Raw genomic sequence first — 144,179 nt, 5'->3', positions numbered from 1 at the left:
TTGTATCTTTATGATCAGTGCCATCTTTTTGGTCTAGTACATTTAACAATAATGACAACAAAAATAAATATGGAAAGAAGAGAGGTCCCCATCTGCACACAGTTCACATACGCACTGCTATGTTATTTATAACACATATTAGGGCCTTGCTTAATTGATAAGTTCTCTATGTACACTTGCTAAATAAAATATGATATCTTGAAAAAGCAGAAATTCAGGTATTGTATGGGACAGAAAGTAGAAACCATTTCAGGTTAGAGCTGTTATTAAGAAATTTCTCCTGTGTTTTTTGTATGAAAATTCCTAAAATTTGGGACACTTGGACTAATCAAATATGAAAGAAGATGGGTCAGATGAGATCAGATTACTTTGCACCTGACTTCTTTTTTGTTGTTGTTTTGTGAGGGGATAAACTAACCACAGAAATGGGGGAGATGTTAATATTTTCTCTTTAACTCATCTTTAGGTTTTAGAAATATAACACATTTGTGAGGTGGGATGAAGTCTGGCTTTTAATAAAATAAAGAATAATAGCACAAAGCAGGAAGATCATGAGAAATTAAGACATAAAATTCTGAAGCAGGTCAAGGGATAGATAAGAGATTGCAAGGTTAGACATTAAATCTTATAGTTTCCAAGCTGGCCTCCAGAAGGGACATAGCAGGTTAAGAAGCAGAGGCCCAAAAGGAACAATATTCCATGCTGCAATCAGAGAAAGAGAGGATCGTAATTATGTGCATATGTTTGTGCTTTACAGAGTTCTGATACTAATCAGTGTGTATATCTATATATGTAAATACCAGATCAATGAAAACCTCTCCATGTGTGTGCATTCAGCTCCATGCACATCTTTAGTTAGATTTATAGATAAATATACACAGAGAAGCTAATAGAATATGAATGAGAATCTAAGTTAAAGTAACATGGATCAAAAACTGGCTGCCACAGGTTTGGAGCTCAAGCACTCAATGCCTACAAGTTGTAGGGTTTTTCTCACTATGTTACTGAAATTGGGAGTTGGTCCAAAGTGTAAACAAAAAAGGACTGAATTTCTGCAACATGATCTAGTCTGAGGTACTCAGAAGGCCACCCAGAAGCTCCTGTTGATGTAGGAATCTGCCCCCTAAGGACCCCAACAAGTCCTAAATGGCTCATGTGGGCAGGGTGACTCACGCTGGCTACCTTCTTACTTCCCAAGGTGATTTGAGGTTTGGAATCTAGCACTAGAGAACCCACTTTGGGTTAATGTGCTGAAATAGATCTCTGGGAATATGAACAGAATGGAGTAAATGAATGCATGTATCTTATATTCTTGGCTTCATGAATCCTTGTATTATGTCCTCCTTCTTTGAGAATACAGTTTGATGATCTGATGAGTAAATTTCTTTCTTTCAGGCAAGATATCCTCTTCTGTGTTTCTCGTTCTCTCTCCCTCATACACATTTTTGCACTGATCAAATTCCGGAATGACAATATAAGATGGAACACTCTCAGAAAGAGGTCTTTCTCACTGACCATTCCTACATTAGAGCCACATGAAATAACATCTGTGCACAGAAGATGAAAATCATTGAGTAGAATGTACATATTTCGGGTAGCTGAGCTCATTTACTGACTGGTTGAGATGATTTAGCAATACCATTGCACCTTGAATGCAGCTTCTTTGAGCTTATTTCATGTGGTTGAGCTCATTAGTTTTGTCAGTTACTTTGGAGGTAGGTATGTACACAAAACCTGTTTTGTATGGTGGGGAGGCCTCAGGAAATAGTCCTTCGCGACTCTTATTTGAAACACGATTTTGAAAATTTAACTCAAAATGTGTGCCATATTTATTTAACATGATCATGATTGGTCTGAAAATACACACGGATTTTTTATAAGTGTATTCTTCTCTATAGTTTAATGTAACTGAAAAAGCAGAATGGTTTCTACACCTTTTCTACCTTCCTCCCATCCTTCATATATCATCAGGAATTTATTCAATGATTCAGAGGAAACATAAACGTTGTTAGTTTATAAAATAGGGTTTTATTTTGGAATAAGTTTAACCAACAGGTTTTTTAAAAAAATCAACTTTTAAAAAATATTTTTTACATGATCAGTAACATGATATATTGGTGATTTTAAAAATTTATTTGATACAAGCTATAAAAATTCCTTGGTGATGTAGCTATTACTCTTTATGAATATGACTTAGCTAATAGCACACCTTCACCTTTTCAAGGATTCAGCTTGAACTCCTGTTATTAAAGCAGTAAGGTACAGTGGAAAGAACCAAGGCTTTGGAATTCTATGGAATAGCAGATTTATTAGTCTTACTTAGCTGTAATTTCCTAATTGGAAGAAAAGGAGATAACTTGTTTTTAAAGATTAGAAATAATATGTAAAGTGTCTGACATAGTCATGGATTGCAGTCTGTGAACTTGTAGTATTCATTAATTATTGTTTTCCACCAAGTTTTCTACATACCTTCTAGATATATGTCCACAGAAAATTTGTGTGCGCTGCTTCACAGGAGAACATTTGCTAAACATGCTCATATATCTGTTCTTTTTTAAAGACAACTCTAATGACATATCTTTGATATAAAAATTATATACATTTAAGATGTGCAACCTGAGGTTTTGAGGTGTGTATACCTCGCGAAACGATCACCCCAATCGGGCTAAACAACTTATCTATCACCTCTACATAGTTATTGTGTGTGAGTGTGTGTGCAAGTGAGACAGAAGATTTAATTTAAGATCTATCCTCTTAACAAATTTCAAGAACACAATACAGTATTGTTAACTATTGTCATCATGTTATATATTAGATCCCCAGAACTCACTCATCTTATAACTAAAAGTTTGTACCCTTTGATCACCATCTCTCTAATTCCCATCTCACCACCATTGGAACCCATCATTCTACTCTCTGTTTCTATGAATTCAACTTTTTTAGATTCCACATATAAGTGAGCTCATGCCAATGTGTCTTTCTGTGTCTGGATTATTTCACTTAGCAGGATGTCCTCCAGATTTATCCATGTTGTTGCAATGGCAGTCTTCCTTTCTTTATTATGACTGAATAATATTCCATTGTCTGTGTAAATGATATTTTCTTTACCCTTCATCTGTTGACAGCCATCTGTTTCCATACTTTGGTTATTGTGAATAATGCTGGAATGACCATGGGAGTGCAGATCTCTCTTCCAGATCCAGATTTCAGTTCCTTTGAATATGTACCCAGAAGAACTACTATCTGTTCTTGGTGGCCATTTGCTATCTATCTCCTTCCTGACTGAAGAGGCTAGAGGCCACGAGCTTAGCAAAATCTATTTGCAGAATGGGTTATTATCCTCTTTACACAGGGCTGCTGGTCCCATCCTGAGAACAGCAAAGGGAGATTACAGCAAAGACCTTTGGAAGACAGAGGCAACCATTATGTAGGAAGCAGCTTCAACTCTCTAAGGTGATTTTTTAAAAGTCTAAAGTCACTTCAAAGAAAAACAAAGAAAGAAAAAAACGGTTCAAAAAGATGTCAGAAATAGTATTTAAACATTGGTAAGGTTGATTGATTATTTTCTTCTTTTATACATGGCACATTTTTTGAGCACATCTAATGAGCATTTATTGACTCACATTCTCCATTCATTACCAGGATTTATTGACCCTAGAAATTAATATTGACTGGGGCAAAACAGCCACTGACTTCTCTTGCCGGTCAATAAATCTGGCGATGGAGAAACACCAAACCAGGAGTCAGGATATTTTTTCTTAGTGTTGTTTTTTCCTTTGCCCTAGGAAGAATGTCAGTGCAGCTGCCTGCTTCCAGTGGGCCTATCATGTTTTTAAAAAATTTAGTAGTGGGCCATTTAGAGTCTGTTTCCAATTTACATTGTGCACTAATAGGGCCTGAATATAAAATTTCCTTCAGATGCATTAATATGTGTAGGTATAATGAAGCCAAAGCATTTTTATCACAGTTAAATTTCATAAATAATGTCAGAAGAAAGAAAAAGAAAAAGCAGTAAATTTAACACATGTGACAATAACCTAGAAATTTTAAACAGTTTACGCATTTCAAAAGATATAGCTGGGACCTAGTCAAGTCGCCCCGTCTTTATGGATTTCAATTCTTTTTTCTGTAAAATGAAGTGTTTAATTGGTCTTTGAGATCTCTGATCTTTGAGATTTCTTGATCGCAATAAGATCAAGAAATTATAAATGCTTTTCAAAAGCTAGAATTTGTACATATGGGTTGTTCTTTCAGTCTGAACCCCATGAAGAAGCTGTTTAAGATTTGGGAAGAAGTAACAAAGAAGTAGGGCATATCATTATATATACATATTATTCTGAACAATTTGCTTTGTATAAAAATGGATGTCTGGGGCTTCCCTGGTGGCGTGGTTGTTGGGGGTCCGCCTGCTGGTGAGGGGGGTGCGGGTTCGTGCCCCGGTCCGGGAAGATCCCACATGCCGCGGAGCGGCTGGGCCCATGGGCGGTGGCCTCTGGGCCTGCGTGTCCGGAGCCTGTGCACCGCGGCGGGACGGGTCACAGCGGTGAGAGGCCCGCGTGCCGCAAAAAGAAAAAAAAAAAAAAGGATGTCCGGCAGCTTCTTGATTTAAAGGAAGAATGTAGAAGTAGTAAGAGTATAGGATTTGAAGTTTAGAGATCTGGCTTTGAAGCCTAGAGCTGTCCTGAGTATGTGTGTTTGCATGTGTGCATGTGTGCATATGTGCATGAGTTATTAAAATAAATTAGCACTTCTGTGTATGAATCATTTCTCAAATACTAAGCACAATACCTTGCAAAGTCACGTGTTTTTCATTGACAAGGTTGACATTCAAAGAAATCGAGCTGCTTGCCCAAAGTGAATCGCTATGATGCCATTTGACTCCCTGCCAGCCTGACTTCCAAGATCTTGCTCTGTGAGGTCACGCAGTTTCCCTGAACTCCTGCTCTTTCCATGGCAAAATGGGCAGCCCCAGCTCAGGGACAGAAGGCACTGGGAGACCTGTATCGCTGGTGGAGTCGAACAGAAATGTCAGTTGTGACTGGTGATTACAGTGATGATCATCTTATCTTAGAGACGGTCACTTGGAAATTATTTCCCAATGAAAGGTCACCATGAGTAACACAGAACTTAAAGCTGTAAGTAAATCTAGAACCCAAGTAGGTCTTTGTAAAATGCTGAGGAAATCCGTCTGGCAAAAAATGCCAAGTAATGTGGAATGTGTAGAGAGAGATGGGTCCTTTGCCTTTTCCGCCACTTAACGCTGCCCATCTTCTGCCCCTCACCTGGATGCTCAGGCCTTTCTAGCTCCTAGATCACTCTAACATCCACCTTGGCGTACATTCATAACAGAAGGGGAGCAGCAGATTAGGGGGTCAGCGTATGGCTTTGTGTTCAGAAAGACATTGGAGTGAATCCAAGTTTGCTGCTTATTAGATGTTAAATTTTAAGAAATAATATTCTGAAGCACAAGCCTCCTTCCCTGAAAAACGGGGATAATAATAAGACTGATCACATATGATCCTTGAGAGAATAAATTCAGCAGTGGCATGTGAAGCACAATGAGCATTGCTTAGCTCACCCAAGTTCCCAAGAAATGTTGGTTACTGTTATTAACAGCTTAAAGACGTCTTCCAACCATTTTAAAAAGGATCAGTGTCTCTTTTTTTTGAATTATGGTTTTCTCAGGGTATATGCCCAGTAGTGGGATTGCTGGGTCATATGGTAGTTCCATTTTTAGTTTTGTAAGGAATCTCCATACTGTTCTCCATAGCAGCTGTATCAATTTACATTCCCACCAACAGTGCAACAGGGTTCCCTTTTCTCCACACCTTCTCCAGCATTTATTGTTTGTAGATTTTTTTGAAAATGGCCATTCTGCCAGTGTGAGGTGATACCTCATTGCAGTTTTGATTTACATTTCTCTAATGATTAGTGATGTTGAGCATCCTTTCATGTGTTTTTTGGCAATCTGTATATCTTCTTTGTACTACAATGTTCATTGCAGCACTGTTTACAATAGCCAGGACATGGAAGCAAACTAAGTGTCCATCAACAGATGAATGGATAAAGAAGATGGGGCACATATATACAATGCAATATTACTCAGCTGTAAAAGGAAACAAAATTGAGTTATTTGTAGTGAGGTGGATGGACCTAGAATCTGTCATACAGAGTGAAGTAAGTCAGAAAGAGAAAAACAAATACCATATGCTAACACATATACATGGAATCTAAAAAAGAAAAAAAAGAAAGTTTCTGATGAACCTAGGGGCAGGACAGGAATAAAGACATAGACGTAGAGAATGGACTTGAGGGCATGGGGGTAGGGAAGGGTAAGCTGGGACAAAGTGAGGGAGTAGCATTGACATATATATACTGCCAAATATAAAATAGGTAGCTAGTGGGAAACACCTGCATAGCACAGGGAGATCAGCTCAGTGCTTTGTGACCACCTAGAGGGGTGGGATAGGGAGGGTGGGAGGGAGATGCAAAGGGGAGGGGATATGGGGATATATGCATACATATAGCTGATTCACTTTGTTATACAGCAGAAACTAACACAACCTTGTAAAGCAATTTTACTCCATTAAAGATGTTAAAAAAATTTAAAAAAATAAATAAAAAGGACCAGTGGCTTTCACAGGTGATCAAATTCAAGGATAAAGGCAGAGTCAAGTTAGCTTGTATTAGAAACTGAAAGGCCTTCTCTCCTTCCCTGTGATTGTTCCTTGCAGACATTTCTATCCTGCCTAAGGGCAATCCCTGCCCTGGTCATGACAAGTTCTCTGGTCATGACAAGTTCTCTTACAAACTGGTAAAAATGAAAAGGTACAAGTATAAATGAGAATTGAGCCCTCTACCTAGCCATATCATTTTTGTGAAATTATTTATCTTGAGGTCTTTTCTATAACTAGAATGCTCCCTGAGGTCCTTGGCAAGGCCACGAGCCTGGGAATCCTAGCGTTTACAATAGCCAGACTGTTTATTGAGGCATCATGACCAGGAAGGAACAAGATATAGGAAATGAACAATAGTCTAGGATATCTGGCGCTGGTCCTGGCTCTATGAATAAACTTGTGGGGCAAAGCGTAAGGGATTTAACTAGCAAGAGCCTCGTGTCTCTATCTATGAATTGAGCAATGAGGATTATTTTCCAGGAGCATTTTTGAGAGTCGAATGGTATCTTCTAATCATAGATCCAATCCATGTAAGGAGGACATACAGGGGTTTGTCTTCCTTCTTTCTTTCATCCCCTTTCTATTCCCTTTACGTCTCTGTCCCTCCGTTTATTGAATCTTTCCTGCCAACTCCCAGCTGTCCATAGACTCTCAGCTTCCCCTACTGTAACATCTCAAAAGATGCTTACTTTCTATAGGGGAGCCATTATCACAGGGTTATATAACTGCTTATTTAATTGCCTGGCTTCTCCTAAGCACTTGGAGTTCCACTAGGGCAAGGTTTCTGCTTCAATTGCTAAATTGTATATGATCTTCATTCACCATGTTGCCTGACACGTAGTAGACACTCAGTTGCTATTTGTTATGCCAAGCTGTGATGGACACTGGGGAAAAAGACCTAGTGACCAGTCTCTAAGAGCTCACATATACTGCCTACAGGTGACATCATTGAGTGATTCTTTACTCAATCATTCATTCATTCCACAGTTATTAGTGAACATCTACTATGTGCCAGGTACCATCTAGGGATACAGGGATGGAACAATACAGATACTATCTTTGCTCTCAGTGACTTATATTCTAGTGCGTAGAGATTGACTATGAACAAACAAATGAATAAACAAGATGGCCTCAGACGATTGCTCTGAAGATGATATAATAGAAAGATAGATTGGTCAATGAAGGTCTTGAAGGGGTTACTTCAGATCGTGCACTTTAGGAAAGGTCCTCTGAGGAGGTGATATTTGAACTGAGGAGTGATGACAAGCTAGGGCAGCATAGAAAGCTATAAGGGAAATACATTCCTGGTAGAGGGAAGAGCACGTAAGAGTCTCATGTTTGGAGGAAGTTTGGGTTGGATGAAGGAAGAAGAATGGGGCCTGTGCGTCTGGAATGTGGTGTTGGGGTAAGTGTAAGGCATGAGGTCCAACAGGCAGACAAAAGCCTTACAAGTTAGAGCCCCTGGACATATCTCCTCATCTAGTCTCTTCTAGGTTCTCTGTGCTCAATGAAACCACTGGGAACAGGTTCCACAAGCAGCCAGCTCAATAATTTAAACTTAGGGTGGGCTGAAGAAAAACTTGAATTCACGAGACCTCTGCAAAACCAAAACACCAGCCAACCAACCAACCAACCAACAGACAACGCCCCCACCCCTGCCAAAAAAACCAACACAAAAACAAAGAAACACATGGTTCAAAAAGCAGGAAAAAAAGAAAAGCATAAAAGTATGGAGGAGATTCCATTTGTATAAACGGATTTTTTTTAATGAAAAGAAATATTTTGCAAATGCCTGTTTTCCACACAGTCGGGTATCTCATATAAAATGAAGCCAGGCTGAGAACAAGAGAATTATCAGTCTTTAGGGGACCGTCCCAGAAAATGTCCTTTGCTATTTGCTCCTGGGAAACGATGGACGGACACAGATAAGAAAACACTGGGATTCCACGGTCCATCATTTTACAGGAGATATAGTTCCCGTAGGATTTTCTTAGCCAAAGAATCTAGAAAGTGAAGGAAACACATTTTTGTCTGCTGTTTTGTTTATAAACACATCTCTCTGTCCTTTTAAAAAAATTTAATAAATCTGTGTACTTTTTTCCAGAAGGAAAAAAATGCCAGTGCTGACACCTTGCTCCCTCATTCCTTTCCCAGTAACCTCCACATTTTTTACTGATGTTGTCATTAGGGAATGCCAGGGAAAAAGCTTAGTGCTTTCTGTGAAAATCTTTTCACTAAGGGAAGCAAGACAGCTAAGTGATAAGATAATTTAAATGGCAGCAGGAAAGGCACTTAAAATGGCTGAGGGTATAAATGACAGAAAGAACAGAAATGAGAGGTTTCGAAGATGTGGTGTAGGCATCAACTTGGGAGACCGTGGGAAAGGGCACCCAGAGCATGGCGGTATTTTGCATTTTTCTTTCTATCAGAACAGGGAATTCTCAGTCTTGGAAATAGAAAAGACAGCTATTGAAAATTAATCTTTCAAATAAAAAAGGAATATAAAATGACTTCTGAAAGGCAAGGGGAAAAAAAGCATTGACTGGGTCCCTCTTCTGAGTCATACCCTGTGTACTGTACTTCTCTTGTATTATTTATTCCTCCCTCAACTCAATAAGGCAGGAATCCTTACTCCATGTTAGTAAAGGAAGAAACTTGAGCTCAAAGAACGTAAGAAAATCACTCAAACATCATCTTGCTGGTATGCAGTGGAGCGCTGATTAGAAGTAGATTTTTTGACTCTGATTTCCAGGCCAGCCTTAGGTGCTATTGTAATTCTTCTTAAATGCAGTGGTGTAGGGAGCTCACACTAGTGATACATCACCATCATCACCATCGTCTTAATAAGCTGATGGTTATCTATTTTAAGAAAGAACCTAAGAGAACATACAAGGAAATGATTTTTTTTAGTGTAAAGTATTTATACGTTACATAAACTTGGTTTAAAATGAATGAAAAAGTACAAATGCAAAATGTAGAAATGACAAAGGGCAGTATATCAACTTATCATGAAGCAGTTTGTAATTATGGAATAGGATGCTATCAGTACATACTTTCTAAAGGTGACTGACCCACAAAACAATTATATAAAAATAATGTGCACGTTTAAACAGATGTCCTACCACCACTGCCACACATGAGTACCTTAAATAACTATTTAAAAAAATGGTTACCCCTGAGCCTATTTGCTCTCAGAGCCAAATTTGCTCTTCGTTTGCCCTTGAGTGAATCAGAGACTGAAGGGGTGTTGATCCCTGAGACTGGATGTCCCAGGCTCTCTGGTCAGCTGGTTTCTGGTTGGGTGTGAAGCCCTGGGAGCAGACTGGAGAGAGGAGAAGAGGGAAGCCAAGGTATTTCTCCTGGGTCCCATCAGGCCCAACCTGCATTTCCCCGTGACCCCATGTCCTGACAGGCAGGCCCACCTGTTCTGGCTTCCTCCAGGTGACCCCCACCCCTGGGTTCTGGAAATACCTTCCTCTGTCCTCTGTCCCAAGAGAGTAAGGGTTTCCTGATGTTCTAGCTAAGTCTCAGTGGCCACACAGACCCCGTTTGACTTCTCAGCTCTGCCATCCTGGTGTAACAAGCCCCCCACCCCTCTGAAATGCCCAGGTGGTTTCTCTGTCCTTCTGAGGCTCCAACCACCACAACTGGAGAGACAGCAACCACTTGCAAAAGTGAAAGAAGGCTGGCATTGGCTTCCTTAGTGCCCACCTTCTCCTCTGCCCTCCCTCTCTCCCTGGCCCTTCCTCTTTGGTCTTATCTAAATTTTCTTCCCAGAAAACGTCTAAAACTTGGCCAAACAGGTTAACAAAAATGACTTAAGCATTTTCCTTAGAATGTTATCTCTAAAGTGAACCTACATTTCACCCAGATTGGCACCTTAAGTACAAGGCAATAAAGCCCATGGCTAACCTCAGTCAGTCGTGGAAAAAGCTGTTTAAATTAAATTGTACTTTATCTTGACCCTAAGCATGGCATTAACTAGAAAGCAACTTACTTAGATATGTCCCTCTTTGACTCAAATTCTAAACTAATCAAGGAAATGATGAATAATAAAACAGAAGGTAACATGGGGTAGAAATACACATTATCTAACTATAAACATTTATGGAAGCATGTGCTAAGTGTGGAATACTGCTCTAATTGAGTTTCATGCCTTATTTCATTTAATTGCCACAGTAGTCTTAGCAAGGTAGGCATGATTCTTAATTTGAGACGAAAAAAGTGAGATTCAAAGAGATGAAGTAATATGTCAAGGTCAGAGCTAGGAAACTCTGGAGCCAAGATTTAGGGTCAAATCTTCTTTTCCTGCCCATGCTATTTCAGTTTTGCAAAGTACATGATGAGCTGGGGAGGTTAAAAAACCATTGGGCCATGCGCTCGACTGGACCCAAAGAGGAAGTATTATGTCTAGCCCCAAAATGTTTAGAGTTTTTGGAGCTGATATTTAAAAATTGAAAAAGTGGGAGATCTAGCAAAAGCGGACCTGTACCCTGTAAGACATATTGGCCGCTGGCTTGTGGAGAGGCCCAGGCTCTCAGATTTACAGCCATACTTATGTTTCTCTCATGGCTTTCCAGCATTTTTCTTCACACGTCTGCTGCACTACCTCATGCCGTCTGTTTGGCCTTGTATGTATTTGAGACCCCTGCTGAAATGTTTATGCCTATCATTGGTTTCTGGAAAACTGGGGTTCTAGTTCCATTTCTGTGAGCAGAGAATGATAAGTGTAACAAAGATCCTGGAGTGGAATATCATGCTTCTAATCCCAGCGGTGTGATGGTCTAGCTGTATGACCTTGGGCAAATGAATTATCCTTTCAGGTCTCAAGTCCCACATTTATTAAATGTGTATATCATTAGGACTAACCACATAATATTATTATGAGGATATATAAGTCATTATTTATAAAGCGTAAAAACAGTTCCTGTCTTCTAATACATAAAATACATACGTATGTATATGCATATGTATATAAGATACACAAACACATTAAAAAAATAATTACCTAAAAGTCAGTGTGTATTAATGGAAAACCATTCAAGAAGGAGTCAGGAAAACTAGAAAAACCAAATATTTGACATTTGGGGGTCTCTGTTACCATATAAGCATCAGCAGTATTTTTAGGGAGGCAGGAACAAAATCTGATAATATATACAGAATTCTTCAACCTTGAGGTGAGTATACAAATGCACAATGGTATTTCAGTTTTAGATATCAGATCATATACACTGAGTCCCTGTGTCTTTTACAATGATAGATTCTGGGTGGGGAGATTAAGAGGTATAAATCACACTCCTCACTGTGTAATAGTTTACAATTCATTACAGTTACGGTAATTTTATATAATTCCAGCATATAACACCTTCTTCTACACGGAGGCAAAAATACCTTGACAAAACACAAGTCAAATCCCGTGATATTTCTTTCTAAATCCTTCAGTTATTTCATTTTATTCAGAGTAGTGTTCTACAATTTGCTTTTTTCTTTGGAAAAAAACCACACCATGTAGGCATGCTGTTTTACACTTAAAATAAATATAGTGGCAGAAAAAATAAAATCTAAGCATTGTCATTTAAAAAATATCCATATTTTTAAACACTGTAACCTTAATAAAAACAGTGACCTCTTATGGTCCAGTCTCTGCATGCAGTGAAGTTCAAACGATACCAGTCTAAACACTTATTGGCAACTTAAAATGAATTTTAATATTTATTTAATTTCTCAAAGGACATTGAAGGTGTTACAATTCATTACCTGCAGCAAACTTGCCAAAGCTCTTTCCTCTACTGCCTTTTGTTTTAAACACTGAATTACTTCCAAGTTTCATCAGAAGGAATCACTCAAGGTCCCTTTAGTCCCAGCTTGTGAGGCCTTTCTTATTCTTATACACAAACACCAAATTCTTTGTTATTTAGATCAAGTTAATTTCTCTGACCACAAACAGTTCTCTTTTTTCTGCCTTTCAGTTATTTCTCTATCTACCATTTCTTTGGATTCTACCTTTAAAAAATAAAAATGTTCTTAGCAAAGAGCTACCAAAGGCTGCTTGACATTAGTTTTTCTATCCCAAACAATGAGAAAGATTGACTATAATCTAGTTTACTTTCAATTGTTAAACCTGCTGCTTTATTTTCACAGCCAGAAGTGATGAAAAGTCAAATTCCTAAGTGTACATTGTTAGTGAAAGCATCATGATCATCATCATAGTTATCACCACCACAAGTATCAACCTCTTTTTCATCGTCATTCTTATTCACTTTTATTTATTTTTTTATTATGTACTATCTGCCAGCAACCATACTAAGTCTTTTATAAGCATTACCTCATGTCCATAGCGTGATGAGTTCCACAATAATCCAGAAACCAATTCCTCCTTTTTCATAAGACTTCTACCTCACAGCCCAAGATGAGTTCACCGGCTTCGATATCGTGTCCGTGTTGCATCCACAGCAAAGAGGGATAGGGAGAGTAGAAGGCACATCCCTTTTTTAAGTTATAACTGGAAATCATACATTTCTTTTTCTTCCATCTACTTATATGAACTTCAGGGGCGTTGTTATAAAAGAAGATACAGCAGAACATCTGATGGTCACAACTAAAGGGATCTTGTTGAATTCTTTGTGTCTCTTTCAGTGTGTGACACAGAGCTCAATATAAAGTTTTAGGCTCCATAAAAGCTCATCAGTTTAAAGAATAAACTCTGAGATGTAAGAGAGTCATGGTGAACCATTGACTTCATAAAGGTTTTATGATGTAGATTTTTTTGCTGGGTTCTGAAAACTGAGATCTGATTGCCAAGAGAGAGGGAATAAACAATTCATGCTGGATTTTCTTAAGAGGAAAGGCAGAGGTAGGTGTATGTTATATGTGAGGGTCTGTGAGGAGAAGAACCTGTCTCAATTCTGCCAACTGCGTGGAACAAGATACTGAGAAGATGCTCTTCCTGACCAAAGGTTATCAGGCTTCTCTGAATTCTCTTCTCAACTAGGCCTCAAACTTTGGGCTTCTGTGTCTGTCTTTGCATTTCCCAATTTTAGCAAGAATCCTCCTAAGTCATTTTATCCAGATTTCCAACCCTTGATATCTGATCATCCTTAATATCTGATCAAATTTCTTATGCCCCACAGTCATCCAGGTAATATCTGATCATCCTGAGCTGTCTTCAGCAAGAATCCTATTAGATCTGTTTAACCAGAATGCCCAACCCTCATCCCTCATGTTTCCTTTTAGTAATTCTTTACCCACCGACCTTCCCCCAATCCAACCTGATCCTTGGTCCTAAAATCCTCTCTTGTCCTTGCTTTGCAACCAGTTCTATCCTGAGGTTTTTTTTTCCCCTAGTGTAAGAGTTCCTCAATAAAATATATTTTTACTTTTTTACTGTCCAGCTCTGGATTTCTTTGACAATACTCGGGGACTGTCAAGACTGGGAGGGTCTCCAAACCCAGATAACAGAACTCTGACTTAATTCGTCAAATGAAAGAGTGAGCTGTAATAGGTTTTCGATTAAGGGAATTCCGTAACCCAAATCACCTCCTAAACTGGGAGGTGTGTAAGATAGGGAGAGATTGGATAGAGTCAGGGTAAAGAGAGACTCTTTCTTAGTATTTAAATATAAACAGATGACAATTTCAATGAAGTAGGAACAGAGGGACTAGCAAAGCATTAAAAGGAAGAATTGACTGAATTTTTTCATTAAATATTGAATTTAAAGAAAAGTGAGCAGTTGAAGAGGACCTCAAATTGTCTAGTCTTGGAGGTTTGGATCATGACAATGATGATTCTAGGAAAGAGGAAGCTGGAACAAAAATAGAATGCCTTTGGGAGAAGTTAATGGATGTTTTGAAACCAGGAGAAGAAGAATTGAACATCTAATTTGAGGTGTTCGAAATATAAGTACAGTAGGACATTCAGATTGGAGGTCTTGAAGTTTGGCCTGCAGATACGGGGATTGAGCTCCACAAAGGGGCATTGGTTGGAGAAGTTATTACATAACAGCACAGTCCTCACGTCTTCGTACAAGGCACGAGTTCATTGTAGAGCTAGAAATCTCCTGGTGGCACTGCAATTACCAAGCCTTAGTGCAGTCTGCCCTTCAGCTGAATTTAATAGAAGTGCAATTGTATGTGAGGCCCTCCTGCAGTAAGACAAATCACTTCAGTTGCTGAGGTAACTGGATTTACTTTTGTTCTCCTTTGTTTCCAAACTAGTTTTGGAGCTCCTGACACAACCCTGTGACTATTTGTAGGCTCTACACAAGTTTTTGCAGTGAATCTATGGGGACTTCTATGTCAACCACTCTGGACTTAAGGTTTGTTTTACTAATAAGATGCTGATCAGAATTCAATGATCTGTTGCAGTGAGGCTGCCTGAATGCATTATGTAGGAGCTATATTTTCTTGTCATTTTAGGTTCAAAGTTGTAATGTTAGACTTATCACTTAAGAGGCAGACAGTAATACTTTAAAATATAAGTGTAATTTCTCTGCTCAAACACACTCAATGTTCCATTTATATTGCTGTCATGATAAAACAATTTCTTACTAACTACAAGACTTAGAGTTACCTGGTCCTAACTCCCTGTCTTATCTCATCTTTCACCTCCAGCCACTCCGCTGCCAGCCTCAAGGTCTCCACTGCTCATTGCCCTCTTGTGAAATGTTCTTCCCCCAGATACACCAATGGTTCTCTCCCTCCCATAGGCTATGAAGTCTCAGTGAGTTGTTCCCTGACAACTATACAAAATATGGCAGTCCTGCCACTCCTATCTCTCTTTCTTACCCTGAACCTGTTTTATTCAACTTTATTGGACTTACCACAAATTGATGTCCCATGTATTTATTCATTTACACATTGCCTTGTTGCCTCCCCCCAAGAATATAAAAGTATTATGAGGCTATTGAATTTGGATTAATATAAACAGTTAATACAAGCTGCATTCCAATGCAAAGGATAGTGTTTGGCACATAGCAAATGCATATATATACACATATACATGTATGATCAATTAATAGATTAAAATGAATGAGTGTTGGGGTAAATTTCAATTTTTGGCTTAATGGTAAATCGTCTATATTTTTGTTACAGGAATCACTGCTTCAAGCTTGAGTGCATAAACGTGCCCCATCCTAAACCTTCTGTAACATCTCAACCAGAAGTGGTAGCTTTCTCCTCTGATCCACTCTGTATAATTCTAACACGATTTATAGCTGTATGGTCTTGGGTTTGTTACTAACAATGATCCTGAGTTTCATCATCTGAAAAGTGGATAATACCATCTCTCCCACGATGTGTGATAAATGAGATAATCCAAGCATGGTACTTGACATGGGCTCTGGGTAAGTCTTCCATAAATGTGGGCTATAATTTTCAACTAAGCTACAGGCTCTTGAAGAGTCTGGACATGGAATGTTGACCATCTCCTTCACACAGGAGTGATAGCTGAGGTCGACATACAGGATAAATTTCTGATTGTATACGTGGAAATGGATCTTGACATATATTTTTTTAGCACTGAAGATTACATAGCCTCCAGTAACTCCAGCAGTGTGGGAATATCCTACATACATAAGGACTAGAGATATTATTTCAGCCTTGAAAATATTCTGAATTTAGGCTCTCGTGATTGATGATTTTGGTTGCTCTTATCCAGTGGAGAGAAGGATGGTATGTTAGTTTTCTGGCTTAAAAAGATATTCAAGTGTAATCTTATCTGATTCCTAATTTTTGGCCTGCCAGAATTGAAACTCAACCCTAACCATAATCATCACCAAGAATGACTTTTGAAGCCCTCCCATGGATACGCTGTTCAGGATACAATAATACACCATGTCTCCTGAGTTAGAAAAATGAGTTAATGAAGGGGGCGGGGTCCCTGACTCAGAGACATGAAGATATAAAACCAGAGCAGGCAACAGAGGACTTTTTTTTTTTTTTTTAATTTTTGGATGCGTTGGGTCTTCATTGCTGTGTGCGGGTTTTCTCTAGTTGTGGCGAGCGCAGGCTACTCTTCGTTGCGTTGCGCAGGCTTCTCATTGTGGTGACTTCTTTTTGTTGTGGAGCACGGGCTTCAGTAGTTGTGGCACACGGGCTCAGTACTTGTGGCTCACGGGCTCTAGAGCACAGGCTCAACAATTGTGGTGCACGGGCTTAGTTGCTCCCCAGCACGTGGGATTTTCCCGGAACAGGGCTCGAACCCGTGTCCCCTACATTGGCAGGCGGATTCTTAACCACTGCACCACCAGGGAAGTCCCGGCAACAGAGGACTCTTGAGGAGGACTGAAACATGCCACACAGAATCCAGAAGAGCTTCCTGCCTGTCACCTGATATAACACTCAGGTCTTGGGGTCAAAGTTGTACAGGGTTCTATTGGCTCAAGCCTCTGCAGCTTTGTCTCCACAAAATACCTCACCATTACATGTACTTATACGAATCACTGATTATAAAGGAAGACCTAACTGATTCTTCTCTGGGAACAAATGAACCCAATCATTCCAAAGCCGCAGTGTGATTTAAGCTAATTAACACCCAGGCTCTTAATCTTTGTCAAAAAGTACTAGCAAAACTCCTCAGTGACCCTAATTCCTCACCCTTGGTCCAAAGGTAGCATGTTTTCCAAGTCCAGGTGTCTGGATTGGATGAATGCACTTCCCCTTATTTATGACATGACTGATGGGAGTGACCCCAACTTAATTAGTGGATATGGAAGATTCACTGGGTCTTCAAGTCACACCCAAGGGAACAGAACACGTTCTATAGGACTGACAAAGGTGAAAAGACACCACTTGTCATGGACCCTTCTCTTCCAAACTTGCTACAACAGAAGCAGTATGTAGGTCAATCTTTTTGGTACATTGAAATGTATCACTAGCAGCTAGCACATATTTTTATAGGTGAGTACGAGGTTAACTTTACTCTTTCTGTATATAAACACTCTCACTTCATCATTTTTCAAGGTTAGGTAATAACAAGCCAAGAAACCCACCCCCCCATAAAACCCCACAACCCACCTCTTAAAGAATTGTCTGTGCAAGATTTAAGCTAATTAAATAAACATGACTCCTGGTATCTTGGAATTGTGTCTAAATAGAAAATATTGATAAAGGAAAGCATATTGAGAGATCTAAGGCTTTCTCTTCATTCATTTAAGCAAGACATTACTGAACATTTAATTTGAGGCGGGCACTGTACAGATGCCTGCAAGTAATTGACTACTTGGAAAACAGATGTGCTCACAGAGGCACAGAACAGAACAGAAGGTAACGAGCGCCATATTGGGTTAATAAGCAATGCAAAAGGCGAAAGCAGAGAAAGGAAATATAGACTTTCATGGCAACCAGCCCGATTTTTTGGCTCTATTCATCACAGTGGTAATTACTTATCCAATGTCTGTTTCTCTTCGAAAACGTGAATTCCAGAAGGGCAGGGGTATGTGCAATGTTTCTTTGTTGTATTACCAGCACCTAGTTTTAGGAACAGATTTCACAAAGATCTTCAGCCTGGGTCAGCCAGGGTAACGCAGACCTCGGGAGCTGCCCCAAGATCTCCTTTGACATGCCTTTCAGAGTAAGCACTCAGGGAATTGTGGGGCTGTTGACAGTTACTCTCACCAGATAGGCACATAGCCAGAGTCCACAGAGCAGTTGGGAGAGGCCAAGAGGACGCCAAATAACCCCATGGGAATGGCAAATGGGGCTCCTTTAAGCACCTGATGAAATTCCCACTTCACTCAGTCAGTGGAGATTGCAGTGAGATATCTTCATGGGAATTGGCGGTTAGGGTTGTCTGCCCTTTTTATAAAGCTTATCCCATTCATCCCAGTGGTTTGTACAGCTGTGTTCATAGAGTCAAGTTCACGAATCCTTACTGGCAGTAAAGGAAGTTGTATTCTTTTCCTTTCATATTAATATTTTCCATCAGGGCTAGCCACCACTTACTAGTACCAATCCAGATACTAAATTAAATGTCCAATAAGCAGTTTTTAGATGTATGAGTATTAGATGGATACATTTTCTGACTTATACACATATTAAAAATTTAGAAAATGTGAAAATGCAATGAAGACTATTAAAATCTGCTCAAACTCTTATAAGCAAAGTAAAAGTTGTATAACATTTAATTCATGTCATTCTAGATATTTTTCTGTGTATACATACAAATATGTATAAATACAAAGAAACAATGCCCCAGGAACATCTAAAAGATGTACTCCTTTTTCAAAATATTCTAAGAAAAATATGATATTTGAGAGGGAAACTGGAGGTTAGTTAGAAGTAATAGTTTCATTTATAATCATCATAATGTCTCTGACACTTATTTCTTGACTATTTGATATATCAAATGTTAAGAGAGATGTGTTAAAGCCTCTTACAATGATAGTGGTTTCCAGATTTTTCCAGTATTTCTAACACCTTTTTGATATCTATAGTAGAAATGCTGCTGGTTGTTCACCTTAATTTTTGATTGTGTGACAATGCTTGGAACTATTATTGAAATCAGTATTGCCATCCCTACTATACTTCTGTTTGACTTTGGTGAATATTTGTTTACTTTTAAACTTCTCTGTAAAGTTTAGATACATCTCAAGCAGTTATTTAATTTACAGCTCAGTTTCCTCATTTATAAAGTGGGAACAAAAGTAGTAACGATAAGTTTTCTGTGAAGACAAAATAAACCAATACATGTGAAGTTTTCACAACAGATCTGGTGGTTAATTAATGCTCGTCATTATTACCCTGAATGTGGTATTTGCTCACTTTTTAAATATTTTACCTTGATAAGTTTTTGTGAGGGTCCTTGTCCTTTAATAAATAATTTGAATCCTTTTCCTTTATTACTAGCATTGATTTGGTTAGCTTCATGTCATTAATTTTATTTAATGCTTTAAAATAAATTTACTCTTCATTTTCTTTCTTCAACTCTATGGATCATGTTTAGTTGCATTTTTTGGTAGACATCTGGAAAATATACATCCCATGTTAAAGATTTGTTTACGAGTGGTTATTTTTAAGTAATTAAAGTATGTTTTAAAACTTTATTTTTACCACCATCAAAGAGAAAATCTTTTTTCCCTGCCTTCTGTAAGAAACAGAATTGTGCATACTTTATATACTTTACTGCCTTTTATCATCCAGTTATGTTAGTATTTGAATTTAGATATCAAATGTTGCTATCGGTGATGACTTTTATATAGTCTCTTAATAATAATTTGTGATGTCTGCTTTCCTTTTGTTAATACTATTTATGATAGTAATTCAATGTCATCCCTTACCAATTTCTGTGCTAACTGCCATCTGTTTTATAAAATATTTTTCTGTCATTGAGCCATTGATCTTGACTCATTTTAATGTTAGCTAGAGAATGTCTTCAGCTCTTTTTCCCCTGCATAGCCATGTGGGTGGTTTCTTTTTCTCAGACTGCATTATTTTAGAATTCCTTTCTTTTGGCTTTATACACCAATGAAAGCTTGCAGGGTATAAAAATTTATGGATCACAAACTTTTCTCTCATCACAATTTTGTGACTGTTTCCTTAGTATGTTCTGGTATTTGATGTTATAGGAAAGTCTAAGGACAGTCCGATTTTGTCCTTTTTTATATATCTTTCTGCTTCTTTTCTTTTTTGCATGTTTGAATGTAGGATTTTTTTCTCTGTTATTATAGTTAACACTTCTCCATATGAAACATCTAGTTTTATTATTTTTTTTAATGTCCTGCCTCAAACACTCTGATCTCCTTTTATCTACCACCTTCAGACACATTTTATGTGCTAAAAATTTCTCTTCAAATATAAAATCGCTTCTTCCTCTGCCCAGTTGTCCTGGTCCCCTCTGTGGGGCTGTATCTCAGCTGTGGGAGTTTTTTCTTTTTTTTTTCCTCCACATTTGTCAACATCTCTTCCATGATTTCATTCTCACAAGTCCCCTTTACCTACTTCCCCCTGACACACAAAAGATGCCCAATGATTCAATTTTTTCATGTCTATTTTTATCATTAACTTTTCTATGTAGACTTTTATTTTGATATTTTAATTTTTTGAACTTTACCATTATAATTTTACTCCCTGATTATATCAGCTTGTTATCTTTGTGTATCACCCAATTATTTTATACTATCATGCTTCCTTTTTATATCATCCTGTTATCCCTCTATAGCCCTGTGATTTCTGTTCTTTTCACAGAGACCATGGATTCTTGCCTCTCACTAATGATGTTGTAATAGGCTTTTATTGCTTGGCCTATATGTAATTCTGTCTCTTGTTTAGGGAATGCAGCAGAAGCATTCTTCTGGGAACTGGTTCCTCACATCCCACATTTTCCCCTCCATCAATGTGGTCCAAATGGAAACTTTCAGTCTTCAAGTTTGCACCTCCCTTGTCTGTGACCTTCAGGCATCTCTCTGGCTCCATCCCTCCACACTATACTGATTTCTAGAAGTCCATGCTCCTGATGAATTATCATCCTGCCTATCACCTCTGACAGGGGAAATGTCATCCTGGTTTTTATTTTATGCTTCTCATGAGCAGCTCAAACACTAAGCCAGTCTGCCTTTTCTCCCCCACCCAGAATTCTGTTGAATTATCTTCTTGTTATACTACTGAGTTCTTTATGAACAAGTGAGCTAAAAGCCAGTGAATGAATGAGCCAAAATTTTTTTTTACTTTCTTTCATGTACACAGGGTTACTCTGGCTTATAAAGGTGCATCATAAGCCAACTTGTTATAGATTTTTCTTAACTCACGGCCATCTGTCTTCAGTTTTGTGAAAATATTGCTCAGATTCTGAGGTTAGGTTGTAAGTCAAGATAAGTTTTGGGTATTTTTGTGAGCATTTCTGTTTGGGTGTATTCAGATGTTCAGGTTATCTGTAGGCTTTGCAGTGGGAAGTTGGAAAGGCTGCAGTGATGGTTACTAGCCAAAGTCCATTTTTCAAGATAAATCAGTTCTGTTGGGGATGGTGGTGGTGGCGGTCATGGGAGAGTGGGAGGGTTTCATGGACATGGTGTTATTTTAATATAAGGGACTTGAGTGATTTCTAAAATTGAAAGCCTGAGGAGCAGGAAAGGCATTTCAGACCATACGTGATTATCTGAGTACTGGTGAAGTACATGAAAAAATAAGGAGGAAGAAAAATCCCGAGACATAACTGGAGATATTTGAGGTTTTATACATCTATGTAATCACAATTATATTGTAAGCTAAAACTAGCTAAAACAGGATTGGGTCTGAAATGTTTAAACTTGCAAAGATCATCTATTTCGATGTGTGTGTATAAAGACTAAATAAAGCAGTTTCAAGCTTATCTATATTCAGTGTACTACAGAGCAATTTGTGGTTTGCATACCCTCTTAAATAAGGACAAATGCTCCTCTGTTTATGTGGTTTGGTCAATGAAATCTTTGTAATTAGATGTGTAAGCTATGCCCATATCAGCAATTTGAAGAAGCTCTGATGATTTTATTTGAAAATTTGACTTTTAAAAATGCAGCAGCCCTCTTTCAATTTTTCATATTCTCCTTCCTGTTATATTATTTTACTGATGACCATTTGCTTTCCTGTTGCTTGTAAATGGTTACTTTATTTAAAACTATGCCCAAAGCGTTTTGGTAGTACCAAAATATTCACTTATTAAAACTGGTGACGTTGTCATACTGCTTTCATTGCAATGGTTGCTAAGAAAATCATCAGCTTAAGCGATACAAACTGTATTTCAATAGACAAATTAATCTTTTCTTGAAAGCCTCATCTAATCTCCCTTGTTTAACAGGAAGTTTTCTGCCTTGTAGGCATTCGTGATCTTTTGGCAGTAAAGAAGAAATATGATCTCTATAAGTAGAACTTTAAATGATTTTTTTAGAGTAGGAATGCATAAATGTTCTAAAAATACAAGTGGCTCTACTTGAATGCAAGTTTCAAGGGGAATGGATTTATAAAGTATTTATTTCTGCTAGGAATACCATTTGGCAGGAAAAGCACTTATAGGAGGCAGAGAATAGGATTGTGGGGAAGCCATGGCAAAACATTAATTTATTAAAATAATGTTTGTATTTTTTCAGGCTTCTGCCCTCAAACAAAACCTGTGTATATAGATTTTCCTATCTATAAAATGTGTTAATTCTTTCTACCTTATTTGGAAGATCTTTCTGAACATTAATGATGGCTTTTCATGGATAAATTCTTTATAACTTCTTTTAACAACACAGTATAAATATTTTACTCTTAAATGAAGTTGGTGCAAACTGAAGCAGCTCAGCCAGTTATGCTGTCATCTGTTGCCTCTCACTAGACAGGGAAGTTCAGAGGAAAGTTTTTTGGGTGTGCCTTCCAGTTTGCAACAGTTTCCTGAGGAAGATTTCAAAACAAGTCACTCTGTTCCTAATTACTGTATGCAATGTTGTCTGTCTGCTCTTATTGTTTCCCAGGAATCCACAGCCAAAGAAGCATATTAGAAGTTATGTCTCAGTGTGTATGGGGTACACCCAGCTGTACCACATAACCTCAAGTGGCAAATGCTTGGATATCCTGCAGCAACCTTTGCCCCAACTCATAGTTTCCAGCAAGCAAGCATCAGTACCATCCTAATTGCACAAATATGTTTTAGAATTTTATGTATGGTCTTGACATTTAATGTGAAGTAAAAGCTTGAGGGGGCTACTCAGTGTGGGGTATGATATAATGAGATGCCTCATATTCATGTTAAAAGATGGAAAATGTTATCTGTCTAGAAGTCTAAAATTTAAACTCCAGTGTAGACACTGAAATACAGAGGTGGACATGAAAGCTGTGCTTCTTGTACACAGGGAGATACTTCCATCCAATTTAGAAGACAGACTATAAATTAATAATTTAAAGTGTTTGTGTAAGATTTGATCCAGGTTTTATAGATAGAGCCTGAAGCTAATACAATTTTGCACTGTTTATTGAAAGAAGAATACAAAATTAAGTATGAAAGTGAATACTTATTTTGAAAGAGAAAAATAAACTGGAAATTAAAAGAAAGCTGACAAATACCACAAATATAATAAAATCTAGAAAAATAGCATACTACGTTTATTAAATAACTAGCCACTGCTAACTATCCTTTCAATTTTCTTCATTTCTTTGCTGTATACTCTCTAGTTCCTTCTTTCTATGACAATGATTTTGAAAAATTATTGTAAAGAAAACTGACAGATAATTCAGATTCCCTTTAGAGTGGTTATCAAAACAATGCTTTTGTTCACTGCGTTGAGAGGCATGAAATATACAAATCCACACTCGGAACATCAAAGTGTTTACATTACTATTACAGGTTTGTGCTCTACAAACAAAGTTTTTGATAAATTGTGTTTTGCAGGATTTTTATCACCTGAAATCCACCTTTCATAACAGAGGTACCAATTAGGAAGCCTGACGAGCGATGAACACTATACATTATATTATCGGGGGAGGTAGATACATCTTTTGGCATGGGAAAAGTCTGACTCTTCTGGGAATTTGAGGAAGGAAGAAAGAAACCTCAAGAGGAAATCGGGGAAAAGACAAACATGAGAAGAGAAATGCAAAAGGAGGAACAATGGAGAAGGAAAAGGGGGTACCATTTTTAGGCTGTAGTAAGCATTTAATATAGACATCTCATAAAATTATAAGGCCTTGAGATAAATTTGATTTTCCTGATTTTACAAGTTAGAAGACTGAGGCTCAGAAATTGTAACTAACTTGCTCAGTCTCAGTTAGAGAAAGATGGGGCCGGAATTCAAGCCCATGTCTGCCTGATTCAGCTTATATATTCAATAAACATTTGTTACATGCATGCTGTATATACCATCCTCTAAGGACTGGGGCTATACGGATAAGTAAAATATGTTGCTGCTTTCCAGTCAGTTACGGTTTCCCATGGACAGTACTTAAATAATGAGTAACTTCTTACCAGGTAGAGAAAGAAGACAAGCAATTATAAGCAATGAAACATGCATAAGCAAAGACAAAATAGTCTCTGATAGGGAGGAGTATCAGGGACTATTTCCTCAAACATTGCGAGTGGTCTTGGGGTTGGTATTAGTAGCCCAAGCTGCCCACGATCTTACGAGCAATGGAGTACACAATTTGTCATGTTATGGCTTTTAGCACTCTTGACTTTCTTTTTTTACTACTTTCATCTTTGGAGGGGTATGCCTATGTTTTAAGAACGGAAACATAAACCACAAAACTCTATTCTAGTGCTTAAGGAATTCCATAGTGTATTTACCAAGTCAGACTGGATGGTGAATATTGATGCAGGGGGTTGTTAATTCAAATTAATTTTTGTCACCTCTCGGTGTGTAGATACTGGTATAGTTACCTAAAAGGCACGAAGCACTTAGTAGCATGTCATGATTCCACCGCATGCTTTCAGCTAATTTAATTATGGTGATGAAGATGAAAGTGAGTGCTGCAATAATGCACATTTAACAATATTTGTTCCATTATTGTATGCCTTGATGATCTGAAATGTGAGCACAGAAATAGGTGCCATTTTGACCTGCACTCTCAGACAAGTAAAATAGTTGCATGACAACCAGGATGAGATACATAGAATGTGTTAAACCAATCTTGTCATTTAATATCTGATGAATTATGAGTGAGCAACCTTCCTGAAATGTGTCAGATTCTTCTGGTAGCACACTAGGTATTGTAGTCACAGCCGGCACAAATTGCTGTCTCAATGTATGCTCAATTTAACAACTGTCTGTTAAAGTTATCAGCACATTCCAACATCCATTATACAAAAGAACCCCTTCATGCATTAAGGCAGAATGATTATCAAAAAGGTGCAGAAAAGGGAAATACCCTTTGGTGCACCTTATAAAACTGCACATGCAATAGTTTGGAAAGCAGGCATTTTTATAGCATGGGAATATATAGTATACATTTGATGTGGCAGTAAAATTTTTTAAAAAAGAGAGCGAGAGCAAAGAAATAAAAATCTTTCCATATTGCACACATGCTAACCCCTACTCTCTGAAACCATAAAAAGCATAAAACACCCAGCAGGTGTTGTAAAACTTAAATTAAATTAATTATCAACACATTATTATTAATTTCAGAAATGCTGAAAAGGGAAAATAAAAAGTATGGGTTGACATAATGGTACATGGGATATTTGAAAACAAATATAAAATGTAAATAGGTTCAATTGGATATATTTTGTTCACAAAATAGCAATTAATAGCACACTTAAGTGATGGGAATATTGGACTATTAGGTCTTAGATTATTTAGGAAGTTTAGATGGGGTGTGGATTGGGACCAGTGAGGGAGGAAAAGCAGCTACATTAAGTCTCCCAGAGAAAAATAGCAGAGGTAGCATGTGAGAATAAGACTATAAATAAAATATTCTATGTGCTATGCTTTATAGATACTCTATGGTGTATGGTAAACAAATAAAATTAGAAAATATGCTATACTTTTAAATTTATTCTACTCTTTTAAATTAAATTAGATACAATTCAATACATGTCAAGCACTTGCATGTACCTGGTGCTGTGCTAGGTGTTGTGGGAAATAAATATGATTATTTCTAACCCTCCCTTTAAACATGTAAGTATGGCTGCATTTTCCCACTACCCTAATGATAGGGGAAGCTCTAAGGGAATGGGGTGAAATTCTTGGACTTGGAATCATACAAACTTGGGTTTGAATCCTAGATCTGCTACTTGTTCATTATATAATATTGGATCATTTATTTAACCTTTCAATGCTTAAATTATCCTTCTCATAAAATAAAAATAGGAGAATCTAGTTCATAGGATTGTGAGTATTAAATAGGACTTAGCTTTAGCCCAGTGTCCAGTGCTTAAGGAAGTCTCAATAAATGAGGTGATTTGCTTACTTGTTTGTCTGTCTTCCTAGGTTGTGAGCCCCTTGAGAATTGCCCATGTTGAAAAATATATTCTTATTTATCTTAGAATCTCACACATCTGCTCCAGTGCATGATGTCCATTGTGTATTCTACAGTCATCCATTTGTAGAGCAGATTACTATGGATAAATACACTTAGCAAAACGGCTATTCTTATTTGTAGTATATGAATTTTCATCATAGATTTATATTGAAATATTGAAAGTTTTATATATATATACATATATATATATATATATATACACACACATGTATAGCTAGCTTCTCCAGCACCTAGACAAAAAGAAACCCAGTGTACTTACTGCTGTGTTGTTCCTTGAATTCCAAGGTCCCTAGCTACTCTATTTCTTCTCTCCACCTTTCAGAGTGTTGTTCTACTTACTTTATATGTAATGTCCAGGGTTTTAGTTGTACTTAGTAGGAGGAAAAGGGAAAAATACATCTATTTCATCTTGCTGGAGATGCAATCCTCTTGTATAATCAGATTTTAACCAACAGTATTTAATGGTAGTATCAATGGCTTTAGAGTTAGCTCAACCTGAATTCAAATTCTGTCTCTGTTCCTTTATAGCCAGTGACCTCTGGACATTCACTTCATGTGATATTTACTATTCTCAGTGGGAAATTTCTAGGAATAATATATGCCAAGAGATAAATCTCAAATAAGGTAAATGGAACAGTCCTCTATGAGCAAAATGCTTATATTCTGATAGTCAAATACGCAAAAAAAATCATCAGAAAAACTTGCTGACCAACTAAAGCTAGTTTATTAAACCCACTTCAGAAAGGGAGAGTATCACTTGGTCATAAAGAGCCCTCAGTGGAGGCTCCAGGGCCTCAGAGGAATGGATTCTCTGAATGAAGAATGTTGATCCATGACAGCAACAGTGTCTCGGATGTTGATGGGCACTCTAAGATTGTCAAAAGTTGACTCCTCCACGAGTCTACCAGAATGGCCTGTTGTGTAAGCAAGGCTAGAATTAAATTATTCAGTGAATGTTACATCTAGAGAAGAGAGAGAAAATTTATCCTTACTCCCCTTTTTGTTCTATGTGGGCTCTCAATAGACTGGATGATGCCCCCCACATTGGTGAAGGTGACCTTTACTCAGTCTACTGATTCAAATGCTAATCTTTTTTGGAAACACCCTCAAACACGTACCCAGAAATAATGCTTTACCACCTGGGCATTCCTTAGTCCAGTCAAATTGACACATAGAATTGATCATCATAGTGACTGATTGCTACTGGGCAAAGCTCATGAGATAATAGGATAGGATTGCTGAGGAAATATTAGATGAGACTCTGCTGTTTGGTGGGCAAGCTCTTTGCCCAGACCGGTATTCTATTGAATTAATAGAAGAACTAATTGCCTACATGAGAAAACTCTTTACCTAGATAATTTGTTTAGGAATTTCTGGAAACAAAGAGTGAAGTTATTTTTTGGTTTACAACCTTATCTTCCTGGAGAAGAATTTCATAGAAGAAATGATTGAGTCATGGTGACCCAGATGGTCTCAGTTCTCTATCCTGGTTGTTAAGCTATGTAGATATAGATGGGTTCATTTTTAAAGTGGTTTAAAATAGAAGGATAAATGAATCCACTTATTGGAATATCACACTTTTCTATGCACATCCAAAGGTCCAACACAAATGCCTCCTCCTCTACTGCACCTTGCTCGAGTCTCTAACTGAAATAGAACTTTCCATTCCTCATTGTCTTAACAATTTTTATGTTTCTAACAGACATATATTTTAGCAGAAGGTTTTAATTGTTTTCAGAGAAAGGCAGATATGTCTAAATTTTAGTTATCAACAATACTGACATCACTTTAAAAAAATAGAAATACAGTTTCACATCAGGTTATTTTTTTAAAAATAAATTTATTTTATTTATTTATTTTTGGCTGCATTGGGTCTTTGTTACTGCCTGCAGGCTTTCTCTAGTTGCGGCGAGAGGGGGTTACTCTTCATTGTGGTGGCTCCTCTTGTTGCAGAGCATGGGCTCTAGGTGAGCAGGCTTCAGTAGTTGTGGCACGAGGGCTCAGTAGTTGTGACTTGCAGGCTCTAGAGTGCAGGCTCAGTAGTTGTGGTGCAAGGGCTTAATTGCTCTGCAGCATGTGGGATATTCCTGCACCAGGACTCTAACCCGTGTCCCCTGCATTGGTAGGCGGATTCTTAACCACTGCGCCACCAGGGAAGTCCCACATCAGGTTATTTTTAATGAACATTTGCAAACTAAGCACAACTTACTTTCCTTCCTTCCTCCCTCCCTTCCTCCCTCCCTCCCTTCCTCCCTCCCTCTCTCTCCTTTCTTTCTTTCTCTCTTTCTTTCTTTCTTTCACCCTTTTTTTTCTCTCTCTCTCTTTCCTTTTTCCTTTCTTTCTTTCTTTCTTCCTTCCTTCCTTCCTTTCTTTCATCTTTCTTTCCCATTCCCCACTCTGTTCCTTTCATTGGTTTTTGGAGCAATTTTAGGTTCATACAAAATTGAGAGGAAGGTACAGAGATTTCCCATATACTTCCTGCCCCCACACATGCATAGCCTCCACCATTATCAACATCCCTTACCAGAGTGGTACATTTGTTACAACTGATGAACCTACACAGACACATTGTAATTATCCAAAGTCTATAGTTTAAATTATGGTTCACTCCTGGTGTTGTACATTCTATGTGTTTCAACAAATATATAATGACATGCATCCATCACTATGGTTATCATCCAGAATATTTTCACTGCTTTAAAAATCTTCTGTGCTCTGCATCTTCCTCTCTGGCCACCTTCCCCTAGCTGTTGGCTAATCTCTTCACCTTTTTCAGAATGTCATATAGTTGTAATAATACAGTATGTGGCCTTTTCTGACTGATTTCTTTCACTTAGTAAAATGCATTTAAGGTTCTCCCATATCTTTTCTTGTATGGCTTGATAACTCATTTATTTTTAGTGCTGAATAATATTCCATTTTCTGGATGTACCACAGTTTATCCATTTACCTACTAAAGGACATCTTGGTTTCTTCCAAGTTTTGGCAACTATGAATAAAGCTGCTATAAACATTCATGTGCAGGTTTTTTTTTGCATCTTTATTTTTTATCAGCCATTTAAATTAAATGCTATAAAATGCTAATATGACAACCTCATTCCCAGAACCTAGTTCAGGGCCTAGCAATGAGTAAATATGTGTAAGTTCAGGTGTTTTAAATTGATGAAGTTCTTAATAAAATTTCACATATTTGTCATAGTTTGTACTCAAATTATTATATGTAACTTTCTTCCATTGAGTATGACCTTTCAGAAGGAAGACTGAGTTTTCCATCCAACTGTGCTTCTATTCTTAGTAGTTACATACCTCTTCTCCCTCCTCATGTCTGAAGATAGAAAATACATTGTGTTAAGGGAATAGAAATAAGGAATAATTGTAAAGCTTATCAAGTTTTTTTTTTAACTTTTATATTTCATATGATTCACTAAACAGTTTAGGGAAAATGAGGCATTTTATGTTTTTATTTCATTGAATCATTGTTCTAAAGCTTATATCCTATAGCACAATACATGGAATATTTTTAGTTTGCTTCATGGTGAGTTTATTATAGATACTGAGTTGTTGAAATATGGTTTCTATAGAAACTGTATAAGTATACTGACCCTTAACGATAGACTTGAAAACATTTATTAGCTTGTAAAAATTTCCACTGTCCTTTCTAACTGCTTCATGGCAGTGAATTTCAGTATCCTAAATTAAATGCAATATAATACTAATACTGTAAGGCAGATTTTAAGGATGAATATTCCTTTTTATCCAAAGAGTAACTATCACCTCTTCTGATAGTGGTAATATCTGCAAGGATATCTTTCAATTAGTTTGTAATTGCATATAAATTCTTCATTTAAATCCAAAATTTGATGTCAGTCTTCATCCTCAGTTCAAAATTCTGGGATTTGTGATATTGTTCTGAGGATTTTAAGAGACCGTATCTAGGAACTAGGATTTGGGAAACTGTTTATTCTTTCATGAGTTTCATGCCTAACCATTTTACACATCCCACATATGTTTTTGTTTTCCTTTGTTTGCCTGATTTAATTTAATGCCAGATGCTAATTGGCAGTAAGTTTGTTTGAGGGAAAAGTCAATGTCCATAAAAAATCAGAAGTTAATATCACAAAATAGCATTTTTTACTTCCTGTAAATAAATAAGAACATTTCCTAGCAAATATTTAAACCTCCTATTGTGTGGGAGATTTAATGAAAAAGTCATAAAAACATACAACTCCTTCCATCAAGAGTCGGAAACTATTTTTCCATCTTCTGAATCTGGGTTTGGTCATGTGACTTATTTTAGCCAATATGACATAGCAAGTGTAGATATAGTTTTTGTGGATTCATAGGAAACTCATAGATTCTTTTTTAAAGTAGTAGCAATCAAAGTACTACCACTTGTACTAAAAGTGAGAGAGTTAATTCAAATTAGAAAATGTTTTTGGTCCCCAATTTTCCAGAGGTAGAAAGCTGGCTGAGCAAGCTACTTGGGTATTGCTTTTATAAAAGGGAAGATGACTCTGAGGGCAGAACTGAAAACTATAGAGAAAAGTAGGCTTGGAACTTACTTTCAAGGAGCAGATGCCTGTTCTAATCAAGAAACACTTTGTCTCCAGAGTAATGTCACCCCATACTATGTGCCTGGCTAAATTTCACAATTGCTATGGACCAGTGTTTTCTATTAATACTTCATTTTTAGAATGGGAGTATCTAATGTGGCTCTTCCATCCATGTGAAGAATAAGGGCAAGTAACTTATTTTTTAATTTACATGTCACTGAATCTTAGGAGCCACATCCATCTTAGACCAGATACTGATTACCAAATACCAGTTTTTGAATCTTATGCCAAAATTCGTGGAGACATTTTTGGAGACTTTGGGGAGGATAAGTTATTTTGTAGATAGGAGGAATGCAAACAGTTGCGAGCATAGCTTGAACTGCAAAAAATAACAAGGCCATCATATTTTTCAGCTCCTCTTATCAAGAGGCAGAGTCTATTTTTCCATTTCTTGTGATTTACATTAGCCAGTGGGATATTGACAAACATTATGCAAACAGAGGCTTGAAAGTGTTTGTGCACTGGAGTTCTCTTTGCTTTGATTCTTTTTAAACACAGTCACCATAAAGTGAAAGCCTGCAGGGTGACTGTGGTCAGTTTGTGGATGATGACAGATGTGTGGTCCAGTCAACACTTATCTCTCCAGAAGAAATCCAAGCATGTGAGTAAGGTCCTCTGAGTCCAGCCGGAAAAGATTCACAACTATTGAAACTCACCTGCCAGTCAAGAACTGGCTAGAAATGCATAACTGAGTCCAACTGACAATAGAGGTGAGATGTCCTACCTGAGCAGTGACTAGATTGCTGACCCACAGAATCTTGAGCAAATAAATAGCTGTTGTTTTAAAGCATAATGTTTTGGGGTATTTTTTATGTGGCAATAGATAATTGATAAATTAACTGATAAGTGAAAATCCACTTATACAACAGATGTTTATCATGTACCCATTATGTGCTATTTTCTAGATTTGGTATAGAAAAGTTTTAGATCCAATAAGATTCCTAAATTTGATGTTAAAAAATTAACTTATAAAATTATAAGATCTAATTTATAAATAAATAATTTATATATTTTAAGTGTACTGACAGTCTAGCTGGAGATGGACATCAGAACATTATTACCTGCCTTTTTTTAAAATTAGTTTTTATTGGAGTATAGTTGCTTTACTATGTGCTTAATAATAATACTTTCTTCACCTAGTAAGAATATTCTACTTTTCACTGGGAAAGAACTTAGTTGCCCAATGTCATCTCATTTGTTTTGTTAGAGCTGATTTTCCCTCTTCTTCAAAGTAAAAATATCACCAAATCAGGTTGTCTTACTCATGCCCAGAATATGCTTCAGGAAAAAGTGCATGACCTTATTCAAATAAATTTCTGTGAGCCTCAGTCCTGGGACTTTATTAGAAAAAAGGAGCTGCCCCTTCTTGAGTAGCTGAGAAGATGGAATTGCTTGTGTTATCTTGCCACCTGCTTGGGAGATATTGATTTAGTATGAACTCAAGAGTGAATAAGAAAACTGAAGTGGAAGGAACAAAACTGAGTCCTGATGACAGTATTTGAGATCCTAAACTGAGCTTTGCTTGGAGGCTCATCTACCTCTGGAATTTTTAGTTTTGTAATGCAACAAATTCCTTGAAGTCTAATTAAGCTGGGTTTCCACAATTTGCAACCAAAATAGTTCTGACTAATAACATAGCTTAGCATGAGGGTATGTGTTGCACCTGTTTGAGAGAACTCCCTTTCCAAAAGAATCTCTCCTCCCCACCTTATTTTTATCCCTTTGACTTAACATATTAATAGACCATTGAAAGCTCTTTTCAAATGTGTAGGAAGGGACTGACTGTCCTCTACAGTATTCATGTGCACAGCTCCTACATGCTCCACTCCAAAGCTTGTTTGCCTAACATTTGACAATGAGAAACACAGTCTTCTTAATGGTAAATTATACCCTTTTGACAATATGTATGCACATATATTTATCCACATAATAAAATAATTTACATATCTCTGGACTATTGCACAAAAGATAAATGAATTTTTATTTTCTTTAACTGTATTTTAGTGTCTCTTTTTTATAGTAACTTAGCATTTACCATAACTGATCCTGATTTTTCTTTGAATCTAGCAACTTATTAAATATGACATCATTCTACCAGGTAGGTTTAATGTAGGAAACAGAAACCTCTCTAGGTATACCAAACAAAATGGAATTAGTACTTAGAAAATTGTTGAAAGGCTAGAGAAGTAAATGTTAGAGAGCCACACGGGACTTCTGGTTTTAGGGTCATATCACTGTAGCTATGATACAGAGAAGAGGAAAGTTTGTTGCTGCTGCTAGAACAATGGCTGCCATTACAGTACATAGGTTACTAGACACAGGAATGTAGAAGACAGCAACTGAAAATCCCATATCTGTTAGACCTTATTTAAAGGAAGATTCTTCCTCATTTCTGTCTTTCAAAAATGTTGCAAGTGCAACTCATTAATAGAATCACAATTGTATCTAAGTTCTTAGCATTTAAGGGATTCTGGAAAATGTAGTTTTTAAATCCAACTCCCATGATAGGGGGGAGAACATAGAAGAAGTTGGGAATGGATAGCTTTAGTTAAAGTAATTGCTCTCTGTATTAGTCAAGGTTCTCCAGAGAGACTATATATACATAAATAAAAGAGAGAGAGAGAGAGAGAGAGAGAAATTGATTTATTATGAAGAATTGACTCATGTGATTATGGAGGGATAATTAGTTCGAAATCTGCACTGTGAGCTAGCAGCCTAGAGACCCAAGAGAGCCAGTGGTACGGATGAAGTCTGAAAGAAGTCTGCTGGATAGTTCTCTCTCTTGGTCAGGGAGGCTGGTCTTTTGGTTCTATTCAGGCCTTAACTGATGGCATGAGGCCCACCCACAATATGGAGGCCAATCTGCTAATCTTAGGTATCAGGAAAGATGGTGGTTCTTTTCATATTTGGAGGTATCAATTTATAATACAGAGCTGTATTCATTAGATAACCTACATCTGGGATAGCTAATGTGGTAGCCACCAGCTGCATGTAGCTGTTGACGAATGGAAATGTGGCCAGTATGAATTGAGATGAGATTTTTGAAGACTTGTACAAAAAATATATCTCATCAATAATTTATGTATTATATGTTGGATATGTTGAGTTAGATAAAATTTTAAAATTCATGTCACCTGATTCTTTTACTTTTTAAATGTAGCTAGTAAAGTGGCTTACATTATATTTCTACTGGACAGTGCTGGGTTAATCTATGATACTGTAATCAAATTAAGAAAAAAGGAAACAAGAACAACAAAAGACCCTGAACTTCAGTGGATTAATACAATGACAGTTTGCTTTAAGCTCATGTGAAAACGGTGGTAGGTCCTGCTGACTTCATGATTACTTTTTATGGCAACTATCTTCCATGTGGTGACTGCTTCAATCCAATCGCTCCCCATGTCAAAATGAGGGCTTCTTAGTCTCTGAGAAGTTAACACTGTATCAACTTACTCTAGCAATTAACTACTTTATCTCAGAAGTGAAATAAATACATTCCTTACAGGAGCAGAACAAGTCATATGACCTCTTGTCTAAATGCAATAGGCCTGGACAATGTAGAAAAGCTCATAAAATATTTGGTGAGCGTTATTGTTCTTGCCAGTCTTTCCTAGAAACCTATAAACTAACAAAACTTATCCCACCACCCACTCCCCCAATCCCCTTGTGCTCACCATCATGCAGTCAGTATACATTATACAATAGTGGAGCAAAGACAGGATAGCAGCAATAAACATTCACATTCAGAAAGGGGAAGAATGGAAGACACCCAGGATTCACTTATCCACAGCAATTCTACAGCACTTGAAAGATATTGATTAGAACCCTTCTGTGGAGTGGAATGTTTTTTGATTAGTTCCTGATTTTGCAATCTAACAGGAGCTCCCAAATTCATTGTTCACTGTGTCATCTGGCTCCACCCTCTAGCCAGCCTTCCTTTCTGTTCTTTTCCTCAGTCCCTCTGAAGTGGATCATGGGTAAAAGACTTCCCTAGGGGCATTGTCTCTTTCTCTTTCCTGCTGGTGAAAGTTTGGTTGTCAAGTCTCATTATAAGGCCTGACTAAACACGGACTATTTCAGTCTATGCTTATAGTACAACTTCCTAAAAGTTTTAGTAGGTTTCTTGTCTATTTGATTTAAGTCAGCACTGTGGACCAGTAAACAGGAACACAGTTCATTTGAGACTTAGCTATATTTCTTCATTACCTCAATCACAGATGTCTCTCTTTTGATTTACTATGGACCATTATGAGATTGTAGAGCTTCCATGGCAAGGCCTCTCCTTGAATCCAATCTTTTCATTGAGTAAATTTATGTAAATAAAAGGCACCACATCTTTAGTCTAATCTTTGTCTTGAGAACAGTTAAACACGTGAAAATTTTACTGGACACTTTTAACTATCATAATCTTTGCTTTTACTTTTACTGTTTGGAGGTAATAGCAGGTACTTTTTCCAACCCTGCAAGATTTTGAATTTCTGAACTTACCTTTTCCTTTAAATTCTGCTTGCAAATTGGTCAATTTTTTCCTGAGTTTACTTTTCTTATAATAACTTGTCAATAGCAGCCAATAGCAGCAATGTACACTATTGGTGTCCTATTTTCCAACCTCTTCATATAGATACACAAATACATTGAATGTATAACAATTTTGCCCATTATTTTGTCACTGCCTTAAAATGCGTCAATATCCTGATAAACTCTGATATCAGTTGTCTCATCTTCTGCCATGCAACTGCTAAGTTTTCCCCATAGCAACACCCTATTTCTGCAGTAACAAAGAGATCCCAAATCTCAGTACCTAATGACAAAATCTTTGCTTCTCATTCATGTTAAATCTGTTTCAGGTCCAAAGACTCTCTGGTCTACTGTCCTTCATGTAGGAACTCAGTAATGCACTAAAACAGAGAGAAAAAAACACCCAAAGTTCTTATGCTGGCAATTAAATATTTGACTTGGAAGTGACACCACTTACTTGGTCCACACACCCCATCGATCAGGGGCTATTGTCCAGAACTAAACCCCAACCAACTGCAAGGAAACTGGGAAACCTACGGAGCCCATGTACTATTTGGGGGACCTATGTTAGACTACTACACCCATTCATTGAGTGATTCTGATTCAAAAACAGGAAATTTCTCTAAGGAAATAAGAGACTTCTATGTAAAGATATATAATGGAGGCTTTTCATTACATGGTTTTTTTATAGTAGTAAAACAAAAAAAACACAAACTACAAATACTGTAACTGTCCAAAAAAAAAATCAAAAGTAAAATATATTTTGATATACTCTTTTCTCAGAGTGCTGTGTATCCAATAAAATTACATTTATAAATAATGGCAGGAAAAAAATGTTCACTACATGTTTGTTATATAACACTGCTGGCAATTAGTAACTATGATTAATGGCTGCCACTAAATGAGTGCATAGTATACTCCAGGCAGTGTTCTAAAGACTTTACATGTATTGGCTCATTTAAGCCTACAAAATAAAAGAAGCCCATTTTATATAAAAGGAAATTGAGGCACAGAGAGGTAAAATGAGCTGATAAATAAATAAAGATATAAATAATGGTGGGCTGAGGAAGAACAGCCAACTTCGTGCACTTAGGAAACTAGGACATAGGACTATTAGAATTGAGGGAAGATATTAGTTATGGAGATTCTGAAGTTATATATACTAATATTATGTGTTTACCTATGGTTGCCTTCAAGGTTCTATTTTTGCCTCAATTTTTTTCCTTTCTATAAAAAAATAGAATTATCTTCCTATGCCAAATTAATGGATTTATTCTTTATGACCAAAATAAAAATCACTAATTTTTGTATTATGCTATTAAGCATAAATAAATGCTTAAGACACAAAGAAGACAGATTATAAAATCAATATTTTATAAGCATGTTGTCTCTGTATTATTTATCAAAGGTAACTACAGTATCTGTAATCACTACCAAAATATACTGATATACTGAATTTCCTGCAAGTGAAAATAATTGTAGTATTTTTTTAAGATATTTGTATTGGGGAATATGCATGTCAAATCATGATTATTAGCATTATTTTTATTCAAAATAGAGAGAAACTCTTTAAAGGAATTTTTAACATAAATTTATTTGAGAAAGAGGTTTTTTTTTAATGTTCACATCATATTATGAATCACCTGGGCATTCGGCACATGTAGATATTTTTAAAAAGTATCAGAGAGCTTATTTTCAGAACAAATTTAATAATGAAGGAATGTTTTGGTTTTAAGTAAAAAAAACACTGAATTTGTTCTAAAATAAAGGAGATTTAATGATCGCATGTGATTGGAAGAAAATGCAAAAGAAACATGGACTACAGGGTGGGCTTGGTTCTTCACTGGTTTAATGAATTTACCAAGGTTCCTTTCCCCCTCTTTTGTCTGCTTTCTTATGTCAGAGTCATTATAAGGCAATTATCCCTTTGTGAACCCAAGATGAGTGACATACCTCCTTATGCTACTTCCTTCCTCATCTGCTCTGGAGAAGACAGCAAAAGTACCATCCGAAAGGTCTTTCAGAAAATGGAGGAAACTTCTTTCCCAAAAGCTCCAAACAAATGTCTTCTTCCATTTATTGCCCTGAGTTAGGTCACTTGCATGCTCCCGAACAAAGCCTTATTCTGATTGGCTTATCACTGAGATATATGCCAGGGTAAGTGGAATAGGATTGCTATGATTGGATCAGACTCTGCAGGTCCCACCCCTGGAGCTGAGGTTAATTCTTCAAGTTGCATGACTGCAGCACTGAGGTGGACAGAGTGGAACTGATGTGATGGAGTTAATTACAGGATGAGAGACATAGGACTGTGTTTTCACATTGGGAGGAAGTTTGTAGGGTCTAGTCTGGAGTCCCTTATCTGATAAGAGTTTTAGTGCCCAGAGATGCATAATGAACCCAGAACAAATGCTGAAGAGGTAAGGAAAGAAACAGATGGAGATGCCAAATATGTCATTTACCAACTTCACATTTTCCCTCCAAAGTTGGCTCACAGCCATGTTTATAGAAAATGAACAGTAATTGATGATAACCATGGTTCCCTCTTGTGACATGGTCTCTGGGTTGGATTATCTGTCTTGAGTATTTAATCATTTAAGTAATGGTCACACTCTAATTCATAAACACTCTTTCAAGATGAATATAATTCCTCTGTAGCCTTCAAATGATAAGACAGAGAATGGTGTAAGGGTGGGAGAAAGGGAGAAATGTTTCTTAAAGTATTCTTTGGCAAAGGAAATGAAATAAATGGCATCCATATGCTTCCAGATTGGTGTGGAGTTTTAAGTCAGAATGCATACAGGTTTAGGGAATTGGGTGAGATACCTCTAGGTTCCATTTTCCCCCAGGCTGGGGAAGGAGTGGATTGTGGCTATATCCTAGAATATTTCTGGTTCTCCCGCCTTTTGAAGCACCCTGCCTTGGGGATGCTACCTTGCTGAAAAGTGGCACTCAGACACTAGAGCTAGTTAAGGAAACCTCAAGGAACTTTCTGTTATGATAAATGCAGGAGAGTTTGATTTACATGTACAAGAAATGAACATTTGGGCAGCATCACAGAAATTCTCATCACTGTACAGAAATATTGTCCTGTAGACCTGAGAGTCTAGTGGGTATTCAGAGTCATAAAAATGACTGCAAGAGATCTGAAAGCAATGTACAGAAAGCTTTGTTCAGAATGTAACCCACTCATTGCCCTTGGAATTCTTACTCAAAAATTGGTTTTAACCCTTCAAAAAGGAAAAAAATTGTAGACTATAATAATTGTTTATGTATCTAGAGCATAGTCAAAAATTGGGAAACAAACAAAAATGCCTCAGATCAAGTTATGAGTCAGGATAAATTAAGTTGTTCTACACTATCAAACAGCAGTGCCTCAAAGTAACATGAGCTTATTTCTCATCCCTTCCCTGTGACCATCGCAGGCCATCTTGGTAGCTCTGCTCTACACCATCCTGACTCAGGAACTCAGGATACAGGAATCTCCATTTTTACGGTGCACATTTGCTAAAGCAGAGAAAATTAAACATGGCAAATTGCATATTGACTCTTAAAACTTCAGCCTAGAAATGACAGATATTACTTCTGCTTATGCCCTATTGGTCAAATCAAGTCACATGTCTGCCTCTGCTTTCAAGGAGATAGAAAAATACAGCCTTCCCATATTTCCATAAAGAGAACTGGACACTTAGGGAATACTACTGACCATTCTTCTAAGCAAAACAGATGCTACTTACTACAAATACAGAAACACACTGATTTCTGGAAAATACCTTTTAGGCTCCTACTGGAAGTCTTTACTTTATGTTCCTGGTATCCAGTTTAGTTACTTGATTTACTAACTCATAATATCTTATAAAATACTTCAGAAGGCAGAAGTGTTTTACAGCATGTATTAGTTTGCCAGGGCTACCATAATAAAGTACCACAAACAGGGTGACATAAACCATAGAAACTGATTTCCTTACAGTTCTAGAGGATAGAAGTCCAAAATCAGGCTGGCAGCAATGTTTGTTTCTTTGGAGGCCTCTCTCCCTGGCTTGTAGATGGCTATCTTTCTTCACATGGTCTTCCCTCTGTACATGTCTGTGTCCTAACCTTCTCTAGTTATAGAGATGTGAGTCATGCTGGATTAAGCCCCATCCTAATGACCTCATTTTAATTTAATTACCTCTTTAAAAGACCATATATCCACATACAGTCACATTCTGAAGTACTGGGGTTAGAACTTCAAATCCCCTTTCAATATGAATTTTGGGGGTAAACAATTTAACCCATAAAAGAGCATAATAGAAGCAAAACGAAAAAAAAAAAGTAAAGAAAATGGACTCAGAGATTTAAGAAAATATGGGAAGTCTGATATTTTTTTTGTGTCAGGACATATGCCAAAGGACTCTTGGAAAATTCCGTCCTAACAATCAGATGGTGGGCTGCAAGCAATGTAACAAATCTTTCTTTAATTGGGGAAAAAGATGACTGGGAAACTATAGTTTATTCCCAGGAGACACTTACAATAAATAACATTAAAGGGAGAGAATGTATGGCATTCACTATACACTGTTCACTATACACTCCTGTGCTTCCCCAATATTTTCAACCAATTTTCTACGAGAGAGAACTTGTTCTCACCAATGAGCCAAGTGAGCAAGGGAGATATCCAGGAAAATGTTCCAGCAGAGGAAACAGCAAGTTCAATGCCCTCAAGGAGGGGCTAAGATAAATTTCATATGCTTGTTATTTTGGGAAATTTGAAATTTGAGAATGCCTGACTCTTAGTGACCCAAACATAGCATTCCCAAATTCCTGGCAGGTATTAGTCTTTGAATTTAAGAACAAGAAATTCTAATTTCTAGGGATTTGTAGGAATTCTCAAAATCATGTTATTTGTGTTTTTCATAGCACTCTGTGTGTTTTTAGTAATAATGAGTAACCATAAAACTAAACAGTTTGCCTCACTGTTTAGTTTTATGGTTACTCATTATTACTAAAAACACATAGAGTGCTATGAAAAACACAAATAACATGATTTTGTGAATTCCTACAAACTCTTAGAGGGGTGGGATAGGGAGGGTGGGAGGGAGACACAAGAGGGAGGAGATATGGGGATATATGTATATGTATAGCTGATTCACTTTGTTATGAAGCAGAAACTAACACACCATTGTAAAGCAATTATACTCCAATAAAGATGCTAAAAAAAAAAAAGTATGAAGTTCATGGTTAAAAAAAAACAACTAGACAGTGAACCTTTTTTCTGCAACAGGTTCATATTGAGTTTCATGAGTTTTCTGTGAAATAAAATTGATATATTAAGTACATAGTTTGTATTATTATTAACCATATATTGTGACAAGATTTTATATTTCAGTAATATGTACAAATGACCTCAACCTGATATATCAATACATAGCTCATAATAAAAATGCTAAATAAAGAAGAACTAACACAAAAATAAATACCAAATAAAATAAATCACATTGGAAAAACAACATAAAATATTTAACATTTATAAACTACCATTCTTAAAATGAAATTTTAGAACAATCAAAGCATTCATTTCCCTATTCAATAGAATTAATCTTTGTTTTGTGACAAATATTCCAGATGTAGAAAAAAAGTATTTTATTTTGAATTAATGACGGTCATATTTTTAAAAGCGAATTCAAAAACATCTTCAGATCGGTACATAGTGCTTCATTTGATGAGCTCATTCCAATTTTTAAAAATGAAAAGCTTTTGTTTGCTTACTCTGATTTTTATTTGCTGTTGAAATTAATGTTGCTTTGCAATATGAAAACATTTTGGAGCAGTTTCTGATTTCATGTTGAAGTATTTCACAACAACATTCACATCTTCTCTTGCATTAGTTCTGTTAAAGTGTTTACAAGGAACTGTAGCCTACAGCTAATTTTCAAACACTGAAAATCGCAGCAAATATTAATAGGCAGTATTTGAACAATATAATATTCAGATTTCCAATCAAGGTTAACAGCCCTATACAGAATCATATGTTGAAATTGCCAATCAAAAAGCATAATTTGCTTTCTAAGAACGTTATTTCTTGGGATAACACTCATAAGATTTGTATAAAGTAAACAATGCATACAGATTTATGTTTGCAAGAATGGCTTACCATTAGCAATGGACCAGGCCATGAACGTAAACTTATAACAAGGCAACAGCTAAAAGTAATGTTGACCTCCTGCTGCTCTGTCCTGTTTTCTGGAAATGTTTACCTCAATCTTTGACCCAGCATGTGTCTCCTGACCCACCCAGTGTCTCCTGCTTTTGTTTTCAAGCCAGTACTATTGGACTAGTACTTTTGGACCAGTACCATTTCTATCTTGCTAGTTAAGCTTTAATTCCCTTAAGGGCAGTATAATAGTTTTTTTTTCTGTTTTCCTGATTTCTTGATAGATATTTCACAAAACTCAGAATTTGGAAGATATACGTTTCCCAATAAAAATGGGAAAGAAAGTCCTCTGTGGAAACATTATACAAATGAGAAAAAGGAACTTGTACTTGGTTATGAACACTGGCAATTTCTTAAGTATTAGGGAAGGAGGCAGGTTACCTAACAGGAATGAAAGAAATGATAAGGTTGGATACATGAAACTTTGAATTAGATCTGTGGTTCTCATAGTAGGGTTCCCATATCAGCAATAACAGCATCACCTTGAACTCATTAAATATGCAAATTCTTGGGCTCTTGCACAGACCAATGGAAGTGGAAACTCTGAGAATAGACCCTAGAAATAAAAGTTTTAAAAACATCTCCAGGTGATTCTGATGTACAAAATGTTTGAGGACACCTTTGTTAGATTATCTTCATGTTGAATGCCACTCCAGAGAGGAATTGCTTTCTCTCTTCATATTACATATATATACATATATAATTTTACATACATATATGTATATACATAATTTGAATACATATATCCTCCTTCAAAGTAGAAGACTGAAAAGCCAGAGTAGGTAATATCTGTTACTTTCTACCTATTATCTTGCCAGGAAAATTAAAATATTTGGGGCTCCTGCCTATTTTCTAGTGGTTTGAATCTTTTACCAGCTGCTTGATAATAAAAATAAATATTTTTTTTGTAGGGGGCAGGATTTCTCTGCAATATTTGGTAGAGAATTCCTCTAAACAACACTCATACACCATAATTGTTTCTAAAAAGTCACTTTACCAATTATTGTAGGTTTTTAGAAACCATACTAAGCCATCAGGTAGTTAAATTGAAATACAAGAAACACTTGTTACATGCTTAAGTGCTGTGTAAACTGTTATAGCATGTACAGATGTGAACATAACTGCTTCCCTCAAAAACATTATGGGATAGCATAGTAAAAGCATAGTAAAAGAAGTATAGATTAGCAACTATAATGCAAAACAGAAAGAAAGAAAACCTGTAATAGAGGCATGCATAGCACACAGAAAAACATGTAGATATAGACACATATATATATATATATTTTTTTTTTCTAAGGGGTACTTTTTAGTTGTTTGGAAGATGAAATCAAGATTAGCCATTCCCTGGAGTGTTACAATACATTTCATCTCCTGCAGTAACAGTGTAAGGGTATTATTTAGTAAAGAGGTCAGATGAATAACTCTTAGACTAGATGCTTCCAAGGAAATGGTTGAGCCACAGGGTACTTTAACCATTAATTTTATCCATTTAGGTGATTGCCACAGATTCCCACAACTGACATTGATACTTTTCTTGAAAACAACTGAACACTGTATGGCTTGGTTGGCATTAGTCACTGTGAATAATTGTGGCCCAAGTTAAGGATTAAAGTTACATGGAAAATATAGTTCTGATATTGGGTTTTCTATATCAGTACATGTTACAGAAACCACTACTCTGCAAATGACAGGAACTTGATAAGCAGGGTCCAATTCAAGGAAATGGAGGGGAAAAATGTCCATTTTCCCAAAAGTTAATGCACTGTATTATCTTAAGTCCATTTCATCACCATGGATGTAGATTGGTCCTTGAAATCTTCAAAGGTATAATTGGATGGAAGGGCTCAAACAAATTTGTTCTTCAGATGAACCCATGCTAGTATTTCAATTCAATTCTTTCTGATGAATGAGTTGGTCTATAAACCTGCTGCATTTATGACTGCTTTTGCTATAATGTTCCCAGCACAGAAACAGCTATGTATTGCAAAAGTATATGAAATACCTATTACTATACGTGCAATACTCCAAATCAAGACAAAACAACTTCTACTACCATCAACCAATAAAACAAAAACATGAAGAAAGGGGATTGAAAGAAGGCTATCCTATCCTTGGATGTTGCTCCTTTAAAATAAATAAAAACCCGTTACACAGAGCATCACAAGATTATAATTTAATAAGCTCCTATTCCTCATACACATTCCCAGGCATGACATCACTGATTTCATATTATGTCTTGTGTGGGATCCATGTTCCTCAAAATTTTTCAGGTGGGAAAATACAGTTTAGATATATAACACAGCCACAGATCATTCAAAGGTAGAAATGAAAGCCCAAATTAGATCTATTTGCATGTTAGGAGTAGTTCTGGATGTCCATCTGGCTTATTTAATCACATTAGAATAATTAGGAGATAATAATCACATCTCCCTCACCTTTCAATGTATGAGAAATAAGGCCTGAGGCTCCCTCAAATATTTTTATATCCTTTGCTTCTACTATAATATATTATATACAACAGCTATCTATCTATCTACCCATCTCATACATATACATATATGTACATATGCATCAAAATAGATACATATATCAATATATGTACCTATATAATGTGTATAAATCTAATGTATATATATATGAAATATACATATACATATGTGTATGTATGTATGTATCGATCTATCGATCTATCTATCTATCATCACATTGATTCCTTGATTCCCTGGCCAACTTTTTTTTTTTTTTTTGCAGTACGCGGGCCTCTCACTGTTGTGGCCTCTCCCGTTGCAGAGCACAGGCTCCGGATGTGCAGGCCCAGTGGCCATGGCTCACGGGCCCAGCTGCTTCGCGGCACGTGGGATCTTCCCGGACCGGGGCACGAACCCGTGTCCCCTGCATCGGCAGGCGGACTCTCAACCACTGGGCCACCAGGGAAGCCCCCTGGCCAGCTTTTGATGACCTATTAAGATAGTTTAATTCCTTCTCTGTGCAGCCTTCACTGTAGACCGTATTCCTTGGCACTGCCACCATCATTAACTTTACATACCTTCTAGACAGTATTTATCAGGTGAAGGAATAAACATTTTCTATCATAGATTAGGAACTCCTTGAGGCAGAGACTAATTTTTTTTTTGAGGATAATCTTACCTATCATTTTATCCTGCAAACAAGGAATTGGCAACCATGGCCTGATGATGTTTTTGCCCACCCCATGAGCTAAGAATGGTTTTTAAATTTTTAAGTAGTTGTGAAAAAAGAATTATTCATGACATGTAAAAATTGTATGACATTCAAATTTTGGTGTCCATAAATCAACTTTTACTGGAATGCAGCCATGCTTAGCATTCACATATTGTCTATGATTGTTTTCATAGTCGCAACAGGGAACACAGGATCTTTAAATTCTAAAAATGTTTGTGAACCAGGGTCAATTTGCTCCTGGGCCTCAGGAGACATTTGACAAAATCTGGAGACATTTTGGGTTGTCACAAGTAGATGAGGTGGATAGTATTGGAGTCTTAATCAGAAGAGATTGGGATGCTGTTAAATATTCTGCAGTGAACAATACAGTCACTACAACAACTACCTTGTACAAAGTGTTAGTGGTGCTGAGGTTGAGAAATTTTGGCCTTAAATATTTACTATCTGATCCTTTACAGAAAATGTTTGCCAAATCTTGCCCTTGATCCTAATAAAAAAACGCTAAAGGGAGCAGTTTCCTCTGATAATTAGAAAATATGCTTGAGTTTAGATACACAAAATCAAAAGTATGAATAATTACAAATTTAGACAATGTCACTGAATTTTATTCATGAAATAAATGTCTAGAGAAACCACCTGATCTAAGTCAAATGGTTCCAACTGTACTCAATAACTAAAAAAAACACCTGAAAAGGGATGTAGGTAAAACTGAAAAAAACACATAAACATAAACTTAATTGCTTATTTTGTGACATGTGTGCCAAATACCTGTGTGATTATATTTTTCTAATTTCAACTTGGTTGTTGTGATTTAATATAGAAGATAAATGAGTACCTTTAGTATCTAGGAAATTCTGTGTCTCATACTTCAATAGCCATTCTAGAATTTTCCTTTTTAAAAAATTTACTGGGTGTGCATTTTGTTAAAGGGAAAGCTTATTCCATATTATTTAAACCAAACACTGATCTTATATAAAAATAAGACATAAGAGACTTTTGATAGCAATGAGTCTTCAATAGTAAGAGACAGAGTAATAGGAACCACAACTGGGATTTCTTCTCTGATTTATAAGGATCGCATATCAAGTCACCTCTTAAAAATTTATACATATAATATATGACTAAACTTATTGTCAGCTGGGTTATATTTTCACTTGGCCTTTTAACCCTACTTTTTGATTTTAACAAAAGCACAGGAAATATTTCCTTCTGTGGTAGAAGGTAGGAATGGGAGAAGGTGTTCTTTCCCCTTGTCCATTAGATCATACTAATTTCATACTTTTTCTATTTAGAAACCTGACTTTGAGTTAATATATACCATTCTAACATGTCAAAGATGTTAATTTTTAATTTGAAACACTTGTCTTAATAAGAATGGGTGAGATCATGTTAGCTTTATTGTGATAGCTGAACAGTCCCTTAACAAGTGCCTAATGAAAAGAAACAGTGATATTGCAGCTTTGTCTCATTTTAGGCAACAATAATAAGAAGTGGCCCCAGAAAAATTGATAGCAGATTCCACATCTTGTGGAGTGTTCCAGAAATAATCTGGTTTTGACAAAATGCAGAGTCAAAGAGAATAAAAGAGACTGTGGTGAATACAACTAATTGTTTCCAACTCACTGAGAAGCGATGATTAAGACACTGGTTCAGGAACCAGAAAGACCTGGGTTTGAACGTCATCTTTGACCTTCCCAGCTGTGTGATCTTCTGAAACTATTCAACTGCTCTAAGATTCTGTTTTCTCACAGGTAAAATGTGGATAATAAGAGTATGCACCTCATAAATTTGTTGGGATCGTTAAATGGCCTACCACACCTAGAATGGTCAGCATATGGTAGCTTTAATTACTATAACCCAGATGTCTTCTGGGGGCACCTCTGCCCTCCAGAGAGCTCATTAAACTTGGATCAAATTCCAGTCCATACCTTGTGATGTTCCAAAATCTTTCCCATGATTTCTGCCAAGGCCATGGGACTTGCTTCCCCAGGTTTCCCTGAACCCCTAAGTTCTTGCATTCTAATGGGATATGTCTGCTTTACTCAGAAATACTTTGACGGAAAACTTGCATGTTCACATACAAAACTACTCACACAATGCACTTAGTCTTAAAAATTATTCCGAAGATTTTGGAGTTAACATGGGAACATTGAGCTATTGAAACTTTCTGCTATTGGGTGTCATGTCCTCATCTCTGTCCTCTTCCTCTCCCTTCTTCTTTCCTCTTTCCCTCCTTATTTTGCTCTGGTTCCCCCACCTCCTTCTCCTTTCCTGTTTTCTCCCCACCCTCTCCTCTCCTCCTTAGCTTCCTGTCTTGGTCTCCCTCATTCCTTCTCCCTGATTTCTCTGCACTCCACATCCTCCCTCAACTCCAGTTTTCAATTCCTCTGTCACCACTATACAGAATAGCGCCCCCTTTCTTGAAGTCTTGTCACATCAGCCCTTCAGCCTTTGGGGAGCTGAGGGAGCCTTATTTGTTCAGTTTTTAACATGAGACGTTTTTCTTACAAATATGGCTTTCTACCTAGTGGAAATCCAGACTCAGATTTAAAAAAAATAAAGATGTCTCATCTTGTCACATAATTACTTCATTCTCTTGTTTACATCTCCTGACCTCTACTATTCTCTTTGTATGAATTCTGAGGGAGCATCCATCTCTGAAGTCTCCATGTGGCACACCTTCTCTTACACCTTTGAGGACCCATAATGCTCTGCCTGAACTTTTCTTATGACCTTTACTTCCTGTTACCTTGTATTATGGTGATCTGTGAATACTACACTTTCCATCATCTTTAAAGGACTGGAAATAGGTGTCTTTTGTTTTGATTTCTTCCACAGTGTTACAAAGTAATGTAGTACATGATGTTTGTGTCTTTGTTGTTTTTAACTAAATAACTCTATCTTTATTTTCTCAAAAAATTAAAAATAGAACTACCTTATGACCCAGTGATTCCACTGCTGGGTATATACCCAAAGAAAACAAAAACACTAATTCAAAAATATACATGCACCCCAATGTTCATAGCAGCATTGTTTAGAATAGCTAAGATATGGAAGCAACCTAAGTGTCCATCAAAAGATGAATGGATAAAGAAGATGTGATACACACACACACACACACACACACACACGCTAGAATATTATTCAGCTATAAAAAAGAATGAAATTCTGCCATTTGCAACAACATGGATGGACCTAGATAGTATTATGCTTAGTGAAATAAATCAGACAGGATGAAAAATATTCTGTGTTACCACTTACATGCGGAATCTAAAAAATAAACTAATGCATATAACAAACCAGAAACAGACTCATGGATATAGCAAACAAACTAATGGTTACCAGTGGAGAGAGGGAAGGGAGGAAGAGCAATATAAGGGTATGGGGTCAGAGATACAAGCTATTATGTATAGAATAAATAAGCAAAAATGATATATTGTACAATATAGCCATTATGATATATTGGGCAATATAGCCATTATTTTGTAATAACTTTAAGAGGAGTATAATCTATAAAAATATTGAACCACTATGTTGTACACCTGAAAGTAATATAATAAAGTAAATCAACTGTACTTCAATAAAAAATTAAATAATGCCATCTTTAAACATAGAGATGGCTGAAAACAGCAATCCATGGAAAAAAGAGCATAGACTTCAGCTGTGACTGTCCTAGGTTCACTTATTTTCTCTGTGGTCTTGGTTGTGTGTATCTGTCAGAGTTTAAATGAGGGAGCAAAGTCACAGTGATCATTATAGGAGTGAAAGGATTATTACAGAAATTAGACTTCAAACGAATGTGGGAAGAATCGAGGAAGTGAAAGTCTGGAAAGGGAGGTCAAGCTATCAGAGAAAGAAACACTAGCCAGTCTTCCTGATGCACTGTTACAGGTGGACAAGCCAGAGTTTTCAAAGAAATCTGAGAAGCCAAGCACATCTGGCTATTAAAATGAGGCCACAGAAAGGGAGCTTGCAGCATGTCTATGAAGCCATTGCATTTGTGTAGCTTCCACCCCTGTGGTGTACAACAAAGAATCTGGTGGTGAGCTGGGCTTGCTTTTGATCAGTAGAGAGCAAGAAATGCTGTCTCTGTCCACCACTGTGTCTAATCGCAACCATCTTCTAAGAGAAGTGACTGTTGCTTTACTTTGTCTTCCAAGTCTCATGTCAGTACCACTTTTGGCTAGTTTTAACCTGGAGACATCCAAGGAATAAGATTCTGGGGAGCATAGTTCCCAGCCTTATCCAAGGTGATATGCACGGCCCAACACAGTTATGTTACTTAATCTCTCCAAGTATCAGTTTCCTTACCAGAAGAGGGGAGGCTCTAATTTGCCATGTTTTTGTAAGAATAAGAAATGCTTATACAGCCTAACATACTGGAGGTCCTCAAGGAATGGCATCAATGATTATATGTTATGAATAAAATGCAGCCCGGTAACTGCTCCTAGAGAACTGCCTTCTACTTTGTTCTGAGATATAAAGAACATATGGAGGAGAGACAATTAAATAGAAGAAGAAGAAAAAAAACAAGGTCAAAAAGGGTCTTTTACAAGTTTCAGATTATAGCGTTGGTACCTAAATTAAGGACTATTTGACACTGATCATTCTCCATATATTCCATTTAGAACGTCACACATCAATCACAATTGCTTCAATTATATACTCCATTATATATGCTGCCATTTTCTTAAGAACAGGAAGGGAATGCACTATAGATTTCAGAACTTTCTCACTCCAGAGCTCTTAACATGTCTTTAGTCAAGGTGGGCCTTAATTTTTGACTCATGGTCTAGTGTCTTTTTGGCAAAATTTATCAATTTGACATGCAGTTATCACTGCAGATAAATCTGAGGTCCAATTTAAGTGAGCACACATTGTGAGTGAGGAGAAGGATGGATGAGATTAGTGTGAGCTTTTGACAATGATATTGGAAGTCCAAAGTGAATTGAAGTCAGTTCACATGGGCCACCAAACATTCATTCCTTATCACAGTTTTCTAGATGAGGATCCACCCAAAAATAAATCTTCCAGTTTTATTCATGTCTAGGAAGGGACATTCATGACTAGAAAGTTCTTTGGCTTTCTTTTTTTCCTTAAAACCTTTACCCTCTTTTTCTTATATGTTTCACACCATCATTGTACCATCAAATTCCCTTATAGCGTCTCCAGGACTATGGGTAAACTTCTAAAATAAGACTTTCTTCTAGGATTATCTAGTTGATTGGATATATAAAAAGTGAATCCTTTCTATATTCTTGAACATAAGTCAAGAAACTTTTTCACACATCATTGTGGTTTCAGGTGTTCCTGCTTTACATATGTCTAAATTCATTGGGCTGCTCTAGAAAAAATGAGATTCTGTTTGCATTCTTATCTCTGTCATCTCCTTTCTTTGTCTCTGTTAGTAGACCAGGGGTCTTCAAACTTGTTCTGTTTGCAGGTCAAAAGTCACATAGTAAATATTCTAGGCTTTGTGGACCAAAAGGTAAAAACAGAGGTACTTAGATAACCATTTAGCGTGTAGCCATTTAAAAACTGTAAAAAAAACAACTTAGATTATGGCCTTAAACACACAGGTAGCAGGCCACACTTGGTTGACCTCTGGTGTAGACTATTGCCTACAATTTGACATGTGTTTTGATGTCCTAACTTGCTCTTTGGCTTGGATTCTTTCCAAACTTTGGTCCATAATTTATTACCAGGCACATGCCAACCCACCATAGGTCCTCACCTGCATTTTGGGGAACTACTTAGGAAAGGCCCCAATTGTCTTTCAAACTGACAAATCTTCAGACATGATATATGATTTTTTTAAGCTTGTGATTTCAAAGATAATTTTTTTTAGTAAAGTAAACTAAAAGGGTAGATTCCTAATGACAGGATATATTAAATTCTGTAATAAATTCCCAGGGCTAACTAACAGGATATAAGTAATATAAAAGAAAGCACAAATCTGCCTTCACCCAAATATATTAATAATTAATGAAAACTTGTTTTATGAATTTGAGAGACACAGATGACTTCTCTTTGTTGTTCTACTCCTCTGGCATTTTTCCCTCTGGCATTAATTCCTTCAGTGAATATTTATTTCACGTCTATAATGTGCCAGAGATTCTACTACACACTATCAAATCAGAAATAACAGACACAGTCCCTGCTTTCAGGGGCAAGAAGTTGAAGGCAGGAGAAAGACAAGAGGAGAGTTAACAGATAATAATGCAGGGTGGTAAGTGATATGACAATAATGGGTCCAGGGTAAAATCCTTGGCACTGAACTGGGCAAAATGAAGTCAGGGAGGTCTTCCCATAGAATTTGATGTCTGAGCTGCATCCTAAACCATAAGCATTTATCATGATGCAGAAGAGAAAAAGAGTATTCTCTGCAGGAAAAGAAAAATGTGAAAAGGGCCAGAAACCTTAGAAACCCCAGTCTGCGTAGGGGCTGTCTGTGATTTAATAAAGCTAGGCTGTAAAAGAGTGAGATGTGCAGTGCTTGGAACCATGCCTGGCATAAAATTGATGCTTGATCAAGAATTGTTGACAGATTGAATGCCAGGAGATGAGTCTGAAGAGGTAGGCAGGGCAAAGATAATCTATGGCAAGCTAAGAAAGTTGATTTTTATCCAAAAGGTACGGCTGAGCTTTATAAATGATCTGACTTGAAGATATTTGGGTCTCAGAAAATTCACTCTGGCAGCACTGTGGGAATAGACCAGAATGGAGCCAACCTTGAGCTGGAGAGAGCAGTTAAGAAGTTGTGTATTCTACCAGAAGGGAAATGTTGACTAGTCGCACCACGGAGGTCACAGAGGGGATAGACAGGAGGGTTACAATTGGAGAATCTTCCAGAACACTAATAGATCTCTTTGTTATTCTGTTGTGCAAACGTAGAAATAATAAAACCTCGTTTTATTTATGTAGCCCCGTACAGTTGGCAAAATATTTTCAAAGAGAGGTTTAATCAATCAGTTCGTTGCACAGTCTTTGTGGATTGGACCAGAGAATTGTAATGAAAGAGAAAATAATGAATAATACGACACACACAGTGACACATGCAATCTAAGGCCAGGTTTTGTTCATGATAACTCTAATTCCTACTGATCACCTAATTAATCCCAGAGAGACCTAAGTCTTGAAAATGCAAATATTACACTTTTCCTCACAAGGTTAATTTGTATTTACCATCCACAGTTTGGCAAATGATTTTCTGTTTTCACCATGAATATGTATGGCTTGCTTTCAGCGACCAGAAACACTTTGTTTTCTTATATTCTACATCATGCTCTGCCTGTAGCAGGATTGACTTGGGGAGCAGCCTGCTAATTAAGAATGGGTAAATTATAAATAGTAAATTTAGAGGCAGTTGGTGGACTTAGAAAATATATACGGTATACAGTGTGGATCGCAGCAGACATTTCCAAGCATTCATTTTACTTTTAATACATAAAAGTCATGGGACTTTTTAGTGTACCATACCATATTTACAAGATTGCCTCGGTTGGAATCAGGGTTATCATTTAATGGGTACTTAAGAAACAGAAGGCATTGAGTTAGAAATGCACTCTCTGATATTGCTGAATTAAATATTCTTCCTTTGTTTTTCCTCCTTTTAAAATGTTTTCTATAGAATCTCATAGAAAAGAAATTGAGATCAATATATAACGTTGTAGCTGCAGTTGTCATAGTTTTTCCATCTAATACTTTAATGTACTTACAAGTGAAAAATTGAGGCTCAGTGAGGTTACATAGTGCCCATGATGAACAACTTAGTAAAAAGAGATCTAAGATTTCCAGCTGAAAAGCCAGTGTTTTTCTCCCTGTACACCTTATAGAAACATTATTACCTCTTGCCAGTTCCTGAAAGGTCACTGCTATAAACTGATTTATTTCATTTGAACTTGAGTTTACTTAAAAAATTCAATCGTTCCAGAGGACAGACATTTACACCTGTAAGGTTTATCAGTCTATATACCTTCTAGTGTGAATAAACCTATTGTGTATATTTCCCTGAGAGTGGACTTCAATCAGAGAAAAGGGAGAAAATGATCAATAGGGAGAAGGGGAAAGTGTTCCTGTGAAAGAGAGAAATAGGTCTAGAAAAGCACACCAAACTTGTTTTACCCTATTGAACTGAAGTGGTCCTATTTAGATATCGATAATAGAAGGTATTTGTTAAATTTAAATTTTAGGTGCAAAGAATTTGAAAATTGATGACTAGTTGTGTTAGTAACTGTGTCATCCCCTCCAAATATTCATTCATACCCTTCCTGGATATTCAAATTGCTTTTTTTTTTTTTATCACCTCCTTCAGGTCTTTGTTTATATGGCCCTTCTCCATGAAGTTTTCCCAGACCAACCCACTTAACATTGCACCCACCTGCCCATCCCCTTCCCTGTTTTCTTTGTTTCCATAGCACTTATCACCAACCTCCACACTATAAATTTGAGCTCCCTGCTAGAATGTCAGCCCTACGAAGGCACGATTTTTGTCTGTTTTGTTTCACTGCTCTTACGTCTAGTGGCTGAAGTGGTACCTGGCACATGCTAGGGGCTCAATCAACTTTTATTGAAAGAATGAAGAAATTGATTGTGAACATATTATGTACTACAAAGGAAATGGAAGAGATATGTTATTTTATTTTATGATGGGAGATTTATAAAGACTAATATGGAGACCAGCATAGCTTACTTATTGTGTTTCAAACTAAGAGGAAGCTATCAAGGTTCTAGCCTAAAATGTGGGATAATCGTTAAATACAGTTTATTTAGGAATAACAGTAAATTACATATTTGAAGTCTGATCAATGAAAAACTATTTTAAAATTCATATGTGATTTATACCTGGTGAGGTATAGCTGAAAATTTTAGGTAATTGTCATGGAAGTTAACTTTCTGTTCTGTGATTCCATTTCTTTTCAGCAAAGTTATGTAGTTTTCCACCACCTGTAAAGAGAAAGATAAAGAATTTTCTCTTATGAAAGGATTGAGATTTAAGTAGTGTACAAAGGAAGTTATGACAAAAACAAAAATCAAAACCAAAAAAAGTTAGCAAATTTTGGCCTCCTATCTGAGCTCTAGATAACCATTCATTCATGTACTTGATTTGTTTGGGCCTTAAGTGTGATACGCTATTGTTGGAATAATATTTGTGTTAATAGCAAAGGTCTACTAATAATTCAATTTATATGTTAGCCCAACTTAGTTTAGAGACAAGTCCATGGACAGGTTGACAGGAAAATCAGATAACATGCATTTAAGCAAATTTTAAGGAAGATAAACAGTGTCATCTGTGTGGTGTACTCCATCAAATCTCTCCAACAATGATTATGAAAATTTAATTGAATTCAAGTAAAAACAGATGACACACGCTTGTCTGGGAAATAAGCAGATCACTCTCTTCTAGTGAATGAAGAATGAATCTCAACCTCTCTCTCTCTCTTTCTCCATATACGTATATATACAAACAAACACACACACTCGGGTTTATATATATGTACATATGTATATTATGTATGTTTGTATATATATGTATGTATATCAATATATAGAGTTACATGTGTATTTTAAAAAATAATCTTATTTTCTTTTCTACTCTCTTTTTTCTTTCTGAAGGATTAATGACACAGAAGAAAGCAAGCTTAACTTTGAAGATCTGGAACTAAATCAAATACCAAAAAAAGATCAAGGATTGCTCTGTTTGTTTTGTTTTGTATCCCAACTAAAATTTAAATTTTATAAGAGTAGTTATGCAGTTCATTTGCCCTGTCGACTGCATATAAGTCAGTGCCACTTCATTTGACTTTCATACGTTGTAATTTTTACTGTAGTTAAAGATCACTGGGAAAAAACGTAGGGATAGATGTTGGATAAAAATATATACAAGAAATTTTAAGGTCTGGTTGTGCAGTCTTCATCATTTCAATTATAAGAAGATAATTTAATAATTAGAAACTAATTTCAAAAATAGGAGATTTTTTTTTGAACAGAGCAAAGGGTCATTATTTATTGATAAAAAATAATTTATCTTAGATACTTAATGGTTATAAATTTTCTGAATATCAGCAACCTATTTAAAAATATAAGCAGATAAAAACAGATTCAATGTAGTAAGAAGCAACATCATCAACCTATGGTTGATAAAAATTCCAATAATTCAGTTAATAACTTGAAATAATAGACATACATTAATTGGATACCCTACCAGAGAACTACGTGTTTTCTTAAGTGCACCAAATTTTTTAAAACTTAGTCATATATTTGGACAAAATTTGTAAAAGATTAAAATTTTACAGACCAGGGCTTCCCTGGTGGCTCAGTGGTTGAGAGTCCACCTGCCGATGCAGGGGACACAGGTTCATGCCCCGGTCCAGGAAGATCCTGCATGCCGCGGAGCGGCTAGGCCCCTGAGCCATGGTCGCTGAGCCTGCGTGTCCGGAGCCTTTGCTCCACAACGGGAGAGGCCAGAACAGTGAGAGGCCCGCGTACCGCAAAAAAAAAAAAAAAAATTTACAGGCCATATTTTTGATAACACTCTAAAACTGGAAATTAGGTACAAATGTGTAAAGAAAAGAATAATTCTTCGAAATTAAACCATCAATTTTACATCCTAAACAAATATTTGTTTAAAGAGGAATAAAAATGTTATTAGAGACCTTTAAAAATTGACATTTGAATATATATTATTTCCTACTTAAAAAAGAAAAGTGATACATGCTACATTATTTACTCATACACAAATTTAAAAACTCTTTCCAATGCCCACTATCAGTCACTCAGTATTTCAGCACAAGGGATAAGAGAACCAAAGAAACAAAATATCTGTCCTCAGGGAATTTCCTTTATCCCAGAGTAAAATAAACAAACAAACAGATAAATCACAGGCTAAAAAATGCGAAATACATTTTGTGTAGGTCAAAATGGTTAAATACGGACAATTTCATATGGTTCAATCTAATTTATAGAATATTGGTTAGATAGAAGATAAGTAAACATATCAGTTCAATCAAAGTTTATAGGTGCTGAAACAGAAGTATCTGTAATATGTATGATGAGAACATGAAAATCTGTCTTGTAGATCATTAGCATTGTGCTGGGTATTATACGCAGGAAAAGCCTTTGTGTCCATCTGGTTGATAATAGTACTGAAATCAACAATTTTCAAGGTATTGCTTCATGTTATTTTGCATATTTACATAACTATACAGATATACATGTTACATGCTACATATCGAGGAATTGTTTCTTTCTCCCCCCCTTTTTTTAACCAGTAAGTGCATTCTAAATGTATTCTTCCAAAAAATTACTTTTTTTCACTTAAACTTTGTAAGGGGTTATTTCTTGCTGTATTGATTATAAATTTAATAAATCATTTAAATAGATGTCTAATATTCCATAATATGGGTATAATATTAATATATCTTTTGTATTTTTATTTATTTATATGAACACAATTCCTCAAAATGAGATTGTTGGATCAAGAAATAATTTTAGAGAAGAGGTCTAGGGGATCTCTACATTCAGGATATATACTCTAACTAAATTGCTTGTTTTCTTTTTTTTAAAATTTATTTAATTAAATTATTTATTTATTTTTGGCTGCATAGGGTCTTCGTTGCTGCACGCAGGCTTTCTCTAGTTGAAGACTTGAGGTGCGAGGGCTTCTCAACATGGTGGCTTGTTGCGGAGCACGGGCTCTAGGCATGTGGGCTTCAGTAGTTGTGGCTCATGGGCTCTAGAGCGCAGGCTCAGTAGTTCTGATGCACAGGCTTAGTGGCTCCGCTGCATGTGGGATCTTCCCGGACCAGGGCTTGAACCTGTGTCTCCTGCATTGGCAGGTGGATTCTTAACCACTGCGCCTCCAGGGAAACCCCAGCTTGTTTTCGTTTTAACACATTTTTCCTCAGTTATACTTAGGCCCCCATTCCAGAGTCTTTTTTAAAATATCTTTTGCAGTGAATAACCCTCTCATCTTTTGCCAGAATTTGGTAAGTCTGTCTTCTGATTGTTCAAAGTAGGGAATTGGATGTGTATGGGGAGGTAGGATTCTTAAATGGAATTTCTGTCTGTCTTCCAGTTTTCATCCCTAACCTCACCCCTCTTCAAGGCACTAGGTGACAACAATTTATGAACATTTTGTGTATGTTTCAGTAAGCCCGCTTGCTTATCAGCTTTCTTAAGTTCTCATTTAGAGCTCAGCTTTCTCGGCCTGCTAATCACATACTCTGCAGCCTGGAAAAATCGGATGCTGTTGTCTCCATTCTCTTTGAATTTACAGATTTTTTTTTTTTGGTTTGGTTTTCATGGTGTCTGGAGTAAAGCTAACTGAGAGGATTTTAATCTGTCATCCTGACTGAAAGTCTGATTCTTCATTCATGCTTGGGCTTTCTTCAGTTTAGATGGATTATAACCTTGAACATTTTATAGGAGGCAATGATGCCATTTGGGTGTGAAGGCAATCTATTCCTTTTGGAAAATGTCCCCTTGATTTTCTCAAGGCAAGGATTTTAATATCCTACAAAGTGGAGGAGGTCTTAGAGATCAGTGTAATATCTTCACATTATATGTGAAGAAAAGAAGCCCAAGGAATGTAAAGGTTTTTCCAGGTTCATATGGGTAATAATTAGTGGGGTAAGCGTTTAATTTTGTTTAGGATTTTAATGTACTCTTTCCCCTCCATTTACATTACAACCTAGATTTCCAGTTTCCCAGTCTTCTCTAAGATACTACACAGAGGATCTGAGCATAATTTATATATTTGCATGTTTATTCAGTTATTATCTAGCCTCTCCCAACAAATAAAAATTCCATGAGGTCAGTGAATACCTGTTTGTATTGCCTTTTTCATTCATTCCAGTACCAAATAGTGTTATTTCCAGTACTAAATAGTGGCTGGACTCGATACATATGTTAAATAAAGTATTGAATACATTAATATAACCACTGTTTAGCTTGGAATGGCTACATTTTATCATCTTGATCCCCGCCAAGTGTGGAGTTATTCTTATATCTGAAGGACTATCTAATGCTACCATTCTCAGTTCTACTGCACAGATCACATACACAGCATTGACCGGGGATTGTTTTTATTGCAGATGCTATTGGTGAATGAAACTTATTATTCTTTCAATAATTAAAAGTATTTAATGATTCCAATAACAATCATTAAAAATGTGCTTTTGTAAAATAGAATATTAACAAAATATGCAATTTTCTTGATAATCCAGAGTTATCATTTTAAACATATAGATTGTACTATGTTACTACTTCTCACATCTTTTCCCTACCTTCACTTCAACACAAAGAGAAATAACACATATTCCACTTTATTTTTTCAGGTAAGAAAAAACTTTTTTATCAGAAGGGAATACATTTTCATATTATGGTCTAAATTGATTTAGCAGAATTTAAGCTAAATATTAAGTGACTTGGTATTTTTAAATATCTATACTCTACCATTCAGATACATATTACAAGGTTATATGAATTGTCTTTATATTTGGTGTGTCACCTAGAAAGAGTGCTTTGATCAGTTACTAGACTGCATGTTTTAGTAAAGAGAATGTTTGGAGAAGAACAAAAAATATCAATGCCATATTTATTAAAATTAAAATTAATTTAAATTTATGCATCAAGGACCTCCCATTTTTCATTCTAGTTGGCAAATGAAAGAATACATAAAGACATGTAAATTATTTACTAAGGAGAAAAATAAAACCACTTTGGCTCTTATGGATGACTTTTGTTTCTTGGTAATTTTGAACATTTTTATCTAAGTGTTTCTTATGTTCCTGAAGGTGAAGAACACTGGAAAGAAAGATCTTAACATGATTTTTCCAGTTTTCACAGATCAGTTTTAGCATTCAGGAGATTATTGAAGGCCAACAATTTCTTACATCAGATTCATGGGGCACGAGCTACTTAAATATTTAGTTCTTGAAAAAAAAGATAAATGAGCAGTCAGATGAGTTATAGGGCTTGAAATGAAAGGAAAAGCTCTGATGAGGTGACTGTTGAGAAGCAGCGGGAGGTCAAAGGATGGTAACAGAAACAAGGAAATGAGAAACACACCTTATTATTATGCAGTTTGTTAGAATGTAAAAGATCTTTGGTAACTCTGTGAAAACTGAAGGTGTGAGATATTTTATTAACATTTAGGAGAGATTTATTGCAAACTATTGCTGCCTACTCCTGAAAGTTTTCTGCAGTTTTTATGCTACATCAATACTTAATGATTTATTGTGTTCTATGGGGTTCTAATCCTTGATAGGCACTGAGCTATATAATTAGAGGTCTGGAACACAGTGGTTAAACATGGATTCTGGAATCAAACTATGGAATCTGTCCAGTTGTGTGGCCTTGAGAAAGTTACTGAACCTTTCTCAGACTCAGTAAAGAAGAGAATATGATAACACACATACTTCAAATGCTTACTATACAGATTAGACAGGTTACTATGTGTAAAGCACTTAGTGCCTGGCAGATGTAGAGGTTACTGTATATCTATTGGCTACCATTATTTCTCAACATATCTGATTATCCCTTCATGTGAATCTACATTAATCTCACTCTTGTATGCTGCTTTCCAGTGGAGGAAAGGTTTTTAAAGTTTCTTGAGAAACCTAGGACTTTCTTGCTTCTAATCCTTTGCCCATGCAATTTTCTCTACCTGAATTAACTTCCTCTTCACTTTCCACCTTGCTAAATTAGCCCTAGCACAGATGTCACTTTTTAAAAAGCCTGCCCTTTTTCATAAATTGAATGTCTCTCAGTTGAATCTACTGTAATATTTCCATGTGTCATTCATCATACTTTGTCTTGTAAAATCTTTGTGGTATAAGGAATGTTTCTTAAACTGTGATTTGTGGATCCTGGGGGTCTGCAGACATATTCTCTACTTCTAGGAGAAGTTATGAATTTTCTATTTTCATTTGGATAATGATCTTAACAAAAAATTATAAGCATATTCTAAGTCACCTGTATGAAATCCTTGTAATTGAGTGTTGAAATGCATTTTTATTACCCATGTTTTGTTTTTTGCGGTACGCGGGCCTCTCACTGTTGTGGCCTCTCCCGTTGTGGAGCACAGGCTCCGGACACGCAGGCTCAGCGGCCATGACTCACGGGCCCAGCAGCTCCGCGGCATGTGGGATCTTCCCGGACCGGGGCATGAACCCACGTCCCCTGCATCGGCAGGCGGACTCTCAACCACTGCGCCACCAGGGAAGCCCTATTACCCATGTTTGTGCTGTGTTTACAATCACCTTCACAAGAGGTAAAGGACAGAAAACTTCTCTTGGCATGGTAAGATAGGTTTCACAAGAGTCCAAATAGAAAAGAGTCACGGGTGAAAAGTGAGTCTGTGCACATTCTAGAGCATGGGGTCACCAAACAATGCGTGCTCTCTGTGCCATATTCACATGGTAAGTTGATGCTTGGGAGACATTTTTCATCTTTTATATGCCAATTATCCGAACTTTATTGGCAATAAGTGGAATAGCAAATATGCAAAAAATGTGTTTTATTTTTACATATTATAGCTTGAGGTGTGCTGTTATACTGATTGGCCCATCAAAATAAAAAAATTCATTTTTAATGAGAAAATTAAAAGAAGTGATTATGATGGAGACTCAAATTATGATTCTGCACACTCAAATTCAAAAGAATCAATTTGAAAACAAATGAAGCACAAAAACAAATACGTTTCTATTATTAAATGTAGTATCAGCAAATTAGTTGCAAAAAATTCACATAATATATATCATAAAACTAATCTATAACATTAAACTAATATAATATTTAACTATTTTATTGATTTTGCAGTTTATTAATTCAAATTTATTCTTGAATTCAGCAATTATTTATAATCTTGCTATGTACAAATCAATCATCTAGTTACTAAAAATATAGCAGTGAACCAACAAAACTTGTCTTTGTATAGTTTTTTACTGTAATGAAAGAGGAGACAGTCACCAATATGAATATGTAAAATATACAGAGTGTGACATTGATTAGTGATAAGGAGGAAAGATAAAATAGGGAAGGGGGCAGGGGAGAGTTGAGAACACTTGCAATTTTAAATAATGTGGTAAGAAAGGTCTCCTTGAGTGGGTGAAATTCCATTGAAGATCTGAGTGATGTCCATGTAGATAACCAGGGAAGAGCACTTCTGGCAGAGGGGAATAGAAGATATTAATACCCTAAGGCAAGAGCATGCTTGTGTATTTGACAAGAGTGATCAGGTCCATGTGGCCAGAGAGATCTAAATAAGGGGCAGAATAAAATGAGTTAACATTTGAGGTAAAAACAGCACTCACACTAAGTAGGGCCTTGTAAATCATAGGAAGGATTTTGGCTTTTGTTCAGAGTCCAGGGGAAACCATTGGGCACATTGTAGCAGAGAAATGTTGTGAACTGATTTAGTTTAGTTAGAATTCCTTGGACTACTGTGTTGAAAATGAACTTAAAGGCATCAAGAATAAAAGCAAAGAGCCACGTAGGGAACCTACTTTAAGTGGAAGGTAACAGTGACCTGAACCAGGATGGGAGCAGTGGGAATTGTGAGAAAAGCTTACTGTCAGAATATATTTTAAGGATAATAAAGCTAACAGGGTATGCTGATGGGCTGGATGTGGGCAACCAGAGAAAGAGGAGTTAGATAGCATCAATATTTTTTACTTGAAATACTGGAGGAATACAATTGTCATTAACCAAAATAGGAAAGACTCCAGAAAGAGTAGGTGTGGGAATAGAGGGAAACATTAGGAGGTCAACTTTGTACATGGTAAGTTTAGGAAGGTTCTTTAACATCCAATGGAGATATCTTTTGGTTTGGGAGTTGCACAAAATTTATAGTTCTACCTTTTGTATTTAAGAAGTAATGTAATCAAGATCATAATTTAAATCACCAATCAGTGTCTACCAGAATATTTCTCCTTTAAAAGAGACTAAGTCATCATTTGATTTTAAGAAGCACTATGGTAGGGGATAAGAAGTTAAAGCATTTTGAGGTGAGGGAAACCAAAATTTGAGTTCTGATTTGATCATATTACAGATATGAGACTTTATATGAGTAATTTTTTTGAGCGTCTATTCATTTCTAAAAGTGGATATGGTAATACCAAGATAAGAATTTTGTGAGAATTAAAAGAGATAATGTCCATAAAATATATAACTCAATGTCCTGTTTGGCACTTAATTGATGCCCAAGTGAAATGTTACTTCTCTTTCCTAAAAGTCCCTTGATATGCTTTGAAAAAATGGCAGAATTTGACCTGGAGACACAATAGGGCTGCTTCAGTCAAGAATGTGAGCAGTGAGAACAGAGGTAAGGATCAGTCATCCTAAAATATATGTTTGGGAGTGGAGAGCCAGGGGTTTCATACTCCAAGAAGTATGAATTAAAGCCAAATATTTGGACATGGTGTAAAGGCCAAAAAAGAGCCTTATAAGGTAGACGAAAGCAGATAGTGCACTTAGGAGAACTTCTCAGGCTCAGTGAAGATAAGGAAGGTCAAGCATATGGTGGATATCAGGTAGGAACATGTTCAATATCAACACTTACTGATTACCTCTTTAAAAAGCATAGTAATAGGTACTTCTTATGAAATCTTTACAACACATCAGTTGCTCAGGTCACAGAAATGGAATTGAAACCTGGGTCTTCTATGTTTAGTAACATTTACCATAACTTTGTGGAATTACTGTTCTTAGGGAATTTAAATAAACTATATGTACAAACATATACGAACTTATACATTATATATCCATATCCATTCACATACACACACATACATATACACACACATACATACATACATATGTATACATATAAGTGGTTGGTGTTATTTCTAAAATAGTCAAGCACGAGATAAGCTTAGAGAAAATATAGAGACAGTCAATATGTTTAGTAAAGGATCTAAAGACAAGTTCTTAGCATCTTCTTAAGGTAAAATGGAGACTGCTTCAAGATCTGTGAAAGAGAGCACTCCTGCCCTTCTCTGAACTCTTCATTTTGGGGGAGGGAGCAGATTCTCTGTAGTTGACTTCTAACACAGAAGGACTAGGCAGCACCTTGGTGAGGGCAGAGAACAAGTCACTTTCATATACTATTCCTCTCGGGAGCTAGCCTACAGAGTGAGCTCTAAAGAGTCATATGGATTTCAATCAGTGTCCCACTCCCCATAGTCACATAATTAGCTCTCCACATCAATGAAATCCTCAATTCACTTTTGATGGGTTGGTCTATATCCTGCTGTGGTTTCTCAGCAGTCCATCAGATTAAAAATGTCAGTATGTTCTTTGGACGATGGTAGACAATGAAGTCAGCCCAATCCAAAGACAAATAAAGTAGCTGAACTTTCCATAATGAAATAGCACAATGTCACTGAAGACTTTCATAGGCACAAATACCCTAAGAATCACCATACTGGAGTATAATCAAAGTACACTCAGCCTTTAATTCTGTCTTATTTGTGTCAGTAATCCGGGAGAGAATGGAGTTGTCATTCATTATAATAATCTCAAAAACGTAGGAATGTACCACCCAGAAATATCCTCAACTTCCAAATTTGTGATTCGACATTCATGAGCCTTTTTTCAACTATCATTACATAATAAGTTTATTAGGCACTGGGTATAATACTCTTCTATTTGCCTCATGTTTATGTATTTCAAATGATAAACATTAGTACTCTATTCCATGATTGTATGGAAAAAATATGCTCTTTTTTATGTTTCATATAGTATTTATAATTAATACATGTATATTGTACAAAATAATGTGTAAAACTAAGTTTCCTATATTTAGGTTAGGTTTCCTATATTTGCTCATATGCTAGTTTATATGGTACAGCTTAGTTTAATTGTAATTAATAATTTTTTGAAGTATAATTTACATCTGTCTTCCTCACTATACTGTAGTCACCTTGAAGATAGAAACTATTTTAGTCACTTGTATCACTGGCACTTAGTAGGTGTTGCAATAAATATTTGTTGAATAAATGTAAGAAATAAAATCATAAAGTATAATATATTATACTATACTATATTATATTGTATTATATTTAGAGAGAGAGACTCTGAAAGGTGAAGAGAAGATAAGAAACCAGCTAGGGATGTTGGAACCAAAGGAATGATATGGCAGTGTATCCTTGGATTTTCTTTGTACCTCATATAGCCAAGACTGGATGCTGGAGAAGCCAGCAACCCAGAAACACTAACAAGTACAGATCAAAAAATGGGCTTAAGAAAAACCCACTTTCTTTAGTCAAGGAAACAGGAAAGGGGGAGTACAGCAAGGCAGAAAACTTTTGGAAAATAACTGCTCTACTCCAGCCAAAACTCACACACACTCACACACACACACACACACACACAGTGGTCCCATCCCACTCTGCTGGGATAGTATCACAGAGTGGGCAGGTGGGATATTCACCCTCACTGAGCAGTAATGATGACGCTTCCCATGATGTTTGTGGAGACCAAGTGGGAAGCCTGCCTGGACTTTCACCTCCCATTCAGAAGTAATGCTGTGCCCTCTCCTTGTGGACTGGTATCAGGGGAGGCCTAATGGAGAGTTAGGACTTTCACCACCACCCAGAAGTAAGCATTCTATGCTCTGGTCATGTCTGTGTACACTTCCTGGGGAACAGTCATGAGGCTCATGGCATGGTGCCATACAGGGCAGTGCAGCAGAGGCTAGTGGAGAGTTGTACTCTCACCTGAGCCCAGCAATAATAGGTAACCCTCTCCCACTGGCTTTCAACGGAAGCTGAAATGATAACATAGAATTCCATCTCCAGGTGGCAGTAAAGAGGCAGGGTCTCCCTTTTCCCACAGAATCCATGACAGATGAGACCTCCCTCTTAAATAAAAGGTATAAATAAGATCTAAAAGAAGATGTACAGGGGCTTCCCTGGTGGTGCAGTTGTTGAGAGTCTGCCTGACGATCCAGGGGACGCGGGTTTTTTCCCTGGTCTGGGAAGATCCCACATGCCACAGAGCGGCTGGGCCCGTGAGCCATGGCTGCTGAGCCTGTGCGTCCGGAGCCTGTGCTCTGCAATGGGAGAGGCCACAATAGAGAGAGGCCCGCGTACCACACACACACAAAAAAAGATGTACATATATACAGTGGAATACTACTCAATCATAAATAAGAACAGAATAATGCCATTTGCAGCAACATGGATGTAACTAGAGATTACCATATTAAGTGAATAAGTCAGAAGGAGAAAGACAAATACCATATGCTATCACTAATATATGGAATGTAAGTTATGGCACAAATGAACCTATCTACAAAATAGAAACAGACTCACAGACATAGAGATCAGACTTGTGGTTGCCAAGGGGGAGGGCAGGAGGGAGAGGGATGGACTGGGAATCTGGGTTTGGTAGACGCAAACTCTTACATTTAGAATGGAAAAATAACAAGGTCCTACTGTATAGCACAGGGAACTATATCCAATCTCTTGGGATAAACCATAATGGAAAAGAATATTAAGAAAAGACTGTATATATGTCTAAAACTGAGTCACTTGGCTATACAGCAGAGATTGACACAACATTGTAAGTCAACTGTACTTCAATTTAAAAACAGAAATGGAAGGAGAAGAAAAGAACAATCCTAGCATATTAGTTTGAGCTCTAGATGGGGCTCAAAGAAAAAAAAAAAAAGATGGTGATGCAATTCAGTGGGATAGAAAATTCTGGGAAAAGAGTAGATTTGGAGAGAAATGAGATGAAAAATCAGTCTTAAGCATGTAAAGTTGGCTTGTGGTCCACTCAAGCAAAGTTGCCCAGCAGTCAACTGGAAGTGTCTGTCTGGAGTTATGAAGAGAGATAGAAACTTTATGTCATAGGTAATATTTTCTTTGACTCATAGTCTAAGCCAAGGATTTGTATGCAAATGGTTTATTAATAAAGTTGGGGGGGGAGGTAGTAAGACAAGGAAGGGGAAGAAGCCATGAAAGAGAATTATTTCAGATGAAATCTCAAGCTCTATCTCATACATGGGAATCTTTACAGAATAAATCATACTTCAAAGTGCACTGCAGTGGAGGCAAAGAAGCTGATCTCATACTCGGAAGTGCAGGGAGAAGGGAATGTAAAATTCCCAAATACTTCTGGTTCTCTGTATGTGTGATGCAATTCCAGTTCCCCAGGGAAATCTTCTAAAAGTCACAAGTATGAGATGTTAATAGCAAAGCACACAGAAACTAGTTTCTAGAAACTAGAAACAGGGACACAGAGGATCCAAGAGGATCTGGGTGGGGCATTAGCAGTATTCACTACTGTGTAGATATAGATTTTGAAATCAGCATCTAACACATGATAATTGAAGCCATCAATACATCCATTTATTCATTCATTAATATTTACTGAGCATCCGCTCTCTGCCGAGTACTGTGCTAGAGCATGGAGGCATGATGGTGAATGAGGCTTATGAGGTCTTTTCCTTTATATCTAGCAGAAAAATATTGATATGTAGTTATAAAGTAAGTCATGGATTATAACTGCAATAAAGGCTATGAAGGAGGACAAGGTAATAAGAGATTACATAACAGCAAAACCTTCTGGTCTGATAAGTTCAGGTACTGAAGTTAGGTTAAACCTGTTTCTGGCCTATAGGATACTCCATATTTGGTTAAAGTTAAGTCTTCTCAAAAGTTTTCCACACAGTTTCCATACATGAAAATTAGGATTTGGGGGTAGATCTTGGAAAATATCCAAGACCTCTCACCCTGGGTAAAATTAAACATGGGCATGCTCAATGGGTGGCACAAGCTATTGGTGTATCAATAGATTTACTCAACCAAAATTTGTTGAATGTTTATATTTTCCAGACACCATTTTTGATTTTGGAGTTTATAGCAGTGAATAACACATTCTAAAGGCAAAGAGTGACAATAAGCAAGTTAAAATACGTGAGGTATGGGTAAGTGCTATGATATTAAGTAACACATAAGTATTTTCTATATATGTCATTGGGGAAGCAATCTACCCTCTTCATTTACAAGTACTATGGCAGGGACCACTGGTTATTACTAGTGAATTCATTTCCCCCTCCTTCCTTAAAAATAGAGACTCTATATTTAGTTGGATGAACTACTGCTAAGCATAAAGATTTTACTTCTCAGTTTTTGTTGCAGCCTGGCCATATGATGAAGCTGTGGAAACTGAGTTTTAAATAAGTTATGGGTGGGACTTCTGAGGAGGTTGTTTAAAAAGAGCTGATTCAGAGGTAATGTCAAAAGGATGGTGGAATAGGAAGTTCTAGCCCTTGTTTCCTCAAAGAAAAACAAATTTGACAACCATCTGTGGGCCAATATACTTTTATAAGAATTCCAGAATCAAGTTAATAAGTTGGAGTACACTAGGACAGTACAAAGTCAAGAACAGCTGCATTGAAATGGGTAAGAAGAGCAATTTTACTTTGCCCATATTAGTCCTTCCCCCAAGCTGGCACTGGTCAGAGATGAGAGAGATTGCTCTGACTGGAACTTCTTTCTCAGGAGTAAAGAGAAAAGAGGCGTATGCATCCCACATTCTGGCTTTCTGGAGGGCTGCCTGAAGGACTGGTTTCTGTGTTGCCTCGATCAGAGCCCTGACTGATATGGCATACTTTGGATGCATACTGACTGCTGAGAATCCTGGAAAGTAGATCATTTGGTACTGTAGAACTACAAAACTTGCAGTGATGCAGAAAGACACCAGAGAGAACAAGAGATTAAAAACCCCAGAAAAAGAAACCGGCAAGCCACTCTAATTGAGAAATTATATGCATAGGCGCAGAGAAATTATGTGCCCCTCCAAATGTTTCAGAGGCCCCCAGAATCTCTAGCTGGGCTGATTGATGGGGATCTTCACCTATACAGAGCCAGTCCACATACACTGGCAGAAGTGGCTATTTTGTCAAATACACAGATCCCAACACAAAGTTACAAGACATGTAACTCAAAATGGAAACATGGCACAAACAAAGGAGCGATACAAAAATGCAGGAACTGATCCTAAAGAAATGGAGAAGTATGAATTACCTAGCAAAGTGTTTAAAACAATAATAGAAATGCTGTATGAGCTCAAGAAAAAGGTGCATGAACAAAATGAAGATAAGAACAAATAAATAGAAAATAAAAAAAGACCTAATACAAATTTGGGAGCAGAAAAATACAATAACCAAAAAAAAAAAAAATTACTACAGGGGTATAACAGCAGACATGATGCAGAAGAAAGAATCAGTGAACTTGAAGACAGGTCATTTGAAATTATACAATCAGAAAAACAAAAAGAAAAAAGAATGAAAAAGAGTAAAGAAAGCCTAGGAAACTTATTGGACATCATTAATGAACTAATACACCTATAATGGGATTCTTAGAAGAGAGACAGAAAGGGACAGGAAACTTGCCTAAAGAAATAATGGAGTGACATAGCAGCGTCAGTGGCTAGAGTTTCTCAGCATGAAGCAGCCATGTGGCTGAAACGGTCTTGGTGCACCAGCCTGGCGTCAGGCCTGAGCCTCTGAGGTGGAAGAGCCAAGTTCAGGACATTGGATCACCAGAGACTTCCCAGCTCCATGTAATATAAATTGGTGAGAGCTCTCCCAGAGATCTCTGTCTCAATGCTAAACCCAGCTCAACCCAAAGGTCATCAAGCTACTGTGCTGGATTCTCCATGCCAAACAACTAGCAAGACAGATACACAACACCACCCATTGGCAGAGAGGCTACAGCAAATCATACTAAGTTCACAAATACCCCAAAACACACCACTGGACACAGCCCTGCCCACCAGAAAAACAAGACCCAGCCCCACCCACCAGAACACAAGCACCAGTCCCCTCCCCTAGGAAGTCGACACAAGCCACTAAACCAACCTTACCCACTGGAAGAAGACACCAAAAACAACAGGAAATACAAACCTGCAGCATATGAAAAGGAGACCCCAAACACAGTTAGTTAAGCAAAATGGAAAGACAGAGAAATATGCAGCAGATAAAGGAGCAAGGTAAAAACCCAACAGACCAAACAAATGAAGAAGAAATAGTCTACTGAAAAAAAATTCAGAGTAATGATGGTAAAGGTGATCCAAAATCATGGAAATAGATTGGAGAAAATACAAGAAACGTATAACAAGGACCTAGAAGAACTAAAGAGCAAACAAACAATGATGAACAACACAATAAATGAAATTAAAAATTCTCTAGAAGGAATCAATAGCAGAATAACTGAGGAAGAAGAACAGATAAGTGATCTGGAAGATAAATAATGTAAATAACTACTGCAGAGCAGAATAAAAAGAAAAGAATGAAAAGAATTGAGGACAGTCTCAGAGACATCTGGGACAACATTAAATGCACCAACATTCGAATTATAGGAGTCCCAGAAAAAGGAAGTGTCTAAGAAAATATTTGAAGAGATTATAGTTGAAAACTTCCCTAAAATGGGAAAGGAAATAGTCAGTCAAGCCCTGGAAGCACAGAGAGTCCCATACAGGATAAATGCAAGGAGAAACACGCCAAGACACCTATTAATCAAGCTATCAAAAATTAAATACAAAGTTAAAATATTATAAGCAGCAGGGGAGAAACAACAAATAACATACAAGGGCATCCCCACAAGGTTAACAGCTGATTTTTCAGCAGAAACTCAGCAAGCCAGAAGGGAGTGGCAGGACATATTTAAAGTGATGAAAGGGAAAAACTACAAGCAAGATTACTCTACCCAGCAAGGATCTCAGTCAGATTTGATGGAGAAATTAAAAGCTTTACAGACAAGAAAAAGTTAAGAGAATTCAGCACCACCAAACTGCCTTTACAACAAATGCTAAAGGAAGTTTTCTCAGCAGGAAACACAAGGGAAGGAAAAGCCTACAAAAACAAACCCAAAACAATTAAGAAAATGGTAATAGGAAAATACATATCGATAATTACCTTAAATGTAAATGGATTAAATTCTCCAACCAAAAGACATAGACTGGATGAATGGATACAAAAACAAGACCTGTATATATGCTATCTACAAGAGACCCACTTCAGACCTAGGGACACATACAGATTGAAAGTGAGGGGATGGAAAAAGATATATCATGCAAATGGATATCAAAAGAAAGCTGGAGTAGCAATTCTCATATCAGACAAAATAGACTTTAAAATAAAGACTATTACAAGAGAAAAAGAAGGACACTACATAATGACCAAGGAGTCAATCCAAGAAAAAGATATAACAATGGTAAACATTTATGCACCCAACATAAGAGCACCTCAATACATAAGGCAAATGCTAACAGCCATAAAAGGGGAAATCAACAGTAACACAATCATAGCAGTGGACTTGAACACCCCACTTTAACCAATGGAGAGATCCTCCAAAATGAAAATAAATAAGGAAACACAAGCTTTAAATGACATATTAAACAAGATGGACTTAATTGATATTTATAGGACATTCCATCCAAAAACAAGAGAGTACGCTTTCCTCTCAAGTGCTCAAGGAACATTATCCAGGATAGATCATATCTTGGGTCACAAATCAAGCCTTAGTAAATTTAAGAAACTGAAATTGTATCAAGTATCTTCTTCAACCTCAATGCTATGGGACTAGATATCAATTACAGGAATAAACTGTGAAAAACACAAACATATGGATGCTAAACAATACACTACTAAAACCAAGAGATCACTGAACAAATCAAAGAGGAAATCAAAAAAATAGCTAAAACAAATGACAATGAGAACACAAGACCCAAAACCTATGGGATGCAACAAAAGCAGTTCTAAGAGGGAAGTTTATAGCAATACAATCCTACCTCAAGAAACAAGAAATATCTCAAATAGACAACCTAACCTTACACCTAAAGCAATTAGAGAAAGAAGAACAAAAAAATCTCAAAGTTAGCAGAAGGAAAGAAATCATAACGATCAGGTCAGAAATAAATGAAAAAGAAATGAAGGAAACAACAGCAAAGACCAGTAAAGATAAAAACTGGTTCTTTAAGAAGATAAACAGAATTGATAAACCACTAGCCAGCCGCACCAAGAAAAAAAAAGGGAGAAGACTCAAATCAACAGAATTAGAAGTGAAAAATGAGAAGTAACAACTGCCACTGCAGCAATACAAAGGATCATGAGGGAGTACTACAAGCAAGTATATGCCAATAAAATGGACAAGCTGGAAGAAATGGACAAATTCTTAGAAAAGCACAACTTCCGAGACTGAACCAGAAAGAAATAGAAAATATAAAAAGACAATCAGACACTGAAATTGAAACTGTGATTAAAAATCTTCTGGCAAACAAAAGCCCAGGACCAGAGGCTTCACAGGCGAATTCTATCACACATTTAGAGAAGAGCTAACACCTATCCTTCTCAAACTCTTCCAAAATATAGCAGAGGAGGAACACTCCCACACTCATTCTACGAGGCCACCATCGCCCTGATACCAAAACCAGACAAAGATATTACAATAAAAGAAAACTACAGGCCAATATCTCTGATGAACAGAGATGGAAAAATCCTCAACAAAATACCAGCAAACAGAATCCAACAGCACATTAAAAGTATCATATACCATGATCAAGTGGGGTTTATCCCAGGAATGCAAGGATTCTTCAATATATGCAAATCAATCAACGTGATAAACCATATTAACAAACTGAAGGAGGAAAACCAAATGATCATCTCAATAGATGCAGAAAAAGCTTTCAAAAAAATTCAACACTGATTTATGATAAAAACTCTCCAGAAAGTAGGCATAGAGGGAACTTACCTAAAAATTTATTATGTTAAGGTAAGTAATATGACCCTCAGGCCATATATGGCAAACCCACAGCCAACATCATTCTCAATGGTGAAAAACTGAAACCTTTTCCTATGAAATCAGCAACAAGATAAGGATGCTCATTCTCGACACTCTTATTCAGCATAGTTTTGGAAGTTTTAGCCACAGCAATCAGAGAAGAAAAAGAAATAAAAGGGATCCAAATCAGAAAAGAAGTAGTAAAGCAGTCACTGTTTGCAGATGACATGATACTATACATAGAGAATCCTAAAGATGCTACCAGAAAACTACTAGAGCTAATCAAAGAATTTGGTAAAGTAGGAGGACACAAAATTAATGCACAGAAATCTCTTGCATTCCTATACATTAATGATGCAAAATCTGAAAGAGAAATTAAGGAAACACTCCCATTTACCACTGCAACAAAAAGAATAAAATACCTAGGAATATACCTACCTAAGGAGATGAAAGACCTGTATGTAGAAAACTATAAGACACGAATGAAAGAAATTAAAGATGATACAAACAGATGTAGAGATATACCATGTTCTTGGACTGGAAGACTCAACATTGTGAAAATGACTATACTACCCAAAGCAATCTATAGATTCAATGCAATCCCTATGAAACTACCAATGGATTTTCACAGAACTAGAACAAAAAATTTCATAATTTGTATGGAAACACAAAAGACCCCGAATAGCCAAAGCAATCCTGGGAAATAAAAGTGGAGCTTGAGGAATCGGGCTCTCTGACTTCACACTATACTACAACCTACAGTAATCAAGACAGTATGGTACTGGCATAAAAACAGAAATATAGATCAATGGAACAGGATAGAAAGCCCACAGGTAAACCCACGCATATATGGTCACCTTATCCTTGATAAAGGAGGCAATAATATACAATAGAGAAAAGACAGCCTCTTCAATAAGTGTTGCTGGAAAAACTGGACAGCTACATATAAAAGAATTAAATTAGAACACTTCCTAACACCATACACTAAAATAAACTCAAAATGGATTAAAAACCTAAATGTAAGGCCAGATACTATAAAACTCTAAGAGGAAAACATAGGAAGAACACTCTTTGACATAAATCACAGCAAGATCCTTTGACCCATCTCCTAGAGAAATGGAAATACAAACAAAAATAAACAAATGGGACCTAATGAAATTTCAAAGCTTTTGCACAGCATAGGAAACCATAAACAGGACGAAAAGACAACCCTCAGAATGGAAGAAAATATTTGCAAATGAAGCAAATGACAAAGGATTAATCTCCAGAATACACAAGCAGCTCATGCAGCTCAATATCAATAAAACAAAAAACCCAATCCCAAAATGTGCAGAAAACCTAAATAGACATTTCTCCAAAGAAGATATACTGATTGCCAACAAACACAAGAAAGGATGCTCAACATAGCTAATCATTAGGGAAACACAAATGAAAACTACAATGAGGTATCACCTCACACCAGTCAGAATGGCCATCATCACAAAATCTACAAACAATAAATGCTGGAGCGGGTGTGGAGAAAAGGGAACCCTCTTGTACTGTTGGTGGGAATGTAAATTGATACAGCCCCTATGGAGATCAGTATGGAGGTTCCTTAAAAAGCTAAAAATGGAACTACCATATGACCCACCAATCCCACTACTGGGCATATACCCTGAGAAAACCATAATTCAAAGAGTCATGTACCACACTGTTCATTGCAGCTCTATTTACAATAGCCAGGACATGGAAGCAACCTAAGTGTCCATTGACAGATGAATGGATAAAGAAGATGTGGCACATATATGCTATGGAATACTGCTTAGTCTTAAAAAGAAATGAAATTGAGTTATTTGTAGTGAGGAGGATGGACCTAGAGTCTGTCATGCAGAGTGAAGTAAGTCAGAAAGAGAAAAACAAATACCGTATGTTAACACATATATATGGAATCTAAAAAAAAAATGGTTCTGAAGAACCTAGGGGCAGGACAGGAATAAAGACGCAGACATAGAGAATGGACTTGAAGACATGGGGAGGGGGAAGGGTAAGCTGGGATGAAGTGAGAGAGTGGCATTGACATATATACACTACTAAATATAAAATAGTTAGCTAGTGGGAAGCAGCTGCATCGCAAGGGGAGATCAGCTCCGTGCTTTTAGACCACATCTAGGAGTGGGATAGGGAGGATGGAAGGGAGATGCAAGAGGGAGGGGGTATGGGGATATATGTATAATATAGCTGATTCACTTTGTTATACAGCAGAAACTAACACACCATTGTAGAGCAATTATACTCCAATAAAGATTAAACAAAATACTCAACAGAATAAAAGGGGCATAAAACACAAAACTGTTCATAAAAAAGAAATATAGATAGATTTTAAACATATGAAAAGATGTTTGCCTTCATTTATAATAAAGGAAATGCAAATTCAAAAAAAATAATGGCTGAAATTCAAATCTGCAGAAGAAATTGGACGTTCAGATTCAAAAAGCCCCACAATACTCCACTAGGATAAATCCCCCCAAATCCACATTGAGACATTAAAATCAAGTTGTCAAAAGTTAAAGACAAAGAGGAATTTGAAGGTAGCAAGAGAAAATGACTCTTTGCATATAAATGAACTCCCATGAGACTTTCAATGCATTCCTCAGCAGAAATCTTTAACGACAAAAGGAATTGAGATGTATTCAAAGTGATGAAAAAAATATTGCCACTCTAAATACCATATCTGGCAAAACTAACCTTCAAAAATGAAATAAATGTCTCCCCAGATAAACAAACCTGAGGGAATTTATCACCACTAAGAACTGCCTTACAAGAAATGTTAAAGGGATTTCTTCCAGGTGGAATGAAATGATGTTAACCTGTAATACAAAAGCATATGAAAGTATAAAGCTCACAGGTAAAGGCAAATATATAAACAAACATAGAATACAGTAATACTATAATGATGGTGCAAACGTTACTTTTAATTCTAGTATAAAAGTTGAAAGGAAAAATGACAAAAATAACTATAAAAATAGTGTATAATAAATCACTGTTTCTTCCACTGTTAATGGAAAACTCAGTTTCGATTACATGCAACACTGAGGTCTACATGATGCAGATGCCATCTTCAATTATTCATTGATAATATTTGCCTGAAGTACAGAAAATAATAAAAATATTTGATAGGAATGTTGTAACAGTCAGAGGCTACGTATTGGTTCATAAGCAAAGCATGCTATTACCAACAGATTAAACTTGTCAACCAGATTCACTAGGTAGAAGAGTGATGGAAACTTTACCTAGTCTAGGCCATTCTTCCCCTTGTGGAAGATGTTGAAGTCAATTATACAATGCAAATCCTCCACTCTTCCCACCCTCTCATTTGGCTCACAGTGTCTCTTTCCCGGTTCATGGGGATAAATTTGATATATGCTTTCTTTGTCCCCAAATCTAAATGAACTAGGTTTGAACAACCTTTCTTTGTTTCCAAGCCACTGGATATGGTATAGTTTGAAGATTCCTGAACCTTAAGATCAGTTGAGTCTGGATTTGAATACTAAAGCCCCTAAATCAAAGGATGAAGTATCTTCTGAGATATTCTGTGTCAGATTCAATGGATGGAAGGGATAGTATCATTTTGAGCATAAAATCTTACAATAAAATTATTAATTTAAAATCTTGGATCTGAAAATGTTCTAGTAGATCATCTTTTTTAGAAGTGTGCTACTTTCCCACCGTATGCTATTTGAAACATGACACGCAATCTGTGTGTTTGAATTTTAGGTGAGAGATATTACACTGAACATTCTAGAACGTTTCCAAATTTCTTATTCTTCTATTCCTAGCTCCTGTGAGGTTTGAAAAGTGTATGTATAGATGTTGGCGTAGTACAACTGGGCTCATATTCTAGTTCATTTACTATTTGTGTTACCTTGGACAAAATGTTTAATCTCTCTTAGCATTATCCTCTGCAAGAGGATTATTAGCACCATCGTCTGCAAAATGAGGATTACGTAAGATAAGGCATGCACAGTATGTGGGACAAAATAGGCATTGAGTAGATGCTAGTGTTTCCTACTGGCCTTCTCCTAAAATAAGTGTAATCCAAGAATACTTCTATTCCCATTACTTCTTCTAAGATCATAGCCAATTTCAGCAAAAAAGATGCATTCCACTAAGGAAAAAATTCCATTTCTCTTTATCATTGCTTCTGTTTCACTGATAAGAAAATGAGATATCATGTGAATTCAGTTCTCCCTATTATATGGTCATCTGAAGGCATTTGTGGACAATTTATTAGGCATTGCAGATGCCTACACAGTCACTCATCATCATCTTACGACTATTGATTTCCCTGGCTCTGTGTAAAACTTCTTATATCTTCCAGTGTCTTCCCCGGATTGCTCTTTTATGGAGAAGTAACATTTTGCCATGAGAAACATGTAAAATATTTAACTCCTTGCCATTTTTTTGGTCAAAGGTCAGAGTTTAATGGGATGGATTACTTCAGGGCCTGGAGCATATTTTTGCAGTGAGTGTGTAGCTGTCAAAATCTTTACAGTAACAGAAAATTATTGACTTTTCTCAGCTTAGGAATGACCACCGAACAAAAGGATGATTGAGCCCATGGCAAGTGTTTCTTAAAACTCCTCATGACCTTGTCATTACCTCATTTGCAGGGAGAAAAAAATATCCAAAATTAATTTCCTAAGGAGACAGGAACTCTGCATTGCTTTTTATAAGATGACATCAGGGGCAGAGATATAGGGATAATGTTGGGAAACAATGAAAGATAATGTGAGAAACTTAGATTGGGATTGGCTTGGTGATGCTAGAAAAAGTGTCAAGTATAGTTCAATAAACATTCGTTGAAGATATTTTTCACACAAGATTTTAACCAAGATAAATTTTACAGAGAAGGTTACAATTAGAGAGGTTAATTCTACGACCCAGGAGTTTGTACTTTGTAGGCAAGCAAAAGAAGGAAGTAATTTCGTATATAGAAGCATGGGTAGACCAAAGAGCTGATTTGGGAGTCTATTGGCTTGGGTTCTGGCTTCACCTCTGATTTAAGTCTCTCTAACATCTTTGCATTTTACCTCCACTAACTATCGACTGAGGACTGCTCAGAATCCAGGCATCTTCCCAGCCAATACACACACACACATACACACACACACACACACACACTTAACCGTGTCACTGAACTATTCACCTGGCAATTTTGTCTTAGAACTTGGGAATAATTCTGGCCAAGTTCCAGGTCTAGAGACCTCCAGAAGGGGACAAAGAATTAAAGTTAAGATTCACTGGACATGGTTCTATGATTGAATCCGGGGATGCTTTTCAGCCACTTATCACTTTCATTCCTGAGGAATAGCTTCAAGTTTATAATGCAACAATTTCCCATTTCTTTCGACTTGAATGTGGCTGTGGCCTCTGGACCTTTTGCTAAGTTTAAAAATAATGGGGTTCTATGTGGCCAATATGAGGAATTGGCACACTTGACTTGAAGAAAAGAGCCAATTTTTGGTAGTTAGTGATCCTGTTTTTGACTTTTTTTTGAGAGTTTGAAAAATATTGTATAATTTTCATGGAATCAAAGAATAAGAGGCATTCAGGCTCTATAAAAAATGGAAACAAACATATATTCCTAAGGCAATATTTCTGCTTTTATGTTACTCAAAATTCTGAGGCATAGCTATAAACCTACTTTTGGAAGTGAGATCATGAGGTCAACAGTATGTGATTAACAGTTGGTTGATTTGCTTTCATAGCAATTACAGAATTATTAGATAGACATTAGTTTACAAATTGCTTGATTATATACCATATTTTTGAGTGAGGAGGATTAGTTATAAAAGCAAATTCTTTGAGGGTTTTTGCTTGAAATATTAATTTATAGAATATAGTATATTTTTCTACTTGTAATATTTACTTATCCAACTGATTTGTCAGTAAATTTAAACATGATCTACTGCAGAGTTCTCTCTACTAAGAGAGAGAGAAAATGAGAAAAATATCTTCTACTATGAGAAAAATATCTTGCAAATTATGGCATGCTGTTGAGATTTTTTTTCCCCTTGGGGCATGACATGGCTTATTATAATAAAGCATGTATGATAGATTTTAGGATGACACTTTATTTTCTAGAGTGGAGCTTTTTTTGCATCGGCAGGCAGACTCTCAACCACTGCGCCACCAGGGAAGCCCTAGAGTGGAGGTTTTTAAAACTATTTTGAGGGCTTCCCTGGTGGTGCAGTGGTTCAGAATCTGCCTGCTAATGCAGGGGATACGGGTTCCAGCTCTGGTCTGGGAAGATTCCACATGCCGCGGAGCAACTGGGCCCGTGACCCACAACTACTGAGCCTGCGCGTCTGGAGCCTGTGCTCCGCAACAAGAGAGGCCGCGATAGTGAGAGGACCGCGCACCACGATGAAGAGTGGCCCCCGCTCGCCTCAACTGGAGAAAGCCCTTGCACAGAAACGAAGACCCAACGCAGCCAAAAATAAATACATAAATAAATAAAAATATATTTTGAGTATTAGGTTGTCTGTAATTATAAATGTAATATTTCAATAGGCTTTTTTCTCCAAGGAATGCAAAGTTTCTATAATGTGAATAAATTGACTTACCCACACTATAGCAGGTGACGTAGAAAAAGAAGATATAATCAGCTTTTATTTCTGTTTGCTTGAGTTAGCCATAAGAAACATGATATGTAAGGGGAAAAATGAACTGCTAATATTTATATGTTTGCTTCAATACAATGATATAGAAGAACTTGACACACTCTTCAAATGAAAGTCCATTTTCTCATTCTTGTTTGGGACAACAGACTGTGTGGTCCTGGTTATTTTAGAATTATCTACAGACACAGCAAAAGGTACAGTAAGTGGATATGTTAGGAGAATGAAATTAGAAAGGCATTTCAGATTGGCAGAATGTAATTACTTACTTGAAATTTACCCAGGACATTTGCTGTTGACACATTCAGTTGGTGCAAAGGATCTTTAATTACCCAAAGCAACTAGTTTGTGGTTTCACATCTCAGTGGAAAGAAAGCAATTCCTGGAGCAAAGCATTGTAAACACCATGCAGTTCTGAAGCATTCCTTCTGATCAAAGGAAACCAGGGTTACTTCTTATTAGAGAGGTCCACTGCTAGCTTGCTCAGTTATTTCTTAGGACAGGAGTCCCCAGATATTTTGTGAAGAGGAGCTAATTTTCCTTTCTTGGAGGCAGTGTGTAATAAAGACAGTGGGCTTTGAAACAAGACTGAGATTGTGGAAATCCTAGCTCAACCACTTACCAACTCTTTGACCTTGGGTAGGTTATTTAATTTCCCCATATATAGTGCCTCAAAAGGGAAATGATACCTATGTCAGAGAGTAATTAGTTGGGGTCAAATAAGCTAACATCTGTAAAATCCAGTACAGTGCATATCACATAATCAGAACTCAACAAATGTCAGTTTCTGTCTGCAAAGCATGGTGGTTTGTGAAGGCTATATTCTGAAATAAATATATGCACATGAATCAAGATTGGGGCATTGCTGATGACTGTGCTTCCCACTGCTTGAGTTGAACAGAAAACCATGGAGATGAATTTGGACCGTGATGTGTTGCCCCAGGCATCATAGTAGAGGGGAAAGAATAGTCCCTGTTTTGTTCCTACTTAGCTGCCTGGCTTTGGGTAAATCACTTAACCCGATAATTAGTTGCTTCATCAAGTAATCCCAGCTAATGATATCTTTCAGCTAATGATATCTTTCCTGCTTACCTCCCATGGGTGTGTGGAACAAACAGGTGTGTGAAATATTTTTTCTGTATTAGTGAGTGCAATCCAACCATGAAGACTACCTTTCTAGTCCCAGAAAAGAGGGGATGAATCCATTCCTTTATATAAATAAATATACACATATTGGTGGATGAGCCAGTTATTGTGCTAGGAACTGGCAAATAAAACAGATTTGATATGCTTCACAGTATTATGGAGCTTAGAGTCATCTTTCTAAACTTTTCCGAGACTAGCACAGAGTAGATATTCATTAATTATTTTTTCCAAATTGGATTGAATTAAAATATGTCTGATAAGGCTCTGAGCTCTCCTGACTGGAACATCTGTCTTAGGCATTTTCTGAAACAATTTGTGACTCCTCAAGCGTTTCAGGTAAATTACATATTCAGGTGTGACTATTCGTTAATGGGTTTTGGCTCTCAGTGAAATCCATTTTTCTCTTTTTCCCATCTTTCTTTTTTTTTTTTTTTTTACTTTAGGTATCTTTGGGTTTGTTTGTTTGCTTGCAGGATTAGCCCTACTCTCATTTTGTTTTTAGTGTTTGGCTTATCTTTATACTCATATATTTATTAAACTGTTTTGTGTAAATATAATTTGTTCTTATTTAGAAATAGTAATAAAATCAGAGAACACTAACGTAAGGGTTTTCTTACCAAAATCAGGATCTAAATTGTATGATGTGTCCACGTTGGCTGGGCCACAGGGTGTGTGAACTCAGAGCCATTTAATTGATGACTAGACCATCTAGTATTTCACTGGATAAGGAAAGCAACAGATAACTTTTTGTTACAATGGAACTATTGCTATTATCATTCGTCTACAATATCCATTTCAAAGAAGTATTCATAAGCAAACCTGATATAACTACTTTGTCCTTTATAGGAGTGGGCCTTTTAAAACAGAGGAATGTTTATGATTCTCAGATTAAAGAGATCTGGAGTAGGTATTCCAGCAAAAGTTAAAGAATAGGGGGAAACATTGTCCTCTTAGCTATGCTACCTCCCATGCTGCATGATGTGACCAGTTGGTTGTGCAATAACAGCAATGAATGCCAAACTTCCCCTGCTGTTCCTGGAGCCCAATCACTTAGATCAATCACAGAAGCATTTGGATCACATGCTTGGACTGACCAGGGCCAAGGACACCATTTTGAGTGACGACTTTCCAGTTCTGCAGGAACGACAAAACTTGTCCATAGAAAGCCCTGTGGAAGTCACTGGGGTCAGGGATAGGAAAGATCTTCAGTGTAACTTGAGAGCATCAGGCTTGGGGATCCCTTTCTGGGTTGCACTAGGGAAGTTGGACTCTGTATTCCTGCAACAGCAATGGCAGAAATTGGGCAGTGGTTGGAGAGACTGAGGGGTTGTGAAGTCCACCTCAGCTGGAACTCTATCTCGCCTGACATAAACAGCATCACCACGGTGACAGGTATCTTTTTAGTTAAAAGTAAGAAATCTCCTTTTAAATTGACAGCTAATTAGCATTAGTACCATTGCTTTCAGAAAACAAGCAAACAAACAAAAAGGAAAAGATATCCTCAGTCGTCTGGAGGGTACAAGATAAGAAATGCGCTAAAGTCAGGACCTATTTTCGTAACAGCTGTACAATAGTTAGGAAACAGGCCTTTGCTGTTGCACAGAGAAACTTCTACACCCCATGATGTATAAAAAGTGTACTAGAACAGCTTATGCCATATATCAATCTGGCGTGTTCATTCATTAAAAATTATTATTACACACCGGGAACAATTTAGGACACATGCATGTAGGTTAGAAGTGACTTTTTAATAAAACTGTGATGGCAGCAGGCACATACCTCTAGGTGGAAAGTCCTTTTTGAATGAGGACATCTTCAGCCCCAGGTGCAAACATCACTAGCTGCTATAAATTCTGACAAAATGATTCCTTCTAAGTAGAAAGCTACTTTTTTAAAGTTTATCTACATTCAAAAATGTTAAATGTTGACAATGAAGAAAAATATTTTATATTCCCCAGAGGATGATATCGGTATCGTTTCAACTTTATAATTCAGGAGTCAGATACAAATGTATGTTCACTGCTAACTTTCCTTTGAATCCTAGCTGTGTGGACGTAGATTCTATTCAGGTTATGATTGTGTACTTAAGCCATGATGGTGTATTGTGATTCCGATCCTTCCACTGTGTTGAGTGTTACAGTCCAGAGAGAATCCGTCAATAGCTTCTTTGTTTTCCCTTCATTTCTTTCCCTCTACTTATTCGGTTATCTACTGCTCACAAAGGAAAGCAGATTATTAAGGACACTTTTATTTTTTCTGGAAACTATGTATAGGAGCTTTAGAAAATTACAAATTGATGATTTATTGGTGTCTACGTTTAAGTAAAGTTACATGATGAGATTTTTATTTCTATTGTTTTTGTACCCAGCCCCTCAAGGTATCTGAGACATTTCTTGCTTACTAAAAATTCTTAAAAATATTGAGACAAAAGAAAAAGAAAAATCCAGACAACTTCATCAGTTCTGCAGATTTTGAGTCCACAGTTTTCATATGATTACATTGCCAATTAAGTAATTGTTTTTTAGAAACTTTCATTTTTACAATTCTAATTTGCTTCTTAATTCTATCATAAACACCAAAAAGATGCTGTTCCTCTGATATGGATACCAAAGGGATAGAAATAGGCAAACTGCAACAAAGTAATATTTTTCTGTTTTGTCTTCTCTCACCCTATAGAAATATTAACTCTTCTGCCCACCCTCTAGATTCTGACCAACAAGAATTCAGATTCCCCAGGGATTGCCTCATGTTCTCCCTCTAGATCAATTATTTTCAAATCTAAGGTAAAACCTGGGGGCTGTCTTAAAGATTCAGATTTCCAGGACCCCAATGCAGATTTACCAAGTCTCTGAGACTGTGGCCAGGAATTTTACTTTTCAAAGCTCCTAGGAAATTTTGATGATGAAGTTCATCCCTAGAACGGCAATTGCCCTGGATACCTCACTACCCATGTTTACCATTTTCCATGAGCATGAACTTGGCTGCTGCAGGACGCCTGCTATTTATTCTTTTTCCTGGGCCCCCTCAACAGTACTGCAGTGACTTCTGCCCTCCCCATGTACCATGTCCTGCATGCATCCTTTTCATTCCACTGTTGGACTGGTCTCCCACAACTGAGGCCCTCCCATTTACACTATTCCTGTGTGCACTTGATAACGTGCTGAAATTCTGGTGATCTGTTTCCTGTCTTTATATTTTCACATCTACTTTTTCTTCTTCTGGTCACAGTCTCTGGTAGAAAAGAGTGGAAAGAAGGGAAAAAATTTAATAGGACACACCTGAAGCCTTTTCCTCCTTCTAGCACTGAGTTTTCTTGTTTTACCTCCAGAAATTTGGGGTGGATAAATTAAAACAAGGTGCTCTTTCTATGTGTATCTAGCCACATGCCGGGTCACAATACTTAAAGAAGGGAGTTTGGGTGAAATTTCAGCCTCTACTCTTCTCACTGGGCAGATGTTTGTGAGCACTGCACCACTAGCACAACCAAAGTGGAGGTCCAGATTTCCTATTTCTTTCCCAGTAGGCTACTCCTTTCCTGGTACAAAACCAGCCATAGATGATGTACCTCTCGGATGCTCCAGACCATGATGAGGGTATCTGAATGCTGAGTGACACTGCTGGGACTTCTACTGGGACCTCTGCTAGGAATAAATAATGTGTTCCAGAGTCTGTCTACTAAATAGAATTCATATCTATTGTTATGTAAGCATAGAATTTACAAAAATATTTAAAATGTTTGCATTTTTAGACACTTTTCAGTTGACCCCCCTATTTATTTTACACAGAGGTATAAATGTCCATGAAGACATCCTCTTTTACTTTTATTATTTTGATTATATTTCCTTTTTTTTTGGCGGTACGCGGGCCTCTCACTGTTGTGGCCTCTCCCATTGCGGAGCACAGGCTCCAGACGCACAGGCTCAGCGGCCATGGCTCACGGGCCCAGCCGCTCCGCGGCATGTGGGATCTTCCCAGACCGGGGCACGAACCCGTGTCCCCTGCATCGGCAGGCGGACTCTCAACCACTGCGCCACCAGGGAAGCCCTCTTTCTATTTGATAGTTCTATTTACCCTGAAATTCTCTATGTGTATAGAGTTCTTGAGTGTGACAACATTGGCATCTTAATATTTTGCCCATCCTTCTAAGATTTTAGTGTAGCACTAGTAAAATTCATAAATTATTAAATATTTAGTACCTACTTAGTGCAAATTACTGAGATAAGCATATATATGTGTGTGTGTGTACATATATGCACATATAATTTTTTTTATTATTTTTATAATAACTCTGGAAGTTCTAGATTATCCACATTTTCCAAATGTGGAAAATGAGTCTCAGAGAAGTTAAAGAAATTTTGCCAGTCAACAAAATGGAAAATAAATGTACTCTGGACTGGTTCCTTTTCCTCCTAAATCTTCAGGACTTTTGGCAAGAGGATTCCTATGTTCTTCGGTCACAACTGCTAGGCCAAGCAATTTTCTTGATGGAAATTTTACAGTAGCAGTAGTTTTCTTTGTGAGTCACTTTAATCTCTTTTTTAGATATTAATAAGACAGTGCCATTGCCACAAAACACTCTCGAGCTCTGTATAAAAGTAAAGCACAGTCACCATCTACACTGAATGAAGGTCTCTCAGCTCTGTCTGCCCTTGCTGTGGCTTTGTCAGAAGCAAGACTCTTTGTAGAATGATGTGGCAAGGGATGGCTTTTCAGACATTTCTGAAACCTGCTTAGAATATTTGTTAGTACAAAAGCCCTGGGAAAGTTTTGGTTTAATTTCCCATGTTAAAAAAAAAAAGAAAAGAAAGAAAGAGCCTTCAGGAGGGCTACTGTATAATTAGAGCCGGATGAGAATTTCATTCATGCATTGAATAAATATTTATTAAGGGTCAGGCCCTCTGTTAGATGTTAAAAAAAGAGGGCCTCAAACCTGGTCCCTATTCTCTCATAGCTTAATACCTAGAGGGAGAAATGGGCAGGACACTGTCGTCATACCTACAAGGTGAGAGAAAATGAGGTGTGGAGAGAGGAAGGAGGCTGTGAGAACAGGAGCCATGGGATAAGCCAGGGGAAGTATATCCAGACAGCATGAAGCCAATGGGCAAAGACTCCAAAGGAAAAAAAGAAAAAGGGGGGCTTCCCTGGTGGTGCAGTTGTTGAGAGTCTGCCTGCCGATGCAGGGGACACAGGTTCGTGCTCTGGTCCGGGAGGATCCCACATGCCGCGGAGCGGCTGGGCCCGTAAGCCATGGCCGCTGAGCCTGGGTGTCCGGAGCCTGTGCTCCGCAACGGGAGAGGCCACAACAGTGAGAGGCCCGCGTACCGCAAAATAAAACAGGGATTGAAAGTTGTGGATATGGCTGAAATCTAGTGTGCAAATGACAATGTGGCTGGGCTTCTTCGCTTCTCTGTCTGATGTGGCCCGCGGGGAGAAGGAACACTTTCTCATTTGTAAATGAGAACCATTTTCCAGAGATTTCCTCTAATTATCCACCAGTTTTGGGACCTGCCGTGGTGCATGATTCAAACAAGCTGCTTAAGCGTTGGTGCTTTCAGCGCTTTCTCTGCATGGGACAACTGCATGGGAGCATCTTGTAGGGGAAAATAAGTTGAGCCATTTTTGGTCATTTGATGTCAAGTAGGTTATGCATGGAACCTGGAGAAGTTAACTCTTCTTTTCATGGACACCCAGACAGAGCTCTCACTGCTCCCAGTTCTCTGTTAATATTCTTCTCCAGCAATAAGAAACCATTCAGCCCCTTGCTTTACCATGAGGTTGGAGTTGCTCTTGGCTTTCTGAGGAAGTGTCCAATCACTGCCAGGTCAGAATCCTATAGTAGCTATCAGTGGAACTCTAGCACTACTAGGGTAATGCGGTATTTGACAGATTTCATTTTACTGGTAGTGAGTCAATCAAGGCTAGAAAAACATCCAATTTACTTAGCTAAATAGCTCACTCCATTAGCACCACTCATGCCTATCTCCAGGGTAGATGGAGGCAGCTGGCTTTTCTTCCTTTTTTTCTCTTCTGTTTTTTTTTTTTTTTCTTTTCTTTTCCTTAGGATTTCTCCATGATTTCTTAGTATGGAAATACTTTGAATAATAATAGATACCAAACAGGAATGTTTATACTTTGACTTAAGTTCAGTTTAGAAAAAACAATCATCCTAGCTCAAAACCATTTTTATTGGTAAAATGATCATTCTGCAATCCCCAGAATCTTATAGTCTTGAATTCCAAACCTGAATTGGAAATGTAGCAGGATGCCTTTTAAAATCCCAGAGCAAAGACAGAATGGGAAAGATCCGATTACAATCTCTTTTCTCTCAAAGTATAAAGTGATTTATTTTGAAAGAAAGCAATACTTGGGGTAATAAATATTTTTTATTCATAGAGGTGTTGCCTATACAGTTTCAACTTAGTTTTTAGTTGGGCTTTGATGGGGGAAGAGACTTTCAGACTTTAACATAGTGTGAATTTGATACAAAGGGTTTTCAGAGTTTTAACATTTGAGTTCAATAGTGTCTCAATAAACTACTTTTATCTATCTATCTATCATCACTATCTAACTCTTAAACTTTTAAACATACTCTTCAGGATATTTGTGCTGTTTGCCTCCAAAGACCCATTCTCCAGTGTGCTTTGCCCTGTGTCCTGGGAGGCTGACCTGTCCAGACTGCATGGCCAGACTCCCTTGCCCTCTGGCTTTCAGATTTTACTGGCCCAAAGGAGAGACTGGAGCAGAAAAGAGGGCAAGAGCGAGGGATGTCAGTGACTGTCCTGTAGTTACCTTCCTCCCCTTCCTGAGGCCATACCTGCTGTCCAATGTGATACAGACTCAAGGCTTTGTCTTCTTGCCCCTTTGGGACTAGGGTTAATAGTGTTCTGGGTCTTATCTTTCTTTTTAATTATTTTTCCCTGCCCACACTCTGGGAAAGAGTCTCTCCATTTGACTCTCCTCAGACTCAGCTTGAGTGTGCGTATACCACACTCCAGTCCAGTTTTGCATTTTTGAGTTGGATTGAGACACAGATTCTATGTTCATACTTTTTCTATAGGACATTTTATGCCAAACTGCCTATGATAACTAAAGTGAGAAAAAGAATGACCTATAACTTAAATTTTAAAAATACTGAAACTGTCTCATTAAACCTCTCCTTATAACTCTCCCATGTGCCACATAGTAAATAAAGTCTATAATCAGACTCTCTTGTGTTACCCGTGTGGGAGTCTGGCTTAGAGCTATTTTAAAGTTGCAGAATATTCTTGAGAGCGAAAGGGACAAAGCCAAGCCTGAGGCTACGCTGGGACTCTGGTTTGTGTGTATTGTGTGTATGCGTTGGGAGAGAAGGGGTCAGAATATGAGGAGATATAGAGGTGGAGGAAGGAGCTTCAGACTTTGCATTCATTAGAGACAAAATTGTCTAGCCTCCTAACTCAGTCACACACTGAATCTGAATATGGTGGCTTTTCCATTGAGGCCGCAAGACATAGGACGGAAGACAAGAGAGAGGTGAAATGATATGCAGTCTGCTTAGGAAACCCCTGTAGTTTGGCATCATCTAGAATTATCCTCCCTGTGGTTTCAATCTTTCTGAAATTGAGCAACATTAATGCGGTCTTTCATGGATTTTGGGGAAAACAAACCTAACTGAAATATATTTTATAGAGAGTAGGGGTCCCCAACCCCTGGGCCGCACAGCAGGAGGTGAACGGTGGCGAGGGAGCAAAGTTTCACCTGCTGCTGCCCATCGCTCCCCATCGCTCGCAGGGCTGCCTGACCATCCCCCCACCCCACCCCAACCCGTCCATGGAAAAATCGTCTTCCACGAAACTGTTCCCTGGTTCCCAAAATGTTGGGGACCGCTGATATATAGAATGTGGAATGCATGAGAGTCCAATGGACGTGGTTTCAAGTAACCACTAAATTGTATGAAAAGTTGCTTCCTCCACCCCAAAGAAAACAAAGTCATCCCAAATACTAACATTAAAGAAACCCAAACAACAAAAACAACTTTCATTGGAGCCAAGTTAAATTCGCTCTTCACAAATATTCCCACAGAATAAACATAACATTTTCTTAAGCCCTGACCAGTTAAACAAATCCAGCTTTAAAGAAAGAGGGTGTTAAATGTTTTTCCTCTGACAGTGTTGTCCAAAACTGTAGTGTGGGTGGAATATTTTTGGAAGGCTTCTGAGATTTTTTTTTCTTTCATCCCATTTCCCCCCCGATTTTGTTTCCTTTGGTACTTTAAAATCAAATCTAACTCATCTTTCACATCATGAAGGATGATAGGGTCCTAGATAATTCTGGGATCATACATTTGGGGCTGAAGTGCTTTAGTCAAACAAGGATGTTGAAACATAACATTTTATTCTTTATCATTTTTATTGGTATGGAAGCTTAGTTCTCATGAAGACAGACATCTTCCCTGTTCATAGTCCAAATCTTTCTGCTTATTCTCAGAAGAGATAATGAGGTCAAGTTCACACAAACTTAGCCTAAACTGCTCTGCTTTATGCTTCGATATAAAGAGAAAAATGAGCCTTGTGATTTTGGGCCTCATAGTTGCTAGGACACCACAAGGATGCTATTTTGAAAACCACTTATAAGATATTAGGTGGACGGCAATAAGTTCACTGCTAATAACCATCATACAAATGCAAGTGGAAGGCTGGAGAGCCTGTTCTCTAAGTGCTAGGCCATGGTGTCAATTTGCTTGGATTAAAATCTTAACCCAAACAAAGCTCTGTGCCTTTGGATGAGCTATTGTAACCTCCCTCTGCTTAAGTTTCTTTCATCCATAAAATGGGAATAAAGGTAGTATCTGTGTTATCAGGCTGTGGTGAATATTACATGAGTTAATATTTCCAAATACTTATTGCTTGAATGTAATAAGTGTTATAAAGTATTGGCTCTTGTTTTTAATAGATCAGAAAGACGGGCTCTTTTTCCCCATTGTAGACTTACTCATTTTCCTTGTTCTTTTAACCATCACCTCTAAGAGAACAAGGGCTTGTCACAGTTTGTACTTACTGAGGGTCAATCACTGTATGAACCACTTTACTTTCACTAGCTCATTTAATCCTTTTAGTGAATTTAGGAGGTAGATGGGCAATGGAAACCAGGTCTTAACCGTTGCAGTTTGGTGACTCCATTAGACTATTCCAGATAGCTTTGTTGAGTGTATTTTCATAAGTAGTGCAGCCATCAAATAGACTGGTTAGGATTACCTTATTTGCATTATTAAATTAAAACCGTACAGGGATTTGTTATTACTTAATAACCGTCCTCTTCACTTTCACCTTGAAAGACCTAGCAAATTTTGAGGTCTGGAGTAGGAACTCAGGAGTCTCATTAAAGATTAGAATTTTCTACTCACCACTGTAATGTTACCAATTTTTTCTTCTGCAAAATGATAACTAGAAATTTTCATTCAATTAAAAAAAATGAGTTCATTTCAGCTATTGTCATCACCCTATCATTTGAAACCTTATTTCTCCCAACTCTTCTTTCTGTTGGCTACAAAACAGCCTCATTATAACTTGGACTGCTATGCTGATACACTCTGAGGATTGGAGAATGTTCTGGGGAATCTGAATTTTTAGAAAGTAAGATTATTATCTATCAGTATTCACTGAGAACCCACAATTTGTGAGGAACTCCAGCAGGTACCCAGAGTTAAAGTATGATCGAATACTAAATTTTTCGATGTCTACACTCCTTCTCACCCTCCGTCACATTCATTGAACTTTAGCAATTTTGATTTTTAATGACTGTTTCTAATGCATTCATGGCACCTTGAAGACTTGGTAGCTTATTAAAAAAAAATAAGATATGAACCCGTATATAGATTACTGTCTCAAAATATTTTAATATGCACTAGTCACCTCCTCAAGCTGTCAGTTCCTCATTCTTTTTTTTTGTTTATGCATTGATTTACTAGAAATGAAAACATCTATATAAGCATGGCATATTCCAATGTGATGAAAATAAATATGTAAATATATCATGCTTAAACGGAATTTCTTAACATTCTTTCATACAGAGATCGAATTCAAATCTACTGGAAAAATTCTCATTTTGATTAATTTGTGGCAATATCAACCTCCAGATAAACACTGGGTGCTCTCTCCTAGCAATTTTTTTTTTTTAAGCCTTCAGAATTTGCTTTTATGGTACCTATTATTTCCAGATGACAGGACATGGTGCTGAAAAGTATGGGAAAATATGGTTAGACTAATGGGTTTCCTGCTGACTAAATCATTCTGAATCATTTAATGTGGCTTATATATTATCTTGTTGTTGATTAAAGCAGAGGCAAATTACAGTATTGGAATCTCTTTAAGAGAAATTATCTGATGAACTGGTTCTCAAAGAGGTGGGGAAATGTGATATGGCTGTGTGCTTGAGGTACATCATTTTCAAGCAATGTCTTTCTGCGATAGGAGCAGTGAATTTGTATTCCCGACAGAGATGTCATTCTGCTCATGGCACATGTATGTCAAGATGCTATCTAAGCTGAAGGTTGTTTTTCAACTTTCTTAATTTATAACCTGCAAAGCCCCTTTGTCAATGAAACTTAGAAACCTGAATATCTTGGATGGTTTTCTGCATACAGGAAGTTAAAAATGACTTCTTATAAAAGAAGGATATCAGAGGAGAACAAGAAAAAAAGAAAGGAAATGTGTCAAAGTTGATTAATTAGTAGAGTTAAAAATATACCCATTATAAACGGTAGTGGAGAGTGATTTAAAAATGCATTTTAAATGACGATGGCTTTCTGATTTGGATGTCATTTGCTCAATACAGAGACCCTAATGTTGATTGATGGTCTTATAGATGTCTTCTTTGGGATCTGGCAGACAAAACTGACATCAATGCATTAAGTCAAATGCTTCCACAGTTTTTAGTTCTATTATAACACTCAAAGCATCATTCTCAATGATCTGAAAGACTCATATCCCACAGCTGTGACAAATGAAACCCACTTATCTCATCCAGATTATATGACTATCTTCCAAACCTTTTCCTAATATCTTGTCTTTCAAAGCTATGTCATGACAATTTCAGACATTTCTTTTTCTGTTTTCTATGTATTGATATTTTCCCTCACATATTTTGGCACTTGATTCATCTTCCTCGAATTGTCATCAGCTTAGCATTGGCAATTTTTGTGATGCCTCATGCATTTAACAATAAAGGTAAAACCTAAACTTATGCTCTACTCTGCTGTGGTTGCAAGGTTGATCTTAAGGCAAAATTCAGAAAAGGCATTTGGAAAAAACCGGTTAAGCATACGGATAAGGACTAAAGAATACAAGCTTTAAAGATAGACTGTATATAACTCACTTCCAAAATAATTCTTGGCCAAAGAACCAATATGAAGTTTGAGAGAACTTTTTTTTTCAAAGATAAAACAAGGACATGACAAGAAAAAAATATCCAGTAAAGAATTGCTGTTTCCAGTTTTAATCCTCCTGAAATCAGTTCAATCCAGGCTAAATGTAGACATAATTTGATTTTTTGGTGTGAAGGGTAGATTCTTGCATTTCTTGAACAGTAATACAATATGGATTGGCATTGCAAGAAGTTAAATTTGAGGACTAGTCCTGTAATAATCTACATCTGAATATCCTGAGTCAACACAATTTTCATAAATACAATACTTATCATACCTGTGTAGTTTTATTTGCCTCACAGGCTTGAGATCCTTCGAAAGGAAAAATAATGTCTTATTCTTCTGTACAACTCAGTTAGTAGCAGAGCACCTGGCATATAGGAGACGTCTGATAAATATCTGACAAACTTGTCTGTATAGGAGGCAGGTTATGATACAGATGTCCTGCCTCAGTATCAACCAATAGTTTCTTTATTTGGTTATTCATTCATTTGTTCATTGAATACATACTAAGTGACTACTGTGAAAATCTGTCTAAAATATATTTGAGTGACTAAATATGTATCTTAGGCTAATAATGCACAATGAGGCACAGTTTTTAATGGATGATGGAAAAAGATGTTACTATGAGTTAGACCATTAGAATTCAAGGCATTCTGTTTGGGAGGCACATAGATGGACATGATTTTCTTTAATGCTTAAGTGTCCTTGTTAAAATTAAACTATAACTATTAACCAGAGCAGGTGTCAGCAGTCTACTACCTGTGAATCAAATCTGGCCTGCTGCTCATGTTTATAAATAAAGTTTTATTGGAACACAGTCATGTTCATTATTTTACCTATTGTCAATATCTGCTTTTATGAGGCAGAGGTGTATCCTTGAGGCAGAGACCCATTGACTTGCAAAGCCTAAGATATCTGGCTTTTCACAAAAATCTTTGCCGACACTTAAGCTAGAATATACTTACTAGTGAACTTTGTAAATCTGTTATCTAAATTTTAGCATATATACTTAGGATCTAGGATAACTTGAACAATTCATTTAACCTCTCTGAGCCTCTATGTCCTCATCTGAAAAATGAGAATTGTTAGAACTTGCTTATCTACTGTAAATAAAATGCTGGGGAAATTGTAGCCCTCTGATCTCATTCTCATTCTAATGGCTTTGTGGAGTTAGACGTCTAATGAGTAAACTTGAATAATAGAGCTTAATAGAATTAGTACATCTGACCAAATAGCAAGCAACATTTTAGATTGAGCAGAAAGTTGTCTAAAGATCTTTATAGGTTTGTCCTTGAATTTGAACATTAACTTACAAATATTCCATAAACATGAAAACTTTCATAGTAGAAACTCTCCCTTTTGCCAGCATCATTACTAGTGGCATTAATACTAAAATCATTACTACCATTTGGGACTTTGGGAAACACAAGGCATGATGCTGAGTGCTTCACAAATATTATGGCGTTTAATCCTGAGGATGACCCTATGAGGTGGATAAGGGTTTTTATTTGATTGCAGATAAAGACCCTCAAGCTTAGGGAAAAAATGAATGCTTTGTTCAAAATGACTCAACAAGGAACTGGGGAAACAGGAATTTGAAAGCAGATGTAGCCTGAAAGATGAGCTTTTAGCCAACACCCTCTGATGTCTCCTGATGTTGTCCCTGGAGGCTTTCTTGCCTCTCCTTTATTGGCATCTTCACTCTTGTCACTGCATTTTACCTTTAGACTTCAGGACAAGATCAGGGCACAGTCTGAGAAATATATAATCTTACAGGTTTCACCAGAAAGGAAAAAAGGAATTCCATATTTCCATAGAATTCATGCTAAACAAAGATTAGTTTCACAGCACACCCTGTAAACCCTTTATTATTTAACTGATAATTAAAACGAAATGCAGTGAAATACTGTGGTAATGCACTTAGTGATAACCAAAATTCAGAAATTATACAACTGAATATTGACTCTTAGAATCCCTAAACTTCTAGCCAGGTAACTGCAAAGCTTTATCTGGTCATTTCATTAACCTTGCTATAACATGGCTCTGCATTTTATATGTTTAAATTTTCATCCTTATTTATAGAGTTTTGGTGGAGTTTTGCTCTGCTATGTAAAGCAACACCCCTTACATTTGACTAGTATGCAGTCCCATTAGTCAAACTGCTCAGACAAGTATGTGAGACCCAAACTATAGCACAGCTCAACAAGTTGGCCTAGGAAGGCATGGAGATTTTGGTGATAGATATATATTATTGCATTTAAAGTATTACGGTGGCATAGTGGGTGGAACTGTTGGATTCTCTACAGGCTGCTTCCTAATGAGAAGGTGGGGAGGTAATATTTCCTATTTCCTCACTTGTCTCAAGTTTTCCCTTCTGTGGAAACTTCTGCCAACTGATATTAACATCTCTAGGGTTCAGATAGCTTTTTCCTAAAGGAATATGAATATAATAGGAGGTTTTAAATATTTCTAGATAAGAACTTGTATGGACTGAATTGTGTCACTTCAAATTCATATGTTGAATTCCTAACCCCCAAAGTGACCATATTTGGAGATAAGGCCTATAAGGAGGTAATTAACAGTAAGTGAGTGAAATTTTAAAGGAGGGGGCTTAATCTAATGGCAATGGTGTCCTTATAAGAAGAGGAAGAGAAACCAGAGTTCTGTCTGTACACCACAGAGGAAAGCCCATGTGAGGATAATACACGAAGATGACTCTCTCCAAGCCAAGAAGAGAACTCTCACCAGAAACCAAATATGGCTGCACCTTGAGCTGAGATTTCTAGCCTCCAGAACTGTGAGAAAATAGATTTTTATAGTTTAACCTACCCAGTCTATGGTATTTTGTTATGGCAGCCTAAGCTGACTAATATTGTACCTATTGTAAACAGGAAGCTAAGTTCTGACAGTTCCTTTTCCAACATCATTTAAATTAGAGCTTTTTCAATACAGGACATTTTGATTGCCATATAGGAGATTATTGTTGAAGGATTCCTTTCTCATAAAAGAAGTATTCTAAGTCTTTGTAGAAGTAACATATGAAAGAACTTTTCTTTGCTTTACTGTTATATATGGTGTTAAGTTTGACCCTTTGAAAGGTTCCCTGATATTTGATTTCTCAATATATGTATGTTTGGTTTCTAAAGACCTGAATATCCAAATACATACCACAGGTATAACATTCCATAATTCTGCTTCTTAGTGGAAAATAACATTGCATTAAACATGTTAAAATTTCTTTTTCTTCTTTTTAGTTAATATTAAATTGTTAAAAAAATCTATTGCTAGGAGAGGTACCAGGGCAATATTTAAGAACCATTTTAACTTGGGAATCATTGTTACACAATCTTTACATACTGTTCCTTTTGGTAACTGACATCATCCAGTAGTGCTCTCAAGTTTTCTACAATTTTAATAAATTTATCATATCTATTTTGGGTTTTCTTAGTAGAAAACCCAAAATAGATATATTAGTATGAAGCAGTTGAAAGTCAGCTATTTTTATCATTGCTATTTCTTTTGAAAGATTGAGTTAATATTTTAGGAACCAGACAGAATAGCCTTAGCAACCGAAACAGGGCTGGACTCAATGGTAACTCAGTGATGAATGTGGTCAGAGGACATGGAATTTGGAGAGGATGATTTGGAGTTGGGGTTTAGTTTCAGATTTAGTTTCTACTTTGTAAACTCCTGGTGGAGATTTTCAGGTCCCTGTAACATAAAGGCTTACTTGTGCAACTCAGGGTCATCTGAGTTTGGCCCTGGCAGGCTGTTCCCTTTGGACTTGAACAGAGTGAAATTTAAGTGTTGAATTCATTGTTTACATATATATTTCCCCTCAATCTTTTGTGGTCCCTATGTTTAAGTAAAATAGAGATCTCTTTGTTTAAGGAAAATAGCTTATATTTTAAATATTTTTATGTGGTGTATAAATATAGCCTATTTTAATTTTCCACATATTTTGGCAATATCTCAAAAGTATTGAATATCAGCCATCATAAGAACATGTGACAATTATAAGTTTTTTTAATGTACTATAAAATATTTTTATAATTTTATAATTTTTATCTTTAAGGACTAGAGATCATTGATGTTTATGAGGAACTACATGGAACACTCTGAAAACTAGATCCTCAGGAAAGATTATGTAATGTTCCAGGAACTTTACATCCTGGCCTTGGCTTGCCTTTGGATTCATCTTGGGCTGTCTTCTTTGGGTGCTCCATTCATAATCACAAAGGCTTTCTGTCTCAATGGGATACAATGCATTTGAATGCCTCCATGTCTTTCCTAATACAATTCCCACTGCTAGGAATGACAACCACCTCGCTTCATCTTATCTGCCATTTTACACTTAACCAATTCCCATTTGTCCTTTCAAATATTCCTCCAGTATCAATGTAGTCTTCAGTGACCCTTCCATGCAGAATTAATTTCCCTGCCACGACACCAAATACATCTTTCATTATGAATTATTTACTTATCCATCTCTTCCACTAGTGCAAGTATTCTTCAAAGGCAAGGACTGCACTTTGTTCACCTCGTATTTCATCTTATGTGCTTTGTGCTGAGCCTGGCATAGGGTAAACAGTGCATACATACTTGGTCCCTAGATTTGAAGTCCTAGATTTGCTAATTCTGCATTCTAACTTTGAAAGTTTGTAAAACACACACACATGTCACATATATGGTGAGGTTGATTCAGGGAGAATAGTTGAATTAGAACAAAAACTTACTCTTGGACTATATTATATTGTAATTTGTTAAAACAATAAAATAAAGAGTAAATTAACTTCTGCCTAACAAGGCAACTCTTGTTTTAACCAAAGAAACTTGAGAGAAGTAACACATATCATTTCTTGGTGAAGGCCTTTTAGAGCTGCTGCATGATTTGTTATGTGCTCTTCCCCCCTGTAATGGAAACATGTGATGTACCAGATGATAGAGTTCATCAACCTGGGTCTCTAATTAGAGCCCACCAGGGCCGAGACAAAATGGACCTGTCATCTGAATGAGACATAAACCTTTTTTGTTTTAGGCTATTGAGATTTAGAGTTGATTACCACAGCCTAATCTAGTTTTTCTGACTGATTCAATAATTCAATAATTGTTTAAGAAATAGACATCCTCATAAATGAGAAGTGCAAGAGCTATTACCTAAAAGAGAGAATATTGTCAAGAACATTTACCAATCCAGATATGTTACTTTTTTATACCTGTGGAAATATTATTTTTTAAAAATGTAATGTTACATTTTGTACTTCTAAGATAGTCTGAATCAATATTCCAGTAAGGTAAGATTATACTTTGCTATCTCTTTGCCAGCCAATCCACCTTTACTTGAATACTTACTCTACCATATGAAGTAGTATGTGTCCCTGTGGAGGGCTCATCTTTAGAAAGGTTTTCTAATTTTTGTATCCCTTTAGCCTAAGTACTAATTATATAGCATTGCTACATGGAATATAATTTCTATTCATTTATATTTATGTCTCTACAAAAGCATTTATCTGGTTTTTTTCACTTAACAAGCTATTTATTCATTTATCTTCTCTTTCATTCATTTATTAATTCATTCAACAACCCCTTTTGAATGCCTAGTACATGTGTTATGTTTGGTGCTGGAGTCAAGTAAGTGAGTGTGAGTGTGTGTGTGTGTGTGTGTGGGCGTGTGTGTTTGTATTTGTGAGGGGTGTTCTAGTCAATGGGTATTGAAATAATATTACATTGACTCTGTTCTGAAAAACTTTGCAGCCTAGTATAATATATAATCACAATGCCCTTCAAACACTGGAATCACCAAATTACAGTAGTTGGTCAACATTTTCAGTTGAATAATAGTCATTTGGAAACTAACTGGTGATGTCCTCAAGCTTGTACAATTCAACTGATAAAAGAAAAACTGTCCAAAAGGAACGTGCTGTTTTACTCAGTGAATGTGAAGGGTAGTTTTGAGGACTTGGATGGATCACATTACCTGGAAAGTCCCTCAGAATGGGGAGCACAGTTCTTAGAGGAGTACTTAAACAAGAGCTTTTCCTATAAACCATCCAGACCCAGAGCCAACTTCCTTCTTTAGTAAAAGTCAAGAACATCAATATGAGTTACTCCCTAAGCTCTTTCCGTTTTATGTGCTACAACTTCTTGTTCAGGTATCTCCAAGATCTCCTAAACATAGACAACCAAGTTATTTTCTATTTTACAACACTATGATACTGTTGGATCCCTAGAATGTCTTGAAATTCTCCTGGCTTTTCTCTTTCGATTTCTTCCTCATTATCATTCATGGAAAGTTTTCAAAAATATTGGCTTTGGGTCTCCTTCTCTTTTCTGTACATGTTCTCTCATTTGGTAATGCATTTACTCATAGGAATTTATCTCTTACCATCATATAAATGACTCAAATCAATATCTGTATTAATGATTTCTTTCCCAAGTTCTATTCCCATGTTTGCAATTAACTGGTGGATGTCTCCTCTTAGGCATTGTTTAAATGTTTCAAAATTAAACATTTCAAAGATGAAATTCTTGTTTCTTTCTCTCACAAAGCAACTAATTCCCTTAGGCTACAAGCCTCCAAGTCATTTAGTCATTGTTAAGACTATGTTATAAGCTATTAGACAAACCTGCATTCAAATGTTAACTTTACTATAAAAGCTATGAGGCCTTGAATAGTTTACTGACATCTATAAACATCCATTTTCTCATTTGTAAGCTAAGTTGGATACAGTGCAGGTTCTAAACAATGGTGGTTTATTTTATTGATACTTAAAATTAATCCTTATGATCAAAATAAGGAACTAATTATGGTTACTTTTACTTTTAAAATAATTCTTACATTAATTTTTTAACTTTCCATTCCCACATAACCAGTTAGCTTTCCACCTGAATAATAATTTGTCTTCCTTATATGTCATAAAGGAGGGGACATTTGATTTAGCCTTTGACATATGGGCAGAGATCAGCAGAAAATGTGACAGAAGGACATTTTAGGTGAGAAAAAGCATTGAGGCAATAAAATGAACGCTGTTTCCTATGACAAGCGAAGACTTGAGTTTCTCTGAGCATGGATTTCATGTAGAGGAATTGTGTGGGAATAGAGTTAGAAATGGATTTGTTGTGTGTGAGGCATTGTGTACTTTCCTAGGACTACTTCAGTGGGCATGAAGGGCAGGGACGATGCTGGAGTTAAGTTACCAGATCTATGCTTCAGGAGTGTACCTCTGACATTCAGATGTGACCAAATGGAATAGAGAGGCACTGGGGACAAGGGCATGAGTTAGGAAGTTACTGGAATTATGCAGGTCAGAAATAATATTTGGCAGTCATGAAGGGAAATCTCAGAAAGCAATGTAGTAATTCAGGAGGAACCAGACTCCATTTCAGAGATTGGACTGTAATCCCTAAGAAAAGAAATAAAAGGAAACTGAGAAAATCTGGATTGTAGAAAAGTTATCAACAGCAGAAATTTTGGTGTGTAGGAATATGGCGGGAGTCTAGTTACTGGAACTAGGTTACCATGTGAGCTAATGGACTCAGGAAAAATGCAAGAACTCAAGCTGTTTATGAAAGGAACTCAATTATGTTCATGAAACCTCCCATGTTTATGCAGAATTTCCTTACATGCACATGTGCCTATGACATTTCTCCGGAGACAGTGCCTACAGCATTTATCACATTCAAGAGGGGCCATGATTTAAGATTTATTTATTATTTACTATTATTAAATGTATTTAAGATTTACTACATTTGGCTGTAAGCTCCACAGTGACTGAGACCATGTTATTCTGATATAGTATTCAATCTCTGGTGCCAGGCCTATATAAGTGTTTTAACAAATATTTTTTGGTTGAATGAATGGATGAATAAATTAATGAATAAATGAACATAAATCTTTCTTCTTGATGCTTTCCTTGAGGGAAAACACTGGAACAGACTATATACTTTTGTTGTGTACAATGTTGTATATAATGAATAGGCAGTCCTGAGACCATCTCCAAGAATCTGATGGGGAGTCCCTGAGCCAATGTTGCCAATGTTTTCACTTCAGGAATAAATGGACAGGGACCAGTGGCCCCGGTACTCTCAGTCATTGGCTGGGAGCAGCCCAGGAGATGTGTGGCTTCATAGTGAAGGAAGTATACAGAACTATAAGTCCATCGAGGAACTTCCTACCCAATAATTCTTCCTTCTATCTCCTTTTCCAAGTATCATACCCATATCACAGTCTGAAGGCTCTAGCTGCTCATTTTCCCTTCCTCTCCCTTTATCATTTGCAGGTGTTACCTCTAAGAAATCCAAATGCACCATAGCTGAAAGCTGCCATTCAAGTGTGCTCCTTGAAACATTATTTTAAAGAGAGTTTTGAGAGTACATCTCAATGGCTGCTGTACTTTTGTATCTTGGAAACTTTACAGATCTGATTTGAAGTATGATCATGCTACTATGTTTCTGTTGGATGGAAACTAAAATTTTAGCACTATCTATGTGAATAGCAGTCACGTAGCAATTATTTGGATTAAGAATGCTGGTAAGACTGTAATACTTATGCAAAGCAGGCCAGGGGAAAAATACAAAGTTGTCTGTTTATTTGGGGTATAATTTTTTGAGGGGGCAATGAATAAGACTGTTCACTTCATAAATGTCATAAAAACAAATATGGTTATTTGCTTTCTGCTCGATTCCAAAAAGCCTGAAATGACACAAAAAGTAATATCCCAATTTAAAGGGGGCCTTAATCTTGGAGACAGTTAGCCAACATTTAAGTGCTGATTAAGACTACGCGGTCTATGATAATAGAAACTATTCTCTGCCTCCAGTCTCCTTTGGTAACATTCTGAACACAAAAATGTAAATTGCATTTTGAACGTACTTAACGTACAGAATTTAAAAGAAAGCTTAACTCAATAAACAACTTAACTTCTTTGATTTTGATATATAGATATTTTCCTAGATCATTGGGATGGGAAGCGAGCTGAGCAATGCAGGTCTGTGGACGACTAAGGACCATTTTTCTCATTTGGAAATGGTTCTTTTCTGCTACGTATTCCAACTGACAATCAAAGTTGTTGATCCCTTCCTTTTACTCCCTTTGGGTCCTGGAATGTAGAACTTAGATGGGGCCATGCTATTTTGTAAAAGTCGATTTGGAAAGTTTTAATATAGAGCAAAAGCAAACAAAAGGTAGAAAAGGGGTTCAGTGGAAATGGAACTAGAAACCAGGTTCCTGGACTTCCAATTCTGAGTTTTTTTCCACCATGCATTCAGAAAGTCAGAATTAATAATGCAAGAGTATATGCCAAGGATAGGGGAAAGGAAGAAATGAATTGCATAATAGTAAACTTGTGGGTTTGTGTCTGAACTTACCTAATGAGTTCATAAGGGAGCCAAGAACACAAGTATTGCCTCAGAATCATATGTTAAGGAGAATGAGCTAGGGGCTTAGTGAAATCAGCATCATCTATCCATTACTAGAGGGAAATGTTGCAGCAAGCTTTCCAATTAATCGTGGTTTTCCATAATTCAAAAAGAGTCATGTACCTAAATGTTCATTGCAGCTCTATTTACAATAGCCAGGAGATGGAAGCAACCTAAGTGTCCATCAACGGATGAATGGATAAAGAAGATGTGGCACATATAAGGAATGGAATATTACTCAGCCATAAAAAGAAATGAAATTGAGTTATTTGTAGTGAGGTGGATGGACCTAGAGTCTGTCATACAGAGTGAAGTAAGTAAGAAAGAGAAAAACAAATACTGTATGCTAACACATATATATGGAATCTAAGAAAAAAAAGAAAAGGTCTTGAAGAACCTAGGGGTAAGATGGGAATAAAGACAAGACCTACTAGAGAATGGACTTGAGGATATGGGGAGGGGGAAAGGTAAGCTGTGACGAAGTGAGAGAGTGGCATGGACATATATACACTACCAAACGTAAAATAGATAGCTAGTGGGAAGCAGCTGCATGGCACAGGGAGATCAGCTCGGTGCTTTGTGACCACCTAGAGGGGTGGGATAGGGAGGGTGGGAGAGAGGGAGACGCAAGAAGGAAGAGATATGGGAACATATATATATGTATAACTGATTCACTTTGTTATAAAGCAGAAACTAACACACCATTGTAAAGCAATTATACTCCAATAAAGATGTTAAAAAAAAATCGTGGTTTTCATCAATGAAGTCTGTAAAAGGGTATGTAGTTCATAACTTATAAATGCAAAAGTTTTCATATGTCTTATATCCCCAGTAAATATCAGTAATGCTTTGGTAGCCACCTACCTTTTTTTCTTCTCTTGCTTTTTACATAGTAGATTACCATATTTCACCTAGAATTAAGGTATTGTCTCAAATAATAAAGATAGGTGTATGTACATATGCAACCAATTTAGATAAAAGATTCTGAGGTTGGGGAGAGATTATAGGGACACTGTCTACTCAGAGGGTCATTTGCAATTAAATAATTGTTTGTACAAGGGTTCCTTCTTAATCAAAGCTGACAGTCCAGTGGATCTTGTTTGGAACTTGTTGGATAAAATAATACATGCAAGGGAATGCCAACTTCATTTGATCATTGGCACGAATTAGTCAATGGTACTTACATCTTTCTCTTGATCTCCTCTTAATATCCAAGACGTCGCTTGAGAAAAAGCATATCCAATTGCCCATACTAATTCCTCTGCTTTTTCCTTCACTTAAAATGATGGAACATTTTTTTTCTACTGAACCACATTACTCTTGCTCTTTTAAGTAAATTCTGGTCAGGATCCAGTTGCTGAGTGGAATAAGATGTGCAGGACAATCTAATCATCTTTCAGAACCTGAAACAGAACAAATTCACTGTATTTTTCTTATACAAAAACATAAACCTTGGTAATCTCAAAACCAATACACAGTGGACTAAGAAATCATATGTATGTATCTCAGTATATAACACAGTGACTTATTTACCCCTTATCTCTTGGCAATTTCAAATAACCCATTTATGGAAACATCACTACCAAATTTTTCTTGTCCTTGTCATTTATAACCACTTATTTAGATTAGAATTTTTAAAGGATCCTAAAGGTAAGGATTTTTAAAAATATCTGGTTGTATGTTAAAGAAAAACAGTATTTCCAGGTTCATTTTTGCTGTAGTTTCATGATATTAAGCTTGTTCAGTATGAAAGTGTGAAAAGTGACTTGCTTTGTTCTGAGAGAAGTCAGGAGTATTCTAGCACACTACTTGTGCCATTACAATCAGGACTTCTTGTAAATGTTAATACATAGTTGTTCTCATTTGTAGAGTTAAAGGGACAATACCCACCATATATTTTCAAAAATTCTATAAATGCGTATATTGATTTTTGGAAAAGGTTTGAAATCATATAAGGGGAGCAACATAGAAATCTTAAATGAAATACAAATTTTTACATTTGAATTTATTAAATTCAACATAATACCCAGTTGAGGAAAGAATATTAATGACATTGAAAATCACAACACTTGTTATAATGACCACAACTATATCTAGCACTTTTCTGCCAGGCACTGTTCAAAGCATTTACATGTGTTATCTCAGTTAATCTTTTTTTTTAATTAGTTCATTAATTTATTTATTTTTGGCTGCGTTGGGTCTTCGTTGCTGCACACGGGCTTTCTCTAGTTGAGGAGAGCGGGAGCTACTCTTCACTGCAGTGCGAGGGCTTCTCATTGTGGTGGCTTCTCTTGTTGCAGAGCACAGGCTCTAGGCACACGGGCTTCAGTAGTTGTGGCATGTGGGCTCAGTAGTTGTGGCTCTCGGGCTCTAGAGCACAGGCCCAGTAGTTATGGTGCACGAGCTTAGTTGCTTCGCGGCACGTGGGATCTTCCCTGACCCCTGTCCCCTGCATTGGCAGGTGGATTCTTAACCACTGTGCCACCAGGGAAGTCCCTCTCAGTTAATCTTCACAACCACCCTATGAGGTAGGTTTCATCATCTTCATTTTATATAACAGAAAATTGAGATTTGATAGGTTTACTCCCCTAAGTCATAAAATTAGCCAATCATTAGAAACAGGAAGTCCAGCCATAAAGTCTCTAGTCTTTTTACGATTCCTGCTGCTTCCATGCCACTGTTCTCTTTCCCTAAGGTCTGAGCATTTTGGGTCCATATCTTATTTATTTGCAATACCGCAGGAGAGTGCCAAGAATATGGCTTTGGGCTCACATAGACTTGACTTCTAATTCTTACTCTACCTCTTAACTGCTGTGTGATTTGGTAGAATCACAAATTCACCAAATCTTATTTCCCTAAATTCTCTGAGATTTCTTTCCTCATCCATAAATAAAAACTGTAATGTCAATATCATATGATTAATGCAAAGATGAAGTGAAATAATGTATGGTGACCTCATAGTATGGTGTCTAGAACCTAAATATTATTGAAAGAGAGTCATTATCCTTTTAAATAATATTTAAAATACTAATCCAAAGCTTTTTAATTTTCTAACTATTCCTCACTTAATTTGAGTCTTCAGGTACATTTTAATGACTTCTTGCATTCTTTAATATGAAGCCATAATACTGGAGCAAAAATACTAAGGGAGCTTGGGTAGATTCTGGAAGGAGATAACAGAGTTGTAGGGGTAAGTTAATCTTTGCTGACCCAATGTTATGGGATGAATTTTGTCCCCCTAAAATTCATATGTTGAAGTCCTAACATTATCTTAGAATTATTTGGAAACAGGGTGGTTGCAGATAAAATTAGGTAAGATGAGTTCATTAGGATAGGTCCTAACATAATATGACTGGTGTCCTCATAAAAAAGGGAAATTTGTCATGTCTTCATTGTCATTTGTCTCTAGGTATTTTTTGATTTCCTGTTTGATTTCAGCCATAAAAAAAGAATGAAATAATGCCATTTGTAGCAACATGGATAGACCTAGAGATTATCATACTAAGTGAAGTAAGTCAAACAGAGAAAGGCAAATATCACATGATATCACTTATATGTGGAATCTAAAAAAAAGATACAAATAAACTTATTTACAAAACAGAAACAGACTCATAGACCTCAAAAACAAACTTATGGTTACCAAAGGGAAAACATGGGGGGGAGGGATAAATTAAGAGTTTGGGATTAACATATACACACTACTATATATACAATAGATAATCAACAAGGACCCACTGTATAGTACAGGGAACTCTACTCAATATTCTGTAATAACCTATATGAGAAAATAATCTGAAAAAGAATGGATATATGTATAACTGAATCACTTTGCTGTACACTTGAAGCTAACACAACATTGTAAATGAACTATACTCTAATATAAAATAAAAATTAAATTAAAAAAGAAATTTATCTGGAAAAAAAAATAAGGGAAATTTGGACACAGGGAGAATGCCATGCAAAGATATACAGAGAGAAGCTGGCCATCTACAAAGCAAAGAGACAGACCTGGAACAGACCCTTACTTCATGGCTCTCAGAAGGGACCAACTCTGCTGACCCTTTGATTCTGGGGTCAAAACCACAGGACAATAAATTTCTGTTGTTTGAGCCACTTAGTTTGTGGGGCTTTTTTATGGCAGTCCTAGCAAACTAATACACCCAGAATCCACTCTTTCTTCATGTGATGACTGTACCTTCTGGCAGTAACCTCTTCCTCACCACCAATTTATGTGGTTCAAGTGAGGCTGGCTCTATCCCAGCTCTATCCATGGGCATGGCCCAAGACTGGCCCATTATAGAAGCCCAAACCTTTGGTCATTGTTTCTGATACAGAAATTGACACATAACACAAATGAGACATAAGTCCAAGATGTTTATGGGGACCTACTATAAAAGAGAATTCATTTTGTGTTGTCATAGCTCATGGGTCAGCTCACTGTATCTGTAAAGAGCCATATTAAAAAAAAAACTTTAGGTTTTGTGAGTCATTTGGTCTCCACTGTAGCTACTCACTCTGTCTTTGTAGTGCAAAAGCAACCTTAACCAACACGTAAACCAATAACTCTGGCTGTGTTCTGGTAAACTCTATTTATAAAAACAGGTAACTGAACAGATTTGGCCCATGGGCTGTAGTTTGCTGACCTCTGCCATAGATAATAAAATATTAGCCTGAAACATCTTGGTGTTACCATAATGAGATCATGTCTTAACACAAATCTAGCACAGAGAAAAATAAAGCTGAGAGATACAAAGAGACAGATTCCTAAATACATTGTGCAACAGTGAAATAAGAACACAGACATTTAGTTTCATGACCCAAATGATTTTCTCTTATATTTAAATCAATCTGAGCTGGGTGGGAGTATCTTTCCACAGAAGGAGTTCTAACTTATTAGATAAAACTTCCCAAGTAGTATCGATACATAAGGAGAACTCAGTGTTAGCCTTCTTTCCTGTGTGATGGGCAACTGGTAGATTCTTAAGGTAGTACTTTTTTTGAGGAATAGAGTATATTCAGGATGAAAATATTACAGTTAAGCAAAATGAATGAAACAAGTGAAAATGGCTATACAAATTCATACTTTCCACTCTTTCCTTTTGCAATTGCCCAAACTTGACTCCTTTTCTAAACACTTTCCACCTTGACCATAACTGATTCTATTTCCTGAATAAAAAGAAGAGATTACTAAAGAAATTAAATTCCTTAATATTGCACTCTTGCTTTTCCTTATAAAAGAAGCAATTTATCAATGTTGTACTCCTCGTGGCTTCAGTGTTCTTAAAGATGGAGTGAGATCTTTCTAAAGACTATAACACTGATATTTGTAGGGGAGAATAAATATATGGAGAACAGAATAACTAGGAAGGATTAGTAATTTGAAAAAGCCATAGATACAGGATAGAACACACCAGATACAGGATAGAACACACCAGATACAGGGTAGAACACAGCAGATATTGAAAATTAAAAAGGCTAATATTACTTGGGTAAACAAGAATGTGTTTTTAATTACAACAAAACCTTTTTAATGCTTAACAGAAGTAGTTTACATATTATGGTACTCAAGTATGAGTGATCTCCATCCCAAATAGAGAAACAATGGACCCTTGAGATAGTTCCAACATATGTCTTCCTTATTGAAGAAAGAAAGGTGTTAGTGACTAATTGAAAAATATATTTAATTCCATTTTTTAGTTTTGGGAGTATTTTACTTTTTATTTAACTCTCCTTATTATTTCACTTTTATGGAATTTTGATTAGAATAACCATATTCGATTGTGTTGGAAGGATATTTTCAGGGTGACCTGTTGACTAACCGCTGTTCATTAATTCATTTATTCAATGAGTATTTTATGAATATAAAAAAATTTATGAAGTTCTCATTAAATGTACAGCATTTCTTGCTGTTATAGTTTTATGTGCATTCTTAGTGCCTGGAATGACACCTCTATTGCTAGGAACAATGCAATTGAATACATGTTTAATAAAACTTTTTGGATATACAAATAAGTTAATAGATTTATCTGAATATATGATGTGAACTTCTTATCTAGCTGAGGTGACAAACCCCGCATACTTGAGGAAACTACATGGTTGCAGAGATGAATCTCCTGCCAATAATTAATTGCTACAATAAATTATAATAACAAAGAAACTAAGGAAATGAATGATCATTATGGGGTGGGGTAAAGAGTTTGGAATGAGTAGTGGTTCAACTAGATTCTGAACAATGAAAGGTTAGGATTTAATTAGAAAGAGAGGATAAGGAAAGACATACCAGGTGAGAGAGTTGACAGATGTGGAATCATAAATAACCATTTCAGTTTTCAGGGTGAGAAGTGGGATGACCAACCTTGGTGGGGGGATGGGGGGTGTTAGTATTGGTAGAGTGGTGTTTGGTAAGGTTTTATGTAAAGGTGAGACTGTTGGAGAGGTCTTGGCCTGTAAGGATTGTTGGCAGGGAAGAAACTACCAGTCTAAGCCCCTTTGCAGCAGGCTCTGCATCAGAAGGAATTAGAAAAATGGCAAATTAGGAAAAGACATACCTGTGGTGCTCCAAGGACAATGGTGCTTCAAGGACAAAGGACGACCCTTCCTTAAAAATGTTTCAGCGTTACACCCCCTACCAGACACTTTATCACCCTCCTCACCATGTTTCCATGGTTATGAAATTCCTGAAACCACCTGGGTGACACCCACCTCGGCAATGGGACCTGCCCCAAATAAGGAAAGGCATCCGCCCTGTCCCACTCCCATATAGTCTTTGATCTGACCTGGCAAGACACTCCTGTGGTCTTAACTACCTGCTGCATCATGAAGAAAAGACCAGGACCTGAGCCTTGCCTTGGGCCTGCGCAGATGAGGCACACACCCGAAATCCTAATGAGAACCGAGCAGGGGCACAGGCAGTCCCACTGCAGACCTGGGCAGACCCAGGATGGAGATACCAGGCAAATGAAAATGGGGCAGCAGGAGGGCTCACTAGGAGAAATTACATGATGACCTGTCTACTAGAAGGTATGAAAAAGGCACTCATCAAACCTTTCAATTATAATAAACTCAGAGAAGTTACACAGGAACCCTCTGAGAATCCTGCCCTTTTTCAGGCTCAATTAATAGAGGTTATGAGGAAATACACCAGCCTAGACCCTGAGACCCTGAAGGTCAGGCTATACTTGCAGTTCAATTCATAAGCCAGGCATCCCCAGACATAAGACAAAAATTACAGAAACTAGAGCAAGGGCCACAGACCCCATTTTCTGTCCTACTTCACACGGCCTTTAAGGTTTTTAACAATAGGCAGGAGGCTTCTAGGAATAGATGAGAACTAAGAGAGGAGGAAAAATTAAAACGACATGCTCAGCATATGGCTCTTGCCATTTCTCAGTCCCTCCCACAACAGGGGCCCAAGGGAGCCCCTCTCCCATCTCAGAAACCACTGCTGACCTGCTACCAGTGTGGTCAGAAGGGGCACACTTTCAGGAACGGCTGCACCCCACCACCAGATACCCCGTGCACTTACTGTCATCAAAAGGGCCATTGGAAGAGGGGTTGTCCCTTCCGTCTTCAAGTGGGGAGGCCAACACCACAACCACCCAACACATGGGGTATTTTGGGTCCCGCCCCCTGGGCTGAAGTCAAGGTCAGTTGCCCCTGTGAGTGGTAATTGACCATCAGGATCAAGAACCAGATTGAGCTCTGGACCTGGGGCTCCTGGATGTGGATGACTGAAGGTGCCTGGGGTTCAATCTACAGGTCCCTATGTTCCCCATAAGACTGGAGGAGCCCCAGGTAACCCTGGATGTGGCAGGGGCTACTATAACCTTTCTAATTGACACAGGGGCTACTTATTCAGCCCTGATCTTCTTCTCTGGTCCCACTTGCCATTCCTCAATCCTCCTAACAGGGATGGGAACAGGCTCAGCAGGACTCAAACTCTATTTTCACTGCCCAACAGCTCTCTTTTGAACTCACACAACAGACTGCTTACCTAGCAGCTCAAATTAACATGCTACAAGAACAAATAAATTTGCTGGCAGGAGTGGTTTTATGAAATAGAAGAGCTCTGGGCTTCCTAACAGCTAATCAAGGAGGGACCTGTGTAATTTTAAAGGAGGATTGCTGTTTTATTTTTGGCAACCAAATGGGCAAGGTCCCGACTAATCTTCGAGCCATTATTGAAAGAGCTAATGGATTCTACAAGGAAGGAGTCTCAGGGGATTTCAACTGTTGGGACTTCAAGACTGATATCTGGTCCTGGTTCTCTTAGCTAGCCCCTTTCCTAGGTCCTATAGCAGCCTTCCTACTTCTACTGATCTTCAGGCCATGTATTTTTAACCTCCTTGTTAAGTTTGTCTCTTCCAGAACACAACAAATAAACCTCCAAATGGTGATAGAACAAGAATACCAGCAAGTCAACACTTGTACAACCCTTGAATGAGCCACCATCACTTTCCATGGAGCCCATGCTCCTCCCTAGATACGCCCTGACAGAGAGCAGACAACAGGAACCCAGTGCCCCATGACACCCCTGCTCAGCAGGAAGCAGCCAGAGAGTTTGTCACCCCTTCTCCTCACAAAAGGGGTTCCCGAATGTCTGAGAGGGAATTAAGCAGGTGTGTAGATATGAGCAGGGTATTCAATAGGGCCAAGGAATTGGCTCTATAAATAAAGAGAGGGGGAAATGTGGTGGTTCAAGGACAATGATGCTTCAAGGACAAAGGACAAACCTGCCTGAAAAAGTTTCAGCATTACACCCCCTGCCAGACTCTTAATCGCCCTCCCCCACATGCTGCAATGGTTATGAAATTCCTGAGCCCACCTGGGTGACGCCCACCTGGGCAATGGGACCTGTCCCAAATAAGGAAAGGCATATGCCCTGTCCCACTCCCACCCTACAGAAGGAAGGTATATGTGCCTCGTCAAATCAGTAAATGAAATTTTCACCTCAGACCATTCCTTTGTTTTCTGGCTATAAAAACTGATAAATAGCACATGTTTGGGCTTGACTCTCCCAGAGTACTAGGAAGTCGGCCTGCTGTTCTGGCAGTGACCCTTCCCTCTAATAAATTCTATCTTCTTTACATTCTGCCTTGTGTCTGGAATTCTTTTCCAGCTCACATTCAGACCATGACAATACCCTCTGGTGACTTGAGTCTCCTGGGTGCACTGTTGGTAGTAATGCCTAGGCTGTATTTCAACTTCTTCCTCCCCCTAGCAACTACCTTTGCACAGTACATTGACACCATGGTCTTCTTACAATTTCTCTTTGCATCCCCAAGGTCTAGTGAGTGGATGAATATTTAAAAAGCAAAGGAATTCATGATAAATATTGTTTTAAATAATTAATCAATGAAGTGTGTGTTGCATGTTTTCTATATATACCTTAAAGATAGCCACCAGAATAGAGAAGGCAAATGCATTTATTTTCAGATAATATTCTTGTTGTATAGAAGATACGTGTGTCATTTCGAGAGCTTATTCAAATTGCCTAAATCCAGTTGACATTCTATGGAATCTATTGCTGTTTTGCAGTCTTAGACAAAATGGCATAGGAGCTGAGGGCATTGATTAGGAGTCAAGACTGAGTTTGAATTTAGGCTCCGATGCTATGTGATATATCATTGGTCAACCTATTAGTCTTTCTGGGCATGATTATTTCCAGACCATATAAGAAAATGAGGCCTGCTTGGATTTTATAGTCCTTGGTATTTAATTTTTAAAATAAATAAATAAAATCAAAGACTCTATTCAAGTAAAAGCTTAATTTTAGACGAGGGAGTTGAGAGGGATGGAAAGAAAATGGATTCTACTAATTTTATTCTGAATACAAGCCAAATATATGTACAAAGAAACTGTCAGTACTCCTCCTAAGCCCAGGGCATAGAGTATTTGAGAAACAATGAAATTAAGATGAGAACTGTTTCTTCAATGCCACTATTTGATGTTCTCTGATTTGAAACTTTGTTATCATCTGAGAAGATTTTTCCTACATGTGGCCAACTCAACCATTTCTCTTTCCTCTAAGATTAGGAAGATCATTTTTCTATGGGAAGTCTTTAATTTCATAGCATTTTAAAATTGCTAATAAATGGAAATGTTCTTAGGTACATCTTTATTTTCCAAGAATATCATATTTCATGATTTTATAACCATGGTGGAACAGAAGAATATGGATTTAGAGTTCCAGCTTCTTCTGACAGTACAGCTAGCTAGAGAAACCCAAGATACTGAAACTACAGAAACAGAACTTTCTTCTTTCTGTGATCCTGGATTCCAAGTAGCAGGTAGCAACAATTTTTCAACAGTGATTTATATGATCAAAGACACTGACATGTGTGAATTATACAGTATGCCTGCTCCTATTGGTGATGCTGAATTCCAGGGAACAGGCACAATAGATGTTCTCTCTCACTCAAATATGCTTATGCAGATAAAACATGAGTGAAAGAACACTTATATATGGGTAATTTTAATCAGCTCAAATCTTTAAATAAAATTATATTAGATTCAAACTTTGGCATTTTAATATTAGGAAACGATATATATTCCTTACATAGTGCTAAAGTAGACTGCCGAAGAGTTCTGAGCTATTTGTGATATTTGTGCACAAATGATGCAGCTGCAAAGGCAAATGGGAAAAAAAAGTAATGCCACAAAAGTTGAAGCATTGTCTCGAGCAATGGGAACCTATGGTCTTACCAAATTTTACGGACAACTGCTAAGAAAGTAAATGAAGAACTATTCTGACTGAGAGAGGGAATCCACCAGGGAACTATGTCCATTCAAAATTCTCCTGAGAATCTTGGTTTCCCCTGACAAATCCCATGGAACACTAGAATGCTATAAAATGCATCTGAAAACTACTGCCCTAGTGGAAAGAGGGACAGAATTTCTAAACATAGAGATGCTTGGGTTGAAATACATGCTCAAGCATGTTCCAAGCACACTCTCATTTAGACTTATGAGCTTTGATTTTTAAAAAATATCTGATAGTGGGAAAAACTATTTCATCTTGTTAGGTTAATGGGGGAATTAAAAATGATCTTCATGTGGTACAAAATTGTTTTGAGAGATTTATTTCTATTTTCCTCTCTGTGTTGCTCTCTCCTCTGCTTTCATGCAGGCTCTTTCTTTTTAAGTTTTTGCCTCTGTAATATTTACAGGGCAGAAAGCAGAAGCTGTTTGAAGTTAGCAATGTCTCTTCCTATCTTTTGCAAAAAAATGTGAAATTTCTGGTGTGCTGAAATTAGGAAAGGGAACAGTTATGTGGACAAGAGAAATATGGGAAGAGAGATTCCCAGTGGGTGGGAGGGGAAAGGATTAGTAGGAAGAACCACAGTGGGTACCTTTAAATCACCCTGATCTAAGAACCTGTGCCTTTTCAAGGATTCTAATACCTGTGGTTTGCTGAACCTAAGGAATCATGAGCTATGAGACAGGGATGTCATAACAGAAAAGTGGGTGGGCAAAAGAATTTTGAGCAGAAAGACTTTGCAATCCTTTGGATATGCATCAGAACCTGACATCTTGGTCAAATTTGGGGTGGAAGGGAATTCTAGTTATAACTCTTATTGAGAATTTAGTCGGCTACGTATGCTAGGCTCAGATCATATTTAAATTGAATAAGAGAAAAGAAATATATTTCCAGTTCAGCCAAGTTTATAAACTGAGATTCGTATCCACTATATGCTTAAAACTCCTAGCCCAATTTCAGATTCATAGGTAGTATTAAAAATGCCCATCAATTTAATCCAGGCTGCAAAATGCTGACACTAAGACAAAAATTATTTCGTTATAACTCCTAACACGTATCTTGAACGAAACTGTACTCAATAAATACAATAAAATTAATAAAGTGGCAATAGAAACATGCCTAATCACCTGCCATTTTTTCCTGTCATGGCAGACACTTAAATATAAAGCTGTGTACACTTACATCTTTTACTTAAATATAAAGCTGTGTACACTTACATCCTTTACTTAAATATAAAGCTGTGTACACTTACATCCTTTACTTCTTTTTTAATGAATAGACAGATAGTGGATATTTGGGTATTTTTTGTTCATTTATTTTAAAAATGCTTACTGATCATGTACAAGGTACCAAGGACTATTCTATGTATTAAAGCCACATATTGAAAAGGAGAAATAATTCACAGCTGGTCTTCATAGACCCTACATATCAATGGAAGAATTAATTAGTGAGGGATTTGTGTTCAGCTTCTAGTAGCAGGGGTTTGACTAATTCACAAGGACTTGTCATTTCACATAAAAGCAAAGGATTTATGTAGACCAGAACTCACTTACTTGGTTCTTTTATGGCATCTGCTTCTCCATCGGAACACATGGCTTCCATCCTTAGAATCACCTTATAATCCCTGATTGCTGTTTGAGCTCCAGCTAGGATGTCCATATTCCAGGGATATCAAAAGGGTAGAAGAACAATAAGGACTCACTTTGTCGAGAGTCAGTTTTTTTTTGTTTTTTCTAGCAACTTTCCCAGGAATGCAGCACCAGATTTTGCTTACATCTAAACGGCCAGGACTTGGTCATGGCCATAATAAGCTGCCAAACATACTGGGAAATGTAATCTTTACTTAGAAGTACTGTTGTGCTGGTGAAATAGAGATACTATACCTAAGGAAGAATGGGAGGATAGCTAGTGCTTGGCAGCTACCAGTCCTTGACATTGTGAGACAGATATTTAGCCACAAATGGTTGTAAGATACAAATGAAGCAACAAATAGGGCTAAAAAAATGAAGCAGGTCAGAGGATAGAAAGTGATTGGACTGCCTTTTGAAAAGAGTGTCATCAAGGAAGACTTCTCTGAGGCACTGGAATTTGGTCCGAATCCCAAAGGGAGTACAGAGGTTAACCATAAAATTATTTGTGGAAAGAATATTCCAGTCAGGAGAATGGACAGATGCAAAGTTCCTGAGATAGAAGCATGTTCAGACTCTTCAAGGAACTTTAAGAAAGTCTTTGTAGCTAGGGCAAGATGGTTTTATATACAAGATTGTGTGTGTATTGTTATGGTAAGGATGGAGGTAGCTAGAAAGGGGATGAAGGAGAACAAGCATAAGCATTTCATATTTTGGCTCTTCACCCTCAAAGTAATAGTAAGAGCTAAAAATTTTTCTGTTACTACCATGCAGTAGGCAATATATGCTTTTTTAATAAATTATTTTACTTGATCTTTACAAGACCTCTAAATTAGGTACTATTGTCACCAATATGTTGCAGATGAGAAAAGTAAGGCTATCAGTTAATAAATTGGCTAATCTTACATATCCACTATGTGACCTAGTAGGGATATAAACCCAGGCAACCCCATCCAAAGCTTAATTTTAACCACTGTGCTCTACTACCACCCTGGTATTCCATGGACTGTGCTTCATTCTGAGTATATCCGTTAGTACCACTCATCATCTAGGTCAGATCTGTCTGGGGGTATGAACCTTGACAATCTTGTACTTACATTTTTCTTATGAATCAGATTTATGGGGTAAGTCTCTTTCAAAGAACCAAGGACATAGTTTAGAGGCAATCAAGGGGAGATAGCATCTCATATCTACCCTTCAGTTGTGAAACATGAGAAGTACGAGAAAAGTCATTGGGGTCCAGGGAATGTGGAATGAGTGAGAACTACTGACCAACGAATCAATGCCTGACCCTTTTCTTCCAGCTCTCTAGTGTAGCTTGTTAATATAATCATGAGCATTCCAAATGTTAACAATTTTCACGCATCTGTCCAGGTGAGACAGATTGGATTAGACTCTTGGTCTAATACTTGGTAGCTTTACAGATCTTCCTTGACTTATGATGGGGTTATATCGTAATCAATCCATCATAAGTTCAAAATACTGCAAGCTGAAAATGCATTTAATACACCTAAATTACCAAACATCATAGCTTAGCTGAGACTACCTTAAATGTGCTCAGAGCACTACATTAGCCTACAGTTGGGCAAAATCATGTAACACAAAGTCTATTTTATGTATAATTAAAGTGTCGAATACCTCATGTAACTTACAGAATACTGTATTGAAAGTGAAAAACAGAATGGATACAGAATGGTAGTTAGGTATGTGAGTTGTTTACCCTAGTGACCGTTTGGCTGACAGGGAGCTGTGGCTCGCTTTCAATGCCCATCATCACAAGAGTGTATCATACTGCATATTGCTAGACTGTGAAAAGATCAAAATTCAGAGTACAATTTCTCCTGAATGCATATCACTTTTGTACCATAATAAAGTAGAAAAACCATAAGCTAAACCATGTGTTATGGATTGGATTGTTTCCTACAAAGAGGTTATCAGAAGGTGACCTTATTTGGAAATAAGGTCTTTACAGAGGTAATCAAGTTAAAATGAGGTCAGTAGTGTTGGCCTTAAACAAATGTGACAGGTGTCTTTATAAAAAGGTGAAATTTGGGCATAGAAACAAACCTACACAGAGGGAAAATGATTTGAGGACACACAAGGGAAAATGGCCTTGTGACAGGAGTGATACATCTAAGAGCCAAGGAATGCCAAGAATTGCTGGCAAATACCAGAATCTAGAAGAAGAAAGGAACAATTCTGTACACCTAGAGCCATCAGAGAAAGCACAGTCTGTGGAGATTTTGATTTCAGAGTTCTTGCTTCTAGAATTGTGAGACATTGTTTTAAGCCACCTTGTTTGCCGTACCTTGTTAGACAGCGATAGGAAACTGATACAGCAAGTTACTTAATGTCTATCTGTCTACAACTCTTTACCCAAGGAATGGAAATGATTTGCATCTTGAAAGCTGACTCTAACATCCTTAATTTAAAAATATGTGATACTCTGGTTTAGTGGTTAAAATGATATGCTTTAATGTAAGGTAGATCTTCATAAATTGTGGGAAAGGTAACATTTTCTCCAATATTTTGTGTTCACACCTCCACATGACCGCCTTGATGAGTCAGCCTGTGGTTTTCTGGAATTTGGCAATTATTCCTGACCCAGGAGAGCCTACCAGCTGCTGCCATCTTTCATCCATACCTCATCAAAACATCTAGGGAGGATAGAATTGTTTAGAGCAACAATATGCATTGGAACTCAAGAGGATTACTCATTTTTTTAAACTACAGAAGATGTCTTCAGAACTAGATCCTGAATTCCCATCTTCTGAGGTCCAGCCCTGGGCTTTTTACTTCCTTCTGCTGATTCTCTTATGTGGGGTTTTCTAATGAGTAATTTATTTCATTCACTTAGACGTTTATTGCCTTCCAAGGTTTCCAGGTTGGACCTAGCTAGAGATGGAGTTGAGTTACTGATTATATCTGCACTAATGCGTAGGGCTGGGAAACGTTATTTACTCACCACAATCCTTGTTCTCTCCTAATCTAAAGTTAAGCTTTTTGGGGAAATGTTCCAAACTTACTATGTTTCCCAAAGGAGTAAAAAGAAGGATGATAACTGAAAAAGAAATATGGAATCATATTAGCAGATATGTAATCTGTTCTTGATAATCCTCAGACAAAACTAATCTTAATAACAGCAGTAGAAAGTTGAAGGTCTATTCAGCATGACATATAGGCAATAAATGATTTGAATTCTCACTTTTCAGCCTAATATTTCTATTATTTCCTATATGTATCCTTGATTCTGGCTATATAGAACCAGTTACTTTCACAGAATGTGCCATTCCCTTGCACTTTCCATATTGTTCCTGCCTGGAATTTCATTTTTTGCTCTCTCTAACTAATAAAATTCTACTCACTGTTAAAGATCCAAGCCCCAAACTTATTATTATGTCAAGTCTTTTCTGTTTAACTCAAATCGAGGTCACCGTTTATTTGCAGCCTTACGGTAACCAATGCTTACCTCTATTATAACATTTCCTGCACCATGTTAAAATAATTTTTTAATATATAATTTTTACTTTCCTTAATTACAAGCTCATTGAAGGCAGAGTTCATGTCTTGTTCAACTGCATCATTCCCAAGTGCTTAGGCCAATACATAGAACAGGGTAGGATTTCCCCAAATATATGACGAAGGAACAATGGATGGATGGAGTACAGATAGAGTCAGATATACCAAAGGAGATCACAGTCAGGATCATACAATGATGTCTCTTGTCTTCAGAGCTACACTCTTTCCTCCTCTCCCTCCTCAACTCCAGTTCTAGCAACACTCAGCAAATCACAAACTGTTCTTAGAACTTCCTTGGGAGGCATGGTTTGTATTCACTGATACAAACTAAATCTGAAAGGAGTTATTATATAGATATCCATACTATGGATTGGACATTGTACTTTGATTATTATGTTAGAGAAAAATGAATTGTCTGCATTGCATATAATAGTTTAATAATGTTACAGAATAACTAGATAATAGTTTTTTGGTTAGATTACTTGAGTTTGCTGGCAAACTAAATTGAGCAGCATTCAGAATGGAGCTGGTATTAGAAGACATTTACTGCCAAAGATTCCTCTATTGTCCAGTGCTTTCTGACTCTTGATGATTATAGAGGATTTCTTCTAGCGGTGAAATGATGAAATCTGTGCCAAAACATTTTTGAAGGGATGCACTGGAGAGAGAGCATAGAAAAAAGGATGCTTCATGGGCAGCTGGGGTTTATTTTGCATGATTTCCTGTTATGAATGCAGAAGAAGGGAGGGGAGGGGAACCATTCACAGATAAGGGTGAACATTGAAAAATATGAGTTCACTCCCGGCAACTGTACCAAGACAAGGCTCAAGGCAAGTTCAAGGAAATCTTGTTTCATCAGAAACGAGTTTGGAATCTTGATTGTTATAGCTTCTGGGATTTTATGACCACAAAATGACAATTTAAAACCAATGGAATTGATCTCAGTATGTGTTGGCTGCATTGAACCAGTTGTATTCATTCACTTACGGCAAGAAAAATTTGTTGAGCATTCTACCTAGTGTTTGGCATTAGAAATGCATTAGAAATGCAGAGATGAAGGAAAAAAAAAAGATACTCTCAAGTTTCTTACAGTTTACTTGGGAAAACAGTCATAGTCACAAAAACAGTACAATTTGGTGCATGCTATTAATAGATAGGGGTGAAAGATGATTGGAGAATAGATGGATGGTGTGATTATTCCTCTCTGGATACTTAAGGAAGGGTCAGAGAAGGTAATATATACTTTGATATTTTCAAAGGAGCTTTGAAGGCTGAGTGAAAAAAAGACCATAAGGACATTCCCAGGCAAAGGAAAGAGTGTACATAAAGGTATGGAGACTGGAAGGTGTGTGTGCCTTACCCCCCTCTCAGGATCACCACCATTTATGTTCATGGTGGTTATGATTCAGTTCATCAAGTTGGAAGTGGTTTAAAACCCCCCTCCTGATATCAGGGCATTCAGAACTCTGATCCCTCAGGGAGGGAGTAGCCACTGAGGTGAGAACCCTGACTCTTGAAACAGAAAACATAGATGCTAGCCTTCAGTTAGAGTAGTAGCATCAGGCCGTCTTTCCTGGGATAAATTGAGAAGACAACAAGCCTATTAGTTATAAGTCAAGTGACCACACAATCATTCCTAAACCAGGAAATTTTTTAGAGTAAAAAGGAGAGTTATTAATAATTGCACCAGAACCCTGGGTGTAAACTGGGACAGTGTCAGACAAACTAGGTGTCTGGTCATCCTAGTGACAAAGAAACAGAAGAAAGAATAATTTCTGGACCACTCAGAATAACTTGAACATTAAGAAGGGGGTGAAAGTGGATATATGTATATATATAACTGATTCACTGATTTGCTGTACACCTGAAACTAACACAACATTGTAGATCAGCTATACTCCAATAACATTTTTTTAAAAATGTAATTTTAGAACATGTTTATGTAAAAGTTTATTATTATTTCCTTAAAAGTGAGAAAACCTTCTTTGAATTTACCAAAAAAAAAATGAAAAGGGTGAAGACCATCTCATCATGGGAATAATTCAACTACATCTGTTAAGATTTTACATCAGTTTCCCATTGGATTGGAACTACACACTGAAATCAGAATTACAGTGTTTGTTCCTTGCAATTCTTTGCAAATAAATATGTACGGAAAAATCTCATTTTGCTTCACTTAATGAGTGTTATCTTAATTATTATGATAGATTATTATTTCATCTTCATAAGGTGCTATGGAAAAGGACTCAGTTGGTAAGACATTTCTACATAGCTGTGGATAAGAATGACAGCGATACTCATGACTGGGATATTGTGGGATGTAATATGCATTCAAACTCATCCCTCTCTCCTTGATCCTCTCGCAGGAATGGAAAAGTATAAGAGGCATGCATATATGAGGAGTACAGGAAACTTCATACCTTGTCAAAATCTGTAACAAACCCTTTTCCAGTGACAGTGACTACCAAAAATTTTGTTAGTGAGAGCAACAATCTTAAGCTTTTCCAAACATTCCCATTACCTGGGAAATATACTCATTCCCAGTTAACTAACAATAACAAAGTTTCACCAGAATATTGAGCAACAATAACTTTTATACATTGCTGGTAGAAGTGTATATTTTACAATCCATTTCTAAAGTTGAATATAATCATATTCTATAACCTTGTAAAATATGCCTATGTATAGACATATAAAGATTTATACATGAATGGGGATATGGATATAGATATTGATAGATAGATAGATAGACAGATAGATTAGATAGATATCCAACAGAAATACAGGTTTACTAAAAGGCATGAATTAGAATGTTTATGGTGGGTTTATTTGTAATAGCACCAAACTGCAAAAAAGCCAGATAAATTGTGGTATAGACATTCAATAATGTAATATACAGCAATGATAATGAACACAATTTTGTTACATGTAATACACAGAAGAATCTCAATCATAAAGTTAAACAAATGTCAAGCACAAAGAAGTACATACTGTATGACTCCAGTTACCTAAAGTTTAAAATTGACAAAACCACATTGATATGAGAGAAGTCACAGAAGTTTTCTGGGCTTCTATTTCTTGATCAATATGGTGCTTCTGTTTATGTCTACGCTGCAAAAGTTCATTAAGTTGTATCTTTAGAATTTTCACACTTTTCTACATGCAGGCTACATTTCAAGGAAGATTTACTTACAATTAAAAAAAGAAAAACCGTAGTATTGCATATTTCCATTTTTATAAAAACAGCTTTGTCTATATATCTATATGGAATGACATTCATTCAATATTCTATGGTTACTTCCAGGCGCTTGGATTTTGAGTAAATTAAAAAAAATTTTTTCTTTATACCTATCTGTATTGACTATTGTCTTCAAAACAAACAAAAATCACTTTTACTAAATAGTTTATTTATGAAAAAGATCAACTAGAAGAGTGTTCTGTATGTATACCATAGATTTAAAAAAAAGTTCTAAGTTTGAATGGTATATTATTTACATTTTATTCCAAATTGCAAATCCATAAAGTGAGGGAGTGAATCATTAGTTTTTGTTTGTTTGTTTGTTTTTACTCACTGCCAGAATCATGGTGCCTTTTAAGCAGTGTCTGGGAAACAGGAGGCAACCAAAAAACGCTTGTTGAATGAGAGAATAAAGGTCTCCATCCTACAATTTTAATGTCACTGGCAATGGTTTCTGGTGTCAACCTTTTTTGATAACAAAAAGACAAATACATAAAAATTCTTTATTCCTTCCAAAGCCCAACCTACCTATTTCAGGAAGTTACCTCCATTTTTTTTTTGAGAAAACATTTATAAAGTCCAGGTTAATACTGATTTGATGGAAGGACTGGAGAACTGGGAATTGGGAAGCCACTTGACAGTGGGATATCAAATTCCCTAACCTCTCAGGATATGAATTCCATCATCTCTAAAGCAGGGAATGGAACCAGAATACCATTTGTTAAGATATTTTGCTACATGATTTTACATCAGCATGCCATCAATCATAAAGTATTTACAGCCCAATGAAGGGTTTTTGTTTGTTTGTTTGTAAGTTTACAGTGGAATCTTTTTACTTCTAATGTCAAAAGTGAAAAAAATTACCTTCCACATTGGTTCTCACATATAATGGTAGATTAATTTTACAAAGGATAGACACATATTTTTGAAAATGTTATATTTTAAACATTATTCTGAAAAAACTATTTCTGGTCAAATTTTCATAAGAATAAACATTACCAAATTACTCTGATCCTCTCCTCAGTAAGGAATATTCTTCTTTTGCTGTCCCTTCTCTTGATCCCATGGTCTCTCATTAAGGCCAACACCTCCTAACTGTGATGAAAGTTAATATAGTTAGGGACTGCTCTAAATTGGGTGTGTCAGTGTATGTTTTTCATTTTAGAGTCAGTAAGCTATTACTATTTCAAATCCTCACGTGCATCTCACCCCTGAGAGTTAAGAAAATAGTATTTCAGTTCATACAACATAAAAAGTAAAAACAGGTATAGAGGTGAAATTTGCTCATAACCCAGGATGGAAGGTATGCTGGACTGTAAGAGTCAGTGGACTTGTGTTCTAATTTATGTCTAATGACATTGGACAAGACTTGTAACAGGTTCATCCGAGTGTGGGACAACCAGTGCAGACAATTTTTCCAAGGAGTTTTTGTATAAAGGACATGTGTAATGGTTCTATGGAAGAAGGTGCAAGGAATCAAGTAGGTTTATATCTTAAGGTGGGTAATTTTAAAGAAATTCACCATACTAAAGGAAACAATCCACTAAAAGGCAGAGTGAAGCAGAGTAATGGGTTTAATGGGACAGAAATGTGTGGCCATAAGTATTCAGCTTCTTTGGGTAAATATCAAGGAGTGTGATTGCTGACCTTATGGTAAGAGTATGTCTAGTTTTGTAACAAACCGCCAAACTGACTTCCAAAGTGGCGGTACCATTTTGAATTCCTAAAGCAATGAATGAGAATTCCTATTGCTTTACATCCTCACTTGTATTTGGTGTTGTCAGTGTTCTGAATTTTTCTCAGCCATTTTTTGTTATTGTTGAGAATCCTGAGTCTTTTGACCTATAGAATTTCCTAATTACTAGATTTGGTAGATTGCACCATGTGGCATTTGAAAAATGTTTCTTTATCTTCCCAATTTACTATAAAATTATTAGCTAGATGTAGAGGTTTGATTTTATTCTTCTTCAGCAGGGATATGGCCAGAATAATTCATGGGTGGTGCCATGTACTATCTATATCATTGCATGTGTCCACTTCCATAAAGTAAACTGAGGCAAGCTTGAATTCCCAGAAATTGAGTTTATTCAGGAGTAACAAAGGAATTGCAGTTCAGGGCACACAAACTGTGGTAAGCTACAGGAGAGTCCATTGAGGGTTTGGTGTGAACCGTTTTATGGGCAAGGAGCACAAAGAGGGAGGAGTTTAGCTGGTGTCCAAGCAGCAAGTTCATTAGCTTGAGGATGGGGAGAGGTTCTTTTAGGACATTCAATCGTTCAGGAATACATTTTGGTTTGTACATCAGGCATTTTCGGGAAATCAGTCTCTCAGTCCTTAGGTTTTGTTTTCCTGAGGACTCATGTATGAGATTCTCCATTTCATATCTTTTCTTTCCATTTTATTTTATTTTATTTATTTTATTCATTGGTTATTTGAAAGAATATTGTTTGTTACAAATATTTGTTAACTTACCATCTCCTTGTTTTTTAAAATAAATTTTAATTCAATTTATTTAAACTAAAACCAAAAAAGCTCACCCATTTCTACTAACCTCACGTCCACCCCCACCCGGCAACCATCAATCTGTTTTCTGAATCTATGAGCTCAGTTTTTTTAAAATTTATTTTTAGGGCTTCCCTGGTGGCGCAGTGGTTGGGAGTCGGCCTGCCGATGCAGGGGACACGGGTTTGTGCCCCGGTCCGGGAGGATCCCACATGCCGCGGATCAGCTGGGCCCGTGAGCCATGGCCGCTGGGCCTGTGCGTCCGGAGCCTGTGCTTCACAGCGGGAGAGGCCAAAACAGTGAGAGGCCCGCGTACCAAAAAAAAAAAAAAAAAAATTATTTTTAGATTCCACATGTAAGAGATATATGTCCTTCTCTGTCTTTCTCCATTCACTTAGCATAATGCACTTGAGGTCCATCCATGCTTTTGCATATGTCAAGATTTCATTATTTTCTATGGCTGAGTAATACTCCATTTCCTTTATCCATTCATCCATTGATGGACACTTAGCTTTTTTGCATATCTTGGCTATTATAAATAATGCTGCTGTGAACGTGCAGGTGCATTATTTCAAATTAGTATTTTAGTTTTCTTCAGCTGTGGAATTCAGAAGTGGAATTTCTGGATCATATGGTAGTTCTATTTAAAAAGTTTTAAGGAACCTCCATATTGTTTTCCATGGTGGCTACACCAATTTACATTCCCACCAGCAGCGCACAGGGTTCCCTTTTCTCCACATTCTTGCCAACACTTGTTATTTGTAGTCTTTCTGAATAGCCATTCTAATAAGTGTGAGGTGATATCTCACTGTGGTTTTATTTGCATTTCTCTGATGATTAATGATGTAGAGCATCTTTTCATGTACCTGTTGACATTCTGCAAGTCTTCTTTGGAAAAATGTCTATTCAGATCTTCTTCCTATTTTTTCAAACTAATAGCCTGGTTTCTCTATATTGAGTTGTATGAGTTCTTTGTATATTTTGGATATTAGCCCCTTAACAGATACACTATTTGCAAATATTTTCTTCTATTCAATCGGCTGCCATTCCTAGGCAAGTAACTTAAAAAAATTTTTTTTTACAGATACACATTGTATTTTATTTCTTATTTAATAAAGTAACTTTATAGCCATAAATATCACAAACAAAAAACGGATATGTCCATTCAGCCTTTTTCTTCAATTTATAATAGTTTCTGGGAGAAAAAAAATCTTAACTGAAGTTTACTTTACTTACAATATTATATTAGTTTTAGGTTACAGCATAGCATTTCAGTATTTTTATAATTACTGAATTACTTCTTTGCGGTAGATTAATTGACCATAGGTGTGTGGGTTTATTTCTGGCATTCTACTCTGTTCCATTGATCCATGTGTCTGTTTTGTGCCAGTACTATGCTGTTTTGATTACTGTAGCTGTGTACTATAGTTTGAAGTCAGGGAGGGTGATACCTCCAGTTTTGTTCTTTTTTCTCAAGATTGCTTTGGCAATTTGTGTTCTTTTATGGTTCCATATGAATTTTAAGATTATTTGTACTAGTTCTGTGAAAAATGTTATGGGTATTTTGACAGAGGTTGCAGTAAATCTATAGATTGCTTTGGGTAATATGGCCATTTTAACAATGTTAGTTCTTTCAATTCAAGAGCATGGAATATCTTTCCATTTTTTTGGGTATTATCTTTAGTTTCCTTCATCAGTGTTTTATAGTTTTCAGAGTATAAATCGTTCATCTCCTTGGTTAAGTTTATTCCTAGGTATTTTATTCTTTTTGATGCAATTTTAAATGGGATTTTTTTTAACTTTCTTTTTCTGATAGTTCATCCTTAGTGAAAAGAAAAACAACAGATTTCTGTATATTAAACATGTAGCCTGCAACTTTGCTGAATTCATTTATTAGTTCTAATAGTTTTGAGGTGGAGACTTCAATGTTTTCTACATAAAGTATCATGTCATCTGCAAAAAGTGACAGTTTTACTTCTTCCCTTCCAATTTGGAAGCCTTTTATTTCTTTTTCTTGTCCGATTGTTGTGGCTAAGACTTCCAGTACTATGTTAAATAGATGTGGTAAGAGTGGACTGGGAGGTTTCTTCTATGTGCCATGGTCAAGTCTTCTCCCCAGTTGTAGGTGCTCCAATTCCAGTGCTGCACTGTGAGGTGGAGAGAGCATGGCTGGAGTGTTCTCTGTGCTCTGGTTAGGGCATGTACTGAGGTAGTTCCAAAAATCCAGGGCAGACACTGGAGCATACCTCTCTCTGCCCTCTCCACCCTGCTTTGAGGGCAAGTCAGTGCATGTGCAGTCCTCAAGAGCTGAGTCCAGCCTCCACAGAACCCTCCTTTTAGTTTCAGTGTTCCTTCAACCAACCAAGGGTTTCATTTCCCCTGAGTAGAAACACAAGACTGAGATGCCCAATCTGTGGCTCAAACTGCTTACTCCCCAGGGCCAGTGTTCACCCTTGTAGTCTCCCTGTTTCTCTGAGTCATCTCCCAAGGACACAGGTACCAACTAGACTGCTTTTCTTCCCTTCCTACTTAATTATGAGTGTATCTTTCTTATAGACTTGGTTGTACACGTGTACTTCTGCTACTCTCCATTTAGTTTTCAGTGAGAATTGTTCCACGTGTAGATATATTTTTGATGTGTTTGTGGGGAGAGGTGAGCTCCACATCCTCTAACACTGACATCTTGATTGATCTCTACAAGTAACTTTTATTTTTTTTCAATGTTTCAAATGTTTTCAACTAATTTACAAAAGAAATATAGTTTTTCCTATTTTTAAATTTTCCTACACATTTGTAACTGAAGCAAGAATGTCTTTAATGTTTCAACAAAAAAATTTAAAGGTCATTGAACAATCATAATTTTCCCACTGATTTTTTTTTATGGAAAAGCACTTTATTTTAAATATAGCAGTGTGTATGTGTCAATCCCAAACTCCCAATCTATTCGCCCCCCCACTCCCTTCCCCACTAGTAACCATAAGTTTGTTCTCTAAGTCTGTGAGTCTATTTCTGTTTTGTAAATAAATTTATTTGTATCATTTATTTTTAGATTCTGCATATACAGTGATATCATATATTTGTGTTTCTTTGTCTGACTTACCTCAAAAGCTTTTGCACAGCAAAGGAAACCATAAACAAAATGAAAAGACAACCCACAGAATGGGAAAGAATATTTGCAAATGATGTGACTGACAGTGGATTAGTCTTCAAAATTTACAAACAGCTCATGCAGCTCAATATCAAGAAAACAAACAACCAAATCAAGAAATGGGCAGAAGACGTAAATAGACATTTCTCCAAAGAAGACGTACAGATGGCCAAGAGGTACATGAAAAGATGCTCAATGTTGCTAATTTTTAGAGAAATGTAAATCAAAACTACAATGAGGGCTTCCCTGGTGGCACAGTGGTTGAGGGTCCACCTGCCAATGCAGGGGACATGGGTTCGTGCCCTGGTCTGGGAAGATCCCACATGCCGCGAAGCAGCTAGGCCCATGAGCTATGGCTGCTGAGCCTGCGCGTCCGGAGCCTGTGCTCTGCAACGGGAGAGGCCACAACAGTGAGAGGCCCACATACCGAAGGAAAAAAAAAACAAACAAACCCCAAAACTACAATGAGATATCACCTCACACCACTCAGAATGTCCATCATCAAAAAATCTGCAAACAATAAATGCTGGAGAGGTTGTGGAGAAAAGGGAACCCTCCTACACTGTTGGTGGGAATGTAAATTGGTATTGCCACTATGGAGAACAGTATGGAGCTTCCTTAAAAAACTAAGAATACAGCTATCATATGATCCAGCAATCCCACTCTTGAGCATATATCTGGAGAAAAACATGGTTCAAAAGGATACATGCACCCCAATGTTCACTGCAGCACTGTTTATGATAGCCAAGACATGGAAGCAACCTAAATGTCCATCGACAGAGGAATGCATAAAGAAGATATGGTACATATATACAATGGAATATTACTCAGCCATTAAAAAGAACGAAAACGCAAGCAACTTTTATTTATTTATTTATTTATTTATTTTTATTGGCGTAAAGTTGTTTTACAATGTTGTGTTAGTTTCTGCTGCACAGAAAAATGAATCAGCTATACATATACATATATCCCCTTTTTTGGATTTCCTTCTCATTTAGGTCACCACAGAACATCGAGTAGAGCTCCCCATGCCATACAGTAGATTCTCATTAGTTATCTGTTTTATACATATTAGTGTATATATGTCAATCCCAATCTCCCAGTTCATCTCACCATGACCCCCGCCTTTTCCCCTTGGTGTCCATACCTTTGTTCTCTACGTCTGTGTCTCTATTTCTGAATGCAAGCAACTTTTAAATTGCCACCTTGATATAAAATCACCTCTGAGGATTTCAACTAAACGTGACATTGGATAGATTAACTTCAAATCACACATTTCGTTTGGAAATGAATTCTTGTCAGAAGCAATGTTTATGAGAAATGATGACAGAAAGCATTTAGTTGTCCATAAGTTGAAGCACTGATAGAAGCCTGATGGTCAAAGAGAATGTAGTAAAACTCAGAATCATTGACATAAATATAATTAATAATTATATAATTATGTATAACACATCCTTAATTTTGTATATAATGTATGTGTATGTGTATAATATACACACAGTGAGAATAAACTATTGTCTGCCTTGTATTGTAGAAGACCAGTAGAGACAGCTACTTGTGAGCAGATTGATTCACTAGGATGGTGTCATAGCTGAAATTGTGAGCTGGTAACTATCCTGTCAACTATCCTGGGACAGCTGTGATGATAGTAGCCACTATAGGCACAGTGTAGGGGATTCTCTACCTTCATATCTATTCTCCAAGACCACTATGGCCATATGAGCATGTGGAGAAAGAAAGATGCTAATTTTCATAGCAAGAAGTTGCCCTCTCCCTGATTATTAGAAGATCTTTGGTATGCACTTCTGCCTTTGGGCCCAAGCAATCCTCTGATTTTGTTCAGGCATTGATCTTGGTGGATGAACTTGCTCTGCAATTGATTCATGTTCTGAGATATAGCCAACTCTTTTTCTTGTTAATAGTGACCTTGGAGTGTTGTGTTCAGAGGTGTCCCACAGATGAATTTCCTTCTCAACTGCCTACCCAATGTTCAAGGCTTCAGAGTCTTATACTAACAAGATGGGTACCTTTCTCAACAGGTCACAGGAACCAACTCCTAGATGCTATTGTAGGAAATTGAGGAACACTGTGGGTAAGGGAATTCAGGGAAGTTTTAAACACACTGGTCTTCAGATCCACATACTCATGCATCCAAGCTTATCCTATACAACTCTGTCCTGGCCCAGCTCTTGTATGCCCAACTTTGTAGAAATGGGGGTTTATAAAGTTCCCTGGATATACTTGTTATTTGGGGTTATACTTGAAGTCGATAGTTATTATATCCCCGCCGCTTTTTAGTTGCTTCTCTTAGAGTCAGCGATACCCCTACAACATCATTTATTTAGAGTGTTCTCAAATGGTGTTCCCACATAGAAAGGAAATGTTCTGGACTCAAAACAGTGAGAAGATACTGGGGAAATAAAGGCAGGAAGGATTCTATACTGAGGGACTCTCAGAGCCTGTACATACTGATGGGTATTGCAAACCTTCTAGAGACAGACATGGCATGTCATATTTCCCCAAATTAGATTAGGATTGGGAAATGCCACCCTTGGATGTAATGGATCAGGTCTTGTTTTCAAGTTTTGTACTTTTGTAGCTATCCTAGCAGCAGAAACTAGCCCATGTGAAGTTCTTTATGGGGTACACCACTTCCCCATAAAGCTTTTTCTGATGTGTACTCATGCCAACTCTCCTTCCCCATCATTACAGAACAAAATGTCTTTTCCCCTCATCAAATTATTATTTGATTATTACTTCTCTCTCATTTATCACATAAATTCATTTTCATAGATAGTGGCTTGAATGTCTATTACCCCATCTAAGTTGCAAGTTTCTTTAATGTATATGGACCAGGCATCATCCACTTAGTGTGGAGTTTACTAATTGAAAGTCTGTGGGTCATACCCAGCCCTCAGAACAGGCTTTGTTGGCCTGAAGAGTATCAGGAAAATAATAAATTCTTTTTGAATTAGTTGACAATATCAAAATTTGAAGACGTATATCTTTGCATGAAAAACTAGAAGAGCTGGCAGATATGGGTTGGCATTCCTGCATGGCAAAATTGGCAGAAACTGAATAGTGAATGCCTTCCTTAGCTAGGGCATGCACTGTATTGTACATCAGGTTTCCATCTGGTCTGCTTCTTAAATTTGTTTCATCTTCTCCCCTTAAGTGTATTTGAGTGGACGACCCTTGTTCTTGGGCCTAGCTAAGCTAAAGAAATACAGTAGACTCTCAATAAATGAGTTGACTTGTTTAAAATTGAAGTGTGTCTTAGTTTAGGTTCTCCCAGAAGCAGACCCACAGGCTAGGATTAAAATTCAAAAAGTTTCTTTAAGATGTGAAGGAAATACCTGTATGCAAGTGAGAAAGTGATTTAAAGAAAAGAAAAAAGGGTGCTTTTGGCCAGCCACCACCTGTAGGTAACTAGAGATTGATCTTTCTGGGAAATTCTGGAAGTAGTGGAAAATATACATCTTAGAGTTATCCTAACTGAGGGTTAAGAGAACTGGAATATTTATATACCAACTCCTGTCATTCAGACCCTGGGGGTATAATTTTTCACCATATTCATTCTGCAACCCACATAGAGCAGCTTTCTGAGATTTTGGGAAAAACCTTCAGTAAAGAGATGCTGATTTAGCATTTGGCACTCAGACAGAAGTTGGAATGGCAAGATTCTTAGAACATTAGCAAGTCACTGACAATGACCCCTACAAAATGAATTAAACTGATTGAAAAGAAAAGAAGGAAAATTTGAGCATCTCTGTTAGCTGCAGGTAAAATTGATTTAAACTCATAAACACATAGTTAATAACCATCTTTGTTCCTCATGCTACTCATCTCCCTGATATAAATCACAGTATAAAATTATGAAGTTTGGGAACTGTAAAAGGTATTTTATTTGTATGTAACTTTCATTCTGAAAGTTGCCACAAAGCCTGAAATGGAAGCTTCATGTCTGCATGAAATTTTCTCTATTATGTCTATGGCGAACTTAATTTTTCTTGAATATTAAAACCTGCCGATTACTATGAAACTAAAACAAACAAACAGACAAAAACCACTACATGGTTGGGAAAACTTTTTCTTCTAGTCTATCTAGAAAGACCCCTAAGTATGGAAGCTGCTCCTTTTGTATCTTTATTTTCCTTCCAGACTTCCAAATGCTCATTTTAACTTGATCACATAAGGATGACAATGCCCTAGCAGACCAGACCATAGGGTGACAGGGACCTTGAGTACCTTTAGATATGGCCCTGTCCAGAATTCACATAGGAAAGTAAGAAAATCATTGTACTTATTGATGTAAATACATTTGCAATTTCATTCAATATTTGAAACGAAAAATTATTTACTGTTGAAAACTGTTCTAAGTTAAAAGGAAAAACCATTCAAGGTCATCAAAGTGAATTCCACAGGTAAAGTGATGTCCGTGTCTCATTCTGTTGATTGAAATGTGTTCCTTTCATAAACAATCATAAAAACTTCAAGATAGATACATCTGCTTTCAGAGAGGGGAGAGGAATAATCAAATTGAGCTCCACTAGAAATTCAGAAAAAGCAGAAATTTTCATTTTCCTTCCCTTTCAAGTGGGAATATAGTTAACTTCTGGCAACTTCCCTGACTTTTTTTTTTTTTTTTTTTTGCAGTACGCGGGCCCCTCACTGTTGTGGCCTCTCCCATTGCGGAGCACAGGCTCCGGACGCACAGGCTCAGCGGCCATGGCTCACGGGCCCAGCCGCTCCGCGGCATGTGGGATCTTCCCGGACCAGGACACGAACCCGTGTCCCCTGCATCGGTAGGCGGACTCTCAACCAGTGCTCCACCAGGGAAGTCCCCTTCTGACTCTTTTTGTGCCTTTGTTTCTGTGCAGTTATCTGAAGTCCCTCTGAGACTGTGAGTCTTATAAACTTCTAGAAGCAAGATTTGGGTGCAGTTTTTGTTTAAAAAAAAAAGAAAAGAAAAAAGCTTGCTTTTTTCCCCCCTTTTCTTTTCTAAAGAGTATTGATTTCCCTTAGGAACTAACAGAATATCTCTAGCCAAGCCTGATTTGGAATTCATGCAGTATTGAAACTCAAACTGCAACTTTTTTCCCCTTTAATTATTATTTATTTATTTGTGTGCTATACTTTACTGGAATTGTTTGAAGCTAACTTATAATTGCTATTAGAAGGCAAGATTTGATGCTCAAGATTTTCTTTTCTTTTTGTTTATCTTTGGATTGTCTTCTAATTTAAAAAAAATCAGGATAATTCGATGACATTTTTACTTTTCTAAGAAGAAAATACTATTTCATTATCTTAAAATATGTATGTCTATTCTATTATATTTAAAATACTTTTAACTAGTTTTCTCATGTTCTAGTTTTATTTAGGAATTGAGATTTAATGTAGAGGATAAGAATGCTTCAATAAAGCGAGAGAGATTGTCCAAATGATGTGAAATAAAAGTTGCCATCATTTTAAAGTTTAATCACCATATAAACAGAACATCAAAACTTAATATTATTGTGTAATCTGATGAATAGCATTATATTTTTTATTGACATAAAAGCATTTAAAATGTTAACATTAAAACAAGTCAAAACAAATTTGGTTATTTTGATATATATCCAATGTACATTTTTTCAGATATCTAAGCAAATACTGGTTTTGACATACATCTGTTTGGAAATGAGAACATTATTAGAAGAGTGAGTGCTTTCTACAGGGTATGTGGTTTGTATATACATTCTTACTAAATGGGAACTAAGAAGTACCAAAGCCTGGAGTTGCTTATTAATATTTAGAACATAAGCATGTCAAGTTGACTTGAAAGTGATGAAAGAAACAGATGTTTTGCTTGAAGTATATATGTTTCATGTATACCTGTCAGTTTGTTCCAAGAAGGAAGCTCTCAGAAATTGAAGAAGAAAAACAGGAATAAAGGCGCAGACGTAGAGAATGGACTTGAGCATGAGGGGAGGGGGAAGGGTAAGCTGGGACAAAGAGAGTGGCATGGACTTATATATACTAACAAATGTGCTCAGTGCTTTGTGATCACCTAGAGGGGTGGGATAGGGAGGGTGGGAGGGAGATGAAAGAGGGAGGAGAAATGGGGATATATGTATTCTTATAGCTGATTCACTTTGTTATAAAGCAGAAACTAACACACCATTGTAAAGTAATCATACTCCAATAAAGATGTTAAAAAAAAAAAGAAGAAAAACAATCCCCTGCACCCACATCTCCTTCCAAAACAGCAAACCAACAAGCCAATAAAAGTCATTTGTTCAATAGTTTGGCTATAAATAAAGGTGACTTGCTGGGATTGGTGGATTACAGCAAATGTGAAATAAAATGTATAATTAGTTTCAGTATGCTGCATCTCCAGTTCCATTTCCATTACTGTTTTATAAAATTTGAGGGCTCTGATGTAAATACTACATATCTTATTCTTTCTTAATTGTATAATCTTAGAGTGATTATAGGAATAATATATTCTTGTGGTTCTTAATCATTTTGGAGTGATGGGATGTTTGAAATTGTTATTTAAAAAAACCTATGGGCCTTTTATGTAGAAAAATGTACAAGATCCATACAAAATTCAAGGAGTTAACAAACCAGTAATTTCATCTCTAGACTCTAGAGATCTATAGGCTTGTATTAAGAACCTCTTATATAATTCAACTTTATATAAACAAAATGCTAGCATCTATTTTTAAGAGACATCTTAAGTAACTTGCTAATTTTGAGATTAGTCATTATTATTTAGGTAAACATCATCTTCCTTATTCAGACCTATTGTGGAGCACGATGTGATGATTGTTAGGAAAATGTTTGGTAAGTTTATAAATGGGATTCATTCACTTGCCAAATATTTATTAAGCATTGGCTATATGTTAAGTATTGTTCAATGGCCTAAAGGTATCAATCTGAAGAAAAGAGGATATAGAAAAACGACACATGCCGGACATGGGTCTATATCTTGGATTTATCTTACTAGTTAGTTCCTATAGCTTTCTTTATATATATATTTACATAATATATATGGATATAAATATTTCATATATTTATATATTTTAACATATACATTATATGTTATATAATATTTATGTTTTTATGTATTTATTTTCATTTAGGTATTATATAATTATATATAATTATGTAAATTTATATATTTACTATAAATTTATATAAAATAATTTTATCATTTAAAATTATTTAAATATGAAATGATATATATTCCAAGGTTTATAAAGGATTAAATAGCAGGGAAATATATGGGGAGAAAAGTATGACAGAGGATCTACTGTTACACTTGATATACGTTTTGTACTTGGATAACATTTGATCCTGTACTCTTTTTATACCTCCAAAGTAATCCAATAGCTAATGAGACAAACACAGTTGGAGATAAAGAATTATAGTGTGGTAAGTGCTGGAAGATAGGAACGGGTACAAATAAGCACTAAGAAGGGATGCGTAACTCTGTCTTGGGGAATTGATGAGACTTTCATCAAGGAGCAGCTATGGGAACTAAGATGCAGGTCTAAGAAGATGTCTTACTGAAGAAGAAAGGAGAGAGATCTTTGAGGTATGAGAAACGAAGCTAAAGTGTGCAAAACTATAGAGTTTAGTGAAAGTCAAAAAGTTTGTGCAGCTGGATAGGAAGAATAAGGATTAGGGTGGTATTCATGAGGGTGGGAGAGATGATGCTAAACTCAAAGTTTGGTCCAGATGTGAAGGGTCACATTTGGGGGTGTTCATCTTATCCTTTAGGCTATTAAACATCTTTCAATAAGACTAGAATATGCATTTGAACTATATAAACTTGGGAATATTAGAGCTTCAGTTTTAAATTTGTAAAATGGGAATAACAATAATATGTACTATATAGGGTTATTTTATGGTGTTTACATATGATAAAGCAGGTGAGCCTTCTTGGAGCTCTGCTTGGCATACGGTTAGCAGTCAATAGATATTAACCATATAGTTAAAAATTATCTCTGAAAATTAAGCATTGTTTCATGCTATTTGGCACTTCCTCTATGAGATTCTTACTCTAGTCAGACAGAGTCATAATATTGCTTCAGGAATAATTTAAATTGTTATGGCACAGATATCTTTTATTTTAAAATTAATTTTTATTGGAGTATAGTTGATTTACAATGTTGTGTTAGTTTCTGCTGTACAGCAAAACAAATCAGTTATACATACACATATATCCACTCTTTCTTACATTCTTTTCGCTTATAGGTCATTACAGAGCATTGGGTAGAGTTCCTTGTGCTATACAGTGGGTCCTTGTTGGTTATCTTTTTTTTTTTTTAAATGTCTTTATTGGAATATAATTGTTTTACAATGGTGTGTTAATTTCTGCTTTATAACAAAGTGAATCAGCTATACATATACATATATCCCCATATCTCCTCCCGCTTGCATCTCCCTCTCACTCTCCCTATCCCACCCCTCTAGGTGGTCACAAAGCACGGAGTTGATCTCCCTGTGCTATGTGGCTGCTTCCCACTAGCTATCTATTTTACATTTGGTAGTGTATATATGTCTATGCCACTCTCTCACTTTGTCCCAGCTTACCTTTCCCCCTCCCTGTGTCCTCAAGTCCATTCTCTACGTCTGCATCTTTATTCCTGTCCTGCCCCTAGGTTTTTAAGAATCATTTTTTTTTTAGATTCAATATATATGTGTTAGCATATGGTATTTATTTTTCTCTTTCTGACTTACTTCACTCTGTATGACAGACACTAGGTCCATCCACTTCACTACAAATAACTCAATTTCATTTCTTTTTATGGCTGAGTAATATTCCATTGTATATATGGGCCACATCTTTATCCATTCTACTGTTGATGGACACTTAGGTTGCTTCCATGTCCTGGCTATTGTAAATAGAGCTGCAATGAACATTGTGGTACATGATTCTTTATGAATTATGGTTTTCTCAGGGTATATGCCCAGTAGTGGGATTGCTTGGTCATATGGTCATATGGTAGTTCTACTTTTAGTTTTTTAAGGAACCTCCATACTGTTCTCCATAGTGGCTGTATCAATTTACATTCCTACCAACAGTGCAAGAGTGTTCCCTTTTCTCCACACCCTCTTCAGCATTTATTGTGTGTAGATTTTTTGATGATGGCCATTCTGACTGGTGTGAGGTGATACCTCATTGTAGTTTTGATTTGCATTTCTCTAATGATTAGCAATGTTGAGTTCATTAAGACAGTAGATCAGAAAATATAACTTTTGATTTGCAAGAGAAGGATTTTGTTAGGAGAAGAAAGATTCTTGAGAATCAACCAAAGAAGGCTCTGAATAATGCAGGATATAAAGCTTATTTTCTAAAAAAAGATCGGAATGATGATGAAGAAAGGCTACATTGCTTACATTCTGGAGGCTAGATGAACTTCATGCGGGCGGTGGGGAAGGCAGAGAAGACTTGAATGGAGGTGTGTCTTTAAGAAGTCCTATTGGTTCTGGGACAGGGAACTCTTCCTAAGAAATCCACTGAGAGTGAATTCAGTAGCAGCAGGACTGCCCAGCATCTTCGGTTGCCAGTGCCAAGGAGCCTCATAAAAGACAAGATGATGCATTTGAGTTTCTTTGCTTATGAAGTGAGCATTGAATGTTTCCTGTGCTGAGGAGTCATTTAGTTGACCTTCCCATCACTCTTAGTGGAGGGTCTTCCATCAATAGCTGCATGAGTTGTTGTCTGGGTATTTTCCTACAGAAGGTTCTTTTCTCTTTGTCCTTCCTGAATCCTATTTGAAGAGCAATGCACATACATTCCCTTTCTAATTGTCCAAGTACATTTGCAAACCCCAGAGATTGATGGCAGAAATTAACACAACAATGATGCTTTAATAAAAAAAAAAGAAAGAAAGGAAGGAAGAAAGGAAGAGAAGAAAGAAAAAGAAAGAAAGAAAAAGAAAGAAAGAAAGAAAGAAAGAAAGAAAGAAAGAAAGAAAAAAAGAAATTGACAGGAGAGTCATTTTGGTGGTGTGAAAGGAAAAGTTCTCAGTATCCATAGTTGCCTGATAGGGCAAATATTTTAGTGCAGAACTGCTAACAGGGAATTTTTTTTTCTTAGTCACAGTTGTATTCTCAGTGCCAAGGAAGGTGATGATATATTGAGGATCATCGGAATTTGAGGTCTAATGCTTTGTTTCCTCTCCAAATTTGGAGATACCATGTGTCAGTAAACTTCCTTAAATCTAGGTTTCTTATCTGAAAATGGATTAATGATACCTAATCTTCACCTATTTGTAAAGATTCAATGAGATAATGTATGAGAAGAGTTTACTTTTGTTATTATTATTCATTAGCATGGCTTTTCCATACAAGACCATATTTGCACCCTTAGTTTTAACTTCTATTCAGTGGATTGATGGCTATCTTAATGGAAGAGCGGTAGAAAAAGTAACATGTCTTCAAAAGATGAAATTAGGTGCTGTGTCAAAGCAGTCAGCATTTTGGACCAAGCAGGAAATCTGATTGAATTTTGAAAGTCAGTGAGGAGGCTGGGCAGGTTAAGATGGTCTACCTCATTGAGACTCCTGTTTCTGAAGTTGTGGCTGGAATGGTTGAGATTTCTATTACTCTTCTTCAATCATCAATAATATTTTCATAAAAGTTTAGTCATTTCTGGGGAAGCATATACATTTAACATGGAAAAGTTTTGACTTGTGAATTCTCAAGTGTCAAAAAGGAATTGTTGATAATTCTAGCATACTGATATAACACATATATTGATTCTGCAGATAAAACATTCAGATTTCCTTTGATGTTTAACTAATAGTGTAATGTGATCTGATTTGAAAGTAGTTTTTTATAAGAAATTTAACTAAAATCATGTCCTTATTTTCATAATAGTGGAGTAAATTTTATGGATGATAATTAGGTATTTTATAACCCCTCAATGCAGGACCTCCAAGTATGTATATATTTTATGGAGTTTTCAAACAAATAAAAAATTAAAGCACTGGCTTCTGGAAATGTCCTATGGACAATAATGTTACTATAAAATGCAATGTATATTTTGAATTCTTAACGTTTTTATTAGAGAACTTACTGTTAATCATTTGACATTTTGAAGAATCTACAATAAAATAATAATTTTACTCAGTTTATTCTCAGAAGATGGTAAAATAATGGCAAAGACACTGTGCTGCTGTTATTCATTTGTTTTTCATATGGATGTTCATCTAGTGAATTATTCACTAAATTATATTGTCTATGGATATTTCAAAATCTCAACTAATCAATCTTTCTGAACTCATTTTAATGGATTTTAGTTTTAGTTCTTTCCATGATTATTAGATTTAATGTCATTAATGTGTGTCTTATGGCTATTATGTCCTCTGTAAATCAGTTTTATAAACCAGAGGCAGAGAAGAAGGTCCTAAGATTCCATTCTTTCCTGGACCCTTGATTCTTTGCTTATCCCCTACGTTGGCTTAACTCCTTGCAAATGGTGCTAATAGTAACCAAAAAATAAGAGATTTGGAATTTCTACTTGCTCTAGTCTCTTCTATAATGGTAGCTTATCTAAAGAGTTAGAATGTGGGACTCACTGTTTATGTTATATTATTATCAGTAATTCTCAATGAAACTTTAATTGCTTTAATTTCTGTTCTGAATGTGGAGTCTGGGATGTGTGCCAGAAATTCTTACTTTGAAAATACTAATAAAAATACATCCAGGTTTTGATTTTGTTAACATGTCTCTTTTTTAATGGTTCACTGCATGAAATGTTATGGAATTACATGTTTTGTTATTTTCAAATTTTACTGTAAATTCTAACAGGGGCCTTGTTGAAAAAATTACTCAGGAAACTGACTATAATTCAATAAGAGGTAAATGAAGCATCTTCAAAAATTACTTTACCAAATTTATATTTTAAATTGTAATTTTTTTTTTTTTTTTAGTTCCCACTACTAATAAACTACCTCACAGTGAATGACAAGATAGACATGCGGATTAAGTTTCCAGCTGCAGCCTATTTCTTATTTTATTTTCCCTTAGACAGATAATAAGTTCGTGTACTGTTTAATATTTAGCTCTTTTGAAGTAGAAGCTTCATCATAAAAATTCATTCTAAAATCAGTGAAAATGTATAACTTGGGAGTTGTCAACATTATATAGTTAGTAAATTGTATAAACTGATTTCAAAAGGAATAACTTCATAGCTATAGCTCACTTTCTAGAGCAGAAGTGTTTCTAAAACCCTCTCCCTCAATTGGGCTTTATGGTATCAAAAGCCAGACTTCATTGATTTCTCAGCTATTCTTTTGGGAAATGTGTTAAACCAAATATAGAAGAAAAATAACAGATTAGAATTGGGGAAGTTTTTAGAATCACATCTTTAATGCAGAAAAATACATTTTTATATATTAATTCAATGAGGCATATTTTATATATCATATAATTCACTCACTTCAAGTATACAATTCAATATTTTTTAGTAAATTTACAAGCTGTGTAAGCATCACAGTCAATCTGTTTTAGAATATTCCCATCACACTGATAAGATCCCTCATCTCCACCAACTGTCAAACTCTGTCTCCCACACTCCCCACCCCCTACCACCTCAGGCAACCATTAATGTATTATCTGTCTCTATAGATTTGCCTTTTATGGACATTTCACATAAAAGCAATAATACAATATATGTTCTCTTCTTTCTGGCTTCTTTCACTCAGCATGATGTTTTTGAGGTTTGTGCATGGTGTAGCATGCATCACTAGTTTGTTTCTTTTAATTACTGAATAGTGTTCCATCACATGAATATACTAGTACTTTGTCTATCCATTCATCAATGGAGGGCTATTTAGGCTGTTTCTAATTTTTGTTTCTTATATATAAGGCTGCTAAGAACATTTGTGTACAAGTCTTTGTGTGAACATATTTTTTTTGGACTGACACCTAAGAGTGTAATTGCTAGGTCTTATGGCAAATATATGTTTAACTGCTTAAGAAACTCTCCAACTGTTTTCTAAAGTGGCTATGCCATTGTAAATCCCCATTAACAATGTATGAGGGGTTTCCTTTCTCACATTCGTTATTGTATGCCTATTTTTTAATAGCCATTCTAACAGATGTGAAATGGTTTCTAAATGTGGTTTTGATTTGCATTCCCTAATGACTAATGATGTTGGGTATCTTTCCTTATACTTGTTAGCTATCTTCTTTATTCAAATGTATATTCAATTCTTTTATCTACTTTTGTTGGGTTTTTTTATTTTTTAATTATTTGGCTAAAAATATTCTCTGTTTATTGATAGGAATCCTTTATCAAGTACACATTTTACAAGTATTTTTTCTAATCTGTTGCTTATTTTTTCATTTTATTAATAATGTTTTCTGACTATCACTGTTTGCAGATGACATGATACTATACATAGAGAATCCTAAAGATGCTACCAGAAAACTACTAGAGCTAATCAGTGAATTTGGTAAAGTTGCAGGATACAAAATTAATGCACAGAAATCTATTGCATTCCTATACACTAATGATGCAGAATCTGAAAGAGAAATTAAGGAAACACTCCCATTTACCACTGCAACAAAAAGAATAAAATACCTAGGAATAAACCTACCTAGGGAGGCAAAAGACCTGCATGCAGAAAACTATAAGACCCTGATGAAAAAATTAAAGATTATACCAACAGATGGAGAGTTATACCATGTTCTTGGATTGGAAGAATCAATACTGTGAAAATGACTATACTACCCAAAGCAATCTACAGATTCAATGCAATCCCTATTAAATTACCAATGGCATTTTTTACAGAACTAGAACAAAAAAATCTTAAAATTTGTATGGAGACAAAAAAGACCCTGAATAGCCAAAGCAGATTTGAGGGAAAAAAATGGAGCTGGAGAAATCAAACTCTCTGACTTCAGACTATACTACAAAGCTACAGTATTCAAGACAATATGGTACTGGTGCAAAAACAGAAACATAGATCAATGGAACAAGATAGAAAGTTCAGAGATAAAGCCATGCACTAATGGTCAACTAATCTATGACAAACGAGGCAAGGATATACAATGGAGAAAAGAAAGTCTCTTCAATAAGTGGTGCTGGGAAAACTGGGCAGCTACATGTAAAAGAATGAAATTAGAACACTCTCTAACACCAAACACAAAAATAAACTCAAAATGGATTAAGACCTAAATGTAAGGCCAGACACTATAAAACATTTAGATGAAAACATAGGCAGAACACTCTATGACATAAATCACAGCAAGATCTTTTTTGATCCACCTCCTAGAGTAATAGAAATAAAAACAAAAATAAACAAATGGGACCTAATGAAACTTCAAAGTTTTGCACAGCAAAGGAAACCGTAAACAAGATGAAAAGACACCCTCAGAATGGGAAAAAATATTTGCAAACGAATCAACAAACAAAGGATTAATCTCCAAAATATATAAACAGCTCATGCAGCTCAATATCAAAAAAATAAACAACCCAATCCAAAAATGGGCAGAAGACCTAAATAGACATTTCTCCAAAGAAGACATACAGATGGCCAAGAAGCACATGAAAAGCTGCTCAACATCACTAATTATTAGAGAAGTGCAAATCAAAACTACAATGAGGTATCACCTCACACTGGTTAGAATGGGCATCATCAGAAAATCTACAAACAACAAATGCTTGAGAGGGTGTGGAGAAAAGGGAACCTTCTTGCACTGTTGGTGGGAATGTAAATTGATACAGCCACTATGGAGAACAGTATGGAGGTTCCTTACAGAACTAAAAATAGCATTACCATATGATCCAGCAATCCCACTACTGGGCATATACCCAGAGAAAAGCATAATTCAAAAAGACACATGCACCCCAATGTTCATTGCAGCCTGTTTACAATAGCCAGGTCATGGAAGCAACCTAAATGCCCATCGACAGACAAAGGGATAAAGAAGATGTGTTACATATATACAGTGGAATATTACTCAGCCATAAAAATGAACAAAACTGGGTCATTTGTTGAGACGTGGATGTATCTAGAGACTGTCATACAGAGTGAAGTAAGTCAAAAAGAGAAAAACAAATATCGTATATTAACGCATATATGTGGAACCTAGAAAAATGGTATAGATGAACCAGTTTGCAGGGCAGAAATTGAGACACAGATGTAGACAACAAACGTATGGACACCAAGGGGGGAAGCGGTGGGGTGGTGGGGGTGGGGGTCTGATGAATTGGGCTATTGGGATTGACATGTATGCACTGATGTGTATAAAATTGATGACTGGAAGGAGTTGAGGAAGATGGCAGAAGAGTAAGATGCAGAGATCACCTTCCTCCCCACAGATACATCAGGAATACATCTACACGTGGAACAACTCCTATAGAACACTCACTGATCGTTGGCAGAAAACCTCAGACCTCCCAAAAGGCAAGAAACTCCCCCACATACCTGGGTAGGACAAAAGAAAAAAGAATAAAAAGAGACAAAAGAATAGGGACGGGACCTGCATCTCTGGGAGGGAGCAGTGAAGGAGGAAAGGTTTCTACACACTAGGAAGCCCCTTCCCGGGCAGAACTGCAGATGGTGGAGGGGGGAAGCTTAGGATTCACGGAGGAGAGCACAGCAACAGGGGTGGGGAGGGCAAAGCGGAGAGAATCCCTCACAGAGGAGCGGAGCCGAACAGCGCTCACCAGCCCAAGAGGCTTGTCTGCTCACCTGCCGGGGCAGGTGGGGGCTGGGAGCTGAGGCTCGGGCTATGGTCAGATCGCAGGGAAAGGACTGCGGTTGGCGGCGTAAACACAGCCTGAAGGGGGCTAGTGCACCACGGCTAGCCAGGAGGGCATCCAGGAAAAAGTCCGGAAAAAGAGACTTTTTCTTCCCTCTTTGTTTCGTGGTGTGCAAGGAGAGGAGATTAAGAGCGCTGCTTAAAGGACCTGAAAAGACGGATGCGAGCTGCGGCTATCAGTGCGGATCCTAGAGACGGGCAGGAGACGCTAAAGCTGCTGCTGCTGCCACCAAGAAGCCTGTATGCAAGCACAGGTCACTATCCACACTGACCCTCCTGGGAGCCTGTGCAGCCCTCCACTGCTAGGGTCCCGGGATCCAGGCACAAATTCCCCAGGAGAACGCATGGCGTGCCTCAGGCTGGTGCAATGTCCCGCCAGCCTCTGCTGCCGCAGGTTCAGCCCCATCCGTAACCCTCCCTCCCCCTGGCCTGAGTGAGCCAGAGCCCCCGAATCAGTGGCTCCTTTAACCCCTTCCTGTCTTGAGTGAAGAACAGACGCCCTCAGGTAACCTACATGCAGAGGCGGGGCCAAATCCAAAGTTGAACCCCAGGAGCTGTGCTAACAAAGAAGAGAAAGGGAAATCTCTCCCAGCAGCTTCAGGAGCAGGGGATTAAATCTCCACAATCAACTTGATGTACTGTGCATCTGTGGAACACCTAAATAGACAACTAATCATCACAAATTGAGGAGGTGGACTTTGAGAGCAAGATTTATTATTTTTTTCCCTTTTCCTCTTTTTGTGAGTGTGTATGTGGATGCTTCTGTGTGAGTTTTTGTCTGTAAAGCTTTGCTTTCACCATTTGTCCTAGGGTTTTGTCAATCTGTTAAAAAAATTTTTTTCCTTAATTAAAACAATTTTTTTCATAATAATTATTTTTTATTTTAATAGCTTTATTTTATCTTACTTTATTTTATTTTTTCTTTCTTTCTTTTTTCCCTTCCTTCCTTCCTTCCTTCCTTCCTTTCTTCCTTTCTTTCTTTCTTTCTTTCTTTCTTTCTTTCTTTCTTTCTTTCTTTCTTTCTTTCTTTCTTTCTTTCTACTTTTTCTCCCTTTTATTCTGAGCTGTGTGGATGAAAGGCTCTTGGTGCTGCAGCCAGGAGTCAGTGCTGTGCCTCTGAGGTGGGAGAGCCAACGTCAGGACACGGGTCCACAAGGGACCTCCCAGCTCCACGTAATATCAAACAGGGAAAATCTCCCAGAGATCTCCATCTCCACAACAACACCCAGCTTCACTCAACGACCAGCAAGCTACTGTGCTGGACACCGTATGCCAAACAACTAGCAAGACAGGAACACAACCCCACCCATTAGCAGGGAGGCTGCCAAAAATCATAATAAGGCCACAGACACCCCAAAACACACCACCAGACGTGGACCTGCCCACCAGAAAGACAAGATCCAGCCTCATACACCAGAACACAGGTTCTAGTCCCCTCCACCAGGAAACCTACACAACCCACTGAACCAACTTTAGCCACTGGGGACAGATACCAAAAAGAATGAGAACAACGAACCTGCAGCAATTATGAACCTGCAGCCTGCAAAAGGGAGACCCCAAACACAGTAAGGTAAGCAAAATGAGAGGACAGAGAAACACACAGCAGATGAAGGAGCAAGATAAAAACCCACCAGACCTAACAAATGAAGAGGAAATAGGCAGTTTACCTGAAAAATGATTCTGAATAATGATAGTAAAGATGATCCAAAATCTAGGAAACAGAATAGAGAAAATGCAAGCAACATTTAACAAGAACCTAAAAGAACTAAAGATGAAACAAGCAATAATGAACAACACAATAAATGAAATTAAAAATACTCTAGAAGGGATCAATAGCAGAATAACTGAAGCAGAAGAACGGATAAGTTACCTGGAAGATAAAATAGTGGAAATAACTACTGCAGAGCAGAATAAAGAAAAAAGAATGAAAAGAACTGAGGACATTCTCAGAGACCTCTGGGGCAACATTAAATGCACCAACATTCGAATTATATGGGTCCCAGAAGAAGAAGAGAAAAAGAAAAGGACTAAGCAAATATTTGAAGAGATTATAGTTGAAAACTTCCCTAATATGGGAAAGGAAACAGTTAATCAAGTCCAGGAAGCACAGAGAGTCCCACACAGGATAAATCCGAGGAAAAACATGCCAACACACATATTAATCAAACTATTAAAAATTAAATACAAAGAAAACATATTAAAAGCCGCAAGGGAAAAGCAACAAATAACATACAAGGGAATCCCCATGAGGTTAACACCTGATCTTTCAGCAGAAACTCTGCAAACCAGAAGGGACTGGCAGGACATATTTAAAGTGATGAAGGAGAAAAACCTACCACCAAGATTACTCTGCCCAGCAAGGATCTCATTCAGATTTGATGGAGAAATTAAAACATTTACAGACAAGCAGAAGTTGAGAGAGTTCAGCACCACCAAACCAGCTTTACAACAACTGCTAAAGGAACTTCTCTAGGCAAGAAACACAAGAGAAGGAAAAGACCTACAATAACAAACCCCAAACAATGAAGAAAATGGGAGTAGGAACATACATATCGATAATTACCTTAAATGTAAATGGATTAAATGCTCCCACCAAAAGACGCAGACTGGCTGAATGGATACAAAAACAAGACCCATATATATGCTGTCTACAAGAGACCCACTTCAGACCTAGAGACACATACAGACTGAAAGTGAGGGGGTGGAAAAAGATATTCCATGCAAATGGAAACCAAAAGAAAGCTGGAGTAGCATTCTCATATCAGACAAATTAGACTTTAAAATAAAGACTATTAGAAGAGACAAAGAAGGACATGACATAATGATCAAGGGATCGATCCAAGAAGAAGATATAACAATTGTAAATATTTATGCACCCAACATAGGAGCACCTCAATACATAAGGCAAATACTAACAGCCATAAAAGAGGAAATCGACAGTAACACATTCATAGTAGGGGACTTTGTAACACCCCACTTTCACCAATGGACAGATCATGCAAAATGAAAATAAATAAGGAAACACAAGCTTTAAATGATACATTAAACAAGATGGACTTAATTGATATTTAT

The sequence above is a fragment of the Delphinapterus leucas genome, chromosome 5 (assembly GCF_059928025.1).
Source record: "Delphinapterus leucas isolate spDelLeu-1000000601 "Yukka" chromosome 5, BTC_Dleu_Yukka2, whole genome shotgun sequence".
NCBI lineage: Eukaryota > Metazoa > Chordata > Mammalia > Artiodactyla > Monodontidae > Delphinapterus > Delphinapterus leucas.
Note: the sequence above shows the minus strand (reverse complement) of the source record.